The sequence below is a fragment of the Lynx canadensis genome, chromosome A1 (assembly GCF_007474595.2).
Source record: "Lynx canadensis isolate LIC74 chromosome A1, mLynCan4.pri.v2, whole genome shotgun sequence".
Lineage (NCBI taxonomy): Eukaryota > Metazoa > Chordata > Mammalia > Carnivora > Felidae > Lynx > Lynx canadensis.
Window position 1 is genome coordinate 195652605 of NC_044303.2, and position 116951 is coordinate 195769555.

The 116951-nt window shown below is 44.9% G+C and overlaps 1 protein-coding gene and 1 pseudogene across 2 annotated transcripts; both read left to right on the plus strand.

The window, feature by feature from the left end:
• Positions 1-13504: 13504 nt before the first annotated feature.
• On the plus strand, positions 13505-14330 carry LOC115523149 (annotated as a pseudogene).
• Positions 14331-22490: 8160 nt separating this feature from the next.
• Positions 22491-104510, plus strand: GLRA1 (glycine receptor alpha 1). 2 transcript variants are annotated; one of them, XM_030306643.1, is made up of 9 exons: positions 22491-22546; positions 55910-56037; positions 61856-61923; positions 82118-82341; positions 85075-85157; positions 87032-87169; positions 89499-89713; positions 97642-97788; positions 104196-104510. In XM_030306643.1, the coding sequence occupies exons 1-9, from the start codon at positions 22491-22493 to the stop codon at positions 104508-104510; spliced, it is 1374 nt and encodes a 457-aa protein (XP_030162503.1). The 2 variants fall into 2 exon arrangements, with proteins under 2 accessions (XP_030162503.1, XP_030162512.1); XM_030306652.1 differs by having other exon boundaries at positions 104220-104510.
• The last annotated feature ends 12441 nt before the right edge of the window (positions 104511-116951 follow it).

A 116951-nucleotide genomic window follows, 5' to 3' on the forward strand; every position in this document is an offset into this window, starting at 1 on the left:
TGCCTCCCACCTGCAGTGCTCCCAGAGTGTTCAATAACTCGATAACCTCATGATTGGCCGGTGGAATAGCAGCATAAGGCAATGTGGCTGCATTGCAGCTGCAGAAAATGCCCAGCAGGGCCTCTCCCAGGAGCTCTGCTGAGGTGGCCAGACTGGCCTCTGGCAGAATCAGCAGAGAAGCAAGGCCATCCTCACACCTCCTCCTCCCCCATGAACACAGCCTTTTGGGGCTGGCAAAAAGCTCACCTTATCTCATTGCACAGTCGCAATTTCCTGGAGGACAAGTGGGCCAGCTGAGTCCCATTACCTGATGTGAGATGATCCCCAAACTCCCACTGCCTCCAATGATCTTTCTGGCCCTGCCCACCTACCTGGCATGGAAGATCATCTCATAAAAAACAAAAGTGCTACAAATTTATCATAGCCTTCCCATGTTCTGGCAAATGCTTTCTAAGTGTGCAACCTCCCATAGGCCCAGGTCTGTGTTAATCTCTTTCTTTTTTTTAAGTTTATTTACTTATTTTGAGAGAGGCAGAGAGAGCACGACCAAGGGAGGAGCAAGAAAGAGAAGCTCAAGCAGGCTCTGCAGGATCATCACAGAGCCTGACATGGGGCTCGAACACACAAAACTGTGAGATCATGACATTACCCCAAACCAAGCGTCAAATGCTTAACTGACTGAGCCACCCAGGCGCCCCAGGTCTGTGTGAATCTCTAAGGCAACATTGCCTACCTCATCTTCACCATCTTTAAATAGATCTACCCTATGACCCAGCAATAGCACTGCTAGGAATTTACCCAAGGGATAAAAGAGTGCTGATGCATAGGGGCACTTGTACCCCAATGTTTATAGCAGCACTTTCAACAATAGCCAAACTATGGAAAGAGCCTAAATGTCCATCAGCTGACGAATGGATAAAGAAATTGTGGTTTATATACACAATGGAATACTATGTGGCAATGAGAAAGAATGAAATATGGCCTTTTGTAGCAACGTGGATGGAACTGGAGAGTGTTATGCTAAGTGAAATAAATCATACAAAGAAAGACAGATACCATATGTTTTCACTCTTATGTGGATCCTGGGAAACTTAACAGAAGACCATGGGGGAAGGGAAGGAAGGAAAAAAAAAAGGTTAGAGATGGAGGGAGCCAAAACATAAGAGACTCTTAAAAACTGAGAATAAACTAAGGGTTGATGGGGGGTGGGAGGGTGGGGAGGGTGGGTGATGGGCATTGAGGAGGGCACCTGTTGGGATGAGCACTGGGTGTTGTATGGAAACCAATTTGACAATAAACTTCATATTAAAAAAATAATAAAAATAAATAAATAAATAATAATAAAATAAAATAAAAATAAACTGTTCTTCAGTGCTTTCAATTTGGACTCGAGGGTTCTCGTCGGCTTTATTCCCCACTGGTCACCTCCATCTGCTTGGCTGAGCCCATAGGCCATCTTCTTCTCCCACCCTTGTATCCCATTAAGCGTACTCTCTACAACACTCTCCTCTCATTGATCTACCATCGGCCTGCTCCCAAAGTTTGCCGTCCACCTCCTTCAGGAGGCAACAAGTCCCTCTGGAGTGTGTCCACAATCCCTGCACGAGTGCCCTCCCCAGGACTCTTGTCCCCCCCTCCCCAGGTTAGAGGGGTCTGTTTCCCAGATGATGAATTCCTCATGGGCAGGAACTATGCCGTCCTCCCCAATTCATTCCCAGCTCTAGATCCGGGACATCCCCCAGTGAAGATATTCAAAGAAGGCTGCCTGAATGAATAAATTACTCATCAAATGAGCAAGTAAACACAGGCTTGGGAGTCAAATATAACCCACCTCAAACTCTGACTCTACTAGTCTTTAGAATAACCCATACGACAGTGGATGAGCCACTTAAACTCTCCAAGTCTCAACTTCATCATCTGTAACACCTGTAAGAGAGCCAGAATACCCTCCCCAGGGGTTGTTGGAAGGAATAAGTGAGGTGATACATGCCACACTCAGCACATGACTAGAGCAAGTAAACCATTCAATAGATGGTACCCACAGGTATAGACCTAGAACCTCAACATTATGCCAAGCCCTGAGATAGGCATTGGGGTTCTGCAGACATTAAAATACACTCCCTGCTTTGTATTTTAATTCCTTTATTTATATGTTTTATCTACCCATTTATTCAGCACTTACTATACTAATAAAAGAGCACATGCTTTGTGCCAAACGGTTTATATTAATTATATCCTGTGATCTTCACAAGAACCTTATAAATTAGGCTCATTTAACAGATTAGGAAACAAGGCTGAAAAGAGTTAATTAACTTGCCCTAAAGTCACATGGCTAATGAGGGACCAAACAGACCCTTGAACACACATTTTTGGACTGATCTCTCAATACCAAGCTCTCTCTTATCTCCAAGCATTTATCATTGACCTTTTCCCACCCTCGCGCTGACCTCTGTTACACAAAAGTCACACTCAAGGTTACATAAACATCTATGAAATGCAATTTTGTTCATGAAGTCTGAGGTCCCTGGGGGGTAGGATAGGTACCAGTAAATGGGGTTGGGGAAGTGAGTGGTGAAGCAGGATGACCAGTTTTCAGGTAAGCTCTACCTTTGGCAACTACCTGATGTACAACGAGTGGACTGAATGCATAACTGGGAAGAGGAGACTCAAAGCAACACCAGACTGGAGCCCCTGAGTGGTCAAGAGAAAGTTCACAACTCAGGGAATTGGGAAGACAGGCAGAAAAAAAACATGAAATGAAGGGGAACCAAAGCAGAGCTTCCTGTAAGTGTGAACGGCTGGTTCAAACCCATCTTGCTCCCTGGTGTCCTTGTTTGACATCAGGCAAACCTCCTGACCTCAGGCCCATCATTACTGAAACAGGGTACCTAAAGCCTGCCCTGCCAAGCTTGCTGAATCACTGAGGGACTCCAAAAGATTCCTTAATGTGCTTTGAAAAAAATGAAAGAAGGCATATTTGGAGCATGATGTTTTAAATGTATTTCTTGGGGTGCCTGGGTGGCGCAGTCGGTTAAGCGTCCGACTTCAGCCAGGTCACCATCTCGCGGTCCGTGAGTTCGAGCCCCGCGTCGGGCTCTGGGCTGATGGCTCAGAGCCTGGAGCCTGTTTCCGATTCTGTGTCTCCCTTTCTCTCTGCCCCTCCCCCGTTCATGCTCTGTCTCTCTCTGTCCCAAAAATAAATAAACGTTGAAAAAATAAATTAATTAATTAATTAAAAAAATAAAAAATAATAAATGTATTTCTTATAGGGCGACAACCGTGACATGATGGAAGATACATCCCCCAACTGCTCAAGAAGAAGGGTTCACAGGCGCCTGGGTGGCTGAGTGGATTGAGCGTCCGACTTTGGCTCAGGTCATGATCTCACAGGTTGTGGGTTTGAGTGCCACAGTGGGCTCTGTGCTGACAGCTCAGAGTCTGGAGCTTGTTTCGGATTCTGTCTCTCTCTCTCTCTCTCTCTGCCCCTCCCCTGTTCGTGCTCTGTCTCTCAAAAATAAATAAACGTAAAAGGAGAAGGAGAAGAAGAAGGGTTTGCATCCTAGCTTTGCTTCCTTGGGCAGACCCCATAACTTCTTGGCACCTGTTTTTCCTATCTATAAATCAAGAATAGGAACATCAGGGGCACCTGGGTGGTTCAGCTGGTTGAGTGTCCAGCTTTGGCTCAGGTCATAATCTCCCAGTTCATGGGTTCAAGCCCCGCATCGGGCTCTGTGCTGACATCTCAGAGCCTGGAGCCTACTTCAGGTTCTGTGTCTCCCTCTTTCTCTCTCTGCCCCTTCCCCACTCGCGCTCTGTCTCTCTCTTTCTCTCTCTCTCTCTCTCTCAGAAACAAACATTAAAAAAAATTGCTTAAATTTTTAAAAAAGAATTAAAAAAGAATAGAAACATCAAACTCTTGGGGTTAGTCTCACTGCTTAATGTGAAGAAGTACACATCAGCTCGTTGTACATGTTTGTTATCTTGTCTGACAGTTCTACAACTCTTTTGTTATTTTGTTTAATTTATTATATAAACAACTAGCCCTTGCCTAGGGTCCTCCTAACCAAAGGCAGCATGGGTCACCATGAATGGCCCCAACTTTGGGGTCAAATAGATCTGCCTTAGTGTCTCAATTCTGTCCCTTATTAGCTAAGTGGGGGTGGGGGGGTGGGGGGGAGCGGGAACATGCCTGTGTTTATTTTAAAGCAGAAGTGAAAACACTACCTCATTTCTCTTCCTTAAAATGGAGATGATATTCAGTAGGTGAAACATACTCAAGTATCTGTGCATGTAATAATTTCTTATCAAGGAGCTTATACAAAAGAAGAATGTATGTAAGTCTTTGAATCCAGTTTGTTCCACTTTTATTAAGTCTCAGAACTCGCAGGACAGAGAATTACTCTGGGAACAATTTTGCTCTCAACCAAGGGGTGGGCTGAGGACTTGAGATGTCCTCTTGCCATTCTCTAAAGGACCAAAGGACAAGAACAGATTTTCCATTCCCAGGGCACATATTTTGTTGATGCACTAATAACCCAGGCACTGGAAATTCAGGTCAGGGATTTGGGGGAAAACTGAAGAAACTGCCATCAATCTTTTGGGAACCCAGTGTTAGACTCTAAGCTTTTAAAACAAAAAAGGACCCCTTGCTTCTGAAATTCAGGAGAAAACTGCCTTTAATGAGTGCCGGCAGCCAGGGTCCCAGAAGAGGTTGGAGAGATGATACTGTGTTTTTAACTCGGATTGTTGGCTTTGGCAAGCGGCCGGAGGCCTCACAGGCTCAGCTCTCCAGTCTCACCATCAACTGTCAACTGACTGCTCAAGGGGCACAAACTCTGGGGTCCCTAGAGGACCTGCTCAGCCCTCTTCTGCCTGAGACCTGAGATAGCACCAGGAGGGAAGGACTGAGACAGCCCTTGGCAAGTGCAAGTCACAGACCCAGCCTGGGGATCACCATGGGAGAGGGAGGTGGTGGTAACAGTCACAACCAGGAGAGATGGGCACTTTGCCTGTGCCAGGCTAAATGTACTTTGTGCGTTCCTACACAGCATCCCACTGAGGTAGGTCTGTGCCGTTACCGCCATTTTACAGGTAAGGAAACTGAGGTTCAGAGATGTTAAGTAGTTTCGCCAATGTCACACATTAGTAAGTAGGGGAGCCAGAATTTGAACCCTGGAGCCTACACTCTTAGTCACTGTCACTACTGCCTGTGTGTATAAAATGACTGAAGATCCACCTCCTGAGTGTAAGCTTTGCTCGCAAGAGCATCCCACAGCCAACCATGCTGAAGATCTCTTGAATACTACTGAATGAATAGGGAGGGGGCCTTGAAGCCCAATCCCTCCTAAGATGCTTGGATCTGCTCTGCACTATCCTTGCCAAGTGATCACCCAATACTTGCTTTCATACCCTCAATGACAGATTTTAACTTACATGGTAGCCCTTTCACCTTTGAAGAGAGTTGGCTACAGGAAACCCTACATTGAGCTGAAATGCGTCTCACTGAAATGTCTACCCAACTGGTCTTATTTCTGCCCTTTGAGATGTTGCAGAACAAATTCCACCCTTTATCCCCCTAACAGCCCTCTGGGGTTGAAAACAATTCTGGGGGTGCCTGGGTGGCTCAGTTGGTTGAGTGACTGACTTCAGCTCAGGTCATGATCTCGCGGTCTGTGAGTTCGAGTCCCACGTTGGGCTCTGGGCTGACGGCTCAGAGCCTGGAGCCTGCTTCAGATTCTGTGTCTCCCCCTCTCTCTATCCCTCCCCTGCCCATGCTCTGTGTCTCAATAGTAAATAAATGTGCTCTCTCTCTCTGTTCTCTCTCTGTCTCTCAATAATAAATAAATGTTCATGAAAACAATTCTGGTTCCTTCAGATATTCCACCCTCCTCTCTCCCTACCACGCAGGGGGAAAAAAAATTAAGGCGTTTATTTACTTGTTCACACTCAGTAAACACTGTTTGAATACCGACCACAGATCAAACACTCTGCTATTTATGTGCCGAGGGAACGACGGAGCTTAAGTTCTAAGAGAGAAGATAAAAATACACACAAATGATTACATTACCAGATAGAAAATTATGAAACTGTAAGAATACCTGAAGGAGTGCTGCACGGATCCAGAAGGGAGATCTCTTCCCATTGAGGATGTGAAGATGGCAAAAGGAGATACTGTTGGAGCCTGGTCTTGAAGAATGAGAAATGTTACTGACCATCTGCTGTTGCAAAGAACCGGGTGGCCTGAGGGTCCTGGGCTGGTGTGAGAGAGAAAACATCGGGCCGGGAACGGATCTGCTACACTGCGCCTGTCTCTCTGCCCCTCATTCCAGCCAGAATCTGTAAAATGGAAATAACAGCCACCTGCCCTGACTATCCCCAAGCGGCTATGAGTATCAGGTGCAAGGGTTTTGAAAGAAGACACTAATGAGAGGAAAGTGCTCTGAGTAGGCAAGGAATTAGTAAACCCAATTTTCTCATTTGAAGATTACTCTGACACTTTCACAATTTGGTGAGAGCTGGAAGAATCGGAAGACACATGCTTTGGTGAAAGCCCAAAGGAGGGGCTTCGAATCCAGCACAAGCAGAAGGAGAAGAAAGAAAACTGAAATTCAGAGAGAAGAAATGTGGCCCAAGTGTGAGGCAAGGTAACCAAATAACAGCCTCAGCTCCTCGGTACCATCTCATTACAGAATAATCCTATAAGGCATGATCAAAGAAGGGATCAACAGCTCAAACATATTATCAGCCACCTAAGCCTTGAGAGGAGAAGGCCCACTGAGAGATTAAGACACTTAGGACATGTCTGAGAGGTTTTCCTGCAGTTAGAGCTTCACTAATTGATATCCAAGCCTCGGCACCACTCTGCCTGGCTTGTTATTACCACCACCTGAGAAAGGAGAGCCCGCCCTCACGAAGAGTCAAGGGGCCAAAGCAGAGAGAGAGAGGTGCAATGTGAGATTTTCTGCAAGGATCCATGAGAGGCCCTTTGCCTCTAATCAGGCTACACAGATACACACTTGGGTTGGGTACAAGTTGCAAAGGCACATGGTCAATCAAACATCAAGAGGCATATATTGAGCACTATATAAATCAGGGCTCTTTCAGGTGCAAAGGAAAAAGAAATCCAACTATAACTGGCTTCAAGCACAAAATCAATTAATTGGTCCATTTAACTAAAAAAGCCAGAGGAGATCATGATTTGAGGCTGGCTGGATCAGGCGATCAAGCAATATCACTGGGAAACTGGCTCTCTCCTACTCTTGATTCTGATTTCCTCAGTATTGGCTTCATCCTTTTTGTTTTGTTTTGGCAAGGGGAAGAGAGTGTGGGCTCACCTGTTTACATCCTCAAAGCATTAAGACTAAATAGCTGTGATTGGATAAATTTGGGTCATACGTTTATTCCTGAGCAAGTCCACACTCAGGGGCTGGAGTATATTGAGAATACAGTCCTGCCAGGCCCTCTCACCCCTGGATCTTTGGTTAACCCCACCCAAACTACCTGGACTGACAGTGGTGAGGTAAGGGGTATTGATATTCCTCAAGGAAAATCTAGGTGCTGTTACCAGAACAATGACAAATGGATGCCGGTTGGGCAAAAGCAAAAGACATCTATTCGTAAAACTCTTCTGGTGGAAATCCAAAAAGGAAATCCACAAAAATGCTGTATTTTTTCATCAAAGAAACCATTCTTTAGTTGAGGGAAAGTTGTCACAGGTAAAATTGATAGAAAACCTAACTGATTATAACAAATAACCTAAAGTGCACACTATAGATCACAAGTCTGAAAAATGACATTAGTGCTATCCTGAGCAAGACGCTTGATCTCTCTGTGCCTTAAACATCATTTCTCTGTAAAATGGGGACAATAATAGACTCTACTTCATAGAGTTATTGTGATAATTTAATAAGAGAGTTCTCAGGAGCATGAAGCACAATGCATGTCACATAGTAAATAAATCTTGTAGGACTTGATTCATTCATTAAATTTTACTATGTGCCAAGAACTACTATAGGTACTGGCAATACAGTGAAGAAGAAAGTTTTTACTATTGTGCTGCTTTAAATGAAATTTTAAAATGAAAAAGTAAATGTATACATGAACAAAAACTTTTAGATAAAGATAAATGCTACAAAGAAAAATAAAACAAAATGGATGATAGGGATGGGAAAGAGGTACCTCAGGGAGAATCGTCACACAAGGCTTTGTTGAAAAGCAGCATTTGAACTGAGATATGAATGACAAAAAGATCTGGGCTCAAAAACAAGTGAAAAAAATTGGTAGCTTGGTGAGATAAGGGGGGGTGTGGCACAAGGTATGGTCACAGAGGGGAGGTCAGGGCTGATCATCTAAGTCTGTGGCGAGGAACTGTATTGCATTCTAAGTACAAAGGGAATTCAGTGCAAAGTCTTAATATTTTAAGTGTTTTTTTTATTTTTATTTTTATTTTTGATAGAGAAAGGAAGAGAGAGAATGAGCAGGAGAGGGGCAGAGAGAAAGGAAGAGAGGATCTGAACAGGGCTCTGTGCTGACAGCAAAGAACTCAATGTGGGGCTTGAACTCACAACCTGTGAGATCATGACCTGAGCTGAAGTCGGATGCCCAACCAACTGAGCCACACAGGTGCCCCTGAAAGTTTAATATTTTAAAGATTACTCTGACTCTTGAAGACAGAGAACAAACTGAAGGTTGATGGGGGCTGAGGGAGAGGGGAAAGTGGGTGATGGGCATTGAGGAGGACACTTGTTGGGATGAGCACTGGGTGTTGTATGGAAGCCAATTTGACAATAAATTATATTAAATAAATGAATTAAATAAATAAATATTTAAAAAATAAAATTAAAAACATTAAGATTACTCTGGCTACTGTGTAAAGAATGGACTATGGGTTGGGTGTAAAAGTAGAAGTGAGAGCTAGAGAAGAAAAAATGCTTGATGGAAGCATAGAAGTAAAAAAGTAACTTTCCCCGAGGAAAGCATAAGGTAAGACAGAGATAAAGAGGGTCCATAAATGAGCTAGCTGAGGGAGACATGAGCATAGTGCAGAGTAGTGGTGAGAACCCTTCAGTGGTTCTCTACTCTCTCCCTACTCCCTCCTTTCTTTACTATGAAGAAGTAATTTGTGCCTGAAAACTATCCCACTGAGAAAAACTATGAAAACTGGGTCAAAAATAAAACTGAATGTTAAGTTGGAGCAACCAAGGTGGCCATGACTTGAAGGGCTGAATCAGTGCCTTCTCCACTCGGGGCATTTTCTGAATCTCACTGCAGAACAAAAAGGCAAAACAAAAAACAGTGGCTTAGCAGTTCCCATGGGGTACAAGGCCCCTCAAAAATAGTTATAGGCAGCCAGAAATTGAAGAGCCACAACCCTAGAGAAAAAGGAACCACAGAAAAGTGAGACCAACATCCCGCAGGCAATTTCTCATCAGTGCATTTGCCAAATTCTCAAATGCAGGTGTAGGTGGTGAGAGTGTAAGAAACCAAGCAAACATAGGGGATAACTTCCTCCAAGAGGTGGAGCTAATTTCCCTCTCCTTAAGTAAAAGCAGGACTTAAAAACACATGGAAAGAACACAGTGTTGGAATGGAAAAATAGTAACTCTGCCATGGAGAAACCTGTCAGACACCACCTAAACTAAATGATCAAGGTCAACATCAACAGTGGTAAGTCAGGGAATATCATGTACCCACTGTTACCACATGACAAGGAGGGCACCTCACCTCCATGATACTCTTTCAAAAACTCATAACCCCAATCTAATCATTAAAAAAAAAAAATTAGACACACTAAAAGTGACTGGCATTCTCCAAAATACCTGACCAGCATTCCATGACTGCTCATGATTAAGGTCATGAAGAACAAGGAAAGACTGAGGATCTGTCACAGTGCAGACGAGACTAAGGAGACGTGACGACTAAATGTCATGTGATGTTCTGGATCGGAGTCCAGAACAGTAAAGGGACAAAAAAGGAAAAAAGGGAGAGAAATTCAAATAAAATTTATAGTTTAACTAATAGTAATATGCTAATATTGCTTCCTTACTTTTGGAAAATATATCATTTTATGTAAAATGTTAACATTGGGGAAAACTAGGTAAAGGGTATTTGGGAACTTTTTTGAAATTCCAAAATAAAACAAAAGTAATGATAGTGATGAGGGTAGTGCTTCAGGGAGGATGATCAGGGAGGGATTCACCACAAAACATAATTTTAAAAGATGGTTTTTGAAAAAGCTGCTAAGAGGTGAAAATACTAAGTAAGGATTTGGGCAGCCCCAGAGATGTGTGAAAACAAAAACTGGAGTTCAGGACCCACCAAAAAGAATGTACTGGCCTTTCAGTTGAGACCTGATGGGCCATGCCGAAGGGGCAAGGCAAATCAGAAATAGACCCCCCTCCTTTGGTGACGGATAGTAACTAGCCCTTTGGTGGTGATTGCTTTATAGTGTATTCTGATGTCAATTACAATGTCGTACACTGAAATTTATACAATGTTACATATAATTTTATGCCCCAAAAAAAGTCACACTGAAAAAAAAGAGGGGGGTAGGAAATAGACACTCCTTACAAAGCCTGAAACAGAGCTTGAAATCATCTCAATACATGGTTGAATCAAGGTGATCTGTCCACACTCTGCCAGCCAGAAGGAAATTTAACCCTTTCTACAAGATAACATGATTCAGAGCCAGTGTAATTTTTCATATACAATTTAAAGTATTTACTGCAAAAAATACCAGGCATGACAGTAAACAGAAATGATCAAAATCCAATTTTTAAATATGAGGCAATAGAAAGATACCCATAGATAGCTCAGATTCTAGAATTATCAGGCAGGAATTTTAAGATAGTTATGATGATTATGTTCCAGAAAATAAATGAAAAGATGGATAATTTCTCCAGGGACCTGCAATCTATTTTTTAAAGAAAAAAGGAGTGAAAATGCTAGCCTGGAAATTAAAACAATTGAAATTAATTCAGTATGTAAGTGTAAAACCAGATTAAACTCAGTAGAAGAGATGATTATTGAAAAGAGTAGAAAATGGGGCGCCTGGGTGGCGCAGTCGGTTGGGCGTCCGACTTCAGCCAGGTCACGATCTCGCGGTCCGGGAGTTCGAGCCCCGCGTCAGGCTCTGGGCTGATGGCTCGGAGCCTGGAGCCTGCTTCCGATTCTGTGTCTCCCTCTCTCTCTGCCCCTCCCCCGTTCATGCTCTGTCTCTCTCTGTCCCAAAAATAAATAAACGTTGAAAAAAAAAATTAAAAAAAAAAAAAAAAAGAAACGAGTAGAAAAGATCCAGATAGATGCAGAGAAAGGGGTGGGGGGAGAATAGAAAATGCAGAAATAGGTATAAGTGACATAGAAACATCATGAAAAGGTCTTAGCATATGGATAATTGGGATTCTAGATGGAGAAGAGAAAATGAAGGAGCGATAATGGAGAAAATACTGACGACTGATGAAATACATCAAGACACAAATTCGAGGGAGAGTGGGACAGAGGACACGAAGAGTTCTGTAAGTCTGAGCAGGATATTCACAAAGAAAACCGAGTCTCACCAGCCACTGTGGACTGCTTGGGTGGAGGCCGCAGTGGGCAAGAGGCACAGTCCACAGTCCGGGTATTGCCAGGACCAGGCAGAGGGTGGCACAGGATGGACCGGGAAGAGAACCTGGCCATATGTCTGCTTCCCTCTGAGTGTGTACTCCAGGAAGGAAAATCCCATCAACAGTGTTTGAAGGAAGGGCACTCCAAGCTTTGAAATATTCATTCCTTGCATGTAAAATATCAATGTTGGATGGCAGATCAAGATTCAGAGGAAGAAAAGTTTATTGATACTATTGTGTTTTACCAAGGTGAAAACAACAGAGAATTTTCTCTGGTCATTAAAACAGAGAACCAAAATGGAAAACCTATTTTCTACTAATACCTCTTTAGTTGAACCAGTTTCTTCCTCCATGGAACACTGGAGAAAATGGATGAGTTCTGTTTTTTGATACATATAAAGTAAATGATTCTCTTACTCCAAGTTATTTTTAGAAGAAACACTTAATTGAGCAATTATGGGCTGGGAGCAGAATAAATGTGTTTTGAGAATTGTTCTAAAAGCAAAAAGAATGGAAAGATTGTTATTTTCAAACTTGACTCTTCAAGCAAATCACACAATTTGTACATCTTTTGTGAATGGTATGAAGGTGGCTAATGGGACTGGTATAATCCATAACACAGAGCTCAATGAGAAAATGTCTATCAGGAAAGTTCAGCTTACAACTTCATTCAATCTTTCCTATTTAGTTTTAAAATAGTGTTGGATGGGGGCGCCTGGGTGGCGCAGTCGGTTAAGCGTCCGACTTCAGCCAGGTCACGATCTCGCGGTCCGGGAGTTTGAGCCCCGCGTCAGGCTCTGGGCTGATGGCTCAGAGCCTGGAGCCTGTTTCCGATTCTGTGTCTCCCTCTCTCTCTGCCCCTCCCCCGTTCATGCTCTGTCTCTCTCTGTCCCAAAAATAAATAAACGTTGAAAAAAAAAAATTTTTTTTTAAAATAAAAAAAAAATAGTGTTGGATGGGGATGAAAGGCACAACACAGAGAATGTGGTTAATGACATTGTAAGTGTTGTATGGTGACTGATGGTCGCTACACTTGTGAGCACAGCATAACATATGGACTTGTCGACTCACTGTGTTTTACACTTCAAACCAATGTAACATTGTGTGTCAACTATACTTCAATAATATATATATTGAACACACACACACACACGCAAAAAAATAATAATTCCTTAAATTGTGTTTGACTCTTTGGGGAAAAAAATCAAGCAAACATTCATAGGCACATGATATAAATGGATAAAACCAAAGTCTGTAAAATATTAAAAACTACAGGAAAAAAAATCCATTGCCTTTAAATGACAAAAACTAAGGCCTATAGCTGACTTTTCAAAGATATTATACTAGACAGAAAAGAATAGAGTGATATAATTAACAGTACACTTCCAAATACCTCTAAGGATCAAAATCTAAAGCAGGGAAGATACTAGAAAGTATTTTGAACTGAATAATAATGAAACCATAACTTGTGGGATGCATCTCAACTAAAGCTCAGGAGAAAAGACAAAGTCTTAAATATATATTAGAAAATAAGAAGGAGGGGCGCCTGGGTGGCTCCGTCAGTTAAGTGTCTGACTTCGGCTCAGGTCATGATCTCACGGTGCGTGAGTTCCAGCCCCGCATCAGGCTCTGTGCTGACAGCTCAGAGCCTGGAGCCTATTTTGGATTCTGTGTCTCCCTCTCTCTCTCTGCCCCTCTCCCGCTCGCACTGTCTCTGTCTCTCTCAAAAATAAATAAAACATTGAAAATTTTTAAATAAAAAAAAAAAAGAAAAGAAGAGGGTTAAAAGTCAATGAAGCATCCATTTCAAGAAGCCAGAAGAGGGCCAAGCTGGGGCAAGCAGAAGCTGCGTCCAGACATCGGGACTGCACTGATACCTATTCCAGAAAGCTGGGCCTGGGCACCTGACCCCCAGGAGCAGCCGCTGGCCCCTCAGGATCTCTGGCCTTGGCCCCGTGAGCCATCCCAGGCCTGGGCGAGGGTCCTGGCAGGCTAGCGCTGCTCTCCACTGGGACCCAAGAAATGGCATCCGAGCAATGCCCAGGTCCTCCCAGGCAGGAGTGTGAAGAGACTGCCCCATCTGCTACTTCGGAGGAGTAGGTAGCCTGGGACACCGAGGAGGTTTTCCGCAGCTATGTTTTTCACCATTAGCAGCAGGAGCAGGAGGCTGAGGGGGCAGCTGTGCCTACTGACCCAGAAATGGTCACCTTGCCCCTAGAACCTAGCAGCACCATGGGGCAGGTGGGTCGGCAACTCACCATCACTGGGGACAACAACAACCAGCGCTACGATTCAGAGTTCCAGGCCATGCTGCAGCGCCTGCAACCCACAGCAGAGAACGCCTATGATCTTTTCACCAAGATTGCCTCGAGTTGATTTGAGAGCAGCATCAACTGGGGCCGAGTGGTGGCTCTCCTGGGCTTTGGCTACCGCCTGGCCCTCGACATCTACCAGCACGGCCTGACTGGCTTTCTGGGCCGGGTGACCAAACTGGTGGTTGACGTCATGCTGCGTCACTGCATTGCCGGGTGGACTGCACAGAGGGGCAGCTGGGTGGCAGCCCTGAACTTGGGAAATGGCCCCATCCTGAACGTGCTGATAGTTCTGTCTGTGGTTCTGTTGGGCCACTTCGTGGTATGAAGATTCTTCAAATCATGACTCCCAGAGGGGCCCTTTGGGGTCCTAGCTGAGACCCTTGCCTGGGCTTCAGCCAAGCCTTCTCCCATCACCTCCCCCCTCCCTTACAGGGGTCCCCCTCAAGAATACAGAAGCTTTAGCAAGTGGGCACTCCAGCTTTGGGAGGGCCCTTGCCTGGGGGTCAGTCAGGCTGCCAGGGGTGCCCCAACATTGCATGGTGCTAATGGGCCCCCTCTCTGGGCCCCATCCTGTCAGAGAGGCGATATAGCCTTCTTCCTCAGCTCTCTGGGACACCCTCAGCCCTATCTATTGGGCACTGGGGAGATTCACAACTTGGGGAAGCAAGAGGCTGAGAGTCACTTCTCCCCTCAAAATTTTTAACGGTTATATCTTTATGTAATACCCTTGGAAGGACCCTCCCCCCACCCATTCCCACCGCTCTGCCCAAGCCAGGAAGTCTGGGGTGTGGGGGTTAGTAAACTACCCTGTGTTCCCCAGGATTCAGCTGTTCTAGAAGATCAGAGCTCGATTGCTAGGCCTGGAGCCCAGTCCTGGCCCTTCCTAAGCTCTCCCCCTGCTCCCACTCCCCCCCCACCCCCACCCCATATCACATTTGCAGTGGACTCGCAGGGATTCTGGGCCTCGGTATGGGGTAGAGATGAAGTTGGGGGCACGGACCAGGGCTGTCAGAACCTCATCAGCATCCCCCAAGCCCGCCTCCCAAGATCCTCAGTTCTCTCCCTTCCCCTCATCTATTACCACTTAAACCCAACCTATTCACTACAAGTGAAGCCCACCCTGCCCCCATCACTCCAAATAAGGAAGGAGGGGTCTTGGGTAAGTGGAGTGCTGAGGTTCCCTCCTTGCCCAGGTACAGAATTTGGTTTGTTATTGTCAGGGAAAGAGGGTAAGGAACTCATCTTGAGGTTTCTGAGAAAAGAGCTGTTAATGCCACTAGGAACCCCAAGGTTGGGATCTTCCCTCACGGCCCGGGTACAGTGTAATCTGGGGGTGTGGATGGGGAAACTGTGAGTACTTGAACTCTACCGCGACCCCCCACTCTCCACACTCTTCACCTGCCTAAGCCCCTCCTGTGGGTGGGTTGGGAATGCCTTGTCTATCTTGCACAGTCTAGAGGTTTGGGGGTAGATTAAGCCACATGCAGGGAGGGGATGCAGACAGAGCCCACTGGCCAGCCCCCACCTTCTGAGTGTGTCTGAAATAAACTGCAATCTCTGAAAAAAAAAAAAAAAGCCAGAAAAAAAATTAAACAAAAAAATGCGAGTTGAGAGCAAAAAGAAAAGGAGGGAAAAGAAAGAATAGAAAACAAAGATACATAACATAGAAAATATTTTAAAGCTGGTTATTTGAAGTGACCAAAAAAATGGCTGATCCCCTAGAAAGAACAATCAAGAAAAAAGAAGTACAAATTATTGTATGACAAACAGACAAGAAGACATCACTACAGATTCTAGAGACTAACAATGTAGGAGGATTATGGCAATTTTATGCAAATAAATGTGAAAAATCATATTAAATGGACACGTGCCTAGGAAAAAAATGCAACTTACTAAAACCACCACAAGAAGTATCAATCTTAACAGCCCTATATCTATTAAATAAATTGAATCTGTAAATAAAAACTTTCCACTAAGAAACCTCCAGAAAAAAAAAAAAGTTAGCGAGGGGGAGAGCCAAACCATAAGAGACTCTTAAAAGCTGAGAATAAACTGAGGGTTGATGGGGAGTAGGAGGGAGGGAAGGGTGGGTGATGGGCATTGAGGAGGGCACCTGTTAGGATGAGCACTGGGTGTTGTATGGAAACCAATTTGACAATAAATTTCATATATATATAAAAAAGAAAACCTCCAGGCCCATATGGCTTCATCAATGAACACTTCCAAACATTTTAAAAAGAACTAACACCAAATCTTATATAGATGTTTCTAAGGAATAGAAAAGAGAAAACATTTGCAACTTGTGAAGAAGCTACCACAATCTTTATACCAAAACCTGAAAAAGACATTTTTAAAAAGGAAAGTTATAGGTTAATGCCCTCTCATGAACAAAGATGACCTCGTTTAGCCAAAAGCAAGCAAAATAAAAGTAATAGAAATTATAACAGCAGCTACCTTTGGCATGCAATGACTGGGAGGGAATGTGAGGTAGGCTTCAAGGGTGCTGGTAACGTTCTGTATCATTATATCGATAGCATCCATTTTATGAGTAACTTAACAAAACTTATGCACTAATACATGTGTATTTCCATTTGAAATGGTTTTTAAATATGTAATACAAGAATCGCCTTCAACCAACACTGATCATGACCCATTTGCCATAATTCCTAGCACAGAGAAGGTAGTTAATCAATATTTGTTAAAAACCAAATGAACAACTCTTTTAGTAGAGATGCAAAACCTCAGCACAGTGTCACACACACAGTTCGTGTGCAAAATATGTGTACTTTTTAAACAAATGAACCTCTGAGTGAAGGTATATCCTCTGCCAAGCCTTTTTCATGCCAAAACTCCTTGTGGAGGCAGTGAGAGACCCAACAAGAGGAACTAACTGGATAAACATGAAATAGGAGTTAAGGACAGACAGAGCAGAAAGTAGGAAAAAAGAGACTGAGAACGTTTGATGGAAAGATAGGAAAACAGCACAAGGAGATGATGAAAAGTCTCACGTGGATGTCAAGCTGCTGGAACCCAGGATATACATATAGACTTGGCTGCAAAACTAAATTGGGGAGTCTCTGGGCAGAAAGCCAGGGGCTGATCAGTCTTGAGATGAGGCCTTTCTTCTTCACCGATCCTACCTCCTCTTCCTTTATTTTAGGTCCCCGAATGAAGGGGTTAGGAGCCAGGACATGAGAGATGGGAGCCCTGAGTTCTAGATCCTGCTTTGTGGTGATACCTTAGGCCAGTCATTCCAATTTCCTGGCTTTTGTGTGACTAATCAGAAAAATGGAAGGAAAGGTCTCTCAATATTTTATGCATCCACTCCTTATGACTAAAAAATTCTCCCAGGGCCACTGAGATCTCCCAAGTACTTCTGAGGTCCCTTCTTTAAAGCACAGAAAACATACTGTTGCTTTGCAATTCAGAAGAAGAAGAAGGAGGAGGAGGAGGAGGGGGAGGAGGAGGAGGAGGAGGAGAAGGGGAAGAGGAAGAAGAAGAAGAAGGTACCAAGTTCATTCTCTAAGTTGGGTTGGGAAAGGCTGGCAGTAGCCTCCAGCTCCTTGGAGGAAAGGCTTTTCCATAGTACTATTTGAAGACCCATATTCATCATAATACTTCAGCACAATTAGGCAAGCTGTTTAGTTGCTCCAAATATCTGTCTCTCTTTACAAAGTATCATTGAGGCCTGTCAAAGAAGTCTTGAGACGCCCAGCCCTCTCCTCTGTGAATGTCATTATGGTCAGAGACTTGGCACTGTGTTAATTACATTAGCTGGTTCAGGCCTGCGTAATCTCACCTGATTAACACTATTCCTTCCTCTTTCTGTCTTCAGGCCCTCTGCCTAAATCTTTTTGTTCTTCTTTCACTTATTCACTTATTCATCCTGGCAAGAAATATCTACTGAGCTCCTCCTATGTGCCAGGCACTGTGCAGGTGCTAAACATATCATCAAGAAGCCAGGTAAAGTCCCTTCCTTGTAGATTTCCTTTACCTACCCTTCCCATGCCCTTCATCTTCGTGGGAGCAAAAAATGGTGGAAAGACCCTTCAGCTATAATTAGGTACCTGTATTCTTGTCCCAACTCTGCTACTGGTCTAGGAGGTGAGTCACTGAACCTCTCTGGATATAATTTTCCTCTTCTGTAAATAAAAGTGTTGAACAAGAACAGTCTCTAAGACTCTCTCACATGGACTTTTTTCAGTAGCTTCTAACTAGTATCCTTGTTTTCATTTTGCCCCCTCCCTCCCTACACATTTTATTCTAAGCACAGTAGCCAGACTAATCTTGTTAAAATGTTAAGTCAGAACTTGTTACTCCTCTGCTCGAAACCCTCCAATGGGTCTCACTCAAAAGTGAACCCAGGGGTGCCTGGGTGGCTCAGTCGATTAAGTGGCCGACTTCAGCTCAGGTCATAATCTCACGGTCTGTGAGGGCTGTGAGTTCGAGCCCCGCATCGGGCTCTGTGCTGACAGCTCAGAGCCTGGAGCCTGTTTCAGATTCTGTGTCTCCCTCTCTCTGCCCCTCCCCTGTTCATGCTCTGTCTCTCTGTGTCTCAAAAATAAATAAATGTTAAAAAAAAAATTAAAAAAAAAAAAAAGTGAACCCAAAGTCCTTACTATGCCCTGGAGGTAGTGTATGCCCCAGCCCCCAAGCCTTCTCTAACCTGGTCCTCTCAACTTCACTCACTCCACCCAGGCACAATGGCCTCCTTGCTATTTCTCGCACACTCTAAGCATATTTCCCTCTCAGACTCTTTACATTTGCTTTCTGCACTGCCTGGAAAGCTCTCCTTCCCTCCCCCCTCCCCGAGGTTCACATGGCTCATTCCCTCACTTTCTTCAGTCATTTGTTCAAATGTTTTTCTTCTTTTCAGAAAGCACGCCCTGGTCTAACCACCCTATATAAAATAGTGCCTCTATATCACTCTCTGCCCTGAGACCACTTTCTTCTCTTTAATCCTTATGATTGCCTAGTACATCATAAATTGCCTTTTTTTTATCTTCTGTCCCCCTCCACCGGGAGATACACTCCATTAGAATGGGGATCTCTACCTGTTTTGTTCCCTGCTATATCCGCATTCCCTAGCACAGTGACTAACACATAGTAAATGCTCAATAAATATTTTGTGTCATTAAGGAAAGAATGAATTGACTCTAGTAATAAGTCTCAGTATAGGTCAAAGTGTATTCATACTTGGAAGGGTTCAAATCTGGCTACCTATAACGGGCCACTCAAGTATTGGAATTAGGCTACACAGAATACTTATCATAAGAAATGGACCATCTGCTGAAGCAAACTCATTCCATTCCATTGAGATTTCTGTTTCATAGCATGGTAGTCACAATAAGATTAGACCTGAATGCCATTTCTTCTATGCAGCTTCTTGTGATGAGATGAAGGGATGTTACTCTCCCTGTTTGACTTAGGCCCAAAGAGATTTGGTCATTTACCCAACATCATCCAGCCTTTTTGAGGCAGAGATAAAATAAAAACATAAATCTCTGACCTCCAAGCCTGCAGGTAGTTTCGATAGTGACCTACAACAAGAGAGAAAGATCCGAGTATACCGCTTATGGGCATAAGAAATACACGAGATATGGGGTAAAAAGTGTAGATTCGCAACCATGAGATTTCCCCACTGAACCTCCAAAGTGATTTCATGTTCAGAAGTTCAAAGCACTGTTTCTCTTACATACTGTCATATCCCCAAGGCCCAGCACACTCTTACTTCATGTATGCTGATTAAATAAAAGTAAGGGCCTACTAGAAAACAGGTGCCCCCAGGCAATAATTACTCTCATTTCCAGAACAGCCCAAAGCCTTGGAGCCAGTCACACCCACTACAGCAGCAGCAACAACAACAATAACAACAACAACATACACACACACACACACACCACACCACATCCCTTCAAGGAAAAGAAAAAGTAACTTCTACATGCTGCATCCCACCTGCCCACACAATCGCTTCCTAGCCAGGTAAGGAAGAAGCACAAAGTTGTGACATCACAGTTTGTTTCAGTACCTTCAGGGGTACAAAAATGTCACAGATAGGTGCATACATATATGCCTTTGTGGACAGAGACCATTTACAAACACAAATGTGTAAATACACATATGCACCACACATTTGCTTCAGAATTAGGGTGGCTACGGATCACAAATCAATTTGTACACACAGAAATATACACGTTTGTCTTGCCCAAGCTACTCACAAATGTACACAAATGCATTCACAAGGATAATATTTACGTCAAGGTATTACTGTGAGAAGTAGATGACATTATGGGAAGTGCACACTAGTACCTGATACATAAAAAGCATGCTAGTAAAGGTTAGTTATAGATATGGGTAGGTAGGTAGATAGATAATATAAATTTTTATCAGACTCCTATGAAAGTCCACCTTTAAAGCAAAATTTCCTTTTCAGTCACTACTCAAACTCATGGAAATTCTAAGCAGCCCATTACTGTTCCAGTGTGTGGAAGCCAATAAAAGAGAGTAATGTGGGGTGTGTAACAGTGGTGTGGGGGGTGGGAGTGGGGGAAATCCCTGTTGGTAGGAGGCTGGAGAACAAAGCTTTCCAGGCTTCTTCAGGGAGAAAACCTGGGCTTGGAGAGACCTGAACTGTTAAGAACTATTCTAGGGAAAATCAACCTCCAAAAACTCAAAAGAAGGCATTCCTAACGCTGCTGAGAAAGAGGGAAGGGTTGTCCCCACTTGGTAGGCTAGGAGGGAGAGACCCCAGAGTCCCAGCCAGTTCAAATCAGCCAGAAAATCCTGCAAGGCTATAAATCCACTAAATTCTGGGAGCTTGGAGAAAATCTGATTAACTCCACCTCCCCAGCTGGGCTCTAGGGTGAAATCTATAGCTAGCTGGTTTCTGAGACTCAAATAAGATGGGAAAGAGAGAAGCAGGAGGAAGAGAAAAAAGGAAGCAGGAGTGGTTAAGTACTAGATACCTGTGTGTATAGCTTGGCTCAATCATTGTTTTGGAACAAGACACAGCTCTCTTAGGCTCTGTTGCCATAGCTTGTGAAATGTAAATAAAACTGTCTCCTGTCCTGTTGGAAGACTGCATATCTTCCTTATCTCCCCTAAGGGCTCCAATAGTGAGGCCAGGACTGCTCCCTCTGGACCCTGGGAAGTACTCAAGGAATTTCTCCTGTATTTTCCCATTGCAGTGGCCCAGGGGAAGAGAAGCAGTCTTTTATGGGCCAGACGTCTTTTTGAAACCTCTCCTTTACTTCTGTACCAAGTATTAAAACTTCAGAGCTCTAAAGAAACTCAGGGATCCGGTTCAATTCTTCCCTTTTAAGATGGTATGCTGAGCCCAGAGGCAGGTCCGAACTAGGACCCGTGGTGTTTGTTTTCCTCACATACAACTACATTCTTTAAGTATCAAGGCAATATTTTAAGAGACCTCAAGAGATTAACTCCATAATCTCCCCCACCCCACCGCCCGCTTGCAAAGGAAAGAAGAGTCGAGGATCTCGTCCAGCACTTTAAGCGTTAAACTCAACCTAGAGTCTAAAACGCGATTGGCCAAACACTGAGAAAAGATCTGGTTTTCGCAGCCGTGGGCCAATGAGCACCTCGAGTGGGAGGGTTTGAAGATACTAAGGAGTTTTTCCCCCCTTTTTTTCCTCTCCACCCCCTCCCATCGGCCTTCGCCCGCCCCCCTCCCAGCTCCCATGCCGCCAGTTTGTTAAATTAATGCAGTAAGAAAGTCTGAAGATCTGAGGGAGTCCTGGCCAAAGGAAGATGGGCGAGCTCAGAAAATCGAGATGCATCTGAAGCCCTGGGCTCCTCAGCCCCGCGGGGTCGCCATGGACCCTGACAGCCCCTGAAACTTGCCCTGAGCTCTCTCATGCCTGCAGCCCTGAGCAATGGGACACCTTTCCTGCAGCGATCATAACTTATTCGGCGGGGACCAGAGAACAGGGATCGCAAGGCGACAACAGACTCGCACGCAGGCAGGGAAACGAGATTCCGGGACTCGGTCGCGATGCGCCAGCCTGGCACATTCTCCGGGATTTAACTGAAGGCAGCACCGTCAATCGCTTCCCCTGGCCCCTAGCCCCCTCAGGCCAGCCCAGGGGCATAAAGCCCTGCTCTCTCTACCCAAGATGCTCGCCCAATCTAACGGTCGGAGGCCAGCGCTCTGATCGCCACAGAAGATTTTTTTCCCTTGCATGGAGCTGGCCGTTTAAACAGAAAAACAGGGGTAAAAAAGAAAATATACCCACCCCCAAACGTGCCTCCCCAGCGCCGCAGGGAGCCAACAGACAAGCTGGAGTTTAACAAACAGCAATACTCTTCGCGCTCCTGAAAAGCAGGGCTGGACGCTCTCCGTGGTGCTGAAACGCTTCACGGCTGCCTCTGTCCGTGGTACCTACAGACCCCTCGTTCCAATTTCCCCTGGGGCTCTCCCTCCGCGCCCCTGTTCTCCACCTCCCCCTAGCATCTGGATTATTTTTTCAATAGCGCTCGCTGGTTTTGTAAGTGCCAATTTGAAACATTTTTTACCCTCATAACTCGTGGACTACAAAGCACAAGGACCTGAAAAATGTACAGCTTCAATACTCTTCGACTCTACCTTTGGGAGACCATTGTATTCTTCAGGTATGCAATTTTCTACTGACCACATCGCTGTAATGGAAATGGGGGAAAGGAGCACTGAGGCTGACTCTGTCCGTTACCCCTTCATTTGGGGGGGAAGGGGCTGCTGTATACCGCTGCAATCGGGTCCTTCCATCCCCCGCTCCCCCACCCCACCCCTCCCGCAGGGTGTCTGGCTTGTGCGTGGAGGTCTGAGACAGTCGCTGCTCTAGCAGCTGTTTGCCTGTTTTTTTGTGATTTGTTTGTCCTTCCATCTGCTACACCCCCGCCCCATCACTGGCCCCCAGCCCCTCTGCATATTGGTTTTCACTGGGCTGAGGACTTTAAGGGGAAGCTTTTGGAGTTACTCAGTTTAATTAGGACTGCATTCTCTCTAACCGCAGTGCCGAAAACCTCAGCTCTCCCGTCTGGGAGCCAAGTGACAACTAGCGGTGACGGGGAAGGTTGCACTCGAGCTCACTGGACACAGAACATTTCATTTTCTCTCCTTTTTTGTTGTTGTTTTCTTTTTCTGCGTGGGGCGGGGGTGGGGGGAGTAGGCTGAGGCTTAGTGCTTGGAAACAATAGTGTTATGACCTCAGGTTGTAAAGCCCTGAACTTGGGTGCAGAGTGGATCTACTTAGGAACAGATTCTGGGAAAGATTTCCCTTTAGAAACTTTGACTCCCTCCTCTCACCCACTCACCTTTCCGAACTCTTACTTTGTTAGCTGCAGATCCTGAACTGATGGACAATTCTTGTTTGTTTTGTTTAATTTATGTCCGTCCCTGAATCTGTAGCTGAGTTCCCTCATCCGTTATCTCTTCAGGTTAAAATTTTCTGCCTACAGGCTTAGCATTCTATGTTAGTACAAGTGAAAAGTGAAAAATCACCCTCTTCAGGAAGCATTGAAATAGATAGTTCTTTTGTAAGTGGGTGAATCAGCCATCGTCAGAGATGGTTATGATAAATTCCATTTATATGAATTGAAAAAAATTATTCTTCCTCCATGACCCGCAGGGATCATTAATCTTCCTCATTTTAGATACCTGCCTCTCATGTTTTACCATGGCACTGTATTAACAGCCATTTGAAAAGCCCACTCTAGGTTATTTTTAAAAATAAGTAACCACCAAATATTATTCTCTCCCATCATAAACCAGCAACTAATTATTGCTTTTCCTTTTAACATTGTGGAGAATTCTGCATATGAATTGTTGGTTTGACTAACCTGTCGGTTGGTTTATTAAATGAATGACTCCTCCCCCAACCCCGGATTATAAGGGTCTATATGTGAACCTCTCTTCATGTCTTTCTCTTGAGATGGAGAAAAGACCCCCTCCTTCCCTGAGATACCCAACGCTAAAGCTTCTAATCTCTAGTTCAAATAATTCTTTGATAGGCCATAGTCCTGCCCACAGCTCAGAATGCAAATAGTCAGGGAGTCAGATAGAATGAAAAAGTGCAACAATCCAGGGCCCTGTGAAATGTAGCTACTTTATGGAGGAAGGGGCAGGAAGTATCCTCTTAATATCAAATCCTTTCTCCCCTACATACATATAGAACTGTAAAATGCCGCGGAGGTGGGGTACTTGGTAACATTTGTATGCAAATTGATTCTCTGTTTGGCTTACCGAGACAGAACTGAACCAGAAAGATTAAAGAGCAAATTAATAGGACCAAGCACATCACCTCCCCCCACCTCGCCACCACACACACACACCCGACTCCTTTTTTATTGATGAACAGTACGTTTGATTTTTTTCTCCCCGACATTGTCTTTCACAAAAGGGAGACACGGTCTAAAAGGTTTGCATTGTAATCATTTCGAGAAGGTGATGAATCCACTGTGCTAATTCTTTAAGTAAACTGGTGGTAGCCCATCAGGAAACATCACTCTACATCTCCTTCCCCTACATGTGTCAAGGCATATCTGAGCTACAATGTGTATGGGATTCTGTGTTTATAAGGAAAGAAAAGTCATGACTCTGGAGAGCTGGGAAGGGATTGGTACCACTGCACTTTCAAAATATAGGAATGACTACATCATCTGAGGAGTCAATGTTGTTTCAGAACTGTTCTGAAACATAAAATAATGAAGCTAGGAATTGAACTCAGGAAATACCCTCAGCAATTTTTCAGAGAGATTGGAAAAAAAAGGTCAAAAGGAGGGAAAGTATTATCCTTGTGTCATTGGCACTTTCATTTCTAACTCTCTCATTTTTTAAATTTTAGGTGAAAATACAGAAGCATTAAAATCTGGGGACTCAATAGAATTGTATGTGGGGGTAAATGGAGACTGGCAGCCTAGCAGGTTCCATGTGAATAACCCTTTCTCCCCCAAGGGACAGGCACCGTGTTGGAATGAGCCAATCCAATCATCTCAGGCACCCAGGTACTACTTAGATTAAATGATGCCAGCTGCTCACCTTGTTGGGGGAAATCTGGGGGCTAGAAAAGGAAAGGCCATCAATAACAGAAGTGCTGCTGCATTAGTACATCACCAGCGAAATGGCCATAATGACAGTAAACAGTAAAACAAAACAGCAGTCGAAGTGAGGCAGAAACCTCATATGGTGCCAACACAGAGAACGCATTGAGGCCTTCAAAAGAGCTGACGGGGAGAGAGACATAGGGTACTGGGACACAAACAGCATTGCAGTGCTCATCAACTGTGACCCCATAAGTAAAATGAGGTGATTTGGCTGAAGTTCCTCCTTTGGTATTTTAAAAGCCTATGGTTCTAAAACCATGAGTGACATCCTAGGATTCGATAACCTAAATTTTGTCTCTTTGTTTGCAGTTGGAGATGGGGCTTTATAGCCAGACTGGCCAAAAATAATAGACAAAGATATGGTTTTTGGGGGGTTTTTTAATGGTAGAAGCACATTCCTTTCAACCTCCTTTGCAAGCCAAAGGGAACTTGCTTTGATTCACAGAATGCTTACCTTCTAGCTTATGGCTGGAAAGGCCCAGGAAGACCCCAACATTTTTTATCTTCTGGGTAATTCATAGCATGTAACTGTGTTTCTCAGTCTCGGCACTACTGACATTTTGAACTGGATAATCTTTATTAGGAGGGCTGTCCTGTGCATTGTAAGATGTTCAGCAGTACCGTGGCCTCGGTGACATCCCCTCCCCCAGTCATGACTATCAAAAATGGCTCCAGACCCTGCCAAAAATCCTGGGGTAGGGAGTGCAAAAATTGTATGCACTTGAGAACCACTGGTATTGAATGACCAAATTCTTAATCTGCTGTTCCGATGTCCTAATTACAATGGGGAGAAAAGTCTAGTTTCCTTGAGAACATGCCCCCCATGAACCACACAAATCACCCCAATGAAGCAAAAAGGGACCTAGCTCATGCTTGCAAAGGGAATAAAGGGAGAGGAGATAAACCAAGTCTAACCCATGGATGGTTTTGCCATGTTTCCTTGCACAGGGCTTTGTGCTGAATATGACACTCATTTGTTAAGAAAGGTCACTAAAATCTTGAAGGAAAGATGTTTCTATTCACACAAGGGTCAAGAGAAACAAGGCAGATAGATTGTTTCATATCTGGGTCCTGGAAACCCACCCAGTTGGAAGGTAAATGAGTTTTCTTTTGAGGTGCCCCCTCTGGATCTCTTCCTCCCAGTAGCATAGCTGTATTTTCCCTCAAATCTTACCCGTGGCATTTTGGGCACTGCAGAAAGCATTGAAGAGCTTCTGAAATGGGCCAAGGACTTTTTTACTGAGGAAAGAAGTTCCTTGGGCAAGCTTGCACCAGGCCCAATCAAACTGTCAGTCTACCCTCTTCTGGGGGCTTAGGAACCTTGAGTAAGAGAAAAGAAAACATCACATCTTTTATTCCCAAAGGATAGCTTAGATACGGCCCCTAGGCTGGTAAATAGAGTTATGAATTGGCGCATAACTTCTGTGTATTTGCAAAACTGGTGATGACCTATCAGGGGATATTTAGGGAATTTATCCCTGAGACCAACTTAACTCCGAAAGAGGTTGCAAATGTGGTGCAGTGGAGAAAGCAGTTAGGCTAGGATTTGAAAGCCCTCTGTTCTAAAGTGAGCTCTGCTCCCATCCTGCAGCATGGCTTTCATAAGACTCTGCATCATGGGGACTCAGTTTGCTTACAAATCAACTCAAATGACTGATTCCAACACCCCTATGTTGCCTCCAGCCTGGGATAAGGTCTTTGTGAAAGACAGAGGCCCACACCCACAAAGGCTCAGAATGAACTTGCTTCAACACTGACGCTGCTTTCATTTCTTCACTAGGCATTTATTTATCATGTATTTATGTGTCGAGTCCCAAACTCTGCACTCTATGGGGGACACGGAGGTAACAGATGCCACAGTCCCTGTCCTTGCAGAAAGAGGAGACACTGCTCCCTTTAAAGCTACATTAAAAACCTCTTTCCTTCTTCAGAGGGCCCACAGAGCTCCTCTCCCGACAGCCTGTGTACGCGTCCTGCGACAGCATCGCATTTATGTGGGCGTCATTAACTTTATTTCCTTCATCAGCTGGCAGAAGCCAGAATGATTTTTAAGACGGATGGCACTGTCTCCCGCCTGGCCATCTTGACGCTATTCTGCAGGTTTTCTGCTGCTTTAGGCAAAGCGGACTTGGCCCAAAGGGCAGGAGACCTGGGATCCAGAATTTAGCTAGTGGCCTGACCTTGACAGGGTTCCATGACCTTTCTGGCCCTCAGTTTCCCCAGCTGTAAGATGAAGGGAATCAACACATCAATCTCTCTAAAATCATTTTTAACTGTGCCAGTTAAGAATTGTCCTCCTCCAATCTCCATGATAGAATGCTTTTGGTTAAAAATATTGCCTCATATTTCAATTGTTATATGAAGTAGTGACATTGCATTATATGCAGACTCAAAAGTCTGAAAGAACTGAGGACCTCATTAAGCAACTTCACTCTGGAGGGTTATCACATTCTAGATACGATTCTTAACAAATCGCATGGATATGTCTCTCTCCCCCAGGAAGTGCTTTGGACGATAAGAAAACATGGTGTTTGATTACTGTCCCCATAGATCTGAAGAGGAGCATGAAAAGAGACCAAAAGTTTCTATACTTTTATCAGGGATTCTTTTTCGGTTTTTTTCCTCGCCCGTAAAGTCTACGCTTTTAAAATTTTGCTAACCAAATCCTATACACCATTAACTTATTTTCCCCATTTTTATTAATCGAAGGCATCCATAACTGCCTTTGATAATGTTCAGAAATACTAAACATCATGGTATGGACAGTGTCGGCACACTGAGTTGACCTAAGAAAAAAAACAAAAGCAAAGACACGTGATGCCTTTTAGTTAGTCCATAGAGCTTTGTCAGAAGTAAATATGCAATTTGTTAGAGTCTCTGAAATGTTTAAAATGGATTCCAAATCCTCATTACTATTTCATGAACCCCATAGGTATCCAGGGACCCCATTTGGGAAACATTAAATTTGATTTATTCTATATAGCTCCAAGAGAAGAACTGGAGCAAATTAATGGGTAATTATTTTACTGTACACACACACAAATTCTAGCTCAATGTAATTTGGAACTTTCTGGCAGATTTGTCAAGTGGTGCAATGGGCTGCCTCAGTGGTAGTAAGGGTCCCTGTCACCGGAGGAATGAAGGCAGAGAAACCCACCTCCCATGAGAGATGTAGAAGAAATCCAAGCTGCTTTTGAGGATTGAGATTTGTAATTTACTGCAAAAAAAGTAAATGAATGCAGGTCAGGGAAAATCTTTACGATATTTATATTCCCTCTTTTCCTGATCCCCAAATTACCCTCCGATCTTTGTAAGCTCTCTGCGTACACCCTAAACACACATTCACTCATAACTTTTCCTTCTTTAAAATGGACTGGTGACGAATAAATTGGGCAATGAATACACACACACGATGCAACAAAGGATGATTAAAAGAAACCACCTGGTTATGTAAGAGGCTGGTTTTAAGAAATGAGAAGGACCTCAGACTAAGAAAATGTCGGAGCCAAAAAAGACCCCTAGAAAATGCACTGGTCTACAGACAAGTCCACAGGCACGGCTCGTGTTCACAGGACCGATGGCCTGTATGGCTGAAGGCCTCTCGGCCCCGAACTCCCGCTGTCCCTCTGAACCAACCCTCTGGTAAGCCCAACACACAACTGCCCCCCCATAGGGCCAGCTAGCAAATGCATTCAGAAAGCACGTTAGAAGGGAACAATGCCCTGAGATGCTGAGGAGACGGACTTATCCGCACAGTGCCTATGCTTTGTAATGCAAGCTCTTATGAGGGGTGCTGAGGCCCCAAAGCCTTTGAAACTCCTTATAAAGGATCACTTTGTGGTTTTCTGAAGTTGATATTGTCCAAGTCTCCCGAGGCTAATTCAGTGCAATTAGATTACCACTCTCCGCCTTTGGATTCGGCTGTTTTTCAGTGTCCGTTGCTAAATGAGTTTACCGTCTTAACAGGGAGCTGCTGACAGTCATTAATCCCAGCCGTGAAATGGGCAGCGTTCTCTCTTGCTTCGTGTACTGGGCAACCCACAGGCATCTAGAGTATAAGCCTCTACTCCCTTCCTGGCAAGGTCCGTCCTCAATTTCCCTCCCATTCACCCCCAGAAAATCACACTTTCCCTTCAGCGAGTCTTAAGTACCAACAGAATCATGGAAACTTAAGGCAATTCTAGAATTCAACAGCTCTCCAATCTAGCAGTGAGCGGCTTGTCAAACGTAGAGTTTCCTACCATCGTACCAGACTACTGAAACAGGATCCTTCAGGCGGGGGACCCAGAAACCTATAATGTTACCAAGAGTCTCAAACTTTAGTGTGTGTATGAATCACCTGAGAATCTCAGTTAGATGCTGATTCAGGCTCAGAAGGTCTGGGCTAGGGGCAGTGAGAGTCTGCATTTCTAAGAACCCCCAGGTGATGCTGATGTTTCCATGGACCAACAGTTTGAGTAGCAAGGTTCTAAATGACCCTGGCTAGGGACCCCTGACATAGATCAACCCTTTTATTTTGCAGATGAAGAGAGGATAAATAACTTCCTTAAGGCTACAGAGTGAATGGCAGAGCTCCCAAGGTCCTGTGGGATTATGTTCGTCCCCCAAACTTACTTCCCTGCATGTCATCTCTAAGGGCTGTGTGCCCTCGACGCTGCCACTGCACTTTCCTTCCTTTGGCACTCTCACACACCGTCCTCCCTCACAGACACAAACCTCAGACAGCTATCCCCATTCCCTAACTGGTGGGTGGCCTGGGCCCTGAAGTCCTAGCACACCAAAAGCACCCATTTACGCAGCCGGGCACTCTAGCCATGTGATGCTGGATAAAGAGAAGGGGCACCTGAAGAATGGGCTTTAAATCCAGGCACCGGGGGTGGGGGGTGGGCGGCCTAGGACGTAGCACTGAGAGTCTCTCGGGACTGATAGAGGAAGTAGATCAAGGTGATGAGAGGGAGGAAATCTGTGGTTTCTTTCTCCAACGATGACCCAACATAACTAGAGTATTGTTTAGGACTCCCAGATGTTCAGACACCATTGCCCCATTCTACCATCTGTCTGACCTCGGGACCACATCCTTCCTTCTTCTCTACCCCCTTTGACCTATTAACCTTTCCGCAAAGCACATTATGATCGTATACATCAAATAAAGTGACTGCTATGATCTTCGGCCTTTGCGAGCTGCGTGTTGATGGCGGTGTGCTCAGTTCTGCAACACTGCCCGGCTCCAGAGGAATGCGGCAAGTCCGCTGCAACCCTGGCTGCCGGGCAGAGGTGCAGCCCTCTCTTACAATAGCACTTCGCCGTTTAAGGAGCGTTTCACGTTCACGATCCCATGGGAGCTTCCCAATCACCTTAAAAAACAGATACGAGACAGCGGTTACTATCCCCATTTTAGAGTTAAGAAAACTGAGGTTTGGAGAAGTGACTTGCCGAACACCCTGCTGTTACTCTCAGGGTAAATCCAGGGTTCAAATATAGATCTCCTTTCTCCTAGCTCACCACACCGCCATATATATATGCAATATATATATATATTCCTAAGCCACAGCCCTGGGGAGCCGGGGCGTTTATCAGGCTAATATATATATATATATATATATATATATATATATATATATTCCTAAGCCACAGCCCTGGGGAGCCGGGGCGTTTATCAGGCTAACAGCCCTCACCCTCTGCCAGTGGGCTGCAGTGGGAGGGTGGCAGGAAGCTCCTGACAGGAGAGCTGGGAATTTCCCATCAGGCCTTTAGTTCGACAGTCATATTCTTCTGATTCTGAGCCAGATACGGATTTCCCTTTCTCTGTTCCTGATCATTTTTAATTGTACAATATAGGCATATATTCTCTTTTCAAAAAAATCTAATACTAGACTTAAGCTTAAAACTCCCCCTTTGATATGATCTCCAGGTCCCTCCCAGCTTTATGTTTCCTTAAGGGGTATTGTACTTGATCATTTTTATTCATTTTATTCGTATACATACACACATGTGGGTATCACTATTGAAATATATACGTGTAGACTATCATTTCAGGGAATTATATTGCCTACATAAGTCTGCAATTCATTTCGTTCGCATCTCCACAGGTCTTGGGAAGCTTTACCTGTTGAGGCACACAGCTCACCTCATTCTTTTAACTATTGCAACCATTTCATGTTGTGTGTATTCCATTGTTTTCCAGCCATCCCCCCCACTGATGGGCATTTGTACTTTTTTTTTTTCTAAGTTTTCCACTGCCTTCAGTGCTGCAATAATCACAGTGTACCTACATCTTTGTGAACACATGTGACATTTTTCCAGGCAGATAACAAGAACAAGAAATGGAACGGCTGGGGCACAGAACATGTGCATCTTTTATGCTAATAGATACTGCAGTCTGCCATTCCTTTCTTCCTGAATCTTCCCTCCTCGCTCTCTTGTGCTGCTCCCTCTCAGCCTGGGCCGTAACAATGCACTAATAATAGTTGTTACTATTTATTGAACATTTATCGAATGCCAGGTACTGTGCTAGCAACATCACGTGCCTCGTCTCGTAAGCCCACAAAAACCCTTAGACAGAAGTACTAGTATATTCCCATTTATAGGTGACGAAACTGAGGCATAAAGAAGTTATGTAATTTGCCCAAGTGAAGACCACTAGCAAGAGGCAAAATCAAGATTCAAAACCAGGCTGACTCCATAAAACACTCTTTTAACCACTGCACTGACACTGTTACTCCCAGAATGAACCGGGAGGGGGAGAGAGGGGACTGAACTGGATGAGAAAGACAGAGGTAGAAAAGAGATTAATTTCCCTCTCTAGATGATCAGGGGCTCATCTCTTTCCGAGGGCCCATCTCTTTCTAGATCATAATAAAGTTAACATACATCCATAAGTAGCTGAGTTTTCAATCTCCACCCTTCACACGGGAGGGGAATGGCACTAACTCCCACCCGCGTTCCAGAGGGTCATGGTTGGGGCTCTAAGGGCAGACAGGTTGCTGCAGCCTTTTCTTCTTTTTTTTTTTTTTATATATATGAAATTTATTGACAAATTGGTTTCCATACAACACCCAGTGCTCATCCCAAAAGGTGCCCTCCTCAATACCCATCACCCACCCTCCCCTAGCCTTTTCTTCTTTATGCACCTGCACCTGCCTCGTGACGAAAAGCGCTCAGATAAAAGAGCTATCGAGGGTTCTGCGAGAGAATTTCTGACCTGGTGGGGAGGAAAAGGAGAAAGCCAGCACCAATCCTGGCCCTTTTGTTTTTTTTAATTGTTAATTGCTGGCCCTTAGTACTCACATCAGAGCAAAGCCTCACATCCTAACCCACAAACACACAAGACCAAGAACACCAGTTTCCTTTTACCTTCCCTGAAGGAGGTTGGAGATACAGCCCGAGCTCTAGCCCTCACCACAGGCTCCAAATTTGCCTTTCCCAAAGCACACCCAATGATGGGCTTCTCAGAATATCCCTGGGAGGGGAGGGGCTGGGTTGCTCAGTCGGTTAAGCGTCCGACTTCAGCTCAGGTCATGATCTCACAGTTTGTGAGTTCGAGCCCCACATTGGGCTCTGTGCTGATGATTAGAGCCTGGATCCTGCTTCAGATTCTGTGTCTCCCTCTTTCTGCCCCTCCTCCACTCGTGCTCTGTCTCTATCTCAAAAATAAATAAACTTAAAAAAAAAAAAAGAATATCCCTAGGCAGGGGAAACCGCACCCAGGGCCAGAGGAGGGTGGTGGGTGGTGGGAGCAGAACGGGGCCAGGAGGCAAGGACGGGGCCAGCTCTCCTATCATGAGCTGCACTCCAGACCTGGCCTGTGGGAAGCCCAAAACTGTTGCCTCAGACACCTGTTTTCAACAGCTCTCTGAGTGACGCCAGAGACTTCTCCAAATGTATCCCTAGCAGGCCTGCTGCTAATAGCAGAAAAAAACACAATAAAAACAAAGTCTCCAAATATCAACCTTGAAATAAACTTGCTGGTTTGTTTACATTATAAGCATTCCATGTTTGCCATAAAATATTTAAATCACATGGGGAAATATGTTTAAAACCAAAATACACTGAAATCTTACCCCCCAGGGTAAATTACTCAACAGTTTGCTATTCATCCTTCCAGATGATTTTAATAACATAATGACCAAACCATGAGTGCTCGCTTTGTGCCTGACATCTTTCTAAAAGCTGAATATGTATTAACCCATGGAAGCTTCAGAACAATCCTGTAAGGCATTATTCATCCCATTTTATAGATGAGGTTACAGAGGAGGAAACAGAGAGGTTAAATAATTTTCCTAGGGTTACCCAGCTTGGAAACAGCAGTGCAAGATTGAAATCCAAGCAATCTGGCTTCAGAGAGCCTTCAACTGCCGTGTTCCACTAGTGAGCGTTTCTGTTCTACAAAAATGGGATTATACTAAACACCATGTTCTGCAACTTACCTTTTTTCACCCAGCAATATGTTGTCAGTGTGCACACAGATGCGTCTCATTCCTTTTTGCATTTGCGCTGCCCTTTGCCGAGAATGCCAGGTTTGGGCAGGATATGGCTCTCAGCTTGTCACAACACAGCCCCTACCTCCACTTCCAGCTTCTTGCCTTCCCACAGACCAAATTCCAGCCCAAACAGAACTTCTCACCGGTCTCTGTAATATGCCCACTCTTCTCATCCCTGTACTATTCTCACACTCTTCCCTATCCCTCCATAAATCGAGAAACTCCCCGCCCCTCATTTCAGCCCTGAAAGGCACACCGGCCAGCCCCAGATTCAAGCTAATTTGATTTTGAATCCTGCATCTGGCACTTCCTTGCTGTATGATCTTGGCAATTTACCCAACCTTTCTCATCTTAAAACTGTTCCTCATCTTAAAAACTGAAGACACAGTTGAGTGTCTGACTCTTGGTTTCAGGTCAGGTCCATGATCACATGGTTCGAGCCCCACATCAGGCATGGTGTGTTCGAACCCTGCATCCGGGTCTGCACGGACAGCGTGAAGCCTGCTTGGGATTCTCTCTCTCTCTCTCTCTCTCTCTCTGCCCTTCCCCTGCTCATGTTCTCTCGCTCTCTCTTGCTCTATCTCTCAAAATAAATAAATAAACTAAAATTAAAAAACTGAAGAGAACAACTTCACCAACAGATAAATGAAGTTACCTTTCAAGCACTTTTTCCGTGCAGAACTTAAGCCTTTAACAAAGGACAATCCCTTTTCCACTTCCCTAAGATCTTGTCTGTGCCTCAAGATCCACCTCTAGCCCCACTGCCTCTGTGAGGCAGCCCCTGGACTGCCACCAGCCCCCTAAATGGGTGTAGACCCTCCTTCCTAAATCCTCTTGGAGAAGTAGGCATTATCCTTGGCGCTCGGTTTACTCAAAGTGCCCTTACATACATTTGGGTGCCCTTCTGACTTCCCTACTGGACTGTGAGCCCTTCAAAGGCTAGGAACTGAATGAATTTTGTGGTACGTGTGGAAAGGGCAGCAAGAAGAAAAAGAACCCATCCCCTGGTGCTTCCCAGAATTTTCACCTTGTTCTCCCTCTTCCTCATAGACAGCATCATCCCAGCGGTTCATATATATTAGGCGTTCGGTGCTTGTTAAGTTGAATTACTTTGTCCCCACGTGCCTGCTCCCATCATCTTCCTGTTGGTTCTACAGAAGCCCAGGACCGGAAGGCTTCCAACCAGCCAACCCCGAAGCACTGCTGTGTCTCACCGTGATCCCTTTTTCCTCTAAGAAACGAGTCACAGTGAGAGGGAGCTGGACGCAGCTCAGCCCTGGCTCAGTAACCATTGCGGTGAGCTTCTCAGTTTTATCCTCGCTGTCTGGCTGAGCAGGTTCTAACTCCAGGCCCCGCAAAACACCTGAGGCATCACAGCTAAAGTTGCTTCCCACCGTGACCGAGGTCTGCAGAGAGGCTCCTTCCACAGGACAAGGCAAACTTTCTAAAACAGTTTTTAGTTGTGCCAAAAGCATGAACTTCAGTAGAGATAGTTTTCTTGATGTGACCTAAAACACTTAGTAGAAAAGAACAATTCTTGACAGGAGCCAAGAAAGGACTGCATCATATCCAGAGCAAAGGGGCTTGGAGGAATTCGTTGAATAGGCCTTGGAATATAGAAAGCTACACTTCCTGAAAAGGAGGGTGACATGTTTCAATAAAAGGGGTAACCCCATGCTGCCTCAAGTAAGACTGCACTAGGTAAAGACTATGGGTCTTTCCAGCATAATTCTTAAATTTCTTTTAAGTTTTATTTTTATTTTTTTTAATGTTTATTTATTTTTGAGACAGAGAGAGACAGAGCATGAGCAGGAAAGGGGCAGAGAGAGAGGGAGACACAGAATGTGAAGCAGGCTCCAGGCTCTGAGCTGTCAGCACAGAGCCCGACACAGGGCTTGAACTCACGAACTGTGAGATCATGACCTGAGCCGAAGTCGGATGCTTAACTGACTGAGCCACCCAGGTGCCCCTGCATAATTCTTAAATTAAGTTGGCTCATAGAACACCCAGCAGTTAAAAACTCTTGGGAATCAGTCAGATATATTCTAGAACCCTAGTTATATTACTTGATTCCTGTATGTCCTGGAGAAAGATTATTTTTAGGACTCCTGAGCCTCAGTTTTCATCATCTGTAAAATGGCAATGATTAGTATCCACCCCCCACACTGAAAAATCACCTGAAGGATTAAATGGGAGAAGGCATGGAGAGTGTTGGCGTGTGACACACAGAAATCGTGCGAAGCAGGAAACCATGATTACTATATTACAAGGGGAGAGGTGCAAAGCATTGTGGGAGCATAAAGAAGAGTGTAACTCTGCCTGGAAGTGGGAAGACAGCAAAAAGTCAAAGGAGCCAGGACACTTAAACTGGGCCACAAAGAATGACTAATCCACCAGGTGGCAATGAGTGCCAAGAGAGACTGTTGCAGGCAGAGAGGAAAGGCTTGCCGAACAGGCAGGCTGGAGGATGTGGAGATCAAGGGCACTGGATGGGCCAGCTGTCCACTGTTAACCAGGCTCAGTCCAGTCCTGCAATTCTTTGTTCTCTCCCAGTGGGCCTTTTGTCAACTGGAAGCCCAGCTGAGAGTAGACAATTTGCTCATTATCCAAAAAATATTTCTTGAATTCCTGCTATAAGTCAGTGATTGTTCTAAGTCCTGGGGATAGACACAGTGATGAACAGAACAGACGTAGTCCTTACTCTCATGCAGCCTAACATCTAGAAGGGTCAACAAACAAACAGCTTGGGAAACCACAGACTTTCAGATCATGGGCAGTGCTACAAACCCAGTTAGTCAGATGATGGGACAGAGAATAGTCCATTGGAATCCACCCCAGGCTGCCTACACTTGCACACATCACCTCCCTTAAGATTTACATCCTAGGGAGATGGGCAGATGGGAAAAGTCCATTTCCTTTTACTGATAAGGAAACTGAAACCCTGAGAGGAGCAGTGATTCATCCAAAGTCTCAGCCAGTAAGTGCCAAAGGCAGGTGACCTCATTCCATGCAGGGAAGTCAAAAATATCCGGGACAAAAGATGAAATGGGGGGCGGGGGGAGAAGTGCAGAGAGAGTAGCAAAATGGTGTTTACGATAAGATCCCATTTTTATTTTTTTAATGTTTTATTGTTCTCATATGGGAAAAAGAAGTCTAGAGAAATGGACCCGAAACTGTTCATAGTTGTTATTATCTCTTGAGAATGAGACTATGGGGGGCTTTTCTTTCCTACATTAAATATTTTGGTAATGCTTGAATGTTTCACAATAATGTATTACTTTTGAAGGCTGAAAATATAGATTTTCTATAAAGAGATATCAGAGAGAATGGGAACACAATCAAACTTAGAGCCAACCTAAATAAAAGACACATGTACCAGGTAGGGAAAAAAGACTTTTGCAGTGGTCTGAACCAGTGCCCAGTTGATTGGTTTTCTCTGAATAAAAATGAACCTAGAGGCTGAGTCTGTTTGGTGTGTTTGGAAGAATTTTCTGAGCAAACAGAAGTAGGTTTTCCTACTGAAGTCACTGTTCTAGAAGTAAGATGTCATTGGAAAATGGAAGGCCAGAGTTACATTATAGACTTGGGTTTTTAGAACCAGTGATAGATGGAATATATTTTCATCGGCGTGATTGAAGCCCTAACCAGTTCTTTTTGTAATTTCATAAAATCCTCATGGCCTTAAAAAAAAAAAAGTTAGAGATGGAAAGAATTATCTGACCCAATCCCTTCAATTCCCAGGGAGGAAAAGAGGCCACAGGGAAAAGGATCTGTCTAAAGTCAACAGTGAATTGATGCCCAGCCCAGACAAGGACCAAGGACTCTAAGTCTCTTTTCACTATGACAATTTTCCCTTACACCTAAAGACTGTTCCACTGGTAGTGTGCATGACAAATTTCAGTGGTACAGGATAATTTTCTTTTATTTCACTAATCATGAATTTTATTTTACTAAGTACTAGAATTTACCAATTTCATTATAATATTAGTAGTTTATATTACTAAAAACTCAAAGGTAAATTAGGGGCGCCTGGGTGGCTCAGTTGGTTTAGCATCTGACTCTTGATTTCAGCTCATGTCATGATCTCACTGTTTGTGAGTTCCAGACCCGCATTGGGCTGTTAGCACAGAGCCTGCTTGGGACTCTCTCTCTCTCCATGTCTCTCTGCCCCTCCCTACTCACACTCTCTCTCTTTCTCTCAAAATAAATAAATAAAATTTTTTTAATGTTTATTTAAGAGAGGGGGTAAGGAGCAGAGAGAGAGGGAGACACAGAATCCAAAGCAGGCTCCAGGCTCTGAAGTGTCAGGACAGAGCCCGACATGGGGCTTGAACCCACGAACTGTGAGATCATGACCTGACCTGAAGTTGGACACTTAACCAACTGAGCCACTCAGGTGCCCCTTCACATGCTATTATTTAATTTACCTTTTTAAAAAGTTTATTTATTTATTTTGATGGGGTACCTGGGTTATTTTGTTGGAGCACCTGGGTGGCTCAGTCGGTTAAGCATCTGACTTCAGCTCATGATCTTGCAGTTTGTAGGTTCAAGCCCCACATCGGGCTCTGTGCTGACGGCTCAGAGCCTGGAACCTGCTTCAGATTCTGTATCTCCCTCTCTCTCTCTCTCTCTGCTCTCCCCTGCTCAGGCTCTGTCTCTCTCTCTCTTTCAAAAATAAATAAACATAAGGGGCGCCTGGGTGGCGCAGTCGGTTAAGCGTCCGACTTCAGCCAGGTCACGATCTCGCGGTCTGTGAGTTCGAGCCCCGCGTCGGGCTCTGGGCTGATGGCTCAGAGCCTGGAGCCTGTTTCCGATTCTGTGTCTCCCTCTCTCTCTGCCCCTCCCCCGTTCATGCTCTGTCTCTCTCTGTCCCAAAAATAAATAAACGCTGAAAAAAAAAATTTAAAAAAAAAATTTAAAAAAAAGCAAAAAACAAAAAACAAAAATAAATAAACATTAAAAAATAAAAATAAAATAACAGCATGTGAATTGGGCAAAATTGGTCATATGCTATGCAAGCCATTTGGGTTTCAAGAATGCTGTTCTCCACCATTCCATCTTAAACACTGCCCTTGGATTGAATGGAAAATGCCAGAAGGACTTGTGAAACCCAGTCAGTTCTGAACAAAGCCTAAGTCTCAAACGGCTTCTCAGTGTGAGTCATGGACATGGGCTGCTATTTGAATTTAAATAGTTGAAGGAAAGATGGCACGTTTGGGTAGTAAGTAGGCACACTCAGCAGACAGCTCATGCATAGCAGGGACGGGGTCACCAACAAGGACCTATTTAAACTACAGTTTTCTATTCCCTTCTCATGTTAAAACATCTGTGCTCCCACCCTTTGCCTTATGAACAGAAATTCCTCTAAATAATGTTTATAATATTATCTGATAACATGAATTTAGAATCTACTATATGCCAAGAACTTTTCTAAAAGCTCCAGATGCATCAACCATTTAATCTTTAAAGCAACTCTATTAGGTAGGTACTGTTACCATCCCCGTTTTGTGGACGAGTACACCAAAGCGGTGATTTTTACCAATCTAGGATACCTTGAGCCCAATCCATTTCAAAGTCTTCATAGGCGGGAAGACATTGCACAAACCTCTCCAGAGAGGTGTAGGGGGAGGGTGGAGAGAGTAGAGGAAGAAAACCGAGAGACTCATCCCAAGTCATAGCCCTTCCCATGAGGAAAGAGGGTGGGGAGAACTTGACAACACATTTCCCCTCAGTTCTGCCACCGAAAGTCCTGATTTCCTTTCCATCCGTCACCATTTGTCTCATGAAGAGACAAAAGAGAATAAGAAATAATATGGCTCAAGACATAAAACGTGGGGAGGGGAGGGGTGTCAAAATGAGGGGGTGAAGAAAAGGAGAGACAAACAAAGTAATCAAGAGGGAAGAGCGCTAACTCAGGTCTCCTCCGGGTTCGGCCAAGAACTCCCTGTGTAAGTCTCCCTCCCTTTCTGGTCCACAGTAGTCTCATTTGTAAAATGGACAAGAGGACTGGACTAGCTGACTTTTAAGATCTCTCTCAGCGCCAACAGTCTAGGTTCAGAAACACATGAAGGAAAAGGAAGAAGGCAGAAGGCCAGAAGGGGAGAGAAAGGTAGGTGGGAAAAAGCAAATGCTAAGGAGAAATGATGAAAGGGGAAGGAAACAGGAGAAAGGAGAGAAGGTACTTCCCAAAGCAGATGGAGTCTGCTTTCTTGTTGAAAGAGGAGAAGAAAGACTCTTGTATCAAGAATTATAGCAATAAAATCTTTATCCTCAGGCAGTCAGCTCCATGCCTCCCCCTGGTGGGGGCCATGACTGATGGTGGTGGGGGGTCTGAAGCAGCCCTGGGAGGTGGGAGGGGCCTGCCTGGTTCTGGACGTCTAGGAAGGAGGACAGCCCCTCCCCGTGTGGGCCTGACAATGGACAATGATGATTAGTATATTCCCAGGCTCTAGGGCATGTCCTGGGGAAAAGACTAGAGGATGTGCCCAAGGGAGCTACAGCTGCAACATTATCACCTTGTGCCTGCAAGGATGTGATCCTGGGAACCTCCAGAGGATATCCCAGGCCAGCAAGAGATCTTCCAAGGTCATCTTGTCCAACCTCCTGCTTCTAAGCATCTCTTCCCTAATAGCCCCATGCCAAAGAATTTAGCACAGAATGACACTTGGTCCTATTCTCTAGTTTTCATACTTGTCTGAACCATCCCAGGCCTTGAGGCTCTTGAAGACAAAGACAGTGCCTCTGGTTGATTAAATGTACCCTTAATCCACAGGGCACAGTTCTGGGCACCCAGTGGGCTCACCAAACCCGTCTGATAATTGGTCAGTAGGTGAAATGGCTCTAATCTCTCTCTCAACAATATCTAGCCTGCTGCTTAGCATTTCAGTCTAAACATTCTTCCTTTTGTTTATTCAAAAAAAAGGAAGCATGCTTCAAAGTCCAACCTGTCATTTGCCTGAGAGGACAGAGCTGGCAGTAACTGCTTCTGTAGAAGTAAGGTAGAATACCCACTCTGCTGGTGACATCTCCAAATCTGGAACTGACCCCAGTGAAGAAGTGAATAGACAGTGTCACTACATAAATGAGAACCACAGGTGCAAAGACAAAGACCATAGATCATTGTTGGCTTGACATACAATGAGCAACTTGTGTATTCCAGGTATTTGGCTAAGCAACTTATCTGAATTTTTTATGCTTCCCAACATTCCTAACATTAGCATGGAATATTCCTAGTTTACAGGGGAAGAAACTAAGGCTCCGGAATGTTACACGACTTTCAAGGTCATAAAGTAAGTAGTGAAGTCACAATTCTAGGCCACTCCTCAGCTGGCTCATCCTCACACATTGCTCAAAGTTCAGCCTATCCAGGAACACCTCCGGCAACAAGAAACCACCTACTTGTGTTGCATCTTCCATTATTGGGCATTGTTTGACCAGGTGACCAAAACAGCCTTTCCTCACACGTGTCGGGCAGCCACCTCCCTCTCTGAAAGGCCCATCCATCTTCTCTGGCCACCTGGAACAAGTCAGTGGGCTGTAAAAGGTGCCTCAGCTATGGAATCAGAAAAATCTGGTTCTGTTCCTACCTACCACCTCCCAGCCACGTGACTTTCAACCAAGTCACTTCTGCCTTCTGGGCCCCGGTCTCTTCATCTGTGCCATAGGAACACAAATAGGTACCTCGCCTAGAGTTTGGGAGAAGAAAACATAAATAATGCTTGCAAAGGGCTTACCTCAGTGCCAGACAAACAGTAAATATTCAAGAACATTATTTTACCGAGTCCCTCTTCCCCATGACAACCCAACAGAGATTTGTAAAAAATGATCTCTCTGCCTAAATCTTCTCTGAGCCAAACACCCACAGAGTCTTTAATTATTCCTTACAGGTCAATTTCAAGTTTGTTTACCAGCCGTGTTGTTCCTTTCTGGACCTGCTCCAACCTGTTAATGTCCCTCTTAAAATGCAGGGCCTACAATGGAATATAATAAATTAGCCAAGATTTGAAGCACAACCCACATCCCATGTTTCCTGCCATACCTGCCTCTTTTAGTCTTCATATTTTTCTGACGTTCTTCAGAATGATTAGGTGTAACCTAGACTGGCATAAAAGTTTAGTGAAGAATGTTTGACTCTCACAAACAAAAACTTCAATTTTTATTTGTAATAATGGCTAGCACTCGAAGTGGTTTCTATGTGTCTGGCACCACATCAGCATTTGACACACATTTTCTCTTTTAACCCCAACAATCCTAGGAACACATTATTACCCTCCTTTTTCTGATAAAGAAATAGTTTTGGGGGCACCTGTGTGGCTCAATCGATTAAGCGTCTGACTTCAGCTCAGGTCATGATCTCACGGTTCATGGGATCGAGCTCCGTGTCGGGCTCTGTGCTGACAGCTCAGAGCCTGGAGCCTGCTTCGGATTCTGTGTCTCCCTCTCTCTCTGCCCCTCCCCTGTTTTCACTCTGTCTCTCTGTGTCTCTCAAAAATAATAAATAAACGTTAAAAAAAAAAAGTGACTAAAAAAAGAGGGAGAAAGAAACCGTTGTGAAGAGGTTAAGTGACTTGCGCAAGATCACACAGCTATGTGGCAGATTGCAATGTACCATGCTATACTACCTCTCATACCAAGCATTTAGGGGATGTTTATTATATATAAGTAGTTTCAGGGATAAAAAAAAAAAATTGGATATGATACAGGCAGAAGACATAGGCCAGGGCAATTTAAATAACTTTAAAAAAAAAAAGACATACTACACCTGCAACATGGGACTTCTGAACTATACTATCACAATGGTCTCTCTTCTCCCCTCTAGTACGCTCCAATGTCTATGGCTTCTTGGGCAGTATGAGTATATGGAGAAAAAAGAAAAAGGTAGAAGCAGTCATCTCTCCTCTTTTAACTTCCACTGCCCCACCAATTCCTTCTGCCCTTGACCCTTTACCAGACTCCACCTTGTGAAGAGTTTTCAATGAGGAACCTGCTGGTCCTGGGGTTGGAGGAGAAGGGAAGTCCCTTTACACTGGTGTACTCTCTCTGCCTTAGAAATGGTCATACTCTTTGACTCAGCACTTTTGCTTGTGGGACATGAACAGAGGTTTGTGACCAAGGGAGGCTTTCACAGCATAATTTATAACAGCTAAGAAGTGAAAATAATATGAATGCCCATCAACAGAAGGACAGCTACATGAATGCTAACACACCGACATAGGCAGTCATTAATAATAATGTTTCTAGAGGTTTAATAACAAGAGAAAATTTTCATTTAGAATCTTCAGTGAAAAAAAAAAAAGGCAGGAAACGAAACCAATTATAATCTGTAGAGGAAAAGAGAAAACCCAGAAGAAATGTACTAATGTGTTAATAGTAGGTATCTAGATAATGGAATTTCCAGATGGGTTTGGTTTTGTTTTGTTTTTTTCCTTGAACCTCATTGTATTTTCCCAATGTGCATTTGTTGTTTTAACCATCAGAGAAAAATGTCGTTTTTTTAAATGGTTGAAAGAATCTGGCCTGAGGGCAGCCAGCCAGCTTGTAAAGAACAGTTTTGGCCACTGGGCACTTTCCATCCAAGCAGCACCAATTACTACTCCGCCACCATCAGATCATCTTAATCCCATTGATTGAAATGCCAGAGTAATGCTATTAATTTACCACTTGACAGATAAATTACTAACAGCATAGTAGAAGGATCCCCCGGGGAGTGTTCCTTTAGGTGTGACCGTGGGTGGTCCTTGAACATTCAAGTGCAAAGCACAAAGAAGCCTCCAGAAGTTCATCTGTTTATCCCTCATGATAGAAGCTAGATCAACCAATTCTCTCTGAATCAATACAAATTGCATTGGACATGCACAGTGTGCCAGGCACTAAAATAAGCATTGCTAAAGAATTATGTATTCTTTACATCCCCCATGAGCAACAACTACTATTACCCCCATTTTACAGATGCAGACACAAACACAGGATAAGTTACTTGTCCAAGGCCACTCAGCCAGTAAATGGCAGAGCCTGAAATTGATGGCACAGTCCATGGAGCCTGCCCCTGTTTCAGTCCAGAAGTGAGTTTCTATTTGTGGAGTACCTCGTGCTTTCTTCAATGTGACTTCAAATAGTAAATATACAACTTAGCACAGAAGGTGACTATACTCTGTGGATGAGTAAACTGATGCTTAAATAAATATGATAAAGGGCTTGCCCAAGATCACACAAGAAAGGAACAGGCACAAGTCAAACCCAGGATTTCTGACTCAACATCCACAGCTTACCCCATTTCCCTGAGCTGTTTCTCTTTGCCTCTGAGACACACAGCAAGAAGCAGGAAGCAATGGAATTGGGCCCCCTGTGGGGTCCCCCAATGAGCTACAAAGAGGTGACCCTGCTGCAAGATCCTGCAGGGTAGAATGGAAAGAAACCCCAGAAGGAAAAGAAAGATTCAGCAGCGACCCTCACGTTCCTTCTGCCATTAAACCTCCTTCATCTTAAAACCAGAAAGGACACCTTGTCCTTCCCTCATCATCCATCTACCTTCCTTATGTCTCATCGGGCACCACAGGCTTCACAGACACATCTTGTCCTGACTTCTCCTCAGTGAATATTTCTTACAGAAGCTTATACTAAATGGAACAGGAACTTAACACAGTGCATATTCCAGTGAAGTGAGCTGTTTTAGCACATGTGAACAGCTGCTCCAAAACTTATGCCCAAATCCCACCTCAGTTAGAGTCATGCATCAGTTCTGCCATCAAGGCACCTTGATTAGGTTATTTAGTCTCGCCAAGCCTCTGTTTCCTCATTTGAGAAATGGAGGAGAAACCAGTACCTACTTCATAGAGTTGCTGGATGAATTAGAAAGCACGTATGGAAAAGTTCTTGGCTCTGTGCGTGGCACCTAGAAAGTGTTCAAGCATTGGTGGCGATTGTTATTATTCTTAGCTAACCTCTGAGTCTGTTTCCTCTTCTCTAAGTTGGAGATGATCATCCCTACTGACTTTGCAGAGCCGCAAGATGCAGTCATTAACTTATAGCAGGTGCTCAATAAATAAATGTCTTTTTTTTTAATGCCCAAGATGACCAGATCTCATAATTCTATGACTCTTTTGCCTTCTTCTTCCCCAAGATTTTGGAACCTGCTGAGTGAGATAAAGATGATCCACCCCACTGAGCATAGCTGCAGCTGTCTGTCTTAGAGGATTGGGGGAGGGGGAGTGGGGAATGAACAAGGGCTATTTAGAGCAGTCTCAGAACCCTGGAGCTTCCTGTAAAACTCTGTATTTACATACAAATACCCACTTCAACTAAACCCTCTCAACTCACACTTAAGTGCTCTCTTTATTCAAACCAGTCACTCAGTCCATTAAAAGGCAGCTTCAGATTTGAATCCAAGCTGCTCTTTCTACAATTTGAGGTCATTCTCCCTGAGAGCCCAGTGAGGGTTGTTTATTTTCTCAACATCCTTCTTTGAAATCAGTCTCCCAGGTGCTTGAGGGCCACACACCTTCAAACTCCCTCCACTCATGAAAACCTCTGTTGAGTCTGGGATAAATAGCTCCCCTTTTGTGGATGCATTTCCTGTGGCTTCATCAAACCTACTTTCCACTGTAGGTTTGAACTAATACGGACTTGGGAGGGAAAAGTGATAAGCTGTTTCTAATAGCCCCGGATATTCAAGCACGTGTCTTCACGTAGGCTTTCCTCTTTTAGTTTGGGAGTTCATGCAAAGCAAGGGCTATGGCATATTCACTATCTATACAGTTAAGAGAGAAATATGTCAGGTCAGAAGTACCTATAGAAGTTACTTAACCTCTGTGAAACTCAGTTTCCTCACCAGTAAAATGGGAGTCATGACCCCCTACCCACAGGATTATATTAAGGACTAAATATCAAAAGTAAAGCTCTTGGTGTAATGCCTGGCACTTTATAACTGCTCAACACAGGCCAGCTCTTGTTATTAGATTATTTCTATTTTGCTTCATCACCCAGTATAATCTCTGGTTTACAGTAGGCACTGCATAAATCATTTGGGATAAATAAGTAAATAAATGAAGTAATAAATTAATACTATCTCAAATGAGATGATGATTACCTCAAAATGCCTGGTGAATGAAGAAGGCTGACTGACCTGAGAAGGGAAAGAACTTATTTTCACAGCTTCTGTAGAAGCACTGGGACCTTTGGCCATTCACACAACACCTGAAGTTGGTAAAGGCAGATTGTATTTTTTTTATGTGTATTTATTTTTGAGAGAGAGACAAAGCATGAGCGGGGGACCGACAGAGAGAGAGGGAGACAACAGAAACCGAAGCAGGCTCCAGGCTCCCAGCTGTCAGCACAGACCCCGACGTGGGGCTCCAACTCACAAACTGTGAGATCATGACCTGAGCCGAAGTCAAACGCTCAGCCGACTAAGCCACCCAGGCGCCTCAGTTCATTCATTTTTAAAATACAATCTGCCTTGGGGTGTCTGGGTGACTCAGTCAGTTGAGCAGCTGACTTTGACTGAGGTTATGATCTCCCAGCTGGTGGGTTCGAGCCCCACATCAGGCTCTGTGCTGACAGCTCGGAGCCTGGAGCCTGCTTCAGATTCTCTCTCTCTCTCTCTCTCTCTCTCTCTCTCTCTCTCTCTCTCAAAAACAAATAAACATTAAAAAAATTTTAAGTAAAAGAAGTTTAAAAAGGAGTGAACTGAAATGAAAAACATAAATAAAACGAAAACGTTAATGCCAGAAACATTCTGAGAGAGAGAGAGAGAATTTAATGGTCAGGAAGGGTTTGCCCGTCCCCTTCCTGTCTTTTGGGAATGGCCACATAGTCAAGAAGCCCCCAAGCACATCTGGAGATGCCAGTCATGTTATGGCTCTGCCACCCAAGACCCAGAGCAGGTCTCTTCCTCTTTCAGTGGAGCCTCAATGTCATCACCTGCACACAGAGATGCTGTGGCAGGAATGGTGCAGGGAGCCAACTCAGTGATGGATTTGGAAGTGCCACGTAAACAGAAAGCATTATTTGTGTGACAGCGATCATCACGCTGTTCTCAACCCACACTTTTCCAATTCCCAGAGTTCCAGGAATTCCCACTGGTAGTTCCGAGTCATGCAAACATTTCATCACGAAATCACGAACCAGAGCAGGTCCTCAGAGGGACTTTGCAATCGCTATCACTTAGAAGAGTCAACAGAGTATAACGGTTAATACCACGGGCCTTACAGGCCAGTTGACTGGTGGCCTTGTCCCTCATAAGCCATCCAACCTTGCCTAAGTTTCTGAAATCCAAGCTTCCTCATCTGTAATGACGTCATCTTCATAGGACTGTTGGGAAGTTAAATATAGCAACACACGTAAAGTACCCGGCACATAATAAGCATGGAGTGAATGGGAGCTCTTACATGTCTTTGCCCTGAGCTCCATTCTCTGCAAAGACAGACTTTTCCAGTGAGATTCATCTGATTAAAAAGAAAGCTGCCTCGAAGGTAATGAGAGCTATTTGCTCTCCTGTCCAGCTCGTGGGATGCATGCTGATTACGCAGGGCCTGCTAAGAGCTTTGACTCTGGCACAGCAACCCCCATAGGCCTGTTCTCCAGCATCCACGTCTCTGAGGAATCCCCCTGGATTCCTCACACTGCAACTCAACTCGGGGGGACAGGTTGGGGCAGGGGGATTGGGGGTGCTACTTGATGCGCACAGGCTTAAGTCAAGTATTCTTTCACCGTGGAACCAGACAGCAGAATGGCACTGATGGTCAGAGGCTAGGAAAATTTCCCCAAGTGAGACATATAGGAACAGTCAGGGCAAAGTGAGATGGTAGCTGTAGAATTGTGATCAGGGACCTAAGTGGGCAGAAATGTGAGGTTTATGCATGAATGTAGGTTTGACCTAGGCCCCTGGCCCGAGTCAACCCCGTGGGAGGGATGCTCCCAAAAGAAAAAGAGTGGCTTCTTCCCCTATTTTCCTGCCTTGGATTTTCCCAGAAGACATCAGTATTTTCCCTAGGGACTGACTAAAGGTTTTGGGGCCAGAATTTGGGACTTTTTTACACCACTCAAGTCACATCACGGAGGCCCAGTACCTGCACAGCTAAATTCTGCTCCCCCTGGAAAGCCAGCTGCTGGTCCCCCCATTTAACAAATATCTACTGGGCCCTGACCACATGCCAGGCTCTGTGCTCATGGAAATCATACTTATTAAGAGCCTGGATAGAAACGCGGGGGAAAAAAAAAACATTCCTTCAAGGTCTTGCCTACATAACACCTTGATTGCCCCTATCCCGAGGACGAGGAAGGCCAGAGAGCGGAAGGTTGAGCTTGACCCGGAAAGCACCAAGGGCTGCTGTGATTCCAGCCTTAAAACAGACACAGGGAGTCAGGAGAAGAGAGGCAAGAGGAAGGAAAACACTGACGTAAGTTAGGCAAATGCAGCAAGGTGCGCTGCAGCTGGATCACCACGCAGTTTAGCCTTAATTGTCTCTTCTGTAAAATGGGACAGACATCTTACCTCTCAGGCTGTTGGCAGGATAAAATGAGATAAAACATGCAGTACCGTTTCTTGCCACCAGACAAGAAAAATAAAAACAAAGCTTTTTAGAAATCAAATGAGAGGCTGTCAGAAGTCTAGACTCCCTCTCCAGGTAAATGTATTCAATTACCTACAGGAAACCCTACCCGAGATGGACCGGGTTTGATGTTCTCTGATGCTGTACTGTAGCGGGACCAGGAAAGACTAGGGTGAGGCAAGTGAGACTCCCGAGACACAAAAGTTAAAAAGGTGCTCTGTCTCGGGCCCCTACACGGGCACGGTTGGCAAAGCCCTGACAGTGAGTGCCTCCTTCAGTCTCGCTAGGTGCCTCCTTCCCTGACCCTGCTGCTGCCTGCATTATGGAGATACACAAAATAGAGCAGAAGAGTTAGTGGACGGAAGGTTATGCAGAGGAACAGACCAGAAGCAAGGATAAGGAGTATGAAAGATCCCTAGAGATTCCGACTTCCCTAGGGGCAGGGGAAGAGCCAGATGGAATCTCAATGTTCCTTCCAGCTCCAAGGATCCAAGATTTTATCTTACTGCACAAGAGAATCATATTCAAATACATGTGCTTTCTCACCCAGATAAGGGGTTTCGTTTTTGGTTTTTTTCCTAGGAAGCAGGTATAGCTGTGAGAGGTAGGACAGGAAGGGGGAAGGATGTCTTGTGCATCAGACTCTGGGGAGAACTGGGCTCAGAGCATGCCAACTCTGACATTCTGTTCCCAGGGGTGCTTAGCAGATCATGAAGTGAGAGTAATAAAATGTCAGGCACTCTCTGGCCAGCCTAAGCCCCTTACTGCAATCAAATAAAATTGGAATTGCACAGCTGGCCATGAGAAGCCAGATGTTGGCCTAAGGATGCAAGCCAGGAAAGCTGAGGGTGACCGACAGGACCCACGCTGTGCAATGACCCCCAAGTTCCCGGATGTCAGAGGCAGGGACACGAAACTGGACCAGTCCATAAGGACAGAAAGTGCCAGCCCCATTTCTTCCCAGGAGCCTAGGACACAGAGCCAACCGCACCACCTCTCCCCATTCCTATCCCGAGGAGGGCCCACCGGTGGAAGAAGGCTTCCCTCCACAGGCGCAACATGGGCAATGGCAAATGTTGGAGCTTTCTAAAGGTGCAGAGGCTAAAATTCATAAAACCCAGAAAAATTCTCTGATTCATGTCCCCACCTCCCCCGAAATACTGCCTTCCTTCTCCGAACCACCACAGCAGTCCGATTATGCCACCTACGCTGGGTGGCCACCTTCGATAATTGTTTATGTGCTTAATCTATTCCATCTGCTCAACAATGAACAACAAAAGGGCAAAGGCCAGTCATCAACAAATGATTATTGATTGCTACCACATGCCAAGCACTGAATGAGACAGACACAAACTCTGCCCACGTGGAGTGCTTTTTCTGTAGGCAGTGACATGTTCACCTGCACCCCTCCATAGTACCTTACACATATGGTGGGTGCTCAATTAATCAGAAGGGTCGGAGGATTTCAGAGCAAGCGGGCCTGCGAAACTAAGACAACCTAGCACTCCACAGTCTAGTCCCTTGGCAGACAGATGACCCATCCTGTACCTTCCCTGCTGGGTCAAGCCCCAGAGCTGTTCTCTGAGCAGCCACCACCAGTTGGATGGAGTGGGTACTCAACATACAACTGTTCGCTGTGCCTCATCTAATGCGAAACTGCCATTTCACAGATGAAGAAACTGAGGGCCATGTAAGACAAAGAATTAGCCCAAGACCACGTGGTTAGAGACGGAACTACGACTATACCCATGCTCCCCAGCTCTCGCCTTACTGTTTTCCTCTGTTCCACAGTGACCTTCAAAACCCTGTAGTAAGTAAATGCCCTTGGAAATACAGAGCAGACTTTCCAACAACTTTTGACTAGTTGACCAGGTGCTTTCTGCACAGAATAAACAGCAGCTCATTGGATCACCTCCCTGCCAAAGAAAAGGAGATAGAATTCTGACCCAAGTCAGAGGACAAGTTGCCTGGAAGCCAAGTCGGACACCCCTCATTCAGAGATGTTTTTGGAGGGCCTGTTTCCCAAGCTTGGCCAGGCTGCAGTTCAGTATAACCAGCTGAGAAATCAGGATGGATTATTTCTACTATAAAGGGATTAAGGGATGGTAATCTTCCCTAAACTTTTAAACCCACCTGTAAGCACACAGACGAGGGTGTCCAATCCCTACTATTCCCAACCTCCTCACCTCTTATCATTGTTCTCTCTCTCTCTCTCTCTCCCTCCCTCTCCCTCCTTCCCTCTCTTTCTCTCTCCCTCCCCCTCATTTCCTCCCTCACACACACTAAATGTCTTTCAGTTCTCCAAGTCCTCTCTCACCTCTAGACTGGATACATGCTGTTCCTTCTACTCAAAACACTCTTCCTCTCATATTTCTTCTAGGCCAACTCTACACCCAGCCTTCAAGTTCTACTGTAAAAACCGCTTTCCCCACAAAGCCTCTCGGAAAGCCCTCGCCTTGCATTAAGTGAGGTTGCATGCCTGTCCCCTGTGTTCACTGAACCCCTCGCTCCTAGCGCTGGCCGAACTTCAGACACCTTTACTTGCACGTTCTCCTCTCCCCATTTCACTCCCCTCCCCTCCCAGGCTGCACCTGCAACTTCTCCTCCAGCCCTGAGCACCTCTCCCTTGGCTGTCCTCTGCCCCTCGTCTTGTCCTTCCTCCCCTTATCCCACCCGTGACTTCCCGACCGACTCCTCTGTGCGTGTTGAACCAAGGAGACGGAATCTGTCGAGGGGGCTCCCTCTGCTAACCCAGAATGGTTCTTGGTGCTGTGGTGCCTCACAGGGTGAAATTGAAGTTGTTTCTCCCCAGTATGGCTGCCAACCCCAGCTCATTTGAAATTCAGATTGACAGCTCCCTATGGATTCCCTATGTCCAATTGATGTTGCAACAGGAGGAAGAGAACCTGAACATTGATCTGGCCTTTCTTCCAACAAATCCCTGAAAAATGAATCGTTCCACTGGAGAAAAATCTCGAGACTGGATTGGGAAGAACAAAGACACAAACACACTCACGCTCCCCCAAAAGATTCCAGACAAATGCAGATCCCAAGACCAGATGTGTATAAAAGGGGGGGGGAGGGAATATGACAGGCTAATAAAATGATGCACTAGGGCCAGAAGGACTCTTAGAGATTATTCTAACCCCCTTATTTTATAGTTTGGGAAACTGAAAGCCTCAAAGGGAAGTGACACCCTGAAGGTCACAGAGCCCCCACTTCACCAGGTCACTCTGCCTCCATTCCCCCTGACTCCCAGCTTGGACGCCTACTCCTGGATCTTTCCATGGTCCATTTCATTAGGAGTCAAAACTGAGGTCCTTTAAGTACCACAGTCTCCCAGTATGACGAATCCCCTGGCTAAAAGGTGATAGTTTAACGCTCTTTCCAGTCGGTGTGGCTTTTGCCATAAAGCCTTCTCAGAGAGGGGCAGAACACTTGGTCCCAGAAGACCTCACTGTCTTTCTGAAATTACTATTAATCAAATCTGTCTAAACTGAGTCTGATTCACTGCATTACATTGCAGTAAATCCCTGGAACAATTTGCATCATTTCCAAATACTCTTATAGGGTCAGCAAATCCTAACAATCAAATGTTTCATTTCTCGGATTCATTCCCAGCTTCTCTGTTCAGTAGCTCACAGTCTATAAGCAAAGGTTCAAGTTCACCAGGGGTAGTGGTTCTAAAGGTGCACCAAGGGCTTCTTGATGTGTGGATTTACTATAGGGGGCCCTTGAACTAATTCTGTGCAAAATGTGCTTTCTAAATATAGACCGAAATGTCCATTGATTATCAAGTGGAGGGCCATGGCTATTTTGACATTCAAATGGAGACTTTGTATTTGAAAAAGAATTAAGGATATTTGGGTCTAGGGCAGTAAGTAAAGGGGGCGGTGCTTGAGGGTGGTTCACACATAATACGGGTGAATTATTGTTGAGAAATTTTTCTTTCAGTTCTTCTCATTATCTCGAGAAGAAAGTCTCAATCAGGTGTTAACACGTCTCCAACCTTTTCCCAACATTCACTGGTCCTCCCTGAGGCTTGGGGCAAGCTCGGGCTCTGAATGTTCGTAAGCCACAGCATGCAGCTAGAATTTTAGACTTCTCTTTTGGTTTTGTCTTCACTGTTCTCACCGTGGTGGTTGCGTCTATTATGGCAAACAATACTGCTTTTTCATCTGTAAGCCGTGACTATATAAAGTTCTGTTTTTAAAAAGAGTAAGTTTGAAAGAAGCGAGGCAATTTAAGGAAACATTGTAACTGACTAGCAGAGGTAGTATAGAAACAAGGCAAAAAAAAAAAAAACAAAAAAACCATATTTTTGATACCCAAAAGAACCCACTGGTACATGATACATGGTCAAGCTGGGACTCACAAATCTCAAAATTTCAAAGAATTCCGCTGCGACTCACTTGACAAAACAGATGGTATGGTGGTAATCCACGACTGTTTCTCCTCCGTTTTTCAGTGTGGCAACCTCGGTTGTGGGTATCAGAATGGCTGGAAGTCAGACTCGTGTTTTGAAGTTTCTGCATGTCACAGAATGTAACAAGCTTCAAAAACAAATAGGAGTAATGGCAGCCATCACCCGTGGCACTCCTCCCAATTTATAAGCCTTTCCCATACACTGTAGACTTCAGATGAAGCGACCCTTAAAAAAAATCTGAGTTCTAAACCCTTCTCTCATTAAAGTGCTGTGTGACCCGGGGCCAGTTACTTAACCTCTCGGAGTCTCCACGCCCTCAAGTTCAGGTCCGCATGCCAGGGCTCTTAGTGAGTCACTTGCCAGGTAGCCAGACTGAAATGCTGTACGGCAGACGTGGGAGCTAGGAGAACCAGAAGACTCTTCAGCTTGGGGAGGATTCGGGTATTAAATGGCACATTTTGCTACCAGCAAATGGTAGGGGATAATTTGGGGCGAATTCATTCTCTCACTCTACGGCATAATAGGATTCAGGATTATGAAAGAGGCCTAAGGGCCAAGAGGGGGCTGGTGCTCTAGTAGCTGCTGGGAGGGAGTACTGTGTTCCCAAATCTTATTATCTGAGAGGAGGGGCAGGAGAGAGAACAGGAGCTTATGAAAGCTTCATAACCACCACTCCTAGAGAGGTTCTAGAAGTGAATTATAGCAGCAGAAAAGTCATAAATCACCAGTTGCGCGCCTGTGGTCCCCTTTGCTCACACCACAGCCACAGAGCATCCAGGAGTCTGGTGTTGAACGGAGAAAAGGCTGGGACTGTGGTACTGACCGAGGGCCACGGAAGGCATCTGGCAGGACTTCCCAGCCACGCGGGGCCTGTGGTGCGGCTGAAAGCGGCACTGAGACCAGAAGAAGCTCCCAGACTGACTCTGAACTGCTTCAAACACACACACACACACACACACACACACACACACACACACACACACACACATAGAGCAAGGCAAGAGCAAGCCAATATATTGAGTGCCCACTATGTTCCAAGAACTGTCCTAGGTGTTTTTGAGCTGTGCCTTCTCAGTTACTCCTTGTGTAAAACTAACGTGACCTGAGGCAACTGACTGAGGTTCTGAGAGGTTCAGTAACTTCCTCAAGGCCACACAGCTTATAAATGAGACAGAATAAATTCCAGTCGTCCGTTCTTTCCTCTTTTCTTGCACTATTCTGTACTATCTCTCACATTTCAGAAACACATACATGCACTACACATGCCACATCTATACATCCACTAAAGCATTCGACACATTCACACCCCATACCCCACATCCACACAGACGAACTCCATGCTTAACACACTGTCACATGAACATCAGTGTTCATCTGGTTGCACACACATATCCATGTAACACAATCCACTGTGCATACACAGACACCTCCATCACACCCAAACCCCCGCACACGTCCATGCACATCTCCCCACTTGTACACATCACATCCAGAAACCTGCCCACATCACAACAACTCACAAACATCCATGCACACAAAACCAGTAAAATGCATTTGTCCCTCACCCTGTCAATCAAAACTAGTTCTTCAGTATATGGATGAGGGGATCTACTAAATAGGAGTGTCTAAATAATCCAGAAATACCCTCTGAACCTGCAAAGGAATACCAGATTGTTTTCAGTATTCTTCATCGCTGGAGATAATAGTCTAATGATTTTAAAGTTGTTAATCCATATATGAATATTTATGAATACCCTATTAGCCAGAATATTTGATTAATTAAAGTAGCATATTATTCATTCATTCATTCACTGTACAATTCCTAGGTACCAATTATGCTTGAGACACCATGGTAGACACAGTAGGGGATTAAAAGAACAAATAAACGATAAATGAAAACACCATGATTCCCTGTCTTCAAAGACAAACACAAGTAACTATATTACAAGGTAACATGGTCCGGAACCTGATAAGGGAGGGGATGTGAGAGAAAAGGGCACAAGGAGATATGATGGCTCTGAAGATTCTGGACCTGGAGAATGGGGACCTGAAGCTTCTGGACCTGTGCCGTCCGGGGAGCAGTGGTCTGGAGGAGCAAGTTCAGAGAGGAAGCCGTGGCATTGAGGTTGGGAGATGAATTTGCTGCACAGGCAGGACAGCTAGGTAGACGAGCCCTGCGGGTGTTTGCAAATGAGGAAAGGGGGCTTCCGGGAGCAGCCAGGTGGAGACACAGATGTGAGAATCATCCATTAGAGGTGATCACTTAAACCGTTACAACTGTGATATCAGAAACAAGCCAAGGCGAAGAACGAGAGAGGTTGAGTGCAGATCCTTGGGGAACGCAATGTCGTACTTGGCTGGGTGACAGAAGCTCCCATCTTACACGACACACACACACACACACACACACACACACACACACACGTGCGTGCGCACGCTCATCTATGCGTTCACCTCCTCAACGTACCTGCTCCCCAGCACTACACGATAGGGCTGCGTTTGCTCCCAGCTCTCTCCTGGTGTAATTTCAAGACTAGGAAAGCTCAGTTGCCCAAAGCAACCCAAGTGATGGTTCTTTAACCCTTCAGCTTCCAATCTTGACTTTTCTAGAAATCTGTACACCTTTGAGCGTGTGGCAGGGGGACAGCAGCCACTGTTGTCAGACGTCAGTAGTTCATGCTATGGCTTGAATGAGAACCTGAAACCACTTTGTCGCATAGGAATGGGGGTGGGGTGGGGACAGAAACACTGTGCAGCATCCCACAGTCTGATCTTAAATCCCCCAGTCTTGAGACACCAAGGCAGACTGACTTACTCTGAGACCTACGTCCATCTCTTCCAGTAACTGTGCCTCAATTCTCCCAACCGAGCATTTTCTAAGGTGTATGTTTCATGAGATGGTAGTCCCATACGGATAGGCTTCTAAGCTTGAGAAGACTCCAGGTACAGATGCCTGATTATATTTCTGTTCCCAAATGCATTTGACTTGGGCAACATTATTTTTTAATTAGTGACTCTGACTCTGAAGAGAGACGCTGGGGAAAGGCTGGACTATTAGGTCTCTGAGATTCTGTCTGGTGGTGCTATTCCCCAGGAACACCTAGAAGAATGCAGGGGCCTAAAATACAGAGCTGGACCTGGTGGGAAGTTAACCCTTCAGTCTCCTCCCCAGGGAGGCCCGGCAGCCATGACTGCTCAAAACCTCAGCCTGAAGACAAGGCAGCTTCTCAGCAGCAATCAGACACCCAGCTGTCTGCCAGGATCCCACATTGGTAGATATCTGGCCGAGTAAACCACAGAAGCTGATCTTTCCTCTTTAAGGACCCACACTGCCTATTTCCCAGGCTGAGAACACTCTGGTGGTTCTCGGGTCTGGGCAAGGCAGGGATAGGATCACAGGGCCATCATTAACCCGCTGCTTTTCTCTCTCCCTTCTTAGCCTTGCTGCTTCGAAGGAGGCTGACGCTGCCCGCTCCGCACCCAAGCCTATGTCACCCTCGGATTTCCTGGATAAGCTCATGGGGAGAACCTCTGGATACGATGCCAGGATCAGGCCCAACTTCAAAGGTAGAGAAAACTTTCCGTCCAGATCCTCAGGGGTCTGCTTTCCTAGATTACAGAAGCAAGCAGCATGGTATTATAAGCAGATGGTAAACACATGGTATGAATCCCACGACTCCTTCCTCTCCCAGAGGCAGACATCGTTAGTCAGTTCTGTCTTCTCCCCACCAGGACTGAACAAAGCTGCAGAGAATCCAGCTCGACAGTACCCTGGTTTCCAGGAGTCAGTATGTGCGTGAAAACCTGTTTGCTCCCTCTGGTTAAGATGGACAATGGACAAACGCGGAGAAATGGGTTCACGTTTTGTTTCAGGCACAGACTTACACTCTGAACTTGGATAAGCCTCTTCCTGTCCCTGGGCCTCAGTTTCCTCATCTCTGCGGTGATAGAGTTGGCTGGAACTGTGGTTTTTATAAACTACGTTCCACGGAGCCCTCAGGCTTTTCCCACCATGTGCCCCAAAAAGGAGCAGAGGGCATAGCGAGCAAGCCCACCCTTGCTTCCCCCCGCAGGCAGCTCTGGTTGTATTTGTTTCAGAGAAGAAACTTCCAGCTAAAATGCATCTGCTAAAAGTTCCCAGGGATTGCTATATAATTTTGAGACGTTCTAGTCTAACTCAGAGTCATGATTTCAAATGCCCACAGGGACTGGGCAGGTTACTTAAATGAGTGAGGTGAGCCAAGAGTAAGGCCAAAGGGAGTTGTAGCGATTCTGGAGAAATAGAGGTGCAGGCCTCTCTGAAGCGGGTGGCCTCTCCCCAGCCCCAGCCCCAGCCCATAATTACCTGCAGGAATGAGGGAGGGCCCCATGTCGCCAGATCATCCAGTAGTCTAAGAAGAGCCAGAAATCAAGATTTATGCAAAATGTCCTGATTCCTAAAACATGTGAATTCAAACAAAACATGTTTGCAAGCCAGATACGCTGGGGGATGGGGGTGCAATTTACAAATCCTCACCAAACTGATCTGGAAAGCTTCTTTTAACTCTCAGAGTCCTCTGAGATCTTAATGTCTGTTACAAGAGGAAACCAGCTCCCTTTGTCCATGGATGCCCTGGGAAGTTGTGGCCATCTCAAACTACTGAACAGAGTTCCGCAGGTGTGGTCCTTAAGGGGCTCCCTGTGCACGCCCGCCTTCCTCCCGGTACCCCTGCTGAAATCTTATTTCGAGGACCAACTGCCAGCCTCCTAATCAATTCTTGATTCCAAATGCCCTTCCGCACTGTTCCTTTTGGCTCAAGTGCAAGACCAAACAAGGGATGTGACAGCTGATAACAGCTTCCTAATATTTGCTCACTTCACTCGCCATTCTCCAAGTACCCTTCTCACAGTGCTCTGCAAGTGGGGTCGGTTATTTGGGGCCCACCTCCCACTCCTGTTTACCGTGAGGCTCCCCTGGCACATTCTCTGAGGCCATACCTTCCAGCATCATTTAGCATGACCTTGCCTCCCTCAGGGACAGGTAAGTCAGGACCAAGGTCATGGCCACAGGGTCTGGGCCCAAGCCCTTCACCAGGGTCACAATTTCAAACGCCCAGGGGGGGTCAGGTATGGCACATGAGTAAAGCAGGATGGGGAGAAGGAAAGAAAACCAGTAAGCACAAGTTCACCTAAGAGCAGCCATTTCTCAGGTCCTAATAGTAGCTGCCAGGTAGGAAGGCAGGCCCTGGGCAGCGGGCCTTCCAAGAGAAGACTTGAGGCTGGAGTTTGCTGTCAAATCGTCCAAGTTGGCAGCTAAATCACATCTTTTAGGAACACCATTGGCCAAACCGAATACATTACAGACCTGACCACCAGGTTGCCTCCGTCGCCGCTGGTGGTGTTCGGGAATTCCAGCCCAGCATGCCCCCTGGTGGGCTCTCTTGGAACTCCATCCTGAGTGCCCTGGGCTAGCTCTCCTAAGGAGGAAAGCGTGTGTTGGACGTGTATGCATCCAGAGTACAGGTGTTAGCTTTCCTCTATGCATAGCACTGTACGTGGCACGTAGATGGCCCTCGATAAACCTTTCAAAAATGAATGGATGAAACAAAATATCTGCTAAGGCTTAGAGCATCCCAAGGGATGCTGTCAAGACTTCAACTCAGCTACGTTTACTCAATTCTTTGTCTAATGCTAGCAATTTATTTGTGTATTCACTCATTTATTTACTTATTTGCCTATCAATGGACATTTTTTTTAATTTTTTTTTAATTTTTTTTAGCGTTTATTTATTTTTGAGACAGAGAGAGACAGAGCATGAACGGGGGAGGGTCAGAGAGAGGGAGACACAGAACCTGAAACAGGCTCCAGGCTCTGAACTGTCAGCACAGAGCCCGACACCAGGCTCAAACTCACGGGCCACGAGATCATGACCTGAGCCGAAGTCGGCCACTTAACCGACTGAGCCACCCAGGCGCCCCTATCGATGGACATTTTTAAGGAGTAAAATTTCACCCAGACTATAAAACTATTGAATCAGCTGAGAACAAACTGAGGGGTGATGGGGCGGGGAGGGGAAAGTGGGTGATGGGCATTGAGGAGGGCACCTGTTGGGAAGAGCACTGGGTGTTGCATGGAAACCAATTTGACAATAGATTATATTAAAAAAAAAAATTATTGAATCAAGCAGGGCCCTTCTCCTCCCCAGTCTGAGAACCTTACTTTGAATATCTGGGCCCCAAATCTACAGGACTAGAAAATGTCTTAGACTTTTTCCAAACCTGCAGTGTCTCTCCCCCGCTTCAGTCTCCTCCAAGTTGGGGGAGGAGAGAGAACACCCCTCTCCCCACCTCCCCTTCCCAAGAACTAGGAGGCAAGGTTTCTCTGCTCTCCCTTGTGGTGAGAGCTGAAACATTGGCATGAAGTGTCCCTTGCCCCCGAGCCCCATGGTCCCTTCACACTCCCACTCAGGCACAAAGAAGATTCCCCACAGCCCCATACAAACCGCAGAGCTCCTGAAAAGGCCATGTAGATAAGGCCCCTGTGACCCTAACACAAGAGGAAGAGGCCTGCATTGTTTGAAAACTGCACAGAGTGATTAATCATTCAGCAGTTTCCTTCAAGCACCAGAAATTTTGCCTGCTCCTGAATCTCCTGAAGGCAGGGGTGGCTGGGAACAGCAGGCTGAGTCTGCAGAACACCGTGGCAATGCAAAGCGTTATATGGAAGTACAGAGCACTAATATCGGAGTCCAGTCCTCCCACTACCGACCGATAGCGTGACCCAGAGAAAATCACTTGACATGTCTGGGCCTCTGTTCCTGCATCTGTAAAATGATCCAGTAGGACCTAGGCCCTTCCAGCTCTGATGTTCTGTATCTTCTCTAAGACTCTGTGTAGGATAATGGCTCCCAGGATCAGGGGCACAGCCTAATACAAACACATACACAAAAGCAAAATTAAACTTTAATATTTAATGAAATATATATATTATCCTGCTGCCAAAGGCAGCCAGATTGTAATTTTCTCAAGGATAATTTAATTTCAGATTTATATCAATGAACCGCACCTCCCCCATGGGGTCCCTTTGGCTGGTACCCTCTCACACACATAAATCAGGAACTAATTTGTATGGGAGTCACAGCACCACACACTTGCAGGGCCTGGGTGGGGGCTCTGGGTGTGTCATTTCAAGGCATGGGCAGTAACTTTTGGGGGCATCTTAATGGTATGAGACTGAATGAAAAGAAAAGCCCGGTCTGAGTCTAAATGAGGACCAAAAAAAAAAAAAAAATTAATGGGTCTTCGTTGAAGTGGTAGTGACAAGGAGGCAGGCTTCCTCTCAGCATAAGGGAAATTTTTTAGCAGACAGAAGTACCCAACTATGGAAAGGGCTGCTCAAGACAAAATGAGTTCCCCAGTACTGGAAGTGTTCAAGTGCTCAGCCTTGAATGGGTAGCTGGTGCCACCATAGCAATGGTTCCTAACCTTGGCTGTACATGGGAATCACCCAAGTTAGCTTGTTAAACAAGAGTGTCTGGGCTAATCTCCAGGGATTTGGGTTCACTGGGTCTGGGGTCGGGCTGAGGAATCTGCAGTTTAACCAGTTCCCCAGGTGATTCTACTGCAGACAGCAGGCTGGGAAGGAATTGATTAGGTGACCTTTAAGAAACCTTCCGGGCCTGAAATCCTGTAACCTTGTAATTCAAATGGAGAGCTTCCTTAAAGGAATTCCAAACCAAAGGAGCTCAGAGTGTCTACCCAGGTCAAGAGCTACTGTCCCAGACTGAGGGGGAAATTGTTACCCAGAAACAGGAAAAGGCATGCCTAAATAAAGTAGCCAGTGCGTATTGGAGCTTTATCGAAAACCCAGGCAGACTGGCACTCCCTTGGAGGGAAAACCTGGATTCCCACCACAAGACTGAGTCCCTTCCTACACACCGAGATTTCTGAAAAGAAGGAAACTTTGGCTGAGTTTGGGCAAAATGTTTGGGCTACTTTTTAAAGAGGGACAGAAGGGAGGGGGTAACAGAGGACACAAGGATTGTCTGCTTCCTTCTTTCCACAATCAGAAAACTTGGATTTGACCCCTGGCTCCACCACTTGCTGGCTAAATAAACCCAAGGAAGTTTATTAAAACTCTCTGCTCCACAGCAGGGACGATAAATTTTTTCCGGCTCCCACAGGACCTCATGGGGATCAAAAAGAAAGCAGACCTGAAAAAAATTCACAGATTGCACATTGCAATCTTCACGTGAAGGATTATGAGTTCTCATCCAAGTATTACCATTTTCAAGGTCAGCTCAAGGTTTATCACCTTCCTGAAGTCTTTCCTAATGACTTGCTCCCCAGCACCTCTCTCATACCTAGACCCCTATTGCTTATGGCAATCTTAACCCGTAGTCTCACATTCCTCTCTGGTTATTTTATACTGGTCCCCTTGTCAGCTCATGTGGAAGCCCAGCGCTTAAAATCCTGGATTCTGCCACTCTGTAACCTTAAGCATGCCCCTTCCTTTCCTCAAACCTCTTTCCTCCAAGTATAGCGAGCCACCAGCTTTGGAATTAGATAAATCTGAACTCAAACCCTGGCTCCACCATTTACTAGCTGTGTGGTCATGAACAAATAACCTCTCTAAGCCTCTGTTTCCTCATCTGCAAAATGGAGGTAATAACCGTGTCTTCTTATGGAGTTGTCAAGAGGATGTAATGAGACAATATCAGTAACACTCTTAACACAGCAGCGAACCCTGTAATGCTCAGTAAATGGTAACTGCTACAACTAATACTATAAAATGAAGAGATTGGGCTTCAACTGGACAGAGGTCCCCTAACAATGAGATCCCAAAGAGCAAATATCTCGCCATTTGTGTCCTATCCTTTTCAGTAGAATTCAAAAGCTTGCCTAGCAAGTATTTAACAAAGGCTTATGGACTTCCCTGGAGGTTCCCTCCGGATTCCTCAGCTGGTAATTCCCATCAACGCCCTTTCAGGCAATCATTCTTGGTTCATAAGTTCAAGGCGAGGAACTTGCTGTTCCTGGCGATTCCCAAGATGGCCTCCAAATGTTGTAGCCGTAAATGCATTTCAGCCACAAATTAGAAGACAGCCGATGGGGTTTGGGGAAGGGATTTCAACCATATGGCAGGATGATGAATCATCCTGTGTTAATGAAAGTACATCTCAGCTCAGCCTCTGGTGTTCTGTACCTGGTGCTCACTTGGGGACCAGGGAATCTGGCATAGCAATGTAGCTGGGAGTCCCAGCTGCTCAGGGGTGGGGTGGAGGGCAAGCAAGGGTCTCCACCACCAAGAGGGATCCATCCCTGGAGTCAGTGTCCCAACAACGGGTCCTATCCTGTGGGTTTCTTCCTGACCATGGAGCTAAGCAGCAATCTCTCTTGATTGGCAGGTCCCCCGGTGAATGTGAGCTGCAACATTTTCATCAACAGCTTCGGCTCCATTGCTGAGACAACCATGGTGAGTGAGTCAGAATACAGGCTGCTATTTCCCGCTGGGGGGTGTATCTCTTCCAGAAATATGGCACCCTCTGCATTGCGCTTCCCCGAGGAGGCGGGGAATCTGGTGGGGTTTGGGGTTTCTTTGTTTTTTTGTTTTTTTTTTTCAGATCTCTAGTGTATATCAGACTTGGACATTTTTACTGTCCTATTCAATGTTTTGGGTGAAGACATGCATCTGAAAATGGTCAAAGAGCCGGCAAGGCTAGAACATGCCAAACACCCAGGATCACAGGAACATTATAGCAACAGGCTGAAGTTTTAGATGAAAAGAAAATACAAAGAGCTGCTTATAAGTTTACAGCTCAACTGTACAATAGCCGAAGACAGCTTATAGAAGCTGCAGTGGGTATACTGGGTTGATTCTACTCCTCTCTCTGTTTTTGTGTGTCTTTCAAAATTCACATGGTAACAAGTTTAGAATAAGTCAACTATAATGGGGGTGCCTGGGTGGTTCAGTGGTGTTAAGTGTCCAGCTCTTGATTTCTGCTAAGTTCATAATCTCACTGTTCATAGGTTCGAGCCCCACATCAGGCTCCACATTGACAGCTGCGGAGGGAATCCCGGTTTGGGATTCTCTCTCTCCCCCTCTCTCTCTGCCCCTCCTCCTTGTGCACACTCTAGCACATGTGCGCTCTCGCTCTCTCTCTCTCTCTCAAACTAAATAAATAAACAAAAATAAAATAAAACAAAATGAAATAAACCAGCTATACTGGAAAAAAAGACTAGAGGGGAAAATACAAAAATGTTAAGAGCAATTATCCCTGGATTGCAGATTTATGGATAATTTTCAATTTTCTTCTTTCAGTATTTCCCTACTTTCTGAATTTCTGCAAGGAGCAAACATTACATTTGTGATTATAAATAAATGCAGTGACGCTTTAAAAATTTTTTTCTCAATCCTTGGGGAAAAAAATCAATTGTACTTGTTTTGAAAGGAGTGATCTAACTCATGAGAAAAGAATTAAAGCAGCCTGAAGAGTCCTCTCTTTAGGAGCAGACTGAGAACAGCCAGCCAATCACCAAGTCCTATAGACAGATGTTACTGCCAGGAAATCCTCTCAGCCACCCATTTCTGGACATCCCCGTCCCCCTAGTCTCATTCAGGCTTCCATGGGGCTTGCTCACATTACTGCAAAAGAGTTTTAACTCCCATCCTGCCCCACGCCCATCCTTCTTTCTCACACACTGGCCCTTCTAAGACCACAGATTAGACCACACCACTGCCCTGCTTCCACACCTCCCCTGTGGCTCCCCCCCCCCCCCCCCCGGCTTCAGCATTAAGCCCCCTTCCCTTGCTGACTGCTATTCTCCTTTAAGTCTATACTTGAATCACCTGCAGAGGCAGACTTCACATTCTTAACCCAGGTGTACATGTGCAAGTTCACATGTGTGCTTGACCCAAGGCTACAGTGAGTTCTTCCCACCCATTCTCGTGACACGTTTGACAGTCCCCATACTAGCCCTTACAACTCACGCATACCACCATTAAGAGTCTGCTGATTCGTCCCTGTTCTCCCTGTAACGCAAGTTATTCTGGGCTGGAAGCTTGTCTCGTTTCCTGTGGTAACCTCAGCAGCTGGCACAGTGATTTAATAACGGGTACTCAATAACTTTTCAAAATAAATAAACCAACTCAAATATATTGTCGGTTGATTGACACGGTGATTCAGTCCTAAACATTTAGAGAGATTAGATCTAATCTTTCAGTCCCAGACTGGCAAAAATCACTGAGCTCTATAGATCATGGGGCAAATGGTCCAAAACCTGTCCTTTTGTAAAGAGGCCTGTCTTCATAGGATCACGGAGACCCTGCCCACATCCAAAGGATGAATGATCAAACTCCTTAAAATTAATAGGCGTCTTACCTCCAAATGGAGATGATCCCACCTGTTGACTAGGAACAAATCCAGCTGCTTTTCACTGGGTATCCAGGTCAAAAAGCCAGGTTTTCCCACACTTTGAATGGGTGTCTTAAGAGCGCCTAAGGAGCCCCCCTGCTTTTCTTCTTGTCCCTCCCAAATCAGAAGCTCATTGACACTTGCATTATTCAGTCTTTGTGTGGTGAGTATTGACACTTCTGCTCTTCTTCTGGAATAGTAAATAGTTATCAGATCAAGTCAGGGGCCACCTAGCTATGTAAAGAACTTGGTTATTTGAGGACAGGTATACATATCTGCTCTCTACCCCCACCCCAACTTGTTTCTATATGATGGCCACAGATCTTGACACAGATTCCTAATGGAAGAGCAGTCTGCCTTTATTTTGTGTGGTGGTTAAAAGCCACACTCTGGTGCCACATAGACCCAGGCTCACTCACTATATGTGAGGAGCTTATTTGTTTCATGTCTTTAAGCTTCAGTTTCCCCATCTGTAAAATCCCAGTGGCGACTAACATACTGACTTCCTTGAGACATCATGGGTGGAAATTATGTGCAAAAGAGTGTTAAGCACAGTAAAGCGTTTTTGTAAGTGGTTTTCATGTTTCCCATGATAATGCTGATGGTGATGGTGATGATAATGGAGACCCCAAAGCTATCACTGATTAGCTATACGATCTTGAGCCTCAGTTTCCCCCTCCCCCATGTCTCCTGTCCACCTTTCCAGACTTCACTCCTGCTGCAATTTGCTCTCTACAGAGACAGTGTAACAATTAGGACACAGCCCTCCATGACCAGACCAAACCTGAGGTTCAGCTCTGTGACCTCGGGCAGAGTAGCCTGAGTCAGCCTTCCCATCTGTAGAGTGGGATACCATCCGCCTTGCGATGTGTTATGAGGACTAAGAGACAAAGCATAGAAAATGCTAAGCACAGTGCTTGACACAAAGTACACACAATGAATGTCTGCCATTACTCTTAAACACTCCTCGTAATTTTCAACACATTTCACACTCACTCTCTCTTGTCAGATTCCTTCACTAAAACCTTGGTCCTGCAACCACTCTCTATACAGTAGACATGGTGGACACTATGTCCCCCAGTTTGCAGCTAAGGAAACAGATTTGGAGGCATCACATCACAGAACCAGTGAGCTCCCAGGCAGGGATTAAGATCCAGTTCTCGAAAGCCAGAGAAGGTGTCTGTTGTGCATCGAACCACCACAACATCAAAGGGCCAAGACATAGGAAATGGAGGGACCACAGACCCACACAGCACGCTTATGCAACCACCTAAGTGTCGTCAAACGTCGAAATCCAACCTCTTTTAAGTCGGCTATTGTTGAAAGTGCCAAATTAGAAGAGGTGGGATTTCTATGTTTGACAACACTTCGGTGGTTGCATGGAAACCAATTTGACAAGAAATTTCATATTTAAAAAAATAGTAAAATAAAATAAAATAAAATAAAATAAAATAAAATAAAATAAAATAAAATAAAATAAAGAAATCCAGCCTCTTATGGTGCCAGGCTCAGTATGCCTCAGGAGGGAATAGTCAATAATGAAAATCGAGATAACCAACAAGGGAGGCCCAGGGGGCCATGGTCCCCTGGGGTGGAGATACATAATCTCTAGACAAAGAATGAGAAACTGGCAATGATGTGCCTCCTTGGGAGTGTTCCACAAGGGACAGAGTTTACTCCTTAGTAATTAAAGTTAATCCAAAAGAGGAGTTACCATTTTCAGCTTGTACATTCCACAATACTGTGATTTTTCCCCCCACTGGGCCCTTAATTATCTGTATGTGTTTAATTTACTTTGCAGATGAATTAGGAAAAACAAAACATAATACCTCAGAACTAGAAAAAAACCTTAAGAAATTGTCTAAGACAGGCCTTCATTTTACAGAGAGGGGATCTGATGGCTAGAGTGAGGACATCACTTGAGCAAGGTCACACAGCATGGAGCAGGTGGGACATAAACCCAGGTCTAATGCTGTTTGCAGTAGCCAAGGCCTCCCCTCCCTCGCAGCTTCTTTCTAATGTAGCTCCCACCAACCAAACCCTTTGGACCACTTTCCCATTCAAGCCTCTCTCCTTGTCACTCAAAATGTGTTTGCAGAGCAAGACTGGACCCATATTAACACAATAACAAGAGCAACAACCATGTCTAAATGCTACTATGTGCCAGGCAGTGTGCAGAGCACTTTTGCCAATATCATCTCATTCAGACCTCACAAAAGCCTCTGTGAGGCAGGAAACGTAATCCCCAGTTTACAGATAAGTAAAGGCTCAGAAACATTAAGTCACTTGCATAAAGTCACACAGCAGATCAGTGGCAGAGGTGGAATTTGAACTGAGATCTGTCTCACCCCAAAGGCTGTCTTCTCCTGAGCCAAATATAAATATTTAATCCCTGGATGTTTGGAATTACCCAGCCCTTGCTTGTTTCCTTTCATCATAAGGAAATCAGAGATGAAAGGGAACTTCACTGAATAGACAGGCCCAAGCCCCCAGACTTCCAGCCCAGCACTCTGCCTCACCAAAAGCACACAGAGCTGACTGTGCTTCCTGGGACCATGGTAATATGAGCATAGTCCCCATGCCAGAAACTTTCCAGCCTGTGTTTGTTCTCCAAGAGCAGCGGGAGTGCATAGCAGCTCTATAAACAGCTGGAGTCCCCAGGCCCGACTGTCTGCCTCCCAGGGCCTGGCTTTATTCACTGGAGCTAGCAGACCTGAGAGCAGAGAGAGGCAGCCAGGAAAGCAACAGGGGTCTCTATCCATTCCCGACGAGGGGAGGGCTGAAGCTGCCAGCCCTTCATCTGACCTTTCCAGGCAGTTTCATTGAGTCTACACAGAAAACGAAGGTAGAGATTGGAACAGGAATGGGAAAGAGAGAAGAGGGAGAGGGGTCCTGAACTAAACAGCCCCTTTGACAGGCCATGAGAGAAAGATCTGGAACTAGAACCCAGAGGGATCCATCCAGCTTGTCTGGTCACATGTAAGTCCCTATACTGCAGCATCTATGTGTCCGTGTAGTATTTACACACATGTGTATATTGTGGGATTGTGCATTTGTGCAGATGTACAAAGAGGCATGTGTAAATGTGTATGCTAGCTTACAGAAAATGAAACAGGGAACATCAAAGAGAAATGTGTATGACCAAGCACAGATACAAACATAAGTCTGTTTCTGTGGTGATAAATGTACATGTAAATAAGTGTGGATGTGCACATATCTGTGTGCACACATATATGTAAAAGTACTTAAGAGTGAACGCACATGAGGTATATTATCTTCAGTTATGCAATTATATATGGATATCTGTGAATATATGAGCACATATTTAAGTACAAATCAGCATCTGAGTGAGCACATTTATGTGTGTATGTATGTACACATGAATATGTGTATGTACAATTACATGTGAATAAGTGAAGAAAATTTAAATGTGTATCGGTATGTGAGTATGTCCACACACATACATGCGCAGGTACACGTGTGAGTGTGTATATGTGGGGACACACGGATAGCTGGAATTCATGTAGAATATATGTAAACAAATGTGAGAGAGAGAAGAGTGTATGCGTGTGTGTGTGTGTGTGTGTGTGTGTGTGTGTATGAGTATGTGTGTCTGTGTGTATGTGTATTGACACCGTCTGGGCACGAATCCCAGTGTTTCCATTATTAGGACATGTGCTCCAGGCTCTCTTGCCAAGTCTTGGGCTGGCCTGGCATAGAGACAGGCACACTGTGTCCATGACCCCCAGTGACTGGCGAAAGTCTATCCAACTCTAGTCTACAAGTTTGGCCTCCTTTGTAGATATTAAGGAGCAATGGACAGAGTCCTGAACCAGAAATCAAGAGACCAGGAGTTGAGTTCTAGCTCTGCCACCATTTAATGCCACTCAGACTCAGTCCCCGCTAGGTATCTGGCTTTAAGAATGGTGTGTAGGAACACATGAGTAATAGGTATGAAAGCCTTCTATGAATGCTACAGAAATACAAAGGATTATTAACTATTTTTTTAAATTTACTTATTTATTTTGAGAGAGAGAGAGAGAGAAAGCAGGTGAAGGGCAGAGAAAGAGGAAGGGAGGGAATCCCAAGCAGGCTCAAAGCTGTCAGTGCAGAGCCAGTCATGGGGCTCGATCCCACAAACCGTGCGATCATGACCTGAGCTGAAACCAAGAGTCAGACGTCTAACCGACTGAGCCACCCAGGCACCCCTAAAGGATTGTTAACTATTGAACCAATCAACCAAGGACTCCAATACATAAGCCTAAGGAAATACCTTCTTAGGTTTATTTCTTCTGTTCCCTATTTTATTCATTTATTCTTTCCACCTCTGTTATTAACCACATCCTATACATGCTGAATATGGCATTAAGCTCTAGGAATAGAGTTCTGTTTTACTCATATTAGGCTAGGCTTTCCTGCAACAACAAGCAATCCCCCAAATCTCAATGTCTTCAAACAACAAAGATTGATTTATCACTCATCTAAAGTCTGCTATGGATATTTGTGAATATATGAGCGCATACTTAAGTATAAATCAGTATAAAGCAGATGTGGGGGACTCTCTAAGACCACTGCCCTCCCTGTGGTGGCCGAGCGTTGCATTTCCACATCAATGTGTGATTTCACATTTGCCACGCAAGGGAAAAAGGCACCGAAGGCTTGAACACCGGCAAGTCGATGCTTTCCTCCCAGAAGTGACACAGACCACTTCCACTCATATCTCACTATCCAAAGGAAGTCATGTGGCCCTGCCTGAAGAAAAGTATAATCTCCACCCCCCGACCCCATAGGTCTCTGCTTTCTCTATGGAGACAGTGAACAACAAAACCAAAGTTAACAACACAATGTGATGAGTGAGATCACAGAGGTTTGCACAGGATGCTATGGGACATAGCAAATAATGACCACCGATAGCAATATTAGCCCTCACTTACTCACACGTCTTATGTGCGGGGTGCTGTGAAAATGCCGCTGTGTGATTCTGAGCAGTTTTTCTAAAGAGGAAATCTGATCGTGGTACTCTCTCTGTTAACACCTTCCAGCAGAGAATGATGTCATGGAATGACCCAAAGGTTGGGAGGTGGGGGGAGAGGTTAAAAAAACTCATGTATCCAGCAGTGCTAAAAGAGGGGGCAAGTCAAGGAAGAAAAGACAACAGCGTCCGATGGGTTTGGCGATGGTGGATGGGGAAGGGAAGGGTGTGTGAAATTCGGGAATGTGATATCAGGGGCATGAAGAAAGCAGAAGACAAAGTGGAACAAAGACAGTAGGAAGACAGTTCTTCCAATGAAGAGGTGAGGTGGCAGTGACTCTCACGTATTGACTGCTTTACTGAAAACCAGGCATCTGCGGTTGGCAACTTATGGGGATTAGTTCATGTAATCCAACCATCCCATTTTATAGATGAGGAAACTAAAGCTCAGAGGGGCTTAATTCACCCAAGCTTTTCCAACCAATAAATACCCTTGCTAGTTACTATCCCCAGGCTGCCTGACTTCTGGAGCCCTGATCTTGGCCATGTTCACCTGCTCAGCACTGGGCAGGAGGAAAGGTGGTGGAGCCAAGGAGACAATGGGCCATGGGTCTCCTGCACTGTGGTCTGGTTAATCAGTAGGATTTGTGTGATTCTATCAGAACTTTTATCACAGTAAGACCTTGGCCATCCATCCCTTCGGATATTTGCAAATGAGGCCTCAAGACACACGAAAACAGCTACCACTTAAGGAGATGAAATGCCCCTTAGCCCAACCCTAAATGTGACTCGATTGTTTGGGCAGCAGTATTTCACAAGGCCAACCTACTTCTGGGGTCAACTGATTGAATGAAGTACATGCTTTGAATCATAGAAGATAAAACTAAATCCATATACTTTTCTCCAACTCTGCTGCTGTCAACTCCAGTTAAACTTGGCATCGTCTCTTTCCTACTTGGCTAAAACTACCTCCTAACTGGCCCCCATGCCTCCCTTCCTCACTTCCTACACTGCTTCCCACAGTGGCTAGAGGAATTTTTTTAAGCCCTAAATCAGATCACAGCATCCTCCTGCTTCAAACCCCACAGCAGCTTCTCTTACTCTGTTCTGCTCCCTCTGTCCCCAGAGATCTCTGTGTGAATGACTCCATCTCACCCTGCAGGTCTCGGCTCAGATAGCTCTTCAGAGGGCTCTTCCCTGACTCCCTATCTAAAAACGTTCCCCTCTCCAGTCACTATCACATCACTAGGTTCCAGTATCCTTGAGGCGATGTCTCAGATGTGAAAATTCACTGTTTGTTTATTGTCTTGTTTGCTCTTGTGTTGGGGGGCTTATCTCTCTCAATCATCTCCATATTTCCAGTGCCCAACACACTGCCTGAACCATAGGAGCCCAATCAATATTGGTGGGAAGAATTAACCTTGGAGGTTCTCTGGTTGAACCTCCGTCTGTTGTAAGAATCTCAGCCACAAACACTGTGACCAAGTAGTTTCTGCTTGGATACCTCTAGAGACAGGGAGCTCCCTGTCTCCCAAGACAGCCAATCCCACCTTTGGACAACTCTGAAATCTCCATTTACCCATGGCTTTCATTATGATTCTAGGGCCACAGAGAATCAATCTATTCACCTGACAGCCCTTCAAATAACTGAGGTCAGTCCTCTTGCCCCTTGCCCACACCTGGCTTCTTCAACAATTCCCCATGGTGCCCAGTCCCTTTACCATCTATGGTGCTCTCTCAGAGTACATCCAGTGCCATTGCCTTCCATCTTGAAATGAAAGGTCAAGAAATGAACCCCGGCCCCCCAGGACTGCTCAGAGCAGACCAAAGTGGAGCCATCACTATCCCAGTTCTGGGTTAGTAGGCTTCAAAGCATTGTTTTTAATAGCAGCCCTACCACCACAGTTCATTTTAGGCTAAATCTTATGTAGCACTTTGACAAACTGATTTTTTTTTTTTTACAAAAAGGCCTGTTCTGGATGAAGTGGAGCAGAGGCCAGGAATCTTAGTCCTTTGGTTTTTCCCTCAATCCGTGCCTTCCCAAGGCGGCCTCAGGCAACCTCCCCAGAACCCTAAAATCACTTCTATGCATGCCACTTCAAAGACGTTTCAGTTTGGGGGTGCTGGGTGACTCAGTCAGCTGAGCATCCGACTCTTGATTTCGGCTCAGGTCATGATCTCAGGTTGGGGGGTCAAGCCCTGCAGTGGACTCCACACTGAGCATGGAGCCTGCTTAAGATTCTCTCTCTCTCGCTCTCTCTTTCTCTCCCTCTGTCCCTCCCCCACTCACATCCTCTCTCTCTCTCTAAAAAAAAGAGACATTTCAGTTTAAGCAATCATGTCACAGTGTTCACTCACACTATGCTACAGACAAGAAAACACTGGAACATCTTTTTACGTACATGAGTAACAGATGAAAACAAGCTTTTGTAGTAAGTCCAATAAAAAAGAAAAGACAGAGGAAGAAAACAGGAATGCCCCTGAGTCCCACTGTCCTAGCCTGTGTTAACCACTACAGACGAGCAAGTTAGTGTACGTCCTACTATACACATACATATATGCACATCAACGCGACCTTCATTTAAATAGGACTGTGCTCTTGTCATTTCCACCAACCCTTGGAATCTCTCCCATCACTACATATAGGTCTAACTCATTCTTAACTCTCTGCACACCACCAACGTGGAATATAAGAAGTGGCTTATTATTACTATATTCAAGATACAACAAATAGGGCACCTGTGTGGCTCAGTCAGTTTAGCGTCCAGTTTCGGCTCTGGTCATGATCTCACACTTTGTGAGTTGTAGCCCTAAACTGGGCTCACTGCTGTGAGCACGGAGCCTGTTTGGGATCATCTGTCCATCCCCCACCCCCCGCCCCCACCCTGCTCTGCTCCTCCCCTGCTTGCGCTCTCTTTCTCAAAAATAAATATTTTAAAAAAGATATGACAAATAATTTTAATCTGTGTCCAACCTTTATGGCCTGCCTAAACAATCCCATGCCATCATTTCATGGTATCGATCCACTCTTTTCCTGATGGATCCTTTGCGTTTATGTAGCTTTTCACTAATACAAACAACACCCCAAAGGATAGTCGTGTCTACAACTCTGTGTGTTTCCTCAGGATATATTCCAGAAGTGGAATGCCTTTATCAAAGGACATGTACCTTTCTTGTTATTTCAACAGACATTATTGTCCAGCTCACTTACAAAACAGCTCCCAATTTACTGTCCCCGTAACAGTGTTCATTTCCCTTTATCCTTGCCAACCCACGATACTATCAAGCCTTTTCATTTTACCAAACGGGATTTTTAAAATGGTACCTCATTGTCAGTTTTAATTTTCATTCCAGATTCCTAGTGAATTTGAGTATCTTTGCATATTTTTTTTTTTTTTTGCATACTGGGCATTTTCAATAATAGTCTAGATTTCTTTTTTTACATATACCTCCTTAATACAGTTAGGGTTTAGTTTTCTGCATAGTATTTGGTGGTGGTTTAACTCTATATTTCTCTGATTAGATAGTAATTTTTCTATCATCATGCCTAGGTCTGTTTCTAGTCTCAGTTTATTATTCCATTGCTCCTTTTGTCCGTTTCTGCACCAATACCACACTATTTTCATTACTAAGGCTTAACATTTTATTTCTACCTCTGCTAGAAAAGTTCTCTGTTGTTCTTCTTCTATAGGTTTTCCTAATGTTTCCAGTCCATTTTCTCTTCCATATAAACTTTAGAACCCACTTGTTGAGGCTATAAAAATGGCCTCAAGTTTTTATTGAGATTGCATTGAGTTTATAGATTAATTTGGTAAGAATTGACATCTTTACAATATTATGTAAACACGGTACATCCCTCCGTTTATCTAGGTATTCCTTTATGCCTTTTCAGTAAAGTTTTAGAATTGTTGTTGTTGGTGGTGGTGGTGGTGGTGGTGGTTTTTTGCTTTTTTTTTTATTGTCTACAAGTCACACATTTCTTGTTAGGTTTATTCCTAGATATTTTGTGTGGTTTGTTGCTATTTGGGATGAAATCTTTTCTGTTGTTGCTTTTTTCCATTACACTTTCAGTCTTTCTACACAGCTAATGCTCGGTCGTTTTTTATACTCTTGGGTTTGGGGGATCCAAGAGAAAGTCTATTAAATGTCATCCAATTAGATACGGCTCAACACTCCACAAAGCCTTGGTAAACTGAATACTTAAAGAAGGCCAAGGATAGAACACTCAGAAATGCCATTAGAGTCTGTTACAGGCAGGAAATGGGGCTTCAGGCAGCTTTGGTATCCTCTCCTGAATGCTTCTCTCCCAGCACCCCACTGAGGCAGGCATTGCAATCGTGAATTTATGACAGCTCAGAGTTGGCTCTCCATCAGATCAGATTCAGGAAGGCTGACTCATGACAGTCAAACCCAGAAAAGACTAAAGTGGGTAAATAAGACTGCCAAGTTATTTAATTTACAGTGGGGCTCTCCATTTGAATAATAGGAATGCTCTTGTCCTCCGTGAAAGCACTCCCTTGCTATTCTCTGAATACCAGGGAAGCCAATCAAAAGTTGCATTTGACATACGTGGAACTGGACAAAAAAGAAGGAAGAAGACCGACAGTCCTGAGGGAAATTTTGTCCATGCCAGAGAGAGGTCTAAGAAACCATCCCTGCCTTACCATTCAGAAACCCTCTTTCCAGGAATGAAAATGTTGATGTTTCCCCATCCCGATGATGCTAGATTACCAATTGCCAAATTCTTGTTCCTCAAATACCCTTTTCTCATACTACTGAGTGAATGTCTCCCATATGTTTATAAAATAGTTCTCTAAATGAGACACGATACAGTAAATTAGGGTTCCAGTTATTAAATTACAAGCACAGGCCTGTTCTAAATCATTGGGATTACATGTGGGACTTTGTGATTGATTCTGGGCCTTGCCAAGCTCTTCTACTGCATATTCTTCTCTGCTGTAGTTTAACCCACACAGAGCAACCAGTTTTCCATTTTTCCAAATGGGCTAATGGCATGTCTCACTACTGTGCCCTGTACTGACAACACTGTCCTCTTGCCTTTTTCCAGGGTAACATCCGCCCTTCAATTTGCACTCCTTGACAACCAGTTATGAATCCACCTCACTGTTTAATATCCCAAACCAAAGTTCTCCACCTGATAATTGACTATAAAGGCATGTATGAGCCAACCAGTCACATGGGCTTAGTGGGGTCCCAGTATACTACATCTACCATATTTCTTTCACCTACCCATGTAGGAACTTGGTTTAAAAAAAAAAAAGGAAATAAAGAGTCCATATGTAATTGTCAAAATAATGTGAAATTGAGAGCCAGATAGTCCTGGGTTCGTGTCCATGCTCTAGCACCTACTAGCTATGGGAGTTTGGGCAAGACTCTTGACCTCTACTGAATAATAGAATTATTATCAAATAATTTCTGAATTTCAGTCTCCTTCCCTGTAAAATGAGTATAATACCCAGTGTGCTAGGTTGATGAAAGGCTTAGAGATACAATGCATATAATGTTCTAGCAAATGCCAGAATCCCAATAAAAGCAGCTGCTATTATCATTTTTATGTAATTATTAAACTCATGCTGTGTTTTAGTGATCCCCTAAAGATAAACAAAGATGCTCAGTTCCACTGGTCCAACCCACCTACAGTTCTTTACAACAAATGTATCTCTGATTGCGTGAGATCCAAATCAGAATGCACCAAGCAGGGTGGTGACTTGGAAGAGGTTCGAGGCACAGAGCAGGCATCTGGAACCAAGAAGACAATGGGACAGGATCTGGGGATTCTGCCAGCACTGGACTTGAGTGTGGCACAGACAATGGGTCAAATTCAAGGGTCAGATCAGCAATGAAGTAGGAGCACAGGTGGACTGCGGGACCTGGGGCAGAAGCTTTTTGTTTCTTGCCCCTTTTAATACGTCCTGATAATTATGGGTATCTACAAACCCACAGCTGCATAACCACAGCCAGAGATAGTATCAGGTGGCATTAAAGTGTCATGAAACTGTCACTTGGGGCAATTCTAGGAGATCCTGGGCAGTGTAGTATAGGAGTTAATTGCTTGGCATGAACATCTGAGGTCCAAATGTCAACTTTAGCACTTGCTAGCTGTGTGATGTAGGAACAGTACTTTAACCTCTGTGTGCCTTGATGTAACTAACCATAACATGGGAACGATAATAGAACCTACATCGCAAGATTACCATGAAGATAAAATAACACACATCATGCTCTTGGCATCATTCCTTACACGTGGTCAAGTCTCAAGCCTACATATCAGTATTATCAATCCTGGATCTACCAGTAACTAGTGGTGAGAACTCAAGATTTTAGGGCTTTAGATACCACATCTGTCCAAGGTGGAGAAGAATCTTCTCTTCATGCCAAACTTCACGGAACAAAATTAACATAAGGGTGCCCTGAAAACTAAAAAGCAGCAACCCCAAATCACGCATCATCAATAAAAGAAGCCAGTGCAGCATACTACTTAAAAGCAGACTTTGGAGTCAGCCAGTCATGGATTCAAGCTTCAGCCCTGTCACTAACTTTAGATGAAGCACAAGATAGCCCCCGGCCTCAGTTTATCTATAAAATGGTGTCACTGTGAGAATTTGGTGAGAGGGCTCACTAAAGCTCTTAGCACAGTTCCTGGCACTCAGTCGGGATTTGGTAAACTCTACATGTGCCAATGAGCCAGGTCCTTACTGTGAAGAGCTGGGGCTGACTCATCTCACATTTGGAGACTTCGTCTATGACTCTGGTTCCACGGTGCTTTTCAGAGGGCTGGGGAGGGCAGCTCCCTCCTGGGGTGGGAGAGGAAGAGGCAGCTCATATAGCAAGGCTAAGCACCCTCTACTCAGGTTCCAATCCTCCTAATTACTGTGTAAATTTGAACAAATTACTTAACCTCTCTGCCTCTCCTTCACCTATAACTTAGGTTGGCTATATGTATGCTATAGGGTTGTTTTAAAGATAAAAAGAGCTGAGGGGTATCTGGGTGGCTTAGGTGGCTAAGCATCCAACTCTTGATTTTGGCTCAGGTCATGATCTCACAGTTCATGGGATGGGGCCCCATATTGGGCCCTACACTAACAGCACAGATCCTGTTTGAGATTCTCTCTCCGCCCCTCTCCTGATCACACGTTCTCTCTCTCTCTCAAAAAATACATAAATATTTTTTTTTAAATGTTTCATGTTTATTTTTAAGAGAGAAAGAGTGTGAGCAGGGGAGGGGCGGACAGAGAGGAAGACACAGAATCTGAGGCAGGCCCCAGGCTCCAAGCTGTCACCACAGAGCCCGACGCAGGGTTCAAACTCATGAACCATGAGATCATGACCTGAGCCAAAGTTGGATGCTTAACCGACTGAGCCTCCCAGGTGACCCTAAATAAACATTAAAAAAAAAAAAAAAAAAAGATAAAAAGAGCCGAAATGCATGGCATGCTTAGCACAACACCTGGAACATAGTAGGTCCTCAGTAAGGGGGACCTTTTATTACTTATATGGCTAGTGGTTAAGCTAAGCTGAATGGTTTGAATGCCCCTACCTACACACCTCTGCTATTCCTTCTACACGAGATTCCTTTGACCTGCAACTATATATATATATACAGATATATATATATCCTAATCTATATATATATACAGATATATATATATATATCCTAATATATATATACAGATATATATATATCCTAATCTAAATACACTGAGGCCACACCCTAGTCCTCAAGCCCTGTCCTGCTCTAAGCCTGACTCCCCACCCCTGGACTTCTTCCTCACACATCAGTGGTCTCCTTTCCAGCTGAAACTAGATATTGTTCCCATCTCAGAACAACACCAGACCTGGAGGTGCTAACATCGGGGGGCTGGAACAGACTGAAAGGGGCTATTTCCAAAGTCACCTTCCCTCTGAAAGCTTTTCCTGATTCACCCAAGCTGGCTGGAAGTCATCTCAAAGACTCGAGAGCAATATCTAATAGCAATTTTTTAGAACCTCTTTGACCTTTGTCACTGCCAGTGTTGTGTGGTAGTTTTTGTGTCCATATCTTGCATCACCTGCCAGATAATTTGAACTCTCTGAGGGTAGAAACCAAGACCTTATGCCTCCACCCCCACTGTTCTTCCTCTAAGCCTAACAAATATTTATAGAGTAGAATTGAGTTTAGACAGAAGACACCCCTTTGAGAGCTGGATACGGAGACCTAGGAAGGTATGAGAATCTGGCCTTTGTCCATGCCTTGGACACTATCTCTTGGCTCTGATTGCAACGGGAGCACATCCTGTCTACCACATTCCCTTCTCACCACCACATTCATCCAGGCCCCTTCCTATTAAGACACTTCATGCTTCCTAATTGACCACAGTGCTGAGTTTAGGAGAGTTTAGTGGGAAAAATTGGAGCGTGAAGTTGGACACAGCGGGGATGGCAGTGGGGGGCAGATCCCACTGCAGTGGCACACAGGAAGCCCTCAATAGATGTTTGTTGAGTGGTAGAATGAGTGAATGAAGGAATGAATGCTCTACCTTGGTCTTATAAGCAAGGTAGCTGCCCCATTACCAGAAAACAGACCATCAGCGACTCTCGGAGGCAGGATGGGTGAATTGATCCTAGAGACTACGGAGCGAGAGCTCAGGAAATCCCTCCCACCCCAGACCTAGATGGGCCAGCCTTGAGAGCTCGAGACCTGGAAGCCAACTACCGGAGGTGGAACCTGAGGCTCTAGGGTGGAGAATTCAAGTGTTGTTCCTCTGGCCCCTGACCCTGAACGGAGACCCCGAGCATGTCGAACGCTGACCAGTGTGATTGCAGGGCTAAGTAAGCAAAACAGCATCTAGCTTTCAGCCTATTACACCAATTACATTGATCTCTTCTGAACTGCATTTCCCACTGCTGTTTACCAACTAAGGAGGAGAAAATCGATGGCAACAGCTTGTTTGGGTAGCAGCCTCTGAAGGGAGGAGCAGGGGGCTGCTGGGAGGAGTCATGCTGCTTGTGGACACCAGATACATTCTCCAGGTCTCCCGCTTTCCCTTTGCACTGGTCATTTCCTAATGAGGCCCCACCGCTCTTGTTTTCTTTTCCTACTTTTAAGTGATGTACCTTTATCTTTTTTACGATCAACATGCATTTACTTTTCTTATAAGAAAAACTAACATCTTTTTAAATATCAGTAATAACATGCAAATGTCATAATGCCCTCCCCTACTTAAAATTTTTCAAAGGCTCCGCATGACTCTCGGGATGAAGTCCAAATCCCTCAGGAGAGTTTGCAAGGCCCTGCAAGCACCTTCCCCTTAAAACATCTACTTGCTGTTTTTTCCAAAGGACCATGCCCTTCCTTTTTTTTTTTTTTTTTTAATGTTTACTTATTTTTGAGACAGAGACAGACCATGAGTGAGGAAAGGGCAGAGAGAGAGGGAGACACAGAATCCAAAGCAGGCTCCAGGCTCTGATTTGTTAGCACAGAGCCCGATGCGGGGCTCAAACTCACGAACTGCGAGATCATGACCTGAGCCAAAGTTGGACGCTTAACCGACGGAGCCACCCAGGCACCCCTAAAGTGCCACATCCTTCCTTTGCCTCAAGACCTCCCAGTATGTGGCTCCTACTGCCCAAAGTGCTTTTCCTTTCTGGCTCAATCTTATTTGGCCTCACCTTAAATATCGCTTCTTCTGGAGCCTTCCCTGACCACCAGCCCTAAATCTGGCTGGAGGGCCTGTCTTCTACATCTCCGTGGCACCCTGTATTTCATCCCCATCGCAGCCCTTGTCTCCGTGTGGTGTAAACATTACACTTAGGCTCTGGGACTGCAAGAATATGTCTGTCTTTCTTGTTCTTGGTAGATTCTCCAGTGCCTAGAACTGTGCCTGGTCCTTAATAGAGGCTCAGTTAAATGGAAAAATAAAAATAAAATAAAACTAGTAACAATTAGCTGTTCGATTTGGAAGGGTTCTTAGAGACCATCTGTCCCAACTTTTTTTTTTTAGAGAGACATTGACAGTGCAAGTGGGGGGAGGGGCAGAGAGAGAGGGAGAGAGAATCCTAAGCAGGTGATGCAGGCACTGTCAGCACAGAGCCCGACGCTGGACCTGAACCCATGAAACCATGAGATCGTGACCTGAGCCAAAACCAAGAGTCAGACGCTTAACTGACTGAGCCACCCAGGCTCCCCTATCCTAACTCGTGTTAACACTGAGGCCTAGAGAAGCCAATAGGTCCTTTACTGAACCACTACGTGACCTTAGAAAAATGCCTTCCCTCTCCGGGTCTCAGTCTCTCCACTATAAAATGAGGAAAGCTCTTCCTACTCTAACTTTTTCTGGCTTTGCTTCCTCCTCCTTCTGGGTATTGGGTAGCTCGTAAGTGCACTGACTGCGTGGGTAGGTGGGATGGTGCAGGAGAAATATAAGGTCAGACTCATCCTCTCAACTTGCTGCCGATCAAGTTGAGAAGATAAGGTGCACCCAGTGCTAAATTAAATGTTCCTGGTGATTCCGTCTTGCCAAGGAGATCAGAAAAGGAAGAGATCGTGGAAGTCTGGAGGCATCGAGACTCCTGCAGGAGACAGCACCTAAGCTGAGCAGGCAGAATTTACCGAGGCAGTGAGGATGACAGAGCAGTATCTCTGGCACAGAACTGGCTAGTCACACCTGTGGGACATAACAAAGGGCTGGACTGACGCATTCAGAGCCCAGCTCTGCCACTTACTAGCTCTGGGCCTTGGGCAAGTTTCATAACCTTTACAAGCCTCAGTTTCTTTCCCCTCACTAAAGGAACTTGAATGTCTGGTGTGCAGGGGTTTCGTGAGGATTAAGTGTGTGTGACAGTACCTAGAACAGCACCTGGTGCCTAACAGACCATTTTAAGAAATGCCACTTTGTTTTCTTCCTTCCGGTCACGTCAACAGGCGTGACGTATCACTGGCAAGAACATCAAAAGTGCAGCTGGGGTTTGGGGACCGAAGGCTCTTCCTGCCCAACCACTCATAGTCTCGTTTACTCTGACACGACTTGTCCAGTGCCCCGTTGCACACACAAACACATGCACGAAAACACACGCGCGTGCGCACTTCACGTAAAATCCAAGAGAGAAAGAGAGGCTAGTTCTAATTCCCCAATCAGATGGGGCTAGATTGGGAGCCGTCCATTACTGTCAGCAGGAAAAACAAAGTATCAACATCCAGGTCTGGCCTAGAGTTCTCCCTCCACCACGGGACTTATAAGACATGAGATCATGAGACCAAATGTCATTTTCTATCGGGCTGGAGGGAGAGGCCTCAATGAAATTATAGAACAATCCTATATAATACCTTGGAACATTTTATGAAGCTATGGATATTTCTGAAGGAGAACAGAATGAGGCATGTGCTGTGGGGGATGCTGGCAGGGGTGAGGGTGAGGGTGGGGAGGAGGATTGTTTTAGTCCATCCCTGCTGATGACAGACCCAGAGTGATTAGGAAAAGAAAATGTAGCATGATCTCATTTATCCAGCACCTTCAGGGAAAGCAGCAGGTGCCCCTGTGTGGAGACTATTGGTGAAGGAGAGCATTCAGAGTTGGACTTGAACTGAGGTCATTAATCTTTTAAGGAACTATAGGCCCTTTTGAGAATCCAACATAGAGACCCATGTTCTTCTTCCCGGAAAGCACAAATATGTCCCAAATTCTACTTGCAGTGACATAATATTCATAGATCACAGATTTACAATGCCTCCCTAACAAAACTGAAAACGTTTCTTCGTGAAAATATTTCTTAACTTCATTACCCACTTTCCTGGCACAGAGACCCACCACCCCACTAACTGCTTCTCAGGCTGTGAATGGAAACTAAATGGACTCTTTCGGCTCCTCTAGAACCAAGTGACCAAATCCTCTGCTAGGAGTGAGGACTCTTGTGTTCCAGAATCAACTCTGACCTGCTTTTTCAGAGTGATACCAGGTCGGTCTTAACTCTGGACTTCATTTTGTCCATCTGGAAAAAAAAAAAAAAAAACAAAGGTGGAGGGTGGGGGAGAGAGTTTCGACTAGGACCGTACTTCTCGTAAGTTCTATAGAAGACAAGCATCATGTACAAACACAAGAGCTCTATAGCCAAAATAAATCAGGGAAATAATGCATATTCTATTCCCTTCTTGGAGATACGTACAAATAGTCAGCATATTAAGGTCTCTGAGAAGTCCTACAATAAAAAATCCATTGCATTTGGTTTAGTCCAACATTTCCCTCTTGGGTTTGATCATGACTTTTTCAGCCACATAACTCCACTACAGTCACATCAGAGAAGCCCTTAACCAAGCACTGAGTTGAGAACCCAGTAAGGTATAACTCCACAACATCTATGCATTCTCCCCAGGGGTGGCTGGGTCAGTTGGAAGAGCATGCAACTCTTGATCTCGGGGTCGTGAGTTCAAGCCCCACATTGGGTGTAGAGCTTACATTTAAAAAAAATTTTTTTTTGAGAAAATTCTCCCCAAAGAAATAAAGCAACATATATGATAGAAGGTTGCAGAAGGCTGGTATTGAAACAGAGAGATGTGAAGCCTACTACCATTGAATTCACCCATCCTTCCTTCGCTGCTTGGGAATCAATTGCTCTCTTTAGACAGAATAGTGTGAATGCTCAGGCATCAGCTTTTAGCCTTTCCTTTTGCTCCTTCAATCCATCTAGAGCAGTGACTCTCAAATCTCAGTGTGCATGGGAATTACTGCCCTGATGGCATCGATAATAAAAGGGAAACTTCAACCTTATCAGTGATGGACTATTAATCTCACCTAAAAAAATGAAGCAAACAGGGCAAAATGCAACAGGATGAAAACAGGTGTTTATTACATCAGTCGGTGCTTTATTTTTTGTTTGTTTTTATTTTTTAAATAGGCTCCATGCCCAGCAGGGAGCCCAGGGTGGGGTCTGAACTCACAACCCTGAGATCAAGACCTGAACTGAGATCAAGAGTCAGATGCATAACCTACTGAGCCACCCGGGTGCCCCAGTTGGAACTTTATTATTTTTTTTTTAATTTTTCAAAAGAAAACATTTAAATAACTCAGTTCAGAACTAAATGTACTTAATTTAAGAGGATTTCTAGGAATGACTCCCCTGACTTTTTCCTGATGCACAGACTTTACATCTCACCCCACATTAGGCGCAACCACACTCATAACTCTCCAGAAGGGACTTTGGGGCATGCTGAACAAAAGCACCAGGGGTCCTCTGAGAGTTGACATCCCAGGGCCTGACCCTGACTCTACCTCCTCATCTCCTGGCTCTAGGACTATAGGGTCAACATCTTCCTGCGGCAGCAGTGGAACGACCCCCGGCTGGCCTACAATGAGTACCCGGATGACTCTCTGGACCTGGACCCATCCATGTTGGATTCCATCTGGAAACCCGACCTGTTCTTCGCCAATGAGAAGGGGGCCCACTTCCACGAGATTACCACAGACAACAAACTGCTGAGGATCTCCCGGAATGGAAATGTCCTCTATAGCATCAGGTGAGTTCCACACAGGTTCACCCCCACCCTCCTCCTCAGAACACACCTTGTCCCGTTGCCTTCTGGGAGCAGATACTAAGAAGTGAACCAACCAGGCGTGAAGAGGCCCTGGCAACCCAGCTCCTTTGCACAATACACAGAGCCAGCTCTGTAAATGACACTCAGCGACTGAGAATCCAATACCTTGAGAAATCCTAGGAGTGAGTGGTTCATTATAACCAGGGGAACCGAGGAAGCATCCTAAAGAGCGGGAGGGGGGTTAAGGTTAGGCCCCCTAAGCTCACCCACAATTTCAATAAAACAAAAATGGAAAAGAGTATTCAAAGGCAGTGCTCAGTGGCAGGGCTGTTCAGTTACTCAAAATGAAGAAGTTCTAGAGAGATGCCATTCAACATTATGCCTACAGGTAACAATGCTGCATTGTACACATAAACATTTGTTAAGAGGTTGGATCTCACATTAAATGTTCTTATCAGAATAAAAAAAAAAAATAGCAGGAGCAAAGGCACAAAGCCTGAAAAGTCATAGCCACTTCAACAGCCAACGAAAGGTGGATGGTGCTACTCACAGATACGAGCCAGGGCTGCCCCAAACCCTTTCTATCTTCCATACTTTGCACTGGGTCTAGGAAGCTAGGACCCCCTTCCCAGCTAGGAGGTATCCTGCAGATGCTGTTTAGGGGCAAGCTTTCAGAGTCTCCTGCCAACTCTCCCCACCTCATTCCCAACTTCTTCCCTCGAGCCATGGAGAAAATGACCAATGTCCACTTTAGATTCTTACATACCTGGCATCCACTGAGAATTTATCTATTAAGCTGGGTATTTTACATAAATTATTTGTAATCCTATCAATCCCATGAAGTATTTTTTTATTATGCCCACTTTGCAGATTAGACAGGTGACGATCTTAAAGTTTAAGTCATTTGCCAAATTTCCCACAGTCAGCCTAGATTCTCTTCTGTTAGCATGGATCTGATGCCTGCTCAGGACCTGGAACAGTGTAGGGCATTCGATAGGTACTCATTTGATGAATGAATGAATATGTTTTTATTTCAAAGAGCTTAAAAGGGACCCTGGCCCTAAATGACTCCTCCTCCCCCTCCAGTTCTTTGGCGGAAGAAATCTTTCTGTTTCCATTAGCAGATGAGCTTTAAATGTCCAGGACTATAGGGGAGTCTGCATACACATCCTAACCCTCAGATGTGACTGGACTCGGGGTGTCTCCTGAAAGTAGGACAGGTAGGAGGGGGGTACTTAAGAACCTCATCAGGGAAAGGAGGCACTAAGGAGGGGATGGCTGGGTAGAGCCAGAGGCCGATGTGGCCTTCCTCACCCCGGAGCCTGTCCTGCCAGTGCACATCCAGATGGAAGGGTGATGGGCTCATGAGAGCCACCAAGTGCCCTGACTGGCTGGGGCAGGAGAGGTTACCCTGCTTGGATTTTGCTGCTGCCAGGCTAGTTTTGTATCTCTACAAAGCTAAGCCCCATGCAGCATGACAGAAGGACAAATCAGCAAAAAGTGATGTTCCCAAGGTCATTCAACTTCAGGAAATTAACCTAGTGTGACAGCTGCCCCACTTTGGAGCTTTTATCTGCAGAAATTCAACTGTGTTCACTTTCTCTTCACCTTCCCCTTCCCTCTCCCACCCCATTCTTTCCTTCCTTCTCACCTTCCTTTCCCCCCTCTTGCTTCTTACCTTGTGCTTAAATGGGACCCAAATCCAGACCAGTTGGAAGTGAGCTGGAGGGAGGGAAGTGGACACAGGGCCATGCGCTCACCGTCTGCAGCTAAGATGCCAGCAGCTAAGTGTCACTAGACCACCGCCAGTGAGGTGCCTTTCAGGCTGGCAGTGTTGGAAAGCAAACACATGAGCTCAGAATCCAGTGGCCAGGAGACAAAGTTTTGAATCCTGCCTTTGAGCCATCACTTGCTGTGTGACCTTGCATGAGTCCCTACCAATTCTTCTCTGTACCTCAGTTTTCTCACCTTTCAAATGAGGGAGTTGGCCTGATGATCTAAGGCTCTTTGGGGCTCCAAGAGCCTTTCTTCTCCATTCTCTGCAGCAGGTGCTCAGATGTTGGCACAGCCTTTTAAGCTGAAGCCTTGCAAGCTAACCTGAGCTGCAGACTTCAGCTCTGTTAGGGGGACTCCCTCTGGGTCTAAGGCTGAGCCTCTTCAAGGGTCTAACAACCCAAAATAAACGGCTATCCCAGAAGCCTGGGGGCACCCACCACTTCCCAACTGACTCCAGCGTGAGCCCACAGGTGTGAGCCAGCTCTGTTTGGACACCCAGAAGGGCCTCTTTGAAATGGCTTTTGATAAGTCCAGTGTATGAAGGGAGGCAGCAAAGAACCACTTGAAGCACCTGACAGGTGCACCTGGGAAACCTGAGGCCTGGGGCTACTCAACTTAAAATCCAGACTCTGCAGAAGACAGCCCCTGGCCTCCAGGCCTTCAGGCAGCTTGCTACAGGCAGATGTCTAGAAGCCAGATAGTCTCCAAAGAAACCCACGAATTCCACTGACTGTGTGACTTTAGGCAACCTACTGTATCTCTCTGAGCCTCCACTCCATAGCTGGAATATAGAAATAGACATGTATTATTTCAATACACGCCAGTTCCCTGCCCTCCTTGACTTGTCCAAGTTAACTGATTTTCTGGTAATCACTAGCACAGAGGCACAGCTTCCCTGGTCTGTGGGTCTACCATCATCCAATTCTTTTCTCTTCCCAGAATCACCCTGACACTGGCCTGCCCCATGGACTTAAAGAATTTCCCCATGGATGTCCAGACGTGTATCATGCAACTGGAAAGCTGTGAGTCCCTTGCCTGAGGGTTTTAGAAAAAAACAGACTCCCCTTTACCTAGGGGACGAGCAGAACTTCCCATACAGCTACTCCTAACTGCTGGACCCCAGGGGATTACTGCACTAGCCCAAAATACCAGATGAGGGGCTTTGCTTTAGAAAATGCATTAGAAATACAACCCCCCTTCCATTGTCTGGCTGAGGCCCAACTTTGAAGCCAGCAGTATTTTCCCAAGATTCTGTTCCATGTCCCTTGCGGACATGCTCTCCAGGAGTGCAGCAGGAAGAGTTTGAACAAGCCATAGTCCTTGAACTCATAGGAAGATAGACAACTAGATGCACAAGTAACTCTAACACAGGGCGGCAAGCGGTAAGCATGTTGTGAGAAGTACAAATGCTGTGGCCTCATGGCAGAAGAGTGCTTCCTTCTGGTTGGGAAAGAGAAGGGGTGCTAGGGAAGATTTTATGTAGGAGGTCACAAGTGAACCTACCAGAGGAGGTAGCTGCCTTCTTTGATTGCAGACAGAAACCAATCCAATTTAAAAGATGGAAAGAAATGGAAGGACATAGGGGGTCCTCATGGACTTGAAAGAGAAGCTGAAAGCACAGGAACCAGGGCAGAGGATTTAGGCAGCAGGAACCAATGGGGCAGCCCCTTGGAGCACCACCTCTGAGCGGAATTGGCACCAGCCCACTCTGAACCTTTTGTCACTTGCCTCCAGAATCAACTCAGGAGACTATAAATGCTGGAGAGGATGTGGAGAAACGGGAACCCTCTTGTACTGTTGGTGGGAATGCAAACTGGTGCAGCCACTCTGGAAAACAGCATGGAGGTTCCTCAAAAAATTAAAAATAGATCTACCCTGTGACCCAGCAATAGTACTGCTAGGAATTTACCCAAGGGATACAGGAGTGCTGATGCATAGGGGCACTTGTACCCCAATGTTTATAGCAGTACTTTCAACAATAGCCAAATTATGGAAAGAGCATAAATGTCCATCAACTGACGAATGGATAAAGAAGATGTGGTTTATATATACAGTGGAGTACTACGTGGCAATGAGAAAGAATGAAATCTGGCCATTTGTAGCAACGTGGATGGAACTGGAGGGTATTATGCTAAGTGAAATAAGTCAGGCAGAGAAAGACAGATACGTCTCTCCACTCATACGTGGATCCTGAGAAACTTAACAGAATACCAGGGGGGAGGGGAAGGGGGGAAAAAAGTTACAGAGAGAGAAGGAGGAAAACCACAAGAGACTCTTAAATTCTGAGAACAAGCTGAGGGTTGGTGGGGGGTGGGGGAGAGGGGAAAGTGGGTGATGGGCATTGAGGAGGGCACCTGTTGGGATGAGCACTGGGTGTTGTGTGGAAACCATTTTGACAATAAATGTTAGATAGATAGATAGATAGATAGATAGATAGATGATAGATAGAATCAAAGTCCTGCCATAGAGGATCTGATTGATATAGTTGAGTCATTAACTCACACCTTGGCCCCCAACTGATAGTCCTACAACAGTATTCTATAGAATCATTCCACAGAGGAAAAGAGGGAGCTTGCAAGGATGGTGTGCAGGCAAAGTAGCAGATGTGAGCTGAATATGACCATGGGGTAAGTATTGGGGACAAAAGGACAAGCCAGTGTCAGATGGTGGGAGGGGTAAGAAGCATGGTAGAAGGGCAGGGGCTAGAAATAATTAAACCAGTTTTAACCTCTTTTGTTGCAAGTGGGCTGGGAGAGAGTGGCAGCAAGACAACATGGTCTCATGAGTTCCATCTAGTGCCCAATGCCTCTTTGTCTCTAACCCAAACCAACTCTGACATGCTTCAAATAAATGCTTCTGGGTGGTGACTGCTCCTTCTTCTGAACCCCCATCCCAGTTGGCTATACCATGAATGACCTGATCTTCGAGTGGCAGGAGCAGGGAGCTGTGCAGGTGGCAGATGGACTAACTCTACCCCAGTTTATCCTGAAAGAAGAGAAGGACTTGAGATATTGCACGAAGCATTACAACACAGGTAGGTGCAAGGATGTCCTCCTCAGGTCCCACCCCCAATCAGGGCCAGAGGTCATTTCAAACATTCATTCAATCAAGAGGCGTTCTTGATGGACATAGCTTTGTGTTAATTACCTCATGGTTAAGAGAATAGGCTTTGAAACCAGAAAAGTGGCTCTGACCTTTTCTTCCTGGATGTCCTGGGGCAAGTCACTGAAGCTTAGGTCACACTTCATTGCAAGGGAGTCTGGGAGATACGGTCTCCATCCCAGGTAGCAGCATGCCCAGTCAAAATGAATCCTACTCCTAAGGCAGAAGGGCAGAGCTGATATTAGGAGGACATCTAGCAGAGTCTGTCACAGGGGAGCTGTCATTTCTGACAGAGCACAAGTACACAGACTTCAGCAGGAGGGAGCTGAGAGGTGGCACTGGGGTTATAAATAAGTGCGGTTGGAAAGCGTCCCCTAGATTGTGAGCTGCAAGAGGGCGAAGAAACCACCACTGTTTTGCTCAGGTCTCTGTTTCCCAGGCACAGCACAGCCTTCGTTGGAGGATCAGACACAGGAATGAACTGGAGTCAAACCAGGACTGGCCTTCCCTGCCCTGTCTCAGGCTGGGAAGGAGCTTCATGGAGGCACAGTGGAAGAAAGACAGTCAATATGCCAGCTTGGAGGGCTGGGTAGGAGGCTGCTGTGTGAGCCCAGCTGAGGCATGGGAGAGTAGAGGCATGAAATAGGCTGATGACAGATGCCAGAGAGAAGAGGAGGTGAAGCAGGGGTGTTGAGAGAAATCACTATGTGCTTTGGTGCAAGGAGAAGGCCCAGAGCAAGGGCCGGTGGCATGAGCTCTGGGCTGTCTGGGACAGCTGCCCCTTCCTGTGTAACCTCCGAGGTGTCTCAGAACCTCGAAAGATACTCTCTTGATCCCTGGGCGCGCTGAGCCTTAGAGAGGTAATGGTACTCCCATTAGCAGCCATGAGAACAGTGACTTCCCATGAGTCACATAACCACACGGACTCTCACATACCACAGCCCATCACCGTTTACACAGCACTTTCTCATTCACTACTTCATTTGTTCTTGACTATTCCTATTGAAGTGAGAGCAGAGTTCTGTGCTTGTGCTAAGCCCTGTGGTTACAAGCGAGAAAGGCTGATAAGGCCCTGCCCCATGGAGCAGACAGTCCAGGGAGCTCTAGGAAATCACCTAGTAACTGTGCTGCAGTGAACTGGAGCTGAGAATACCCCCATGGGACTGGCTCTGTCTCAGTTCCAGGGATGCACAGGTAGGGAGGAGACCAGCTACCCACAGTCCAGTGCAGAGAACAGAGAGAGAACGATGTGCCTATACACTCACTGTATTGTGCCCTAAAGGCTCTGATGACCGTGTGAACAGAACTGAACTGAAGGAATCTAGGGGTTTGGGGGGGGGGGGGTGTTGAGCCTAGGGCAGACCACATTCAAAGCATCACAGAGGAGCAAGGTGCTTGCTTTGTCTGGTTGTGGGAAGGAGTCTGGGCATTCCAGGCAGAGGCATTAGCAGGAGCCAAAGCTCAGAAGTGGCAAAGTGCAGGACATGCTCAAGGCAAGGAATAGAATAGAGGGGGTCATGATTAGGGTGAAGAAAGAAGGGAAGGATGGAAAAGCAGGCCAGAGCATGTCTGTGAAGAGTGGACTAAAAACTTTGAACTTTTCCCTGTAGGTAAAGGAGACTTTCTGGTCTGAGGAGAGAAGGAAGGAAAGAAAGGTTTTATAAGAGGAAGTAAGAGGGGCCACCTGGGTGGCTCAGTCGGTTGAGCGTCCAACTCTTGATTTGGGTTCAGGTTATGATCTCACGGGTGAGTGAGATTGAGCCCCATGTTGTCAGCCACACTGTTAGCATAGAGCCTGCTTGAGATTCTTCCTCTCCCTTTCCCTCTGCTCCTCCCCCCACCCTCTCTCTTTCAAAATAAATAAATATTAATAAAAAAAAAAGAACGGTCTACTTAGGCCCACTCTTAGCAACACAATAAGGCTGATGAGGATGATGGCAACTGACATTCCTGAGCATTAATGATGTGAGGACCGTACTAAGTTCTTTATAGGCATCGTCACAGTAACCAAATGAGGTAGGTACCATCATGACCACCACCACCATCATCATCATCATCATCACCATCCCTACTTTACCATAGATAAGGAAACTGAGACACAGAGTGATTCACTTGTCTTGTCTGAGGACACTTGTCTGAGGACACAGCTAGTGTGAGCCTGAACCAGGCCCCAGCTGACCTCAAAGCCTTGGTTGTTTTGACCTCAAAGCCTTGTTCCAACCCACCAGGCGACTTTGCCTTCTCACTATAATTTCTCGCAGGGAAATTCACCTGCATTGAGGCCCGGTTCCACCTGGAGCGACAGATGGGCTACTACCTGATCCAGATGTACATTCCCAGCCTGCTCATCGTCATCCTTTCATGGATATCCTTCTGGATCAACATGGATGCCGCGCCAGCCCGTGTGGGCCTGGGCATCACCACTGTGCTCACCATGACCACCCAGAGCTCTGGCTCCCGAGCATCCCTGCCCAAGGTAAGTCCTACTGCCCAAGAGCACAGAACACCTGGACAAAGGACTCTCATCTCCCCACCTTGCCTGAGATAAAGAGAGCGCAAGGAATTTGTCACTATGTATCTACTACACTTGGCAGGATCCAGCACTCTGGGGGTGTTTTTGTTTGTGTTTTGGAGTTATTGCACACAGTAAACTTATTTGCAGCAAATAAGGGGATCATGGGGAATAACTTCCAAAGCCATGAGTCCCTGAGTGAGGGTGAATGGGTTCCTTTTATTTAGGGTCAGGATGCATATAGAAAGGGGAGCCTCATCATTGTATGTAGAGGCAGGTGTAAGGTTGCGCATGTGCCTTAAGGAAACATGCCAATAGGTATATTATGTGAATGAGGCTTGTGCTCCCCCTTGGGTGGAGATTTTAGTATTAAAATGAGGGAAAGGTAATGGTAGGTCACTCCATGGTCCATCTCCACAGACATGAATCAGGGGTTGAAGCCCAACTAGGATCCAGCATTCTGATCCAGCAGACCTCTCCTCCAGATGTGCATTATGTTGTATACAGTTACCAGACAACACAGTTTGCTCCATTCGCCGCCAACATTGCACACACGTCCTGCTTCACTTACTATTAACGCTCAACTCCACTTCCTCCTCCATTCACTTTTAGTGCTAAATGCAACACCCCGCTTCTTTCACCAGTAACAGTAGATACTTGGTGTTGGGTGTCTCCAAGACCATCCCTACATTCAGAGATTTGATACGACTCACAGGACTCAGCATAGCACTGTACTCACAACTAAGATTTCTTACAGCGATGTATTAAGGACATAAGCTAGGTGATAAAGGGAAAAGACACAGGCAGAGTCTGGAGGAATCCATGTGCAAGCTTCCTTGTTTTCTCCCTCCCACGAGAGGGACCACACGGAGTACATTCTTACCCCAACAATACAAAAGCAGTCACGCGTGTGAGATGTTTCTGCCCAGAGAGGCAGAGAAATTGCTTTGAGATTCTTTTAAGATTCTGTATCAGTGTTTTTTCTTGGGTGCTCGTCACATGCTCTGCCTAGCACATACGAAAATTCCAGACTCCCAGGAGGAAAGTAAATGTTCAGCATAAACCATATCGTCTGTACAGGCATTCTCTGCACAGCAAGGCCCCCTGATCAGTTAGGGGAAGTGGGAACATTCCCCAAATCCAAGTTCCCAGATGTCAACCAAGGGCCAATCTTACAAGCACGTCTTTCGAAGGATAGCAGCATCATCTTAAAACTCATACGGTAACACTTTTCTGCCCCTATTTCTTACATTTCTAATGTGCAACAACACATCCCGTCACTTTCACTGTTCACGCTTGAGCCACAGTCTGCTCCGTTCACTATTACCACTAGACACAGCATTTCACTCCATTCACCATTAAAGCCGGATACACGTTCTGCTCCATTCACTCTGTACTAGACACAACATTCTGCTCCATTCTTCTAACACCAGACGCGGCATTCCACTTCATTCATTACCGACACCACACACTAATTCTCCTCCAGTCACCCTTACAATAAATGCAACATTCTGTTCCTTTCACTGCTAACACCAGACCTCACATTCTGCTTAATTCACTTTTAACACTAGACATAATGTTCTGCTTCATTTACAATTAACGCCAGACACCACATACTCCTCCAGTCACCCATTCGTGAGGTACAACATTCTGCTGCCTTCGCTATGAATGCTTGATGCCTCATTCTGCTTTACTCTCCTTTAATGCCTAGACACTGCATTCTACTCCGTTCACTACTATCGTTTGTGCCGCGTTCTGCCTTAATCACTCAACAGCAGACAAAACATTCAGCTCCACCGTTAATGCCAGACTCCATGTTTGGCTCCCTTCAGCCTTATGCTAAATGCAACACTGCACCATTTCCGATTAAGGCCTCACTTAGCATTCTGTTTTGATATAGAAAGGTTGGAAGACCATACAATGAGCGCTTGAATACCCTTCACCTGGATTCCAACTGTTATCATCTTGCCACATTTACTTTAGCTCTCTCTATACACAGGTAGGTGGGTAGGTAGGTAGGCAGGTGGGTAGGTAGGTAGGTTGGTGGGTAGGTAGGTAGGTAGGTGGGTAGGTAGGTAGGTGGGTGGGTAGGTAGGTGGGTGGGTGGGTAGGTAGGTGGGTAGGTAGGTAGGTGGGTAGGTAGGTAGGTGGTAGGTAGGTAGGTGGGTGGGTGGGTGGGTAGGTAGGTGGGTGGGTAGGTAGGTGGGTGGGTGGGTGGGTAGGTAGGTGGGTGGGTAGGTAGTTGGGTAGGTAGGTAGGTGGGTGGATAGGTAGGTGGGTAGGTAGGTAGGTGGGTGGGTAGGTAGGTAGGCGGGTAGGTAGGTAGGTAGGTGGGTAGGTAGGTAGGTGGGTAGGTAAGTAAGTAGACAAATCTTTGCTGAGTCATTTGATGATTACACACATCATGATAAGCTATCTCTAAGTAAGGAATAAGGATCGTGATACTTGTCACATCTGAAAAAATTAGCATTAATTCAATAATAATTATATTTATATAAATTATATATATTTACCAATTTTATATCAATAATTATTGAATTAGAAATAATTCCATAGTGTCATCTAATACAGAAACTTTATCTAAATTTCCCCAGTTGCCAAAAAGCATCATCAGTAAATATGGCGAGGGATCCAATCACGGATCCAATAAAGATTCATGTTGTTCGTGGTTTCTCTTTTAATCTAGAACATTCTCCCTACTGTTGTTTGGTTCTATGACCAAACTGTTCTACTGTTCTACTAACTCTCAACGTGAGAGAAGACATTCTGCCTCATTTGCCATCCACAGTAGACACCACTGTCTCCTCTCTTCACTCTTACACAAAGCTCCCTAATCTGCACTTTGCGCTATTAACACCAAACTTTGCATTCTGCTCGATTCACCATAGATGCTTGAGACCAAATTCCATTTCCTATTACCACTTGACAACACACTGTGCTCTGTGCAACTGTAACAGCAGATATATCTGCTTTCTTTTCCTTATGTTAGACTCAACATCCTGCTCCACTGTCTATTCATAGTCGATGCCACATTGTCTTTCACTTATAATTTACGCTAGACTCAACATTCTGTTCCACTCACTGTAAACACCAGACTCAGTATTTGACTCCATTTGCTATTATAGTAATACTCAACTTCACATTATTCCTCCATTCACTTTTTTTAAAGCATAAAATTCAGTGACTATATGTTCACAAAGGTGCACATCCTCACCACTAATTCTAGGATGTTTTCATCACCCCAAAAAGAAACCCCTATGTTCATCAACAGTCATTCTTCATTCCGCCCTCTGACCAGCCTCTGGCAAACACTACTCCACTTTTTACTTCTGTGAATTTGCTTCTTCTAGACGTTTCATATAAATGGAATAAGATAAAACATGCACTTTCACTTAGCATAATGTTTTCAAGATCCACCTGTGTTGTACATTCTACCAGTATTTCTTTCTCTTTGGTGGCTGAATAATATTTCCCTTGTATGGGTCTATCATATTTTGCTTATCTATTCATCGGCTGAGGGATGTTTGGGTTATTTCCACCTTTTGGCTATTTTAAATAATGCTACTATGAACCTCGCGTACAAGTTTTGTGTGGACAAATATTTTCAACCCTCACAGGGTGTATATCTAGGAGTAGAATTGTTGGGTCATGTGGCAACTATATGCTTAACTTTCTTAGGAACTGCCAAACTATTTTCCAAAGTGGCTACACCATGTGATAATCTCCCTAGGGTTCCAATTTCTCCACTTCCTCACCAATGCTTATTATCATCTGTCTTTTGGATTACAGACATCTTAGTGGATGTGAGGCTGTATCTCACTGTAGTTTTGGTTTGTGTTTTCCTAATAATAATGTTGAGCATCTTTTCATGTGCTTATTGGCCTATTCTAGATCTTAGGAGAAATGTCTATTCAAATCTTGTGCCCAGTTTATAAGAGGTATTTCTTTTTGTTGTTGAGCTGTAGCAGTTCTTTGCGCATTGTGGATTTTAATCCCTTATCGTATACGTGATTTGCAAATATCTTCTCCTAATTTGGGGGTTATCTTTTCACTTGATTGGTAGGGTCCATTATACACTAAAGGTTTTAATTTTGATGAAGTAAAATGTATCTATTTTTTCTTTTGTTGGTTGGCCTTTGCTATCATATGTAAGAAACTAATGCCTAATCCAAAGTCACAAAGATTTCTATCTATGGTTTTTTCTAAGAGTTTTATAGTTTAACCCTAAATTTAGGTTTTAGTCCGTTTTGATTTTTTCATATGGTGTAGGGGAGGGATATCACTCTTTTTCATGTGGATACCCAGTTTTTACAGCACCATTTGTTGGGAAGACTATATTTTTCCCTCCGTTGAATTTACATCCTTGTCAAAAAATCCATTGACCATAAACGTATTGGTTTATTTCCGGACTCTCAGTTCTGTTCCGTTGATCTGTGTATGTATCCTTATGCCAGTACCACACAGTTGATTACTGTTGCTTTGTGATTAGTTTTAAAATTGGGAAGTGTGAGTCCCCCACCTTGGTCCTTTTTAAAGATTGGTTTGGCTATTCCGGGTCCCTTGCCTTTCCATTGGAATCTGAATATGAATTTTAAGCTCAGTTTTGTCAATTTCTGCAACAACAATAAAAAAGGAAGTGAGACTGAAAATGCACTGAGTCTGGACATGAATTTGGAGAGTATTGCCATCTTAACGATATCAAGTCTTCCAGTCTATAAACAATAGATGTCTTCTCATTGACTTAGGTCATTCCACTGCCTTCTAGACTGCTTAGTTTCTAAAGAGACATCTCATTCCTCAGAATCACAGTGCAGCTCTTTCTGCCCACAGGTCTTGTCCCCATGCTTTAATAATCTCGAGCTGCTTCCCCCAACTTAAAAGTATATAATCAATCTAACGAGGAATCAGCTGTTATTCTTATTGAGGATCTCTTGTACATGATGAGTTGCGTCTCTCTTGTGGCTTTCAAGATTCTTTGTCTTCTGACAGTTTGATTGTGAAGTGTGCAGGCGTGGATCCCTTTGAGTTTATTTGCTTGAAGTTCATGAACTTCTTAGACGTGTACATTAGTGTTTTTCTTCAAATTTGGGGAATTTTTGGCCATTACTTCAAATATTCTTTCTGCTTCTTTCTCTCCTCTCCTTCAGGCACACTCATTAGACACATGTTAGTATACTTAATGGTTCCTCACAGATCTCTGAGTCTCTTTTCATTCTTCTTCATTCTGTCCCTCAGACAAGACAACCTCAAGCTCATGGAATCTTTCTTCTGTCTGCTCAAATATGCTATTTATCCTCTCTAGTGAACTCCTCAGTTCAGCTATTTAATTTTCAACTCCAGAATTCCTATTTTGTTCTTTTTATCATTTCTATCTCATGTTCTATGTGGTGAAATTTTGTTCTCATGCTTTTCTTTAGTCGTTTATACTAAAAGTTTATACTTAAAAGTCGTTTAAGCTAAAGGTTTCCTTTAGCTCTTAGAACATGCTGAAAATAACTGATTTAAAGCTTTGATTAAGTCCAACATTTGGGCTTTCCCAGGGGCAGCTTCTTTTGACCGCCTTTTTTTTTTTTTTTCCTATGGATGGACCTGTCTTAGTCAATTCAGGCTGCTGTAACAAAGTACCAGAGACTGGGTGGCTTATAAATAACAGAAATGTATTTCTCTCAGTTCTGGAGCCTGGAAGTCAGGTGCCAGCATGGCAGGGCTCTGGTGAGGACCTTCGTCCAGTTGCAAACTGCCAGCTTATTATTATATCCTCACATGGTGGAAAGAGAGCTAGCTATCTGGCCTCTTTTGAAAAAGTCACTAATCCCTTTATGAGGGCTCCATTCTTATGATCTAATTACTTCCCAAAGGCCCCACCTCCAAATACCATCACATTAGAATTAGGATTTCAACCTATGACAGGGAGACAGGACACAAACATCTAGTCCACTGCAAGGCTAGCCTTTATTTCTTTGCGTATCTTATAATTTAGGGTTGAAAATTACACACTTAACATAATGTGATGTGGCATCTGTGGAAATCAGATTGCGCTCCCTCCTCAGGATTTGTTGTTTTTGCTGTTTGTTTAGTAACTTTTGTGAACCAATTCTGTAACATCTGTATTCTTTGTTGTGTGGGGCCACTGAAGTCTCTGCTCAGTTAGCTTGGCCATTACCTAAAATTGGACAGAAATTTCCTTAAATGCCTGGAACCTATAAATCTCCTGGCCTTTTCCTAGGGGCTGTACATATATATTCGAACACACCTTCATCACTCAGCCAGGCAGTTTACAGTTTTGCCTTACCCTTCACTTGCAGCTGGCTCAGTGTGTCAAGGTTAGCCAGAGTTGAGAGCTAAGGGGCCTTCCCAGTCAGGTCTTCCCTGAGTACCCACACAGGCCTGTGCATGCACACAGATTCCCATGTATATGTCAGAGCTTTTTCTAAAGCTCCCGTGGACATCGCATTCCCAGATTTCCTTTTAAGCTTTTGATCAACCTATTGTTTGCCTGAACTGTTACCTACTACCTCAGGAGGATGTGATGTTCAACAATTGCCACTGACTCTTTTCAACAAATGCCCCCAGGGAAAAGGCCGTTCACACTGGGCCAGTTCCAAGTCAGCTCAAATAAAAGACTGCCTAGTGAGTGAGGTCTTTCAGTGAACCACAAGACAGGTCAAATAATGACAGTTCTCTGGGAATGAAGCTTTAAAGAAGCTCTAACTCTGTTCTGCACTGGCCACTGATTGCCTGGATACTGGTTTTCACTGTGCTTGCAGGCTGTTGGTTTTCAAGTCTAGCACAGAGCTGGGAATAGGAGGATGCGAATATGGCAAGTTGAAACACCACAAAGCCCCAAGAGAAATAAATACACATGTCCACACAAAAACTTGTACATAGATGTTCATAGCAGCATTATTCATAATAGCCAAAAGGTAGACACAACCCTAATGTCCATCAACTGATGACTGGATCGGCAAAACGTAGTATATCCATACAAGGAGATATTATTTGGCCATAAAAAAGAATGAAATATGCTACAACATGGATGAATCTTGAAAACATTATGCTAAGTAAAAGGAGCTAGTCATAAAAGACCACATGGTGTATGATTCCATTTATATGAAACGTCCGGAAGGGGGAAATCTGTAGAAACAAAAAGTAGATTAATGGTTGCTTAGGACTGGGGGGAGAGGACTTGGAGGAATAGGGAAAAGAATGATGGCTAAAAGGTATTAGGTTTCTTTTAGAGGTGCTGAAAATATTCCAAAAGTGACCGTGATGATGGTTGCACATATCTGGAATGTATTAAAAACGATTGAAATACACACTGTAAGTGTGTAATATCTCAATGAAGCTGTTTTCTTTTTTTTTTTTTTTAATGCCACCAAGTTTGATGCTCTTGCTGGCATTCAGCTGACTTTTTAAGTAAATGCTTTCAAGACTGCTGTTAGCCTTTGGTTAAGAGGGCTTCTGAGAAAGTTGATTCTGACCATTTTTGCTGTTGTCCTTGTTGCTTTTATAGAGGAGAGTGTTTTTGAAGATCTTACCCTGTCGCTTTTGCTAACATCCTCCGTTTACTTTTAATGTTAGGTACACCATTCTGTTCCTATCACCCTTAGCTAAACACAACATTCCGTTTCGCTCAGTGATGATGCTCAATACACCATCCTCCTCTCTCCTCTCTCTAGTACTCGTCTAGGTACCATATTTTATTTTCTCCAATGTTTCATGCCGTCTTCCTGATGCATTTTTCTTCTCTTTTCCTCTGCACCTTCCTAATACCCCAGCTGAGGAAGGGGATAGCAGTGGGTAATGGCAGAGTTACTGAGAAGCAGAAATACTGAGATATTTCATTCTCCTCTGCCCTCACCCTCCTGTGTTCGTTCCCACCCCCACTCCAGGTGTCCTATGTGAAAGCCATTGACATTTGGATGGCGGTGTGCCTGCTCTTCGTGTTCTCAGCCCTGCTTGAGTATGCCGCTGTCAACTTTGTGTCTCGGCAGCACAAAGAGCTGCTCCGATTCAGGAGGAAGCGAAGACATCACAAGGTAGGCCTTTGGATCACTGCCTAAGGAGGGACAGCTGGTGATAAACACAAGAGTTTCAGGCAGCCTTGTCTCATGATAGTTGTTTCGCTGGACCATCCTTCTCAGGGGTAAGGCAGACACAAAATAGGGATTAAGCTCCTGGAAGCCCTAACTTCCCCTCCCATAAACAATGCCTTGATTGAGTCTGTGGGCAAGTTATTCTTCTAATCGTAATAACAGGATAGAAATTATCAGGTTACACCTGAAGACAGAACTGATGGAACACTGATGGAGTTACGATAATAACTAGCTGTGACCTTGAAGCTTGGCAGGCTAAAAGATGATTATTGGTGCCTTCTTCAAGGCTGCATTATTTCCAGGGGTTTGGTTTCAGATGGAATTGCACCACAAAAGGTTAAGATCTTTGAGTAGAATGTCCAGGTGCCAGGCCTTTGCTTCCTACTTCCAAGAAAGGGGCATCGAGCAAAATGCTCCCCCAAAGTGGGTTCTCTCACTTTATGACAGCTTGAATAAAGAAATACTTGGCAGGCCATCTCTGCAAAGTCACCAGCCTCTGCCAGCTCAGAGACTGTGTCCCAAAACCAGCAAAGGCCATTGGGGAGTGTGCAGTCTCTGGGAGCAAACTGGCTGCATACCTTGGTCTAGAACTACTTTTCCAAAAGAAGTTTCCCATGGAGATCAGAAAACCTACTTTTCTCTCCAGCCTCATCTTTACACTGCTTTTGCCTTTTTTCTCTGAGCACCAACCACCCTAGTTTTTCCCTAGTTGCTCAAGTATTTACATGGGACTTGTTCTCTCCGGAAATGCCCTCCCAGCGCACTTTGCTTAATGTTAACCAAGCGCTCGCTTTCCAGCTCTCAGCCGAGGCATCTTCCCTGAAACCTGAGTCAAAGTCAAGGTCCTGTATTGAAGTTCTCATGCAACAGTCGAGTATGGCAGCACAGATTATATCCTACACGGGCCCTAGGCCACGAGGCACTTTTCTCTGAAGTCCTGCCTCAGTATGGACTGAACAAATGGACAAATGGATAAACTAAAGAACCAAGAAGAGCCTTTCCAGTCAGAGAGCCTACCAAGAAGTGTTTCCAGCAACAGATTAGGGCGAACACTATGAGCTGTCAGGCCACACCACAAACCTGCCGCACACCAAGGCCCTCCAAGTTTCAGACTGACCCACTTCGAATAGCTGTCTATTCAGCTACAATGTGCTGTGGCAGAGGACTCTGTTTCTTTATCACTGTTTGGTACGTGACTTCAAGCTAGCCTTTTTCTGGGCCCGTTTTCTCCATCTGTAAAATGGACCAAATTGGCACAATTGGGGACTGTGGTCAGGATTAAATCAGATTGCAAAGCAGCTTTAAGTTTTTGTTCCTGCCACACAAATGCCAGGGAATAATGATTACACATGCACAGGTTTCCATCAGTATGTTTCTTGAACATCAGCAATCTGATTCAATTAACTTCTAGCAGGTTACCATAGGCAGGAGGTAGACGTTTCAAGACAGAAGATGTCCGTGGGAGTTAAGGTATAACCACCCTTTTAACTCCACATTAGAAGAGAAAACTATCTTATGTGCAGTAAGCCAGACAGGATTTCTTTCTTTCTTTTTTTTTTTTTTTTAAAGTTTATTTATATTGAGAAAGAAAGTGAGCCTGAGCAGGGAAGGGGCAGAGAGAGGGAACAAAATCCCAAGCAGGCTCCATACAATCAGCACAGAGCCCAATGCAGGGCTCAAACCCACAGACTGTGAGATTCTGACCTGGGCCAAAATCAAGAGTCAGACACTTAACCAACTGAGCCACTGAGGCACCCCAATAGGATTTCTTTAAAGACCTCTAGTCTTAGTCCTTACTGCTCATTGGATACTGAGCCCCTGACTATTACACTAATCTAAGCAAGAACTGGCCAAACACAACTATCTTTGCAAGTATTATTTTTCCTTTTTTTCCCACTGGCTAACTGCTTTTCACATTTTCCTCTGCTAAAAGAGGGTTAATACATTTGTTGAAGAGACACTTATTTGGGGAGACTATGTCTGAAATATTTGACTAGCTCCAGGCCACTAGACTATGCATGGCACAACCCCAGGGGGCACTATGCGCATAGACTAAAATGTAAATGGAGCCCCCTGCAGATATGTAGCATGACAGGCCTGGAGGACCTCCAAAGGCTGCCTCTGCTCTCACCAAATCCTTACCAGTTGTACACACTAGAGGAAAACAAAACTTTCTCTTGGGTCGGGGGAAGTGTAAATAAAGCCACAATCAGATTTGATCAGATAACCCTGCTCAGTTCCTTCCTCATTCTCTCACAGCTTGTTAGTGCTAGAAGAGCCTTAGAGGGCATCTTGTCCACTCTTCCCATGAAAATGACAACAGTAAGGAGGGGCAAAGTGATCATCACTAGGATCACAGAGGCACTGGTGGCAAAAGCAGGGTAGGTGCTGAAGGTCCCATGGCTTTTCTCAAAAATACTGACCACACACAGTATTCATCAATGGTTTCCATCCCGAAGTGGATAAAATAGCCCTGTATTTATTAGATGACAAATAAGAACTAAGACTTACCCAAAGGCAGAGGTCAAAAACCAGTAGCCAGAGATCAAATTCAACATGCAACTGTCCCTAATTTCACTAGCAGTGTCTTAAAAGTCTAGAATAAGGGGCCAGCATTTAAAAATCACACTTCTATCTTCAGTCAAAAAGTCACAGCCTCTGATCCCACTGCAGTCCCATCCCACCTCATACTGGGGCACAGGAACTGCCGTTAGGTAGGAAACACATTCTCCACTTTGCCACGGTCCCTTCTGACCGGAGATTTTTTTCAGCTCTGGTTCATTTCTTCCCTTACATTTCTCCTGCGTGGCCCCTGTGTGTGGTTGAATCAGTGTGACCTTGTTCCTAAGGGCTCTGAAATTGACTCAAATGTCAGAAACTACAAGGATGCAGAACTGGGCTCACCATAGAGCAGCGCTTCCTCTGGAGTAATCCCCTCTGGATGTGGCTTGTACGTTGGCAATGTACGAGCCTGGGCTGCAGAAAACTCCCTTCAGCCGGATGTTTGCAGAGGGGGTTTTCAGCCCCAGATGGTGAGTGAAAAGGAACTAGCTCCATGCCTGAGTTTCTCAGAGCCTGTGATCTTGGCCGGGCTCCTCAACTCCCACCATCCTCCCATGTTACCTCATTTGTTGGGCACAAAGCATCTGGTCCTCAAATTCCCTGGCCGGCCTCATTAGTCAGATTATTAGGAAACCTGCGAGCCCGGCTGGGCAGACACACTCCCAACCTCCCTGGGTTCTAGATCACACCTGCTGGATTTCCCCTGCTCCATCCCCAAGCTGTCATTTCCTGCCATCTGCTGGGGAGAACAGGAATAGCAAGCCTTTCTCCAGTCATTCCCAGGGAATTTCCTTTCTCCGGGCTACAATGTGAAATTGATGATCATCTAACTAGATGGGGCCTCCAGGCCACACCTCCACCCCTTCCACTCCTATGTTTAATTGATGAGGAAGGCAGAGAATAATTTGCCCAAAGCTGTATATAAAATTAATTTGGTGCTTCCCCTGCATAACTAGAGCCCAGTGAGAAAACACTTTCAAGCACCCTATCCTGCGGCAAGGGCAGATTTAGACTGATAAGCAATAGAGTTGGGTATCCCTTCCAGGCACTGGGTCCAGTAATTTGGCCAGCTCCCCCAACTCCTTTCCTTGGCCCTGCCACAAACACCCTATAGTCAGTCGCCCTACTCACAGACAAAAATTTATTGAGATCTATTTGCTAGGCACTATACATGTTCTTTCCCCATTTCCGCAGTGAGGGTGTTGGACCAGATTCATCCATTTGCCAAAGATTTCTTGAGCATTTTTCATGTCTCAAATCCTCCTAAGTGCTAGGAATAAAATCCCATTTAAAAAAGGGCGGGGGAGCACCTGGGTGGCTCAGGCGGTTAAGCATCTGACTTCGGCTCAGGTCATGATCTCACAGTTTGTGGGTCTGAGCCCCACATCAGGCTCTATGCTGACAGTTCAGAGCCTGGAGCCTGCTTCGGATTCTGTGTCTCCCTCTCTCTCTTCCCCTCCCCTGCTTGCGCTCTCTCTGTCTCTCAAAAATAAATAAAGTTAAAAAAATTTTTTTAAAAAAAGGGAAGCTAGGAGTAGTGAAGCTATACTGGTAACATTACTTATTCAACAAATATTTGCTGAGTTTTGAGCTTATGTTCAGGAACTCTTCATATGTTCAGTGTTGCAGGTACAATGAACATGAATAAGACTGCCTTCATGGAGCTTAGAGTCTAATGGGAGGACAGACATTAATCAAGAGCTTTAAAAAAATAGAGAGGGATGGGGCGCCTGGGTGGCTCAGCTGGTTAAGCATGCAACTTCAACTCAGGTCGTGATCTCACGGTTTGTGAGTTCGAGCTCTGCGTCAGGCTCTGTGCTGACAACTCAGAGCCTGGAGCCTGCTTCAGCTCCTGTCTTCCTCCCTCTGCCCCTCCCCTCCTCTCACTCCGTCTCTACTCAGAAGTAATAAACATTAAAAAATTGTTTTTTAAATAGAGAGGGATGTACAGGGAGCTATGGAGCACACAGCAGGGACACCTAGTTTATCCTTGCCCTCAGGGAAGGCTTCTGAGCCAGACATTAGTTCAGTGGAAGAGGAGTCAGGAGCAGAGGTGGGGGTAGGAGTATGTTCCAAGGAAGAGAGAACAACTTGAGCAGAGGCCCAGAGTTAAAAAGAAGGAACATGACCCTTTTGAATACATGTAAACATTTCAGGGTCACTGGTGTACAGAATGCCAGGTGGAGGATGGTGCAAGATGAGATGACGCTGGAGAGGCAGGCAGGGATCGGGTCATCTACAGCCTTGTTTACCATGCAAGGATTTTAATCATCCTGAAGCCAGTGGCAGCCCATTAAAAAGTTCAAGCGAGGGACGCCTGGGTGGCTCAGTCGGTTGAGTAAGCATCTGACTTTGGCTCAGGTCAAGATCTCATGGTTTGTGAGTTCCAGCCCCACACCAGGCTCTGTGTGGACAGCTCGGAGCCTGAAGCCTGCTTCAGCTTCTGTGTCTTCCTCTCTCTCTGCCCTCCCCGGCTCGCACTCTCCCTCTATCAGAAATAAATATTTTTAAAAAACAGCTCAAGCGAAAGATGACCAATCAGATCTGTGTTATGACAACTCAGGTGGCTTGGGAGGGCCAGACCGGAGGCGGTAGGAAGACCGGGCTGGAAGTCATCGCAACAAGCTTGTCTGGTGGCCCACGCGAGCTTGGCAAGAGCTGAGCCAGACAGGGGTTCTTATGCTGTGTTTCCTGCTGTCTGCCAGCCCTGTCCTGCACAGGAACAAACAGAAGACAGACTTTCTTCTCTAGAAGCCCTCACTACCTAGGAGGGCAACGTGAGCTGGTAAAAATTCCCCAGAGCCACACGCTGAATCAACAGCTCCGCTGAGACTCTCAGTGCCACCACAGAGCTCACACGGGAAGATAACGAAGCCAGACATGATGCAAGCGGACAACAGTGTCTCCATGAGTCAGATCAGGAAAAGATCCCCGTGAGCTGGGAAAGGGAGAAATTAGAAGAATAAGGGCAGCAGGCATGTTGGTGGTGAGCATAAGGCAGGGAGGGAGAAATGCACAAGGGATGGCTGGCAAAGGGCAACCCAACTGGCAGGTGTGCAAAGCAGAAGGTAAGGGGAGGGGCAAAACCTGTAAGGTAAGTTGAGCCAATTGATGAAGGGGCTTTGAACAATAACTGAACCCGGAGGTATGTCTGAGGTCACAACTGCCAGGGATATGGGAACATGGAGGCAGAAAGGAACTGCGGCTTCCCCGGCTTGTGAAAAGGAAGTAAGGCTCTTGCTGTCTCCTGGGCCATTCGCCCCCTCCCCCACAACCCACTCGAGGAAACATCACCTGGGGGATGGGGTGGGTAAAGAGGGCAAGGAGGCAACAGAGGCAAAGCAGGGGATCTCTCCAAATTGTCTCCTCAATTTCTAACCAAACAGCATTCAGAGTATCTGCTCATCTGTAATCTCTGATGGTCAAAAGAACCTTTTGATGTAGCGGGGTGAATCTTCTCCCCCACTTATAGGAAAATATGAAATAAAAAAACCCGAGACTCAAATAAAGAAGTGACTTGCCTCAGGTCACACAGCCAGCAAGTGACAGAGCCAAGACTTGAACACAGGTGTCCAGACTCTATGCCACATTCCCATCCCCTGGTTTGTATCTGTTTCAGCAAGCAAGCGGCGCCCCTCTATAAGGCATTACTCCCCAGCCAGCCTGAAAGCCTTCAGAAACCTGGAATGGTAGAGTCCAAGAGGCAGGGAGAACCAGATGGGCGAGGCCAGGCCCCCAGGGGAGTGCCTTGCAGGGAGGGTGCCCAGCCCCTGTCTTATTTTAAGTAGAGCCCCATGCTGAATCTGTTCCAGGAGGATGAGGCCGGAGAAGGCCGCTTCAACTTCTCTGCTTATGGGATGGGCCCAGCCTGTCTGCAGGCCAAGGATGGCATCTCAGTCAAAGGCGCCAATAACAACAATACCACCAACCCCCCTCCCGCACCGTCTAAGTCCCCAGAGGAGATGCGAAAACTCTTCATCCAGAGGGCCAAGAAGATTGACAAAATATCCCGCATTGGCTTCCCCATGGCCTTCCTCATCTTCAACATGTTCTACTGGATCATCTACAAGATTGTCCGCAGGGAGGACGTCCACAACCAGTGACGGGTCTGGGATGGGGTGGGAGTGGGGGAGGCTGGGAGAGGGCAGAATGGAAATAGCACAGGAATCTGAGAGCCTAAGGAAGAGAAGGGGAAGAGAGGGAGGGGGCACACATACACAACTCCCTCTTTCTCTGAAAAATGTGCAATAGCAAAATGCAGTGATGCATGAATCTTAGAATGTGGCACTATCTATTTAACCTCGGGTGGGCTGGTGGGGGGGGAGGGAGGGGCTTTTCTAATACAGGAGCAGAGGGGTCGGGAGGAAGGGGAGGGGTGGGTGGGGGTTAGGGAGTGAGGAAAAACAGCTTTCAAAAACTTGAGTCCATGGGCTGTGCAGTTTTCTATTGGAAGGAGAGTGCAGTCTGCCCCAGAGCAGAAGGAAAGCCATGTAATATATGATATATATTCATGCTTAATATTAATGCAAAATCACAAGAACAAAGGATTTGTTTCTTAACCTATCAGCCTAGTAACTGCTTAAGTTTTTCAAGTCACAGAAGTGATGGACAATTTTTCCCAGAGTGGAAACAGTCACAAATAAGCTTTTGCTCTGGTGTGTGTCCTATACCATGGCCTTCCAAATGCCATGCCTGTTTTCACACTGGCCTGGGTGGACACATGCCAAAAAGGCAGTCCACCTCTGCTTCAAGAGGGTTGTGCAGCCTGGGCATGGGCAGTGGAAATAGGGCAAAGTGGAGAGAAGAGAGGGAATGACTAAGGAGATGGGGCATTTTCAGAGGCCCAAGGATTGATAAGAGAACTGCACCTCAATCCTCACGTCTCAAGGCTAAGGACCACACCCGCCCCTCTCTGAGCCCCTCTCGCTTCTGTGCTTCAACGCCCACCCCACTTACCCTCCACTGCCACCCAGAAATGGCTGCCATGGTTTCTCATTATATTGCCAATATGCAATCTTTTTTATGGTGACAAAAAAAAAGTAATAATCTCAAGAAATAATATGCAGATAGACTGAGTATAAACCGATGCACTTTTTCAAATGTCTATTTTTTGGAGAGTCTCTTTGGAATTGCAAGTGGGTATATATTTGGGAAGATGGGGTCAGTGGGATGAAATGGACTTCTTACAGAGTGGTTCTACAGAGTGAAGTTTTAAGAGGTGAAAGGGTAGTAATGAGGCTGCCACAGCTGAGATATATACGGGTGGAAAGAGATGGTATGTTCAGAAACTCTGTTCATTATATTTTGACATTTCCTATGCCACAACGAATGTGGGAAGCATGGGGAGATGACCCCATTATATTTTTATAAGTCTTTTGTTTGTTTTCCTTTTTGGTGCTTTGCTTAGCTTTAACATTTAGGCAAGTTAGACAAATATTTCTTTCCCTCTAACTCTGATGTGCCAGAACTATCCCAGGTTGGCTAGGGCACTCCAGGAAAAAAAAAAAAAAAAAAAAGGAGAGGGATTAGGAAATGAATTGTGAAGGGTGGGGGACCCTGCTGAAGGACACAGAGGCTCACAGTTGGGAAGTCTGCAATGTGGACCATGGGATTAAAGACGGGAGTTGCCTCCAGTAGCCTCTGTCCTCTCTGCCAACAACGCCACGCCTGTAATGATGGCACGACTCTCTGGGGCATGCTTCCCACTGTGGCCTGTGACCAGGGTCCTGGGGTACATTTCTTCCTTTGCACTTCAGTGTCTTGGCTTTGAATCAAAGTAGCGGTAGATGGTGGGACACAGTGGCCAATCGGTTTGCCCTGAGGCTTGGGGTTTTACATGTGTCTTTCAAGTATCCCCAGTGTGGGGCAGGAGAGAGGGGAGACATTGGGAGCCTAACTCTTCCCTAAAGCCCCTTCTTCCGGAGAAACTTCTCCCATTTCCTGTGGCACAATTGCTAATACCTCTAGAAGCCCTCCCCGCCCCCCCCCCCACCCCAGAAAAGCAAGTCAAGACAATGATCTAAGGTGTTTAGGTAAAGAAAATGCACTAAGCAGCCAAAAAAGGATCTGGCTTTGAGGCTTGAATGATCAAACTGTTTACATCCAGGTTCAAGGTTTGTAAGTCATTGCCTTCCTTTCTCTTGGCCTGTGTAGACCAGGAAGTTAAATTGTATTCTAGCCTTGGATGATGTGGGATGGAACCCGGCTCCTGAGGGATGGGAGCCATGTGGGTAGGAATCTCTCTTCTAAGACTATCCTGCTATCCTTTTCCCAACCACAAACTGTCTAAAGGAGGAAAAGGGAACCAGAGGGATTTGAACAAGTACAACCAGTTCAAGACTGGAATATCAGTGTTTGAACTGCTATCGGCACTATGTTCACTTTATTTAAGGGAGGGAATCCTCAGCCCTGCAGTGATGCGTGAGTCGATGGAGAGGCTATTTGCCCCTTTTACTAGCATTTTACTCACTTTATTTAAGGGGAAAATCGTTTTTTTCATAAGAAAAAATTTAAGAAGCCCTTTTCCCTAGTTCGCTCATGACGGGACTAAATTCAGAACGTCTTGAAGTCTAGGTGATGGGGCAGCGAAGGCATCAGGCCTCTATCAGGGACTGAAGACAGTATCAATTGTTCCAAGGCATTCTGCCTCTGCTTGAATGGCAATATCTACAGATTTCAAACTGGGCTCCTTGTATGAGGTGTCTGGAATCTCTCCGAAACAAAGACATCACTGGGCTGTTTGCCCAACCTCTGCTGGGTCCTTGAACTTCTGCCACCATATTCAACCAGTGGCCCCACTGGGAATGGCCAGGTCTAGTTGACAAGATCTAGCAGACAATAGAATCATTCTTTTGAGACACAGAGGGGGAATGTCGCTGAAATCTTCTCTCCGACTGTTCCAAATTTGGTATCCCTCATAGAGAATAAATGTGAGTGAATGCATTACAGCAGTGAAAGGAAGAACCTGAATTTTAGTCCTAGCACTAATATGTTGGGGAAACTTGGATAAATGCTTTAGCTTTAGTTCCTCTACAAACACAGTGGGGAAAGGGGCATAAACCTCTAACCCCTTCTAGCTCTAACTGTTCTGTGTGCTTGAACCAATCTATGGGAGGTTTACACAACGAAAGGCTTAATGCCGCTTTTATTTCCGAACCCTCTCAATAGATCTAGATAGATCCACACATACATGGATCCACACAATCCTCATGGCCTTTCTTTGGGAAATTTGTGGAATCGTTTTTCCTTTCGCTCCACTTTATGAAAGATGAGCAGTGGCGGGAAAAGAACATCCATCATTGTAAAGTCAAAAATACCATCATGAATTAGAATGGAGCATGCTCAAAGAGAAGGCATTGTCATTAATGTATAATGTAGTGAGGATTTAGCAATAAACTACATGGATTTTATCATTATAAAAAAATCAAACTAGATAATTTAAGCCAAAAACGTTTTGTAGGTGGCTCCAAGAAATAGGACAATACTTTCTCAATTTCCTCTTCAGTCTGTACACAGAGGATATCATACCTTGGGACTACATACACCAAATGCTATGGTAGGGAGAAAACTGACTAAGGTATAATGGGTGGCTTACTGGTCTTTCAACCACTACATGGTTAGACCAGTATTTATGCATGGAGGTAGAACTAGACAGGGCATAGAGCGGATGGTGATTTCCCGCACCTCCAAAACTGCAGCTATTCCTAGGAATCCAATTTGAAAAATATCAATTAAGCAGACAGATAATGCCAATAACTTCTCACCTTAGTCTACAACTTACCTTGATTAGTTTCAAGAGCAGCCAAAAGAAATGGCTCATCTCTGCCAACCTCTGGTCTTTTCAAACTTTCAAGAGTCCGTGCTGGGCTAAGTCTATAGAGAGTAACCCAAGCGCAGGAGTGAATATAAAGATGTGGTAGGGTGTGTGTGTGTGTGTGTGTGTGTGCGTGAGAGAGGGAGAGAGAGAGACAGAGAGAGAGAGAGAGAGAGAGAGAGAGAGATAAAAGACAGTCATTTAATCCAGATTATTTCTTCTTCTAAACTGTCAATACATAAGAAATGTATCCCTCTAAGAAGCCTATCAATATTTTTCATAGACTATGTTTTCATACTAGGGAGAAAACAAATGAATATGACAGGAGTTGGTTACTTTCCTTCAAAGTACACATTTTTATGGGCATCATTAAAAAGAGATTGTGTTTTGTGAGCCTCCATGATATTAGATTGCAGAGCAGATTAGTGTCCCAGCTAAGCTGTTACCATCACTGATAAATCAGTCTTTTGTGAAAATTACATTCCTTAGTTAATTGCAACACACTGAAATTGAAGGGAGCCATCCTTCTGTCTGCAGCAACTGCCTCCTTAGTAGAAGAAGCTCGTAGGCAAAGGGCTTGGTGGTGGTACCATTTGTGTCAGCTGGAGGACTGGGGTCGAGAGCTGAGGTCTACTTGTCCCCATTCTGGCTGGAATCCCGGCCCGGGGACAATGAATACCACTCTGGAAGCTATCGGGTTTATTCAAAAACAAGTACCTTCTGCACATTCTGCCTGCCCTCTGCCCCAACTCTGAAGAGGTGGGCAAGATGGGGTTTTCTCTACAGGCTAGGTTTCCCAGATTGACTAGAAAGCTTGCATTGAGGGGCTGGTAAGATCTGCTGAGGAAGGCTGAATGGCCCTCTACCCTCCAAGATAAAGCATCCTTAATTCAGGAACCGATGACACCAAAACAAGCTTACTATAAACAAGCAAGTAGAAACCATGTTCTTAAAATATAATTTATCTTTTTTTCCTCCACTAAGCCCTTTCTCTGAGAAACCAGCTTCAGACATTTGAATTGAGAACCCTTCTGTTTTCCTGTAGCTCTACAAAGCCAGAAATAGGAGCTCACGCTGACCAAAGGAAGGATTAAAAGAAACGTGCCTTGTCTTGTTTGAGCTGGCTTGCCCAACGACTTGTATCTGTGTAAGGAACAGTACATGTTGGAAAGGCTTTGGTTTCACAGTATCCTGAAATCCCAATGAATAAGGAATATCGTTAGATAGGTTGAAATTCAAATAAAGAACTTGGAAAAATCCTGAAATGCTGCCGTCCCCACCTGAGTAATCTAGAGTCTTGGGGGCCCAGACTAGATGATGCCACTACCAAATTATTATCCCGTTGCTTCCTTTGGGATTTCTCAAGCTGTAAAGACAGCAACGGCAGGAGACAGGTTTGTTCATACGTGGGTGCTATTACATGCTGTTTTGATGGAGCTGTGTGGTTATTTAAAGCAATAATTAAGGTGCTTTATCATTCTTTAGAAAAGCAAAATGAGTTCCGAAGTAGATATTATTGCCCAATAATTTCTAGGATCATTAAGGCTTCTTCAGTTAGCATCCAGACCGTTGCTTCTCCCTCTCGCTCTCTCTCTGCCTCCTCCCACAGCCTCCCTGTCAGCATCTCCTCTGCTTCATCATCGGTGCCTCTCATTTGGTGAAACCAAACTCTTCTAGAAGATGCTGGTTTATTTCTGAGGGGGTGGGGGGTGGGGAGGACTAGAATGGACGTAGCAGCTCCTGTCTCATTTGTTTTAAGGCTGCGATTTCTATTCTTCCTCTTCCCTGTGCGTTTTGAAATTTCACTGCTCTGGAAAATTTCCATTGGAACATTGGGTCGAGAAGTCAGAGTCTAGAGAATGGCGAGCCAAAAATATACCCAGTGATGAAAATTATGTTCTACATAAGGCCATTAACCGGCTACAGAGCAGCACCAGGTAACTGATGTGGGGAGGAAAGACATTTGCTGGATGCACATGGATGCAAAGACAGTGGGTCTCCCGTTCCCACACTTGCCCTGCTCCACGCTTCCCTGCGTTGCCTTGTGTCTGGCTTGCCTTTCTTCAGATTCCACTGTTTTCTTAAGCAACTTCAGAAACCCTGTACCCTCTTTAAACACACCTGCCTTCTGAGGCGGACAGAGGCCGGTAGGAAGTGGGTCCTTGTTCTGGCATCACCTCAGGCTCACCATGGAAACTGCAGGTAAGCTACTTCATCTTTCTAGGCCTGCTCACTACCCTGTAAAAAGAGGGAGTTGAAGGAGATTGCTCAAAGGCAAACCCTGGATACTTTCATGGGTTAAAGAAAAGAAGAAAGGGTATACCATGTGTTAGAGAAGATTTCATTATTCCCCCCTTTTCGGTCAGGCTTGGAATCCCATCCCAGGCCTTTTGGTGGACAGGTGGGGAGAGGTTAAGAAAGAGGAGAGTCTTGGCCCTCAAGGAGGTTGCAATCTTAGTTTTTTGGTGGCTCGTTGTGGTGGTGGTTGTTGTTTACCATGAAAGTGAAGGTATTTCACGGCACTGATGGACTTGCCTCTAAGACTGGCTTCTCACCGGAGAATCCCATCAAATGCCAGGACAACATTCTACTCTGGTATTTTAGCATGTGTGTCCTATGAAGGCTGTAACCCATTTCCCATGGCAGGTGAGCTCTGTCCGCCAGAGCCTCTGGAAGAATCAAAGAGAAACACAATCAGAGCAGAACTCGTGAAATACCCCAAGGGAAATACTGCAATGACTCCAAGTCCCCTCTCAGCCTGTTCCCCGCACACACAATTTAATCATAACGAGAAACTTCCAGCAAGATTTAAGAATATTTTCCCATTTGTACATTATGCTAGCCGCAGTTACAGGCAGAAAAAAGTGGGATTGTTCCAGGCCACTAGAGACATTCATCTAAATTCATACCATTAGCTAGGCTACCCTAACAAAAAAATAAAAAATATTACAGCAGGTGTGGCTGAAGTTGGGCGAGCTCACTGCACATCCTCCCCCCCCCCCCCGCCAAACAAAACCTCACCCTGGCAATGATGTTTCTGAAATTGCTTCCACACTCCCATAGCTCCAACAAACACTGCTTATAATCAGAAAACACTGCCCCTATCTTTCCCAGCAAGGACATATTTATGCTTTCTATCAGTGGAATCACTTCAAAACATTTATAGGTTGACATTATAACAAATGATCTCTACTCTGTCTTCATCTGGCCCTGGAATTAATGGGAATATTGCAGACTGAAACGTTTTCCTTGTTCCCAAGGTTGAGTTAACAGGCTTTTTTAAAAAGATAATTTTAGATTTCCCATAATAAAATAGAAACCATATGGTAACCCAATCACTTCCTACCCTTGGCCCCCATCACCATATAGCCACTTCCTTCTTTGCCCCTGAAAGACTCAAATAAGGGATTTTAAAAGACCTCTAAAATGGAAGTGTGATAGCACAAATACAGGGAAATGGTAATTGTATAGTCTAGGTGGTTAATATATAGTCCCTATAAAATTCTTACATGTTTTCCCCTCCGACCCTCAGTTTTCCTATCTGTACAACAGGAGTACTGAATTTCCCACTCTTCATCTTACCCTCTCAGTTTTCCTCTCTATACCCATTTGTGATTTTCTAGTGCAGGGGAAAGGATACTCGCTTCCAAGAAGGCTGAGATGCCAACTACCACAGGCACCTGATCTTGAGCAAGACCATTCTCTCTCTGACCCTCAGCTCCTTTATGTATTTGGAGACAATAATGCCCCCCTCACACGTCCATCTTCTAGATAAAATGAGATAGTACACATTATTAACTCCACCCCCACTGTAAACAATGTAAAGCACTGTCACTATCTCCGTCTCTCCCAAATTCCTGTTTCTTCCTCTTTGCCAGAAGAGGGCAGCCAAGAGCTTCCTTTTAGAATTGAAGCTGGCTCCCAAAAGGCCAAATCCACCTGCCCTAACAGAGCAGCCTATGACCCTTCCAGACTGGCCCCTCTGTGCTTCCTCTAGCTTATACACCCACTGAAGGGACCTACACTCTAGTGCTGATCTCACTTATCAAGAATCTGCATCCCTTTTGCCCAAGTATCATTTGAATATTACCTAAATAGAAAGCACACCATAGCTCTGCAAATAGCTGTCACTCATGTAAACTAGTAAGATTGTGAATGAACCCTGCAAATCCCAATACTGCTACTGAGCACCTACTCTAGGTCAGTCTCTTTAAATTACATGATCTAGTTTCAGCGATGGCCCTGATCTTCTCAATTCGTACATGAGGAAACCGAGGCTTGGAAAGTTTATCATATTAGCCCAAGTCAAAGTCTTGCCAAAGTTTGGACCTGATTCTATAGACAACAGGAAGCTAAGTTTTGGAAACAGGCATGATGTGTTTACCTCTTCCACTTACCTGTTTTTGACCTTCAAGAAATTATTTTGCCTTATTGATGACCTTAGTCCCCACCCCCCCTCCCCATAAAACACTCTATCTTCCCAAATTATTGAATATAAAATCAAGACATTGATGTGGTAACTTACTTTGTCATTAAAAAAAAAAAGTATACAGGTGTTTATTAGTTCATTTTAACTTAAATGAATCTTATAACTGCTGCTAAAAAAGTATGGACCCTTTTACTTTGGTAACATTCTACTACACAAAAATTTAAGCTCCTGTAACGTGTTGAATGCCAAGGAATACTACCTTTACTAGGCTAGAAATCAAACATCTTGATTAAGAACCAACCAGACAATCCTTGGCCACCTTCTTTTCAGAACTTGGGTAGAAACAATATAAATCTATCAGCCCACCTTAAGAGGTTGAGAGTCTACTAATCAATCCAGTTTGGGGCATATGAGGGATTTAGACTTCATATGGTACCATTTTCTGGGTATAGCATTGTGGAATAGAATAAAATGAGTAAGCACCAAGGCAGGGTGGGAATATATGACATTTGGAAGAGAGTGAAAACACCCTCGTTTGTAGTCCTGCATGAGAGACCACTTGTGTGCTGGAATGGACTGGATTTGGCCAGCATCGAGTTAAGGACTAGACTTATTCTGGAAGTCTTTCCTAAGTCTAGAATCCCTCTAAAATATTCACTCAACTAAGAGCCTACTACAAACATTACCAAGGCATAGGAACGAAAGGTAAACACCATCCCTAACTACAGAACTTACAATTCAGAGCAGTGAGATGTGATATGGATATGAATACATAATTTTCAAAGGATGATATGGTGACGAAGGAGGCAGAGACAGAATTCAGAGAAATGGTACCTGACAGGGACAGTCCAAGGTCTCCTGGAGAACAGAACATTTGAGCTCAGACTCTAAAGCAAAAGAATATTTTCCACAGCAGTTTACTAACTGGATTTATGTAATTGTGGTCTCATCCACCTTTCAAAGGGTTAACACAGGTAACCATTTCCTCCAGGCAGGTATTCAGGTAAAGTGGGAGCATCTCTCCATATGAGATACCATTGCAACAAATGTATTAAAAATGGCAGGCTGACCAATGTCCCAGTCAAGGAGGGCCTCCTAATGGTCCTTTACCCCCATCCAGGCTCTGGAAATAAAGTGTGACAATGGAATTACAGGGAAATGCATGAACATACCCTGCCCCCCGCCCCCCTACCCCCCCCCCACACACACACAAAGTACTCTTAGAAGCCACAGCTTGTCTCCAAGTCCTTTTGTTCCTGACTTAAGAATCCCCTAGGTGATGTGTAGGAATTAGCCAGACCAGTTCATGGGACAAGGCCTCTGCTTACATTTCCTAGGTTGCACTTGCGTCATCCACATCTCTTCAGTTGTATCCAGAAGCTCGGGCTTTGGCGTAACAGAACCATGAGCTATAGGGCAGTGATGCCAGGAATGTCTTAGTGCTCTGCGGACTAGGACAGCTCCCTCTGTGCAGCTCTGAATGCTGGTGAGGATAGGAACATTCTGAATGGACCCTAGTGACATCAAGTCAGATTCAGCGGGTGTGCAGGCCAACTGCAACAGACTTGCCTTTAGATGATTTTTTGCAATGTCCCAGCCTGGAGGAAGCAGTTCAGCCTTTCAAAGTTTGAGTTACACATGGAAGGTCAGGGAACAGGTCTCAAAAATTGTCAGTCAGGACTAGGAAATGTACGCTCTTTCACTTTTTTATCAGCTTTGTTTTTAACCTCCCTTGCATTTGCCTGTCATCCATCCACCTGTTTATTAAATCTATTATGGCAAGGGCAGTGTACCTTGAAAGCAGGGCATCAGAATGAACTACGGCCCCTTTTCTTACAATATAGGAGGGGATGCTACAAGTGCCAAAATAATCACTAATGCGGAATGCAGAAAACATGTTAACGGAGAAAGGAGGGTGCCGCAGAGCAGGCAGAGAATAAACCATAAAATGTTTCCAGGCTTACAGGCCATTTGAACAGTGGTACCTTAAAGATGAGATTTTGACGGATGGGGAGAATCTTCCAGCAAAAGGAACAACATGAGTAAAAATATGGAGGTAAAAACCAAAGGGCATATACGAGGTATAGCGATTATCTGTTTGGCTGAAGTGTAATGAATGGAGACATGTTTGGAAAGATGATTTGGAGTATATCATAACCACCTTAAATATAGAATAAGGGATCGGGACTCTTGAGTATGGCAATTCTCAAAGACCAATCAATAAGGTATTCATTCCTTCATGGGCAGAACAGCTCATTCTGTCTCCTTTCCATTAGCTGACATTCCCAGCCTAAGTCAGATTTTCCTGTACTTATTTCGGGAGAACTTACCTTTTCCTCCATCTCAGAAGCAGTTATTGTACCCACTAGAAATTCACATCTTCAAGGGCATCAATTCAACCCAACAAGTATTAAGCATTTAGTTGTGCTGGGTAGGCACTAGAAGGGGGATAACAAAGGTATAGTAAAGTCATGGTTCTACAATGAGCTCACTATTCTACAGTGATTCTGAAAAAGTTACTTAATCCAGTGCAGATATTTCTAAAGGAGTGCTTGTGGTCCAAATATTATAACCTTTATGTTGGTCTGAAATATTAAACAGAGCTGACCTAGAAGGAAAATATAGTCTAGCATATCCTTTTTATTCTCAGCTGCACCTGAAATGACTTCTAACCTGGAGAGCACTTCTCTATTCAAACCATGAGATCACGTCCATAAAGAAAAAAGGGTATAGAGGTGGGGAAAGCCAAATATGAACAGAAAGAAAAAAAAAAAGTAACTGGTTTTTAATCAAGTCATTGCTACGGGAAGTATGCAAAAAGAATAGTTTGTGGGATTTTTTTTTTTTCAGAACAATTTTTCTTAGGCAAATTCATTAGAAAAAATATTGTGGGCAAATAGATTAGTATAACCTACCCTAGTAAATCAAAGACTACCCTCTAAGTCTTCAAAAGTATTACTATCAAGTAAGTAGTTTGCTAAATTTTTTCCACATTAGGTGTATTTCTACCTCGTTTAAAAGTGTACCATGCTCAACATGCCTGAATGGTATGTAAAAAGCTGAAACATTGATGCTCCCACAATTAATCTCAGAACATTTAAAATTCATATTATTTCATACTTTCACGGTTCAACCTTCCAATACTTAATCCATTATTCTCAGCACTAATGGTAGTTAAAGTGAGATGAGTGAATTAAACCCCAATGGGTGCATCTTGCTTAATTAGTCTATTGAATACAGATAAAATGCCTACCTGAAGAAAAAAAAAAAAAAAAGCTAAACAGCCAAGTTTTACTTTCAAGACAAATACACCAGGTACCTCAGCAGCCTCCAAGTAAGTTTTAAAAACTGGACACAATACAGGTCTTCAACTGTTGTAATTAGACCTGAAATGTACAAAATGAACCACAAAGTGACCAAGACAAGACGCTTAATACTTTTAAGCCCTCTAGGTAAGAGTGACAAAGGATGTCCATGTCTCAGTGTGTAGGTCGGCATCATAACTGACCAGTTGGCTAAAATCACTTTGTCTAGAACTGATGCAAAGTATCAGTTGGAAATTGCTAGCATTTTCAGTCAGGAGCGGTTGAGGCATGATTGGGAAGGACAGTGAGGGCTTACTTTCTAAGTGTGCAAACATACTCCAGTGCTTCCAAATCACAATTCTTTGGTCTTCTCCCAAGACAAGCCATTTCCAGACACCTCAAACTCGACTGGCCCAGGGAACCCATGGGAGGAGACCCAATTACCTTGCAGCCATAATTGTTGTAAACATGCTGGAGCCATAGTTGGAAAATGGTCTACAGAGAAACGGGGACAAACAGGACCACTAGGGATTTTCAATTCACAGCTACGTCAACATTAATGAAAAAGCAGTATTAGATTGATTGAAAACATTCCACGGGACTTATTATCAAATAAAGGCTCAGTCACTGGGGAAAAGCATATTTTATTGACATCATTTATCTTAGACTTAGTAACTTTAACTCAAGATTCATCCACCAAGGTGGGCCAGTTTCTGCCAATAGAACCAGAGTGCGCACTCTCGAGAGTCTCACCCCAACCTTGCCAAAGCAAAGGACTTCTGCCTAACTGGAAGTCATCTCCAAAGGACTTGCCCTTATATTTTCCCCATTTCACGCACTTAAGATATTTGCACAACAGATGTACCCTTTGTCTTAAAAGTTGCCTGATTTGATGTTTAGACAGAAGAGCAAACCCCATGTTATTCTTCTGCAAGTGATTTTGCATTTCCTTTTTTTTTTTTTTTGTTTTCAAAAAGGTAGCTACCGACTTACGGAT

What these genes read in the sequence shown, in the direction of transcription:
- GLRA1 (XM_030306643.1), top strand. Translation starts at nt 22,491, where the DNA reads ATGTACAGCTTCAATACTCTTCGACTCTACCTTTGGGAGACCATTGTA. An exon ending in GATCAGGCCCAACTTCAAAG is followed by an intron (nt 56,038 to 61,855) that starts GTAGAGAAAACT and finishes CTTGATTGGCAG; the next exon opens with GTCCCCCGGTGAATGTGAGC. An exon ending in CACGAAGCATTACAACACAG is followed by an intron (nt 87,170 to 89,498) that starts GTAGGTGCAAGG and finishes AATTTCTCGCAG; the next exon opens with GGAAATTCACCTGCATTGAG.